Raw genomic sequence first — 132,924 nt, 5'->3', positions numbered from 1 at the left:
CACGGGGACAGGGGCCCGACGGCGGAGGCCTGGCACGGGGACAGGGGCCCGACAGCGGGGGCCGGGCACGGAGATCCTCCTCGGATGCTGCAGACGGGCAGCGCAGAACAAAGGGGGTCCCAGGGGAAAGGGATGGGAACAAGCCATCCTCCCGTGGAATACTAGGGAGCGACGACGAGCCTGGGTCCAAGGGGAACGGATGGGCACACGCCGTCCTCCCGTGGAATACTAGGGAGCGACGACGAGCCTCACCCCAGGAACGAGGATCACGAAGAGACGCCTTCCTCCCGTGGAATCGGGAGCGATGGCGAACCGGCTTGACGTCTGGAGTGGGAACACTGGAAAACCTCCCGTAGAGAATTAGAGAGCGAAGACGGTGTCCCACTCCAGGCAAACGGCGACAGGTGGTGATGGCTGGCACGTCGTCTCACGCCGGAGACGCGGCAGGTGATGGTAACGTACAGGATGGTAACGTACAGAACTCCATGAACACAGAGTGAACACAGATACAGATACAGAGCGACCCGACCAGGACTGGAAGGGAGGTCCAGGTATATAAAGCCCTCAGGGGCGCTAATCACAAACTATGACAGCTGCGTGATGGTAATTGAACAAGAAAGTCCAAGGGTGGGGGCTGGTGAAGAGTAGAGGAGAGTAAATCATCGCAAGGGTGGGGGCTGGTGAAGGGTAGGAGGCAGGGAAAAGTTCTCACAAGGGTGGGGGCTGGTGAGGTGAGGAGACAGGGAAAAAAGGTCCAGGGAACAGGCGAATCCTCACATAAAATCACAAGCTCTGCTTGTAATATCCATTTTGTCACACTAACTACTTATGTGTAATTATTACTGAATTAAGGCTATACGCTTCCCTTTTCTAGGGGTAGATGTTTGATCATTCTTTGATGAAAAAAGTAACATTTTGCATAATTTTTAACCACATCATCTTTTATTTTAAAGTTATATGATTATCAAATATAATTTTGATTCATAATAAAAAAAAAAAAAAATTAACATAGGGTTCACAAACTTTAATTTGCGACTGTATTTCTCCATTTGACCAACTAAATATTAGCAATGGCATTCAAACCGAACCCAGCACTGAGGATGTGGTAAATATAAACCCTACAACCACAGTTGAGACAACAAGCACTGAATCCAGGTAAAATCACAAGCTCTGCTTGTAATATCCATTTTGTCACACTTATTACTGTTAGGGAAATGTGTAATTAGTACTGAATCAAGGCTATACGCTTCCTTTTTCTGGAAAGGGTTACTAGATGTTTGAGATTTATTATATGGAAAAAGTTACATTTAGCAACATTTAAGTTCACAATCTTTAGTTTGACCCTCTTCCTCTCCATTTGACCAACTAAATATTATAGCAATGGCATTCCAACTGAACCCAACACTGAGGATCTGATGAATATAAACCCTACAACCCCAGCTGAGACAACAAGCATTGAATCCAGGTAAAATCACAAGCTCTCTTGCAATATCAATTTTGTCACACTAACTACTTTTAAAGAAATGTGTAATTATTACTGAATTAAGGCTATACGCTTCCTTTTTCTGGAAAGGGTTACTAGATGTTTGAGATTTATTATATGGAAAAAGTAACATTTAGCAACATTTAAGTTCACAATCTTTAGTTTGACCCTCTTCCTCTCCATTTGACCAACTAAATATTATAGCAATGGCATTCCAACTGAACCCAACACTGAGGATCTGATGAATATAAACCCTACAACCCCAGCTGAGACAACAAGCATTGAATCCAGGTAAAATCACAAGCTCTCTTGCAATATCAATTTTGTCACACTAACTACTTTTAAAGAAATGTGTAATTATTACTGAATTAAGGCTATACGCTTCCCTTCTCTAGGGGTAGATGTTTGATCATACTTTCATGAAAAAAGTTACATTTTGCATAATTTCTAACCACATCATCTTTTATTTTAAAGTTATATGATTATCAAATATAATTTTGATTCATAATAAGAATAAGAAAATAAGTTAACATAGGGTTCACAAACTTTAATTTGCGACTGTATTTCTCCATTTGACCAACTAAATATTAGCAATGGCATTCAAACCGAACCCAACACTGAGGATGTGGTAAATATAAACCCAACCAGAGCTGAGACAACAAGCACTGAATCCAGGTAAAATCACAAGCTCTGCTTGCAATATCCATTTTGTCACACTAATTACTGTAAAAGAAATGTGTAATTATTATTGAATTAAGGTTACACTTCCCTTTTCTACAGGGGTTAATAGATGTTTGATCATTATTTCATGGAAAAAGTAACATTTTGCATAATATTTTACCACATGATCTTTTATTTTCACATTATATGATTATCAAATATAAGTTTGATTCATAATAAGAAAAGAAAATAAGTTGCATAGGGTTCACAAACTAATTTGCCACTGTATTTCTCTCCATTTGACCAACTTATATATTAGCAATGGCATTCCAACCGAACCCAACACTGAGGATGTGGTAAATATAAACCCTACAACCAGAGCTGAGACAACAAGCACTGAATCCAGGTAAAATCACAAGCGCTGCTTGCAATATCCATTTTGTCACACTTATTACTGTTATGGAAATGTGTGATTATTACTGAATCAAGGCTATACGCTTCCTTTTTCTGCAAGGGTTACTAGATGTTTGAGATTTATTAGGTGGAAAAAGTAACATTTAGCAACATTTAAGTTCACAATCTTTAGTTTGACCCTCTTCCTCTCCATTTGACCAACTAAATATTAGCAATGGCATTCCAACTGAACCCAACACTGAGGATCTGATAAATATAAACCCTACAACAACAGCTGAGACAACAAGCACTGAATCCAGGTAAAATCACAAACTCTGCTTGCAATATCCATTTTGTCACACTAACTACTTTTAAAGAAATGTGTAATTATTACTGAATTAAGGCTATACGCTTCCCTTTTCTAGGGGTAGATGTTTGATCATTCTTTCATGAAAAAAGTAACATTTTGCATAATTTCTAACCACATCATCTTTTATTTTAAAGTTATATGATTATCAAATATAATTTTGATTCATAATAAGAATAAGAAAATAAGTTAACATAGGGTTCACAAACTTTTATTTGCCACTGCTTTCTCTCCATTTGACCAACTAAATATTAGCAATGGCATTCAAACCGAACCCAACACTGAGGATGTGGTAAATATAAACCCAACCAGAGCTGAGACAACAAGCACTGAATCCAGGTAAAATCACAAGCTCTGCTTGCAATATCCATTTTGTCACACTAATTACTGTTAAAGAAATGTGTAATTATTATTGAATTAAGGTTACACTTCCCTTTTCTACAGGGGTTAATAGATGTTTGATCATTATTTCATGGAAAAAGTAAAATTTTGCATAATATTTTACCACATGATCTTTTATTTTCACGTTATATGATTATCAAATATAAGTTTGATTCATAATAAGAAAAAGAAAATAAGTTGCATGGGTTCACAAACTAATTTGCCACTGTATTTCTCTCCATTTGACCAACTAAATATTAGCAATGGCATTCCAACCGAACCCAACACTGAGGATGTGGTAAATATAAACCCTACCAGAGCTGAGACAACAAGCACTGAATCCAGGTAAAATCACAAGCGCTGCTTGCAATATCCATTTTGTCACACTTATTACTGTTAAGGAAATGTGTGATTATTACTGAATCATCAAGGCTATACGCAGGCACGTGCACACATAGAGGCCAAGGGGTGCTTGAGCACCTGCCTTTTTGAGCCTCATCAAAAAAGTGCCATTTTTGAAAAATAAAAAAAGATTTAGATTTTTTTCTTTTTTTTACCGTTACGCATATAGACTGCCCTTCCAACTGAAAAATGTCAGGATAGAATTAAAATATTAGGTAAAGAGAGAGAGATGCCCCATATTCCATTGCAGTTTGCACGACCTCCTCAGCGTGCCTCTCCGCGGACCTATATATTTTATGCATAGCGTGGGTGGTGATGATGATGATGATAGAAACCGCTGTGGCGCATACTGCTGAATACTGCATAAATAATACTGCTGAATAATACTGAATGCTGGTATTACACTCATAGAGGGACACGAAGAAGTCAAGTCCGATGGGATTTGGGAATCTCAAATACAAATCGGGATTGGAATAAAAAATGCATTTATATTAAACAATACAGAATATACAGCACTTCTTGGGGTCTCTAGGGTAAGCACTTATTCCCTCCCCCCTGAACATTTATGGAGATGTATGGGCCTTTTAAGTCAGTGATAAAAGTGTATTTCAAGGCTAAGTGAGCTCCTGCACTGATTATTATAGTTCAATATTCAATATTTGATCACCAAAACCCCCCAAAAAGCAGAAAAAGGGGGCCCGCCCAAAAAGGGCCCTTAAAAATCGTGTTTGAGATTTATTAGATGGAAAAAGTAACATTTAGCAACATTTAAGTTCACAATCTTTAGTTTGACCCTCTTCCTCTCCATTTGACCAACTAAATATTATAGCAATGGCATTCCAACTGAACCAAACACTGAGGATCTGATGAATATAAAACCTACAACCACAGCTGAGACAACAAGCACTGAATCCAGGTAAAATCACAAGCTCTGCTTGCAATATCCATTTTGTCACACTAACTACTTATGTGTAATTATTACTGAATTAAGGCTATACGCTTCCCTTTTCTAGGGGTAGATGTTTGATCATTCTTTCATGAAAAAAGTTACATTTTGCATCATTTGTAACCACATCATCTTTTATTTTAAAGTTATATGATTATCAAATATAATTTTGATTCATAATAAGAAAAAGAAAATAAGTTAACATAGGGTTCACAAACTTTAATTTGCGACTGTATTTCTCCATTTGACAAACTAAATATTAGCAATGGCATTCAAACCGAACCCAACACTGAGGATGTGGTAAATATAAACCCTACAACCACAGCTGAGACAACAAGCACTGAATCCAGGTAAAATCACAAGCGCTGCTTGCAATATCCATTTTGTCACACTTATTACTGTTAAGGAAATGTGTGATTATTACTGAATCAAGGCTATACGCTTCCTTTTTCTGCAAGGGTTACTAGATGTTTGAGATTTATTAGGTGGAAAAAGTAACATTTAGCAACATTCAAGTTCACAATCTTTAGTTTGACCCTCTTCCTCTCCATTTGACCAACTAAATATTAGCAATGGCATTCCAACTGAACCCAACACTGAGGATCTGATAAATATAAACCCTACAACAACAGCTGAGACAACAAGCACTGAATCCAGGTAAAATCACAAACTCTGCTTGCAATATCCATTTTGTCACACTAACTACTTTTAAAGAAATGTGTAATTATTACTGAATTAAGGCTATACGCTTCCCTTTTCTAGGGGTAGATGTTTGATCATTCTTTCATGAAAAAAGTAACATTTTGCATAATTTCTAACCACATCATCTTTTATTTTAAAGTTATATGATTATCAAATATAATTTTGATTCATAATAAGAATAAGAAAATAAGTTAACATAGGGTTCACAAACTTTTATTTGCCACTGCTTTCTCTCCATTTGACCAACTAAATATTAGCAATGGCATTCAAACCGAACCCAACACTGAGGATGTGGTAAATATAAACCCAACCAGAGCTGAGACAACAAGCACTGAATCCAGGTAAAATCACAAGCTCTGCTTGCAATATCCATTTTGTCACACTAACTACTTATGTGTAATTATTACTGAATTAAGGCTATACGCTTCCCTTTTCTAGGGGTAGATGTTTGATCATTCTTTCATGAAAAAAGTTACATTTTGCATCATTTGTAACCACATCATCTTTTATTTTAAAGTTATATGATTATCAAATATAATTTTGATTCATAATAAGAAAAAGAAAATAAGTTAACATAGGGTTCACAAACTTTAATTTGCAACTGTATTTCTCCATTTGACCAACTAAATATTAGCAATGGCATTCAAACCGAACCCAACACTGAGGATGTGGTAAATATAAACCCTACAACCACATCTGAGACAACAAGCACTGAATCCAGGTAAAATCACAAGCGCTGCTTGCAATATCCATTTTGTCACACTTATTACTGTTAAGGAAATGTGTGATTATTACTGAATCAAGGCTATACGCTTCCTTTTTCTGCAAGGGTTACTAGATGTTTGAGATTTATTAGGTGGAAAAAGTAACATTTAGCAACATTCAAGTTCACAATCTTTAGTTTGACCCTCTTCCTCTCCATTTGACCAACTAAATATTAGCAATGGCATTCCAACTGAACCCAACACTGAGGATCTGATAAATATAAACCCTACAACAACAGCTGAGACAACAAGCACTGAATCCAGGTAAAATCACAAACTCTGCTTGCAATATCCATTTTGTCACACTAACTACTTTTAAAGAAATGTGTAATTATTACTGAATTAAGGCTATACGCTTCCCTTTTCTAGGGGTAGATGTTTGATCATTCTTTCATGAAAAAAGTAACATTTTGCATAATTTCTAACCACATCATCTTTTATTTTAAAGTTATATGATTATCAAATATAATTTTGATTCATAATAAGAATAAGAAAATAAGTTAACATAGGGTTCACAAACTTTTATTTGCCACTGCTTTCTCTCCATTTGACCAACTAAATATTAGCAATGGCATTCAAACCGAACCCAACACTGAGGATGTGGTAAATATAAACCCAACCAGAGCTGAGACAACAAGCACTGAATCCAGGTAAAATCACAAGCTCTGCTTGCAATATCCATTTTGTCACACTAATTACTGTTAAAGAAATGTGTAATTATTATTGAATTAAGGTTACACTTCCCTTTTCTACAGGGGTTAATAGATGTTTGATCATTATTTCATGGAAAAAGTAAAATGTTGCATAATATTTTACAACATGATCTTTTATTTTCACGTTATATGATTATCAAATATAAGTTTGATTCATAATAAGAAAAATAAAATAAGTTGCATGGGTTCACAAACTAATTTGCCACTGTATTTCTCTCCATTTGACCAACTAAATATTAGCAATGGCATTCCAACCAAACCCAACACTGAGGATGTGGTAAATATAAACCCTACCAGAGCTGAGACAACAAGCACTGAATCCAGGTAAAATCACAAGCTCTGCTTGCAATATCCATTTTGTCACACTTATTACTGTTAAGGAAATGTGTGATTATTACTGAATCAAGGCTATATGCTTCCTTTTTCTGCAAGGGTTACTAGATGTTTGAGATTTATTAGGTGGGAAAAGTAACATTTAGCAACATTTAAGTTCACAATCTTTAGTTTGACCCTCTTCCTCTCCATTTGACCAACTAAATATTAGCAATGGCATTCCAACTGAACCCAACACTGAGGATCTGATGAATATAAACCCTACAACCACAGCTGAGACAACAAGCACTGAATCCAGGTAAAATCACAAGCTCTGCTTGCAATATCCATTTTGTCACACTAACTACTTATGTGTAATTATTACTGAATTAAGGCTATACGCTTCCCTTTTCTAGGGGTAGATGTTTGATCATTCTTTCATGAAAAAAGTTACATTTTGCATCATTTGTAACCACATCATCTTTTATTTTAAAGTTATATGATTATCAAATATAATTTTGATTCATAATAAGAAAAAGAAAATAAGTTAACATAGGGTTCACAAACTTTAATTTGCGACTGTATTTCTCCATTTGACCAACTAAATATTAGCAATGGCATTCAAACCGAATCCAACACTGAGGATGTGGTAAATATGAACCCTACAACCACAGCTGAGACAACAAGCACTGAATCCAGGTAAAATCACAAGCGCTGCTTGCAATATCCATTTTGTCACACTTACTGTTAAGGAAATGTGTGATTATTACTGAATCAAGGCTATACGCTTCCTTTTTCTACAAGGGTTACTAGATGTTTGAGATTTATTAGGTGGAAAAGTAACATTTAGCAACATTTAAGTTCACAATCTTTAGTTTGACCCTCTTCCTCTCCATTTGACCAACTAAATATTAGCAATGGCATTCCAACTGAACCCAACACTGAGGACCTGATGAATATAAACCCTACAACCACAGCTGAGACATCAAGCACTGAATCCAGGTAAAATCACAAGCTCTGCTTGCAATAACCATTTTGTCACACTAATTACTGTTAAAGAAATGTGTAATTATTATTGAATTAAGGTTACACTTCCCTTTTCTACAGGGGTTAATAGATGTTTGATAATTATTTCATGAAAAAGTTACATTTTGCATAATTCTTTACCACATGCATCTTTATCTTAAAGTTACATGTTTAAGTTTCTTAAGTTTCTTTAATATTTGTCATACAGAAGTACAGAATACTTTTATACAAAATGCTTCTTACTGTTACGCTCCAGAGTAACATTTGATTATCAAATATAGCAAAAACTTTATTCAAAAGAAAAAGAAAAAAAAAGTAAAAGAAAACCGGTTAACAAACTTCACAAGCTCAATGCAACATCCATTTGGATACTTATTACTGTTAAGGAAATGTGTAATTATTACTGAATTAAGAGTTTGACATCTTTGACCGTTTCCCTTTATCGTCACCGTTTCTTCTCCATGCACCTGGACAAAAGCTTTTCAAATGTTAACTAATGACAAAAACCAATTCATTTCTCAAAGATGCAGCAAATCAAACATATACTGTATGTTTCTCTCTCTCAGAAAAGTTGTCGTAGAGACTGAGCATCCCTCCCTCAAAGGAAACGAGACTGTCCCACGACATACCAGGTCAGACTCTTTATTTTATTCTTATTTACAATGACGGCCTGGCGAGAGGACAAAAGGGCCTCTCAAAAGGGAACAGGGAAAGGGGACAACAAAATAAAAATTTAATAAAATAGAAAAGATACAGAAGATACATACATCACAGAGGTAAGGGAAATAATGAAAACACACATCAAACAAACAACCAGATAGAACTACAAGCAGTGTTGCATTGCTGATTTCAAAGCTGGTTGCATGGTGTTTTAATGACGCCACGTGCACGCGCGCTCCCGCGCATGTGCATAAATGTTCCCTCGCATAAGCACAGACTAAAGACCAGCCTAATTGCCTCTACGAATGGAATGTAATACATTTCAATCACAAGTTGTGTGTGAATGTATCTGAGAACGTATTTGAACACAACTGACGACCGGCGCGATTGTTATGCAAAGTAGCCAGGTGGGAGTTGGCGCATCAGTCGAGATGCAGACTTGATACACATGTTCTATTAGTCCTTCCTATAACCGATGTAAGCAGACCCCTGCAGACTTGATACACATGTTCTATTAGTCCTTCCTATAACCGATGTAAGCAGACCCCTGCAGACTTGATACACATGTTCTATTAGTCCTTCCTATAACAGATGTAAGCAGACCCCTGCAGACTTGATACACATGTTCTATTAGTCCTTCCTATAACCGATGTAAGCAAGACCTCTGCAGACTTGATACACATGTTCTATTAGTCCTTCCTATAACCGATGTAAGCAGACCCCTGCAGACTTGATACACATGTTCTATTAGTCCTTCCTATAACCGATGTAAGCAGACCCCTGCAGACTTGATTCACATGTTCTATTAGTCCTTCCTATAACTGATGTAAGCAGACCCCTGCAGACTTGATACACATGTTCTATTAGTCCTTCCTATAACCGATGTAAGCAGACCCCTGCAGACTTGATACACATGTTCTATTAGTCCTTCCTATAACCGATGTAAGCAGACCCCTGCAGACTTGATACACATGTTCTATTAGTCCTTCCTATAACTGATGTAAGCAGACCCCTGCAGACTTGATACACATGTTCTATTAGTCCTTCCTATAACCGATGTAAGCAAGACCTCTGCAGACTTGATACACATGTTCTATTAGTCCTTCCTATAACTGATGTAAGCAGACCCCTGCAGACTTGATACACATGTTCTGGTCCTGTCCGGCTCTCACCAGCTACTGGACAGACATTTGTAATAGATTTATAGAAATAAATGATAGAAACGTTGACCCGGATCCTCTTTGGGCTTCTGTCTGACATGGGAACATCCAGGGAGATGTGAACTGTAGTGGCTTCTCCTCTCTCCTCCTCTCCTCTCTCCTCCTCTCTTCTTCTCCTTTGACAGAGATGATGTCTTGTCCTACAGACATGTGATGGCACCAGGCGTGTGCTCGTACTGCTGCCAACCTGTCTGCTTTGACCCCAGGATGATCCTGGAGGAACTGCAGATCTACAGTCACACCGGTTGCTTCAAGGTGAGCCAGACTGAACCCTGTCTTCTCTGTTCGTTCTATCTAGTGCAACCTTCACATACAGCTATGGCTGCTGTGGTGGTAACGCTGGAATCTGAGTTTAAACTGCCTACATAGGAGAGAACATATAACGTATATCATGCCAGTTATGGTACAGACCCTCACCTGCACCTTGTGTATACGGTTTACTTTATTCATAGTAGGCCTATATATTCAATAAAATGTTATTGCCTATATGTATTGTAATGTACAGTATATTATAACCGATGTGGCATCTGTACCTTTGTTAACACTATTTATTTTTCTCATATTTTTTTATTCAGAATTAATTTGAGCGTTTTCAATGTTTATTTGTCTCATATTTTTATATTCAGTTAACATTTTATTGCCTATATTTATGTATTTATACTATTGCCCTACCCCATGCTGCTGTGATGCCCAAATGTCCCAAAGGGGATCAATAAAGGAATATCTTATCTACATAGGTATATCACTTTTAGGCTGTTTATTAGTAAGGAAATTAGTAGCAGTTACAGGGGGGGGGATATGTAGACCCCTGTTTGTACATTTATACTCAGACATAGGCATAGATTTGGGGGGGGGGGGGGGGTTGTAGGGGACATAATAATACAAGATAATAAATATTTGAAAGCAATATAGAATGTCTGAGAGCCTTACTGCAATATATTCCATTATATTTGTGTCAGCAGGCACCTGAATGTTGTCTTTTCCTTTAGATAAATGAAGACATTTCCGCCATAAATTGATGCAGAAAAGGCACAGATGTGATAATATACAATAGTGATAAAAGTATACCAGTTTCCTGGGGGAAGACCCCCTGACCCCCCACTTAAAGTGTCACCCTCCAGAAACCAAACCTATGCCCTTGCTCTCAGATACTGTAAGAGGAGCTGTTGACTATGTTCTTGCAATTCTTCCATGAGAGTAATTCAACACACGCATCGCCTCTTCCAGGAACCCTGTGTCAAAAAACCCATGACTTTCTCTGTTGCCAAACATTATGATACAAGTACTATTTCTGTGCCTGTCCTTTGACTGGTGTCAGTGTCAGGTCATGTTGACCACTGACCACCACCACTCTGCTATGCTAAGCATTTCTCCACATTGCAGACTTAAGACGCTGTGTAATTGCGGTTGAATTATTCTATAATACATTTATATATTTGATCGTATCTAATAATATTATTAATCACTGTATTATTGTGATTTTCCATTTTTTGTCTGCTTTTTTACTTTTAGTCTCAAATCAGACGTCTCCCCAATTTTCTTTGTTTTATTGCCTGCCACTAGTTCAAGCAGACTTTTAAACACTTGCCTTGTCTCCTCCTTGCCTCGTCTCCATTAGCCATGTTCAGCCTGGCTGGGGCTAGCCATGGTCTAGCATGGTATGGTATGGTTGGGTTTGCATCTCCATTGCGTTTCTTGTAAACTCTCCGGTTGCTAGGCAACCTTTCACGCCAACAACTGTGGTGCACAGGCTAAACCATGATGATACAACAGTCCCAGGTCTGGCCAGGTTGTGAAAGGTGTCTGTCTCAGTGAGCTGTGGTGTTCCACAAGGAAGCATACTAGGACCGCTACTGTTCCTAATTTATGCAAATGACATGTCGTCAGCTTGTGACTGCAACTTGTTCCTGTTCGCGGATGACTCAACCCTGCTGGTCTCTGACAAGAACAAGTTACAGGTTGAAAAAACCCTCAGCTCGGAACTCGGCAAAATCTGCACCTGGCTCGCCGATAACAAACTATCATTACACCTGGGTAAAACAGAGTCCATTCTCTTCGGTTCAAATAACAAACTCAGCAAGACCGACGGCTTCTCAGTTACAGTGGGTGACAATATTGTCACAAGGAAAGATGAAATTACATACCTAGGTTCCATCCTAGAGGCTAATCTTTCCTGTGACAAAATGGCATCCAATGTAATAAAAAAAAGTCAACCAACGAACTAGATTCTTGTACCGGATCTCCTCTCTGGTAAACAAGAATACCCTGAAGACTCTGGCAGGAGCACTCATTCAAGGGTACTACGACTATGCTTGCACATCATGGTACCAAAGCACCTCAAAGGCGCTAAAAACAAAATTACAAACATCACAAAACAAACTGGTCAGACTACTACTTGACCTTAGTCCTAGAACCCACCTCACCCCTGCCCACTTTGACAAACTAGGATGGCTTAGAGTAGACGACAGAGTACAGCAACTTGCAATGGGCCTGGTCTACAATATACACTACACGACTAAGGTACCAATGTACATGTCAAAATACTTCCCAAAGGTCAGTGAATACCACGATCACAACACCAGAGGGAGCTCCACAAATCATGTTAAACCCAGATCCGGCTCAAACAAGGGACTAAACACGTTTCGCAATTATGCCACATCAATGTGGAACACCCTACCCACAGCTGTAAAGGAATGTGAATCACTACCCACTTTCAAAACCACTCTCAAAGAGCACCTACGGGAGACTGCAATTCGAAACTGGCCCCTGTAAATGTCCTAACCCAACCCCCTCCAATGTACAGTAAATGTCCTAATCCAATAATACTCGAGACCCTCTTCTTGGGACCAAGTAAGGTTTCGTCGATAATCCAATGTACAGTTACACCTAACCCCCCCCCCCTCCAATGTACAGTTTGCTCCTCCCCCCCACCTACCCAACCTCCTCCAATGTACAGTTTCTTCGTCAAATGTATATACTCTCTTTTTTAGACTATTTTTTTGTATCACAAACAGTACTGTATTCGTAAATCTGGTATTTCATAAATGTATGTAGCAGTACTGTCTATCTGTATGTCATGTATGTTATGATGAATTGAAAATGGTGGACCCTGATGTAAACAAGACGAAAGTCTTTCTCTGGTCTGCATCCCCTTAACAATTGTGTGTATTGAGCTGTACTGTATTGTACCCATTCTGCAATCTGTTAATAAAATGTTCAATCAATCAATCAATCAATCAGCCAGGGTCCAGCCAGGTTCTAAAGACAATGGAGACGCTCACTGTGTGTCAGACAGACCACAGCACGGCTAAACCCTGGCTAGTGTAGACAAAGCATAAGTCCTCATCATAGCTACACAAGGCGCTGCATTGCTGGGCTTATTGCCAACTCAAAATTGAAGTTTTTCTGACATGTAGATTGAGAGAAAAACAAGCTTGTTGGAGACTTGTCCACCAATCTCAGAGTTAATGATAGGACCCTCTATAAAAGTCCCGCCCACTTAGGAGACAGGAACTGTTCCATTTGAGCAGATTTTAATGCATTATGTTGCTTTATTAGAGTATCTTTGGTTCAAGTGACCCCATCTTCATCTTCTCTTCTCCCTAATGCAACCTTCACGTCCACAATTGCCTCTTTTCCATTGCATAGTAGTACCTACTCGACTCTACCCTACTCTACTCGCTTTAGTTACGGTACTTCGTTCGTTTTCCACTGCAGGTAGTACTCAGTTTGTCTCCGTGTGGGGAGGCGGGGCCGCTGGCGTACAGCATGAGAGCTCCGTAAGCATAGCTATGTCCGTGAGGGGCTTGGAGCAAGCCAGAGTAAAACACAGTTCTCAATCAATCAATCAATCAATCAATCAATCAATCAATAACAACATTAACCAGACTCTCGTTGTGTCTATTCTGCTAACGTTAACGTTACCTCTCGTGTCTATTCTACTAGCGTTAACGTTACTTCTCGTGTCTATTCTACTAACGTTAGCATTAGGTAATAACCGGTTTAAAATGGATGATGATGATTACCTCACGTTGTGTCTATTCTACTAGCATTAACGTTACTAGTACAAACAATCAATAGCGAGTTATATTGGATCTTTGCACGCTATGTACGCTAGCCACAATGCTAACTATTATAATGGTAAAATGCAATCACATTAGCACGTGAGCTAACAAATCAGCGATATTTTTGTGAGACTAAACTCTCCGCTCTGTGGTAAATTGTGTTGATTTTGGTTTTGTTTCATCAATAAATGAGGCAGAATACACAGTGAATGTATCCTTTTTTGTTTATTGCACTTGTTCCTGCTGCAAACAAATAATGAATCCTACGCGAGGCATTAAAGATGGCGGGTTTCTGTTTTTGTGCAGACGCTCCAACGTGTGACGCTTCTCTCTTCTGACCAATCAGTGGTCTGCAGTGTTTCACGTCACTTTTTTGGTACCACTTCTACTCGCTTGGAACCTCGAGAAAGCAGGTACTAAAAAAGTACCGGGTACCAGGTACCAAACGCAAATTTCGGCAATGGAAAACCGAAAAGGCCGAGTAGAGTAGAGTCGAGGGGAGCATGTCTATGTTCCCCGGGTCCTATGTTCCCCGGGTCCTATGTTCCCCGGGTTCTATGTTCCCCGCTTTGATTGATTGATTGAAAATTTTAGACCACCAGCCCTGATTCCAAACTCTAACCTTAACCAGTTCGAAAGAGGGCCTAAGCTTAACCGTTCGAAACAAGGCGGACATTAATAATTAATAAAATAATAAAAATTAATAAAAATGTTCAATCTATTAATCAATCAAAGCGGGGAACATAGAACCCGGGGAACATAGGACCCGGGGAACATAGGGATGATCCCGAGTCGAGTAGGTACCATGCAGTGGAAAAGGGGCAAATGGTCTGGATCACAGGACTGAGACTGTGGGTATAGTCACACCATCGACTATTTCAGTCGGAATTCTCCTCCCCTTCCACTACTTTAAGGACAGCATGATTGTGAATGGTTTAAAGTGATGATGAAAATGATAATAGTGGCGCTGGCTGACATATTGTAGAGAGGTCTGGCTATGTGAGACTACATCTACGACAACCAATGCTCTCTTTCTCTATACTAGTGTGAGGTGTGTCACTGCGCCCTAGGGGACCTGGAGGTCGGACGCAGTATGTGGGTCTACAAGGAGGCTGTACACTGTGACAGCTGCTACAAGATAACTAGAGGTAAGGACTAGTAGTCAACTAGTACAACACTACTGTGTGCTACAAGAGAACTAGAGGTAAGGACTAGTAGTCTACTAGTACAACACTACTGTGTGCTACAAGAGAACTAGAGGTAAGGACTAGTAGTCTACTAGTACAACACTACTGTGTGCTACAAGAGAACTAGAGGTAAGGACTAGTAGTCTACTAGTACAACACTACTGTGTGCTACAAGATAACTAGAGGTAAGGACTAGTAGTCTACTAGTACAACACTACTGTGTGCTACAAGAGAACTAGAGGTAAGGACTAGTAGTCTACTAGTACAACACTACTGTGTGCTACAAGATAACTAGAGGTAAGGACTAGTAGTCTACTAGTACAACACTACTGTGTGCTACAAGAGAACTAGAGGTAAGGACTAGTAGTCTACTAGTACAACACTACTGTGTGCTACAAGATAACTAGAGGTAAGTGTAACGGGGAAGCCTGTGAGTATATCCACAGTCACCGAAACAGGGGTGTTGACAAGTGACTGTGGCATTACGGGCTGGTAAGTTAAACTCACTTCCTCATAACAGGGTTAATAGACGCATAGGTACGGTACATAGGAGTGGATTCACTTCTTAGTGCAGCGGCTTATGCCGTCGCCCGCGGCGCGGGAGCTCCCCTGTTCGACGCCCCCTCAGGACATAAGCATTTAACAACAACACAACGCAGACCAGTATGATCCGTCACATAAGGACTAGTAGTATACTAGTATAACACTACTGTGTGCTACAAGAGAACTAGAGGTAAGGACTAGTAGTCTACTAGTACAACACTACTGTGTGCTACAAGAGAACTAGAGGTAAGGACTAGTAGTCTACTAGTACAACACTACTGTGTGCTACAAGAGAACTAGAGGTAAGGACTAGTAGTCTACCAGTATAACACTACTGTGTTGTGGCCGTGGTGGTGGTCTGGCTGTCTTCCACCGTCTTGATCTGGAGCTGTCCCCCCTCCCTCTGCCCAACCACTCGTCATTTGAATGCCAACCCCCCTCCCCCACGACAATACTGCTCATTTACCGCCCACCCAAACCAAACTCTGCCTTTATCCCAGAAATGCAGGACATACTCACAACCCTCTGCACAACATCGGCAAATATCATTATTCTTGGAGATATAAACATCCACGTGGACACCCCCTCCTGCCATCCTGCAGCTGCCTTCTTACAACTACTAGGGGGCACACACTAGATCTGGTCATCACTGACTCTGCCCCCATCAGCAATCTCCTTGATCACAGCGTCATTGCACTGGAGCTACCATTTCCACCCCCTCACGCCAAGCGCCAAATCTCCTTCAGAAATATCAAGAATATTAACACAGACGCCATAACTCTGGACCTTCAGCACCTCTCCTCTGCAAACCTCTCATCAGCCAGTGATTCTGTGGCCTTCTACAATAACACCCTGACCAGTCTCTTGGATCTCCACTTGGATCTCCATCACAAGGTCAGTGAATACCACAACCACTACACCAGAGGAAGCTCAACAAATCATGTTAAACCCAGATTCGGCTCAAACAAGGGACTAAACACGTTTCGCAATTATGCCACAACAATGTGGAACGCCCTACCCAAAGCTGTAAAGGAATGTGAATCCCTGCCCACATTCAAAACCGCTCTTAAAGAGCACCTACGGGAGGCTGCAATTTGAAACTGGCCACCGTAAATGCCCAAAACCCCCACCACCTCCTAATAGACAGTCTCCTCCCCACCGCATGTATATATTCCCTCCCCGCCGTATGTATATTTCCCTCCCACCCACCCACCCCCTCCTAATGTACAGTCCCCTCCCCATCATATGTATATACTCTGTCAGGATCTAGGGGTAATAGTACTGTATATTTGAATACCGCTTATGTCACAAATGTATCAGTACTAAATACCTATATGTCCCTATGCCATAAATGTCATGTATGTTGTGTATGTCATAAATGTCTATATGAATTGAAAATGGGGGACCCTGATGGAAACAAGACAAACGTCTTTCTCAGGTCTGCATCCCCTTAACAATTGTATGTATTGAGCCGTACTGTATTGTACCCATTCTGCAATCTGTTAAATAAAGTTTTCATTCATTCATTCATTCACGCTCCAGTCAAAACAAAAACAGTTACCTTTTCACGCTCAGCCCCCTGGTTCACCCACAAGCTGCGAAAAATGATGAAAACTGGGCGTGTCCTTGAGCGACGCCTCAAGGCCACAGGCCTCACCATCCACAAAACTGCCTACAAAAACCACCAAAAGGCCTATTCAAAATCCCTCAGAGACGCACAGTCACAGTTCTACGCCAACATAATCAACAATAGCCCGGGCAACTCCATGCAGCTATTCTCCACCATAAACCAACTTCTCAAACCGCAAACCCTCACTCACACAGACATCATAGATGAACAGTGCAATAACTTCATTACCTTCTTCAGAACCAAAATCGACACCATCCGGTCCCTTCTCACCAGCCCCTCCACTCCACCCGCCCCCACTGCCTTCCCACAGCCAGCAATCGCCCAGCCTCTCTGCTCTTTTTCCATCATCACACAGCGAGAGGTTGAAGATACCATCAACAAGATGAAACCCTCCACCTGTGCCCTGGACCCCTTTCCCACTGCCCTGATTAAATCAAACATTTGTGCCATAAGTCCCCTGATCACCAAAATCATAAACCTTTCCCTCCAGTCTGGCCACGTTCCCTCAGCACTAAAAACGGCCATAATCACACCCCTCCTCAAAAAACCCACCTCGGACCCGGCAGTCCTTGTAAACTACAGACCCATCTCAAACCTCCCCTTCCTTTCCAAGGTCCTGGAAAAAGCAGCAGCTGCACAGCTCCATGACCATCTCCAACGCAATAATATCACAGAGAAGTTCCAGTCTGGCTTCCGCACCGCCCACAGCACTGAAACAGCACTCGTCAGGGTCACCAACGACCTGTTGATGGCGGCTGATGCTGGCTCCCCTTCACTCCTCATCCTGCTTGATCTAACCGCAGCCTTCGACACCATTGACCATCAAATCCTCCTCAACAGTCTACTCTCCATTGGACTCTCTGACTCCACCCTCAACTGGTTCCAATCCTACCTCTCCGACAGAACAGAGTACATCTCCCTGGGAGGAAAAAAATCCCGGACCCTCCCCGTCACCTGTGGTGTCCCCCAAGGTTCCGTCCTCGGCCCCGTCCTCTTTACCCTCTACCTGCTCCCCCTCGGCCGTGTCATCAGCCAGCATGGAATCTCTTTCCATTGCTACGCTGACACACAACTATACATTAAAACGGACTCTACCCCCTCTGCAGCCCTGCCATCACCACCCCCATCGTCTGCAGCCCTGCCATCATCATCCACATCATCCACCCTCACTTCCTGCCTGGAGGAGATAAAGTCGTGGATGTAATCAAACTTCCTATAGTTAAACAGCTCAAAAACAGAAGCCATCCTCATTGGTACCCCCCACCAGATCCAATCTTCCCCCATCACCAGCATCTCCTTCTCAGGCCATGACCTTCCCCTCTCATCCACCATCACCAACCTTGGTGTAAAAATGTACCCCCACCTAAATTTCGAGACCCACATCAAACACATTTGCAAAACCTCCTTTTTCCACCTCAGGAACATTTAAAAAATCCGTTCCACACTCACCCTCCCAGATGCTGAAAAACTGGTCCACGCCTTTGTCTCCTCCAGGCTGGATTACTGTAATGCACTTCTCATCGGGATTCCTAGCAAGAGTCTCCAGAGGCTCCAATACATCCAGAACAGCGCTGCTAGGATCCTGATGAGAGTGCGTAAGTACGACCACATCACACCCATCCTCCACTCACTTCACTGGCTCCCCATCACCACCCGGACTGAATACAAAATATCCCTTCTGACCCATCAATGCATCCACGGAAATGCTCCCCCCTCCACATCCACCTCAAAGATCTCCTCACCCCAGAACCCTCCACCTGTAACCTTCACTCCACCAACACAAACCGCCCCCTTCCCCCCAGGACCAAGCTCCGCACCGTGGGCGACCGGGCCTTCTGCTCGGCTGCTCCTCGTCTATGGAATGCCCTCCCTGACTACCTCAGAGCACCACAGACCACTGCTTCCTTTAAAAGAGAACTTAAAACATACCTCTTCACGAAAGCCTTCCCTTACCTTTTTATACGTGCCTGGTGTTTTATCCCTTTTTTATGCTTTATGTCTTGTTTCTTTAATTGCCTAATGTTTTTAAAGTCTGTTTTACTCTGTAGCACTATGAGACTTGGTTTCCAGATATAGAGTGCATTATAAATCGAATGTATTATTATTATTATTATTATTATTATTATTATTATTATTATTATTATTATTATTATTATTATTATTATTGTGTGTGTGCTTCCAAGAGAGCCAGGAGTAAGAAAGAACTACTGTAATACAGCCAGTGGTTCTTAACATTAGTGTCCGTTACTCAAAAGAAAATATGATGGTACTTTTTCTTCTCTTTGCAGACGACTGGCTTCTTTTTGGACGAGCTGGAATAAATTCCTCAGAGCAGAGATAAATGACAATAGCCTACAGATACGTGGATCACAGTAGACGTCTACAATGATTGAGGTTCTTCAGCTAATAAAGGAAATCTACTTCACTGTAAAATCATTATGGTGACATGGTCCGCCATACTTAAAAATCTTCTTGACAGGGAGTTGTCATTGACCAGGTCACAAGTACAACTAGAATGCTGCACTCTTGAGGTAGGAATCTTTGTGTTTACCCTGTAGGCCTACCCTCAACATTATGACAACACATTTTTCAAGGATCACATGAATATTTTTCACCTAGTGCATATGACCAGACAGAAGATTTACTTTAAATAAAGAAACTAAAATATCAAAACTTAAAGTTGCCAATAGGTTACTCATTAATATGCCCAACTGTTAGCCATTATACTGTTGTTTGATTCAAAATGGATTCACTGACCGTGTGGAGCATTGTGGGATACACTTTCTGGAAGCCTGCATTTTTTACCCAGAGTGAGTAGAAAGCTCTCCGGCTGCAAACTAGCCTAGCTTAGGTCTAGCTGATCCGTACCCGCTTCCATTAATTTGTGCTAAGCTAGACTAGCTTGCAGTACGGATAGCTTTCTACTGAACGCACAGAGAGGAAATTGGTATCCATCTTCTTCTGACTCTGGAGAAGACTGTAAGCACATATCCCATAATGTTGGTGTGTTCCTTTAAAAAGGTCCCATATTATGGAAAACTCACTTTTTCACTGCTTGTGTAGATACATTTGGGTCTTTGACAGGCCTACGAACACACAAACGGTGAAATAAGATACATTTGGGTCTTTGACGGGCCTACGAACACACAAACAGTGAAATAAGACAACATTTGGGTCTTTGACAGGCCTACGAACACAAACGGTGAAATAAGACAACATTTGGGTCTTTGATGGGCCTACGAACACAAACGGTGAAATACTGTAAGATACATTTGGGTCTTTGACGGGCCTACGAACACACAAACGGTGAAATAAGATACATTTGGGTCTTTGACGGGCCTACGAACACACAAACGGTGAAATAAGATACATTTGGGTCTTTGACGGGCCTACGAACACACAAACAGTGAAATAAGACAACATTTGGGTCTTCGACGGGCCTACGAACACAAACGGTGAAATAAGACAACATTTGGGTCTTTGACAGGCCTACGAACACAAACGGTGAAATAAGACAACATTTGGGTCTTCGACGGGCCTACGAACACAAACGGTGAAATAAGACAACGCAGTCATGTTCTGATGTGCGGCTCAGCAGAGAGGGGGGGTGTAGGAGAGGGGGACCCAGGGGTGGATCTGGGGGTGCCATCCTGAACAGACAGGAGTAAAGATCCTTTGTTGCTCCCCTACATGCCAGAAGGCATAAAGGGCAGTAAGTAAGCCTTTAACTCTTTGAGTGCCACAAGATTTCCCCATCTGCACTGGCTAGCGCCAGCTTTTCTTGACCATTTTCACGATCTTTGCGGAGCTATTGTATATTCTATATTATAGCTATGGAGACAATAGTATGGCTAATTTGACAGACACTTTTTCTAGTCCAACATGTAAAAAAGAGTTTGTTTCTACACACTGTAGTTTGTAGTTTATTACACTCTAAACGTCGGCCATTTCCAAAATAATCCAGTCTTTCCCCATAGATCGCGAGATAAGACCAAATCGTTCTGGTTGATCCCCTGAAACTCCAAATACTCCCAAATCAAAGGTATATACCATTGTGAGATAGCACTTGTTTTTCATATGTGTATATAATGTAAATATCTATAGATGACAGGAGACATCTACTCGGTACGGGTCAACACCGACAGGGCCTTTAAGTCAAGTCAATTTTATTTATATAGCACATTTCCAAGCAGCGGCAGCTGGCACAAAAGTGCTTCACAGGCAGGTTGATAAAAGACAAAATATTAGGATGCAAGATATAAAATTAAAAACACAGTAAAACAATGAAAGTAATAAAAACAGGTAGGACACAGTAAAGCAAAGAAGATAAAAAGTGGCCAGGGGTGCCCTCATCACGACGCAGCGGTCTACTACTCCTCGTCACAGAACCCATCCGGGTCCTTTCTCACCCCCAGGATTATTAACTCTCTCCACCTCTCTCATACTGCAGAGGGAATTGTTCCTCTGACACAGTGGTAACCGCGGCAACGTTTGGCCAGAACACTTTAATAGAACTATTTGGGCGCCCATCTAAATTTAATGATAGTATTTAATTAGGCATTGTGTAACGTGATAGCAATATTTGTATGTATCTTTTTTCCCCTTTTTTGCTTATATAAAGGCATTATGATTCAAACAGTTTCCTCACTCTTTCTAGTTTAGGTGACTCCATTTTAAGTTATTCACTCAGTTGTGTATTTGGTACAATTAGTTTAAGAGTTAAGGCATCCTACCACACCCCCTAAGGTGACAATTATATACAGTCCTCTAAGCTCCCGCACAATTTGGTCACTTCGAGCCGGAGTTAAACCAGATAGGATGTCACGAAAGAGCGAGGTAGGTTCCCCCACCCCCCTTCCCTGAAGGGAAGACACGTGCTCCTAGGGAGCGTAGATTACCCTCCCGACTAGATGACTGTGTCCTGGGTACACCCAGTAGCCCTAGTTCGGAGAGCAATCAGCATGTGCTAAACACATCAGCTGACCGGACAGTAGGGGACTTTACAACCCAGACTGCAGGCACACCCCAGCTAGTAGAGGGTGCTGCTGCCACACCACAGTTAGATCAGACGGCAGGCACACCCCAGCTAGTAGAGGGTGCTGCTGCCACACCGCAGTTAGATCAGACTCTGAGAACAGAGTCAGACCCGACTGACACCCCCCAGCGGCCTGAAGAGAAGAAGAGACACCAGGTGGCAGTCCCGTGTAGTAAAGACATAACTACCTTCTCGCCACTGAATACCGCCAACCAAGATGAGTATGAGCAAGATGAGCCTGAAGAAGAAGAGGAGTGTGACTCCGCTGAAAATGACTCGCAACCTGGAGAGGATATCAATCCCCCAGACAGAGTGGAGCCACGCGGCAGGCAGGACTTCAATCACTTCCAACCGGGAGAGTTCTTCCTAGACACTCGCAGAACTGGTAGGCCCCCCAGCAGAGCACAAAGCAGAGGGAGCGTTACAAGCCAAACAGAACTCATATTCCAATGCATGCAACAACAACGCGAAGATGCGCTGGCAAGAGAGGCTCAACGACGCCAAGATGCGCTCGACAGAGAGAGAAGAGCCACGGAAGCAGTGGAGCAGGAGCGCGATAGAGCGGCAGCCCAGGCCTTGGAGTACGCCCGGCTCGCTACCGCCCAACTGCAATCGGCCTCTGCCTCCAGGCAATCATCAAGAGCATCCACTAGGAATAACTCACCCCAGCGCCGCCAGCCTGAAAGGGAGGAGCACCCGGCTACGTATCCCCGACCCCGAAGAGAGGACAAGGCCGACTCCGAAGACCTGGAAAGGCGACTGGCTCGTCTGCAGGAGGAATATACGGCACCAGGAGAGGTGCCACCCACCTCTCAATGTGAGCGGCTACCCGCCACACACAGAGCAACCTCCAGATCCCATCAACATTGGCCCGCAACTACACTGGCCCCTAGGTACGACCCGCTCCCACAGCGCCCACCAGGGAGCGCCATCCCATTCTTCAAAGACAATTCTAGAAGCCAGTACCATGACATGAGGATGTGTCTGGAGTTCCTCCTGGGCGCCGCCAACCACAGCGAGCAACAGAAGTTCATCGAGCTGTCTATGCACTGTAGGCTGCCTGTGGCCAAGCTCATATGCACTGCCAACGCATACTCCCCCACCCCCTATACTTCGTCTATCCAGGCCCTGGACGAGCGCTGGGGACGCCCGTGGGACCACATAATTGGATGAGATCCACGAGCTGGGAGAAATGGCAGACATAAAGGACGACCACGCCCTGGACGCATACTCCTTGAAGGTACAGGCTCTGGTGAGCCTCCTGACGTTTCAAGGAGCCGCCGGCCGCACTGAGCTCTATGCAGGCTCCAACGTAGAATGCTTCGTCAGGAAGCTTCCAAAGGAAAGGGAAGAGAGGTTCCGACGGGAACACAAGCGTCTCCACCCCCAACAGCCACTGTCTACCCTGATGGAGCTCTCAGAGTTCCTGAAGTCGGAGATGAGGCACATCCGCCTCCCCAAGCGGGAAGAGCCGAGAGGCAATGGACGCAGTGGACGAGACAAGTCCGACCGAACGGGGCGGCCCGTTAGGGTGCTGACCACCGTACATGAAACCACATCAAAGGAGCACCAAGGGCCCCCGAAAGGCCAACGAGGCTTCTCCTCCCAGAAGAAAGGAGAGAAGAAGACTCCGCCGCCATGCCAGTGCTGCACAGAGGTCCACTGGCTAGACAACTGTCCCGTGTTCAAGGAGAAGACTACAGAGGAAAAGAAACAGTGGATAATAGAGAATAAGCGGTGCTGGAAGTGCGCCTGTGAGCACAGAGCAAAGGACTGCACCCTCAAGGGACCCTGCAGACAGAGTGGGTGCGGGAAGATCCACCTCACGGCCCTCCACGACCTCAACAATAGAGACGACAAGGCTAAGCCTTATGTGGCGGAAGTCCGTGATGAGCCCTCTAGAGAGCTACGCAACTACTACGTGGGCCCCGTGAGGGGCAGCACTCCCCGCGTGCTGTTGAAGATTGTGCCGGTGGTCCTGCGGAACCGCGACAAGACTCTGGAGACCTACACGGTTATTGACGATGGCTCGGAGCGCACGCTGCTGATGCGTGAGGCTGCCATCGCCCTTGGACTCGTGGGCGACGCAGAGGAGCTGGATCTCCTCACCATCCAACCAGGGCGCACCACTATTCAAGGAGAAAGTGTGGCCCTCACCCTCACACCGGCCGGACGGCCGAAGGAAGTCTTCAAGGTGAGCCGCGTATTCACCAAAGCTGCCGGGTTGTGCCTCTCCAGTTACGGCTACCCGATGGAGTCCCTCATGAAGAGGTACCCACATCTCCGTAATCTGGGGATCAACGCTGCAATGGAGGTGAAGCCCACCCTCCTGCTCGGCTCCGATAATGTGAACCTCACTTTACCCAAGCACATCATCCCGGGTCCACCCGGATGTCCTGTCGCCCTGGAGACTCCACTAGGCTGGACCCTGCAGGGCCCCATCAGTCTAAGAAATCTGAATGCCCGTCAGACCCACTGCCTCTTCATTGGAGAGGGGCACGAAGACGAGGCACTGCTGGAGAATGTTCAGAGGTTATGGCAGCTGGACATTGCTCCATACAAAAACGAGAAGATACACACTCGCTCCAAAGAAGATAAGGCAGCGATGGATCTTCTCCAAGCCAAGACCAATTGTGTCTGCGTGCATGGTGTCCTCAGATACGCCACACCGCTCTTGACAAGAGAGCCCATGCCGACCTTCAAGGTTCCCCCAGGAGTAGCGAAGCCGTGTCTGCTTAGCACTGAAAGAAGACTCAGCAGAGACCCCGAGACGGCTGCCGCCTACGCCACAGAAATGAGCAAGCTCATAGAGTCTGGACTCGTCAGGAGGCTGAAGCCTGAGGAGGCGGAAAGGAGTACCGAGTCATGGTACCTTCCACACCATAACGTTGAGCACAACGGAAAGAACAGAGTGGTCTTTAATTGCAGCTTTCAAGTGCGCCAGCAGAACCTCAACCGATATCTCCTGCCCGGTCCGACTCTGACCCCTCCTCTCCTCGGAGTCATGGTGCGCTTCCGACGACAGAAGACCGCCATCAGTTCTTGTGGAGAGAAAACCCAGACGACCCGGAACCGTCCATCTATCAGTGGGAGGTGCTGCCTTTCGGGACGACCTGCAGCCCGTGTTGCGCCACCTACGCCGTGCAGCTTCATGTCGACGACGGCGCCGCACCCCCCGGAGTCTCCGATGCTGTCCACCACAGTTTCTATGTGGACAACTGCTTCCACAGCGTGAAGACCGCGGAAGAGGCCTACAAGCTGGTGCATGACATACGCACCTTCCTGGCCACCGCTGGCTTTGAGGTCCGCCAGTGGGCCACCAACGACCCTGAGGTCGTCCGAGACCTCCCAGACGAAGCGAAGGCTGACAGCAGCGAGACCTGGCTCTCCCAGTCAAGTGAGGACACCCAGGAAATTACTCTGGGTCTCCTCTGGCGTTTCAAGTCTGACACCCTGTGTTACCGGCAAAAGAAAATCGAAACTCACCATTACGTAACCAGGAGGTCGATCTACAGTACTCTGGCGAGTCAATATGACCCGTTGGGTTACATCAACCCCTACACGACTCGTGCCAAGGCTCTGGTCAGCGAGCTGTGGACTGAGGCGAAGGGATGGGATGACCCGCTACCAGAGACACTCGGGGCGAAGTGGAAGAAGTGGGAAGAAGAGCTCCCCACCCTCCAACAGATCGAGTTTCCCAGGAGCTACTTTCCCTCGAGCATCAGTCTGACCGGCAGCCAGCTCTCCCTTCATGTATTCTGTGACGCGTCTGAGAAGGCATATGGTGCAGTAGCGTACCTGCGAGCGGTGGAGCCCGACGACACAGTCCACGTCTCCTTCATTCTTGCACGCTCATGAGTTGCACCCAAGAAGCAGCAATTCATTCCCCGGCTGGAGCTCTGCGCAGCTCTAAGTGAGCCCAGTTGGGAAAGATGCTGAAGGAAGAGCTGCACCTCCCCCTTCACGCGGTGTCGATGTGGTCTGACTCCACAACAGTCATCCAGTGGATCCAGTCGACTTCGTGCAGATATAAAGTATTCGTGGGAACAAGGGTGACAGAGATCCAAGAGGTTGTGGGGATCAGCTGCTGGTGATACGTTTCGACAGAGGTCAACCCGGCGGACGTGATCACCAGAGGTGCGACCCTCGAGGAATTGGCACGTCCCAACCTCTACCACCGTGGACCCGACTACCTACGCAAGCCAGAAGAAGACTGGCCTTCTCCTCCGAACTTGGAGAACGCAGAGGTGGAGGTGGAACTTAAGAAGTCCATCTTCTGCGGCCTCACCGGACTCCAAGACCCTTCAAACACCGACGGTCCCAAGGTTGAGGATTGCCAGACCCTAGAAGAGCTCCAAGTACGTACCTTCCACCACCGGAACCCCGGTCCCGGAGATCCGACCCCCCTCAGCGCCGACGACTACGCCGCAGCTGAGATCATGTTGCTGCAGAGGGTGCAGATCGAGATGGCGTGTTTGGGACGGAAGATGGAGCTACCAAAAGACAGCAAGCTGAGGCTACTGGCCCCCGAACTGGACGAGAAAGACCTCATACGTGTCGGAGGCCGCCTACGACGGGCTCAGGGCCTCACCGAGGACAGCAAACACCCCATCCTACTCCCCTCGAAGCATCCGGTGACTAACTTGGTGATTCGTCACTATGACACCAAATTGTATCACCCTGGAGCGGAGCGGCTCTTCGCGGAGCTCAGGAGAAGGTTCTGGATACTTCGCGGCCGGGAGGCTGTGCGGCGTTACCAACGGTCATGCACAGACTGCCAGAAGCTCAGAGCCCAACCCATCATGCCACGAATGGCTGACCTCCCGTCCTGCCGCCTCCGTCTCCAAGAAGCGCCCTTCCACAACACGGGCATGGACTGCTTCGGGCCCTTCACCATCAAGGCGGAGATCGGGAGAGCAACTGCTAAGAGATGGGGAATCATCTTCAAGTGCCTCACCACGAGAGCCGTCCATCTCGAGGTGCTGGCTGAAATGACAACAGACAGCTTCCTCCAGTCATTCCGTCGATTTACTGGAAGGAGAGGGCGACCCCATACCTTATGGTCTGATCACGGGACGAACTTCAAGGGAGGAGAAGCTGAACTCATCAAGAGTTACCACCAGATGAGTGAGGAGTTGAGGGACGAGCTGGCCTCCCAACAGGTCACCTTCTCCTACAACCCTCCAAATGCACCCCACTTCGGTGGAATGTGGGAGAGAGAGGTCAAGTCAGTAAAGGCTGCTCTAGCAGCCGCGCTCAGAGGACAGGTTCCGAAGGCAGAGGTCTTCAACACCGTGCTGTTGGAGATTGAAGCCATTCTGAATTCCAAGCCACTGGGGTACGTCAGTAGCGACGCGGCCGATCTCGACCCCATAACACCCAACAGCCTTTTGATGGGGCGGCGAGACGCGGCCCTTCCCTTTGCGGTCTACGCCTCCACCGAGATCATCGGCAGAAGACAATGGAGGTATAGTCAGGCTTTAGCCGACCAATTCTGGAAGAGGTTCACCACCGAATATCTCCCATCGCTGCAAGGCCGCCGCAAGTGGATCACTGAAAGAGGCAACCTAGAACCAGGAACCCCAGTCATGATCGTGGATCAGGCACTCCCCCGAGCCCGCTGGCTCACCGGAGGGGTGAAGAGTGTGGTAAAAGGGCAAGAGGGAAGAGTCCGCTCGGCTATCGTGGATGTCGGAGGAAGAACATACCACAGACCAGTGGCTCGACTGATCCGACTACCCCCGTACTCTGACTCTGACCAGCCTGAGTGATTACTAGACATTCAGCAGACCTCAGTACTGATTAGCGCCGCAAATCAGGGGGCGGCTGTGCTGAAGGGTCTGCAATTAGGTAAAATTAGACCTAAAATAATCCCCCTTTAAGTTCACCAACCTGTTTAATATGTGGGAGTTAAGTTATTTATTTACCACATAAAGTTACACTGTCTGCCTACTTATGGCATCTCAGGTTATATGACGGTGCTGCCATCTAGTGGGCCAGAGGTGGTAGTGTTCCCTCGTAAGTGCGTCACTTCCTCTAGGATACGTGTTGTTGACGTAGAACTTGACCGGACATGTTCGAGAACAGACGTGCCTCCAGCGTTGCTCTCGTTAACGTTATAGTTTGACCAAGGCAAGGATGTAAAGTTGCTTACCAAGCGGACATTATACCACCAAGAGAGAGTGAGTTTTAGTACCCAGCTAATTCGATGTTTAGTAAACGTCTGGGATTAGCACATTACAGCGGACTATAGTATTCCCCATCTATCGTTAACAGTTAGCCGAAGCTAGCTAGCTCGGCGCTAATACCTAAAGTAGCTTCGGCTCATGCTTCGATAGCTGCTCTATACTGGACATATCAGTCGATATATAACACAGACCAGAGAACATTTAGATAGGGTCTGTGTCGAAGGGACGCTGTAAAAGAACACAACTAGTCCTATGTAGTAGCCATAGCAGTAGCCTGTGGTACAGAGGGGACCAGCGTGTCTGCAGCAGCTGTCGGCGTGCGCCGTGCAGCACCACGGAGCGGAGCGAGACACTCGGATCCACCACAGCGGAGCATCTGGTCTGCAGGAGCAGACTGGTGGCGCCTATCGGACCGGGCAGCGTCTTCCCACACTCATCACCACGCAGCGGTCTACTACTCCTCGTCACAGAACCCATCCGGGTCCTTTCTCACCCCCAGGATTATTAACTCTCTCCACCTCTCTCATACTGCAGAGGGAATTGTTCCTCTGACACAGTGGTAACCGCGGCAACGTTTGGCCAGAACACTTTAATAGAACTATTTGGGCGCCCATCTAAATTTAATGATAGTATTTAATTAGGCATTGTGTAACGTGATAACAATATTTGTATGTATCTTTTTTCCCCTTTTTTGCTTATATAAAGGCATTATGATTCAAACAGTTTCCTCGCTCTTTCTAGTTTAGGTGACTCCATTTTAAGTTATTCACTCAGTTGTGTATTTGGTACAATTAGTTTAAGAGTTAAGGCATCCTACCACACCCCCTAAGGCAGGGCTATTCAACTGGCGGCCCGCGGGCCAGATCCGGCCCGCGGGATGATTCTGACCGGCCCGCCAAAGATTACATGATAATAAAAAAAAATAAAAAAAAAATATTTTTTTTTTTTACTTTTTTCTTTTCATGTCAACGTTAACACGCACAATTGAGCCAAAAGTCACTCAATTAATGACAGATTTCATTGATAAATTGAGGGAAAACTTTGCAAGTCGATTTGATGAATTTGACATGTCCAGAGAATTTATGCATTTTGTGAGCAACCCATTTGCTATTTCCACAAAAGGACAAGAGTTCCTTGTATGACTTCACATTGATGAAGGTCTCCTGCAACTTGAAATAATTGACATGCAAGCATCATCTGCTCTGAAGCAGGCACTTGAGAATGAATCCACCACAACATTTTGGATAAAGTGTATTCATGTCAAGACATTCCCCAAAATAAAAACGCTGGCAATATCTGTGCTAACAATGTTTGGCTCAACATACACCTGTGAATCCAGTTTCTCTCACATGAATGCCATTAAAACAAGCAACGTGCCTCCTTGACAAATGAGCATTTGCATCACTGTTTGCGGGTAGCCCTCACTTCCTATGAACCCTCTTTCTCTGCCATTGCCCTGCAGTCAAAGAAGTGCAATCGCTCTCATTAGATGTGTGTATGTAGGCTAGGCCTGTCTGCCCCCCACCCCCCTGATGTTTGAGAGTTAAGAGTGGACAATAAGTGCTAATAAGATGCTGTGATTTGCTGTTGTTGCACAGACATGAAACACTTTTTCATAAGCTCAGCTGCACTATAAATGTGTTTTTTTGTTCAAGTGTTGATGTTAGAATGTTCAGATGCACATCATGCACTTGTTTGTTTTTTATTTTATTTTTATATTGAAATGTTGAAGAGGAGATGTTGCAGTTGTTGCACAGTCATAAATGAAGCACTTTCTGCAGGAGATGTTGCAGATGTGGCACATAAATTAAGCACTTTTTTTGAAAAGTATACTACTTTTGCAATGTAGTTAAATAAAAGTTGTGAAAATGTGGTTGCGTGTTGTGTCAAGTGTACATATATTCATAGCACAGGGAGGCGCCGTGGCAGTCCGGCCCCTGGCCCCTTGGGTTTCTGACAATGTGGCCCCCTGAACAATTTAGTTGAATAGCCCTGCCCTAAGGTGACAATTATATACAGTCCTCTAAGCTCCCGCACACCAGGTAAGAACACTATATATAAAAGCTTGCGTTGATCTGACATGTCTTTCTACCCCGATCGAAGCTGTGTGTGTGGCTGTGTGCCATTGGGTGGGAGGAGGTGGCGGGGGAGCCCCGCGGTCCAGGGCTCTTTTCATTCTTGCATGAGGAAGGATAATAATGATGATCTAGCGTTGATTTCAGGAAGATTCGATAATCAGGCGAAAAATTACAGCGTGTTTAGTGTATTCCACTAAAGGGCTATTATCGCGTCTTCCTGGAATTACTAAGAATCACAAACTATGCTCATATTCAAAACGGTATAAAACGGAAATGTACAGATGAAAAAAACTATCCGTTTTGTACATGTTGACTGGAAGCAACTCACTGATAATCGACGGGTGTATTAGACCCATAGCTATAATTTAAGATATATTTTAAGCACTCGCAAATCTCGCAGTCCCCACATTGATTAAAGCGGTGGCGTTCTAGCGCCCTCTCGCACATTAAGCGATGGCGCAGAATGAGTTAATGCATTCGTAATCACAAGAATCGACACACTGGAAACGTGGTACCTTTCCTTGAAACGTTATGTTTATTCCATAAACATAGACTCTGTACAAAATGGAAACCGTTCTGAAAGTCTTTCAAAAGTATTGAATTCCGGGTGGTAATCTGGACGTTGTGGACAGCGACTCCTACAGGTCGGTTGGGGGACGCCTGCACAGCAGAGACAGGAAATGGCAGGGGTAGTGTGAGCCTCCCACACGTTACACCTCACCAATGAGAGTCCGCGCTGGCAGGTGAAAAGATGCGACTGGCTGCCTACACATGTATCGGAGGGGACATGCGATGGGCTTCTATCCTCCCTACAACCGGCCAGTGGGGGGCACATGCGAGCAACGTTCAAGACAGGGGAGAATTGGCACGGCTAAATTGGGATGGGAGAAAAATAGAAAAAAGGAGAAAAAAGTAGACCAGAAAAAAAAGGAGAGCAGAGCGAGCCCTCTGAACGAAGGCTGGGGGAGGGGAAAGGAAGCCACGAGCGAGAAAAGACCACGAGGGGATAGGCCGCTAGCTGGGAGCTAGCACCACCAACAGAGAGATGGAACTATAGTTTAACCTTTTAAAGACTTTCAATTTGTTTCATTCTGTACGAGATGCTATGTTTATGGAAATAAACATCCTGCTGGTATGAGATGACGATTCCAAGTATATTATTTTTCTGATGCATTAACGGGGAGAGAGACAGTGTTTTAGCCAGTCAGTGCGTGGGAGAACAGAATTCCACAGAACGAGTGCCTCAACAATACTAAATAAACATAACGCAGATACTTCATGGAAGAGCAGATGGAGGCTGATAGCAATTAACAAAAGGCTGAAAACACAATTATCTTAACAGTCTTTTCAGCAAAAGTACTGTTTTGGGGACCTTGTTGAAAAGGAGTACAATATGAGACATTTAAATTGTGAAGAATGTATAGATGACTTGAGTCACACTATAAGTTGTTAGCATACAGTTCATGTTTATTAAAATGGTACATCTTTACAGTTTGTACATTCCACCCACATTGGCATTGATTTACAAAGCAACAAACAGGTATAAATACAGTATATACATACAAGTATACACATTTATTTATAAAAAAAAAATTAGATTTTTCTAAATAATCTTTATTTCCCCCTTTTTTTAATCATAAAGTCAGGTTGGGCTGTTTATTATTCGAGGGCTCGTTCAGCAAGCAACATTAATAATGTTAAGATAGAAATGTGCTGTGCATAATAAGCTATGAATTTTGGTCAAATACCATGACAATTACTACTACCGTAACAATTTTGAGCTTCATCTTTAGAAAAAAAATGCCAAATTTGCACAGAGTTCACCATAGAAAGGATTTACAGAGTAAGGTAGAATCAACAGCACACGTACCATGGAAACTAGCAAAGCCTGCAACACACAGAAGGTGTTCTAAGTGGCATTTTCCTTTGTTAAATGAGTGTTTGGTCAGTAACATGGGCCTCCCAGTCCCTACGCTCTGTAGTAAACAGAATAAATGTTCTGGTATCCCATCCCCACTTTATCCAATCAGGAGAGAGAACCATAGATATTTGTACTCATTTCAAGAAATCTTGCCAAATAATTTTTTAGTTTTTTTTTTATATAAAACTTCTTTTAAGAACATGTTTGCTTTAAACTAGTTTTTCTTATTTTTGTCAGACCATTTGAAGTGTGGAGTTCTCTCTCCTCATTGGATAAAGTGGGAACAGAACAGAAATGTATTTTCTGTTTACTGCAGAGTGGAGGGACTGGGAGACCCATGTTACTGATCATACACTATAACAGTGATGGCTGTCAGAATGTAGAGCTATTTAACAATTATTTTACAAAAAGAAATACCACTTACAGCACCTTTAAGATGTCAAGAAAATAACTGACTAACATGGTTTTTGTATTTAAGATGAATACAGCCAACTGCTTTTCTTTATTCCCATCGCTTTTCTTTTTAGTTGCGTCGTGTCATTATTCTTCAAAATTACTATTTATTTCACAGTGCCAATTCACTCAGCTGTGAAGTGAGAGCACAAAGGAAAGGTATTCCACTGAGATATCTCAACTTTAAATACTCTGTTTGGTAGAATTGTTCCGTTTGTTTGTTTCACTCCACTCAAAATAAATGAATAATACATTTAGAAAATCCACACCGTAACAGTTTGTATCCGTCACCAACCAAGACTCTAATCTGTGGTTTCTTCTGACATTCATTATTAGTAGATCAGCCCAATTTTAGAGGAAATTACTTATGTTCATGAAGCTAAACTGAACTGCCAAAATGCGAAATTATTCAACGGGTGATTTCTTGAATCCATAACTTTTTCCCCTCTTCTCACAAGTCTCCACAGTAAACGTAGAATCCATAAAATGGTTGAAATACTTCATGAATTGAAGTTAATGGAGATTTGGTTTTAAAAAAACAACCACACTATCAAAACATCCGTTTACAAACTCTCTCACAACTTGCACAGTATAATCCAAGTCTTATTTATCCAGTCTATTATGCAGTACTTCACAAACGCATGCATTTTCACTAAAACCTTGCTAATGAAAAAGAAAATTCCGGTCAACTGCTGCCTTCAAATGGAACTTTTCGGTGTTCACGAGAAAAGTCCATATGAACGACTCACTGTTGTGGTATTCACAACGTTAGCCTCAGTAGCTTCAAGACGCATTGCCCAGTCGTCTGGCAGCGGTGTCATCGTGACTTCAACCCACTTGAAGTCGACACCACAAACTTTAGCGAAAATGCATGCGTTTGTAATGTACTGAAATAAAAGAGACTTGGACTACCCGGTATACTGCACAAGTTGTGAGTGTTTGTAAGCAGATATTTTGATATAGTTTGTGTTGTTAAACCAAATCTTCATTAACTCCAATTCATCAAGTACTTCTACCATGTTATTGATTCTATGTTCACCGTGGAGACTTGTGAGAAGAAATAAAACGTCATGAATTCAAGGCATCACCAGGTGAGTAATTAATATACCGGTACAAATTATAATTTTGGGTGAAGTGCTGCTTTAACAAAAAGTCCCTAATGGTTCTCTTCTCACACATCTTAACATGTTCAGGTTTCTGTGTTGTACAAATCACTGCAGTTTTAAAGTTTAAGATATTTGACCATTTTCTTTTCCAAACTACCTGACTGTCTTCTGACTGTGAAACAAAAAAGATCCATTAGAGTTAATGTGCTTTGATTTCTGGCACGTTGACGCGTTTCTTGGTTTCGGATTTTAGTATCTGGGAAATCCTCCGATATTCTATTTTAGCCTGGTATCGGACTGATATACAATACCAGCATCAGTGCATCCCTAATCTCAGTCCACTGATCCATGTAACAACCCATGATGACAGACTTCATTCATAACAAGGATTCCCGTAATAAAAATCTTAGAAACTGCCATCGTTGTGATGATTAGATACTTTAACATAAAATAACATGCCAAAAAAAAAGATTTCCTCCACAATGCAATTAAAACGAGTGGCGTGACAACAGAAATGGATAATTCCAGAGCTTATTGATTTCCATCTATTCAGGCAAGCTGTGATCAAATCAGATTAAACCTTTTTATCGATATGAAACTGGTTTTGATACCTTAACCATAAGAAATTAGTTGCATTATTTGCATTCACCAGACAAAAAAAAAAACCAACATGTGGATTGATGTATTTCAGTGTATGTTGATTAATAATCTATTGCATAATAGTTTAAGAAAATAATGATTTAAAATCAGGTTTCATAAAGGTTTATATGAACCTTGTAAATGTCATTAGTTAATTTCCCCCAGTGTTACCAGGAGGCACAGATTCCTAATTGAATTCATATTATCCAATCACAAGTCATCTGAAACCAAAACGAGACGTAGCCTTACTTTGTGAGACCAGTAGTAAATATACAGTAAATATGTAAATTTTACTAGTCTACCGTCACTGCCAATACCTTGCACTGAGAACGGCTTTTCTGTTTGAATGGAGATTAAGGTATAGTAAATTATTTGTTGTTACTCATGACATAATTCACAGTCTGAAATTATTTTGAGAAAGGACACTGGAATAAATAGCTTAATTCATGACACAGACACACGTTAGGGCAGCTGTTCCGTCTCTCAATGTGCTCCAGAGCCGATTCCATGTCAGGGTCATAGGTGTTCTGTGCTTAATCGCTTAATTACCGTCCTAATAATCGTCAGCCATCAACTTGACCTACTTATGTTCAGCTCCTCAAAATCAAAAAGCGACCCGGTCCTGGGGCTCGGCACAGTCTCATGTATGGTTGCTGCTATTGGTTAAGAGTCTCTTGGTGGGAGAGTGGCGGACCCTCTGGACGACACAGTGTGTGTGGACGGGCACTCCGCCTGGTAGACAGACCACGTCAGGCTCGCTGAAGGTGTTGTGGCACAGGTGGCATCCCTTCTTCTCAGACACCAGGATGGGGTCTTTCCTCTCCTTCAACTGTGCAGGAAGAAAAAAAACAAGACAGCTCTGTGTTACACAGTGACATGACACAGTACTGCCCTATATGCTACATGTTGTGATACAACAGTTCCAACAAAGTCATTAGATTAAACAAGAGGCATTCTACAAGCGCCGATATTCAGTATACGTTATGATATTTTACATTTAATTTACATTGTCATTTAGCTGACTTTTATCCAAAGCGACTTACAAGTTCTGTACGACAAGTCATCAGGAAGGGCACAACTCCATCAGCTGAGTAACAATGTTCCTCAAAGTGTTGAGTGCTACAGTGTAGGTTAGTATATTAGGACAAGTGCATGACAGTAAGGTTAGTAAGGGTTAGATTTCTTTTTTTCTTTCAGATAATGATATATAACCTACCCTCATCTGAACATTTGTTTACAATGTATATATTCATAGTTAATTATATTGCTTAGTCTATTTTTCGCACGTATTTTTATATTGAGATCTAATTGTATTGCCTATATTTATGTCTAAGGGATCAATAAAGTAATATCTTATCTTATAACAGCACTGGGACTTTTAACTATATGTATCACTCCGCCGCACAGGTGTTCTATTAATGACCGTTAATTAGGCAATGGTCCAAGTTCAGGAGTGCAGTTGAGGAATTATTTGTTGGCAAAGCTAAATAAAATAAACATACAAATCATAATCTGTTGTTGCTTATTACTGTTAAATGTGATTGTAGAACTGTTGTATAAAAAGCAGTAACACACTCAAGGTTGTGCTGTTATACTGAATATCAGCACTTAAACCCTCCGCCTGCGGCCACGTATCCATGACCGAATCACAGCCGTGCCGATATTCAGCACTCCCTCTCGTATGATATTGCTTAAATATTATTCATATTTGGACAAGACAGTGAATGGAAAAAGCACTGATTATAATACAAAAGAAAAAAATATATTAACAGACTTACGTGGTTCTTCGTCTGAGGTAATCAGTTAGCCTTGTACCATTTTATCCAACCTTTATTTAAATAAAATGGTACAATGCTAATTAAGTACTTCAGACGAAGAACCGCATAAGAACCAATCAGAGCACGGTAGAAGAAAAGGTTCGAATTAGGGACAAATTAGACAAGAAAGGTATAGACCGTTAATATAAATGAGATAATAAATAATCCACTATAATTATATTGCCTATATTTATGTCTTCTACTATTACCCTGCCCATACCTCCCCTCCCCCATGCTGCTATTAGGGTTGGGTACTGTTCACATTTGAACCGGTACCCGATAATCGATACCGGTACCTTTTTCCGGTACTTTCATTATACCAAAAAAAAAAGATCCGTTTTAAAACTAAACTACCGGTAAGTCTAAACTTCTCAATTTCAACATTGTTATTACACCACAAAAACTAAAACCCCTCGCTATCTCCCTCACCCAAACCGTTCCTACAATGATTGTTGCATGATCATTGTTGTGAAGGGCCAGATTAAACCGAATATATATATTTATTTATATATATATATTTAATTGTATTTGTATATTCTCTAATATTCCCTGATATCCCTTGTATATTCCTTGTACAATATGCATTGAATATCCATTCTAGCCTACTGAACATCCCATAATAGTCTCCATTCTACTATTGGTCGAGACCTTGGTGCCAGGCTGCCATACCCCTCAGACCCAGTTCAAACGTACCGCTCGACATGTACGAACAAGTCCTAGTTCCGCGTAGGAATTTGGCTACCGCACCACTAATGGGACTATTTGTTCATAGTGCGTATATATACTGCGCTACTAAAGTAGGACTTTCTTTTTCAGTCCAGTTTCTTACCCTCCAATAGAGTCACAGACGTAAAGCCTCCCCGCGACGCCACGTGTGGGAGTAAGGCCAAGTTCGCCTACCATCGGTATTGAGACATCGTGTATATTAATATTTGAATAGTCATATTTGGCACTATATCGTCGAGTTGGACGTAGTCTATTAAGCTAATAATAGTCTGTTAATATATAGTGCTTCGTGCGGTGAGAATACTACCGTAGTCAGTACCCCATCGTTTCGGGCAGAGAACTGGCTGCTTACCCAGGGTGGTTGACCCTATGTGAAGCTGCACCCGAGGAGCCCCAGAGCCGACGAGCGAGTGGACCTGTATACCGGATTATTCTACCGACGACAGCCCGCCTTCCCAGGCACGGATTATGCTTTGGATACTTTGATTATTCCATGGATAAAGACCCCCGACACTGCCGTGTGTTGGAACCCCCCCCCCTGGAGAGGACGCAAGGTGAGGAGACGCTCTGCAAGACGAGGTCGCTTCACGTCTCTCCCCCGTGGACCGGAGAGAGCCGGCCCACAAAGAGTCCACCTGCTTTCATCTGTGGTCCAAGGATCGCAGATCGACGGCACTACAGTGGGTTCACCTGGGATACCCTTGGCCGGACGAGGCAGCCGGATTCTACCCCCCCCCCCCTCCTACTCCTGTCGGCTTACAAGCGACCGGATTAACCCCCTCTAGTGTATCTAGTATAATCATTAAAGTATCATTGCTGTTATTCCTTAACTATTCCAGGTCGTATATTTACCACCTGCGCCTTCAGAGATTGGACATTCTCTATTGATATACCGACGAATACTCCTTGCCATAAAAGTGCATACTATTTCAATTCATAAATGTAATTAAGTGATTAAGTGCTTATTCTACACACCATCGCTGTGTAGGAATAAAGACCTGTTTCTAATTCGTACATTTGTGTTGGATCCGTTTCATCTACGTGAGAGTGTTCATGATAATATATTTATGCCGTGTACTGGGTGGCCGAATATTAAGTACAAAGGTAGTGGTAGTAAGTATCATATCTAGTAATACAGTCAGGGAATTGTACCCCTCAGTTACAATCATGTATACATTTATTATGTAATTATTATTTTTAGGGCTGTACCGAATGTCATTTTTTAACATTCAAAGCTTCTATTGAAGTATTCGAACGAAGCTTCGAATGTCTGTCGTCATATTTTACATTTAAATGGCTTTTTATAAATATCATCAAACTAAATCCTCAATTTGAATAAAGTGATTAATCTGATTAAATGAGTTTTTTTTTTTTTTTATTAAATCAACTTTCTTTAACACATTGAGTGCCACGCCCCTTCTGGGAAGTGACCCCTTCCTTGCCGTCCATTAACCCCATGTAAACATAGTTGTAGTTTGTTGAGCTAAACCTATATTTTATAGTATAGCTATGGGTCTAATAACGCCGTAGAGTCTCAGTGAGTTGCTTCTGGTCAACGTGCAAAAAACAGATTATTTTTTCATCCGTACATTTCCGTTTTATACAGTTTTGAATATGAATATAGTTTGGTTGCTTCAGAGTTATTCCAGGGAAAAGACGGGAAAACTGCATCTTTGTGTAATTCAATAAACACGTTGTCATTTTTCGCCTGATTATCGGATCTTCCTGAAATCAACGTTAGATCATAATTATTATCCTTCCTCGTGCAAGCATGCAATGTGGTTTAGACCACACACCAACGTCTTAGGTCTTTCCAAAGACCAGAGATGGGACGTGCACACACACACACACACACAAAGGGATAATGGCTTATAGCAGACTTAATGATTTTAGAATATTTCAGATAATGAAATTAAATGTTTATATCATCAACTATCCAGTTAGTATTTATAGTGTAACGTTTGGCTACCGGTACTTTAATTCAGCGAGAGAGAGAGGGAGAGAGCCCCCCCCCCCCCCCCCCCCCCCCATCGATGTATTAGGTTAGAGTTTGAGCCTCTTGGTTGCCGTAGTTGAGTGATGTCACACTAGGAAGTCAACACACAGAGTTGTAACCTGGAGGCAGATGCATGAAGCGATATATATAAATGAACAGCCAATAAATGTGAGGTTATCTTTAAACCTCGGTTGTCGAGCCTCGTCAATAGAACACCCCCCTTTCCTCACTAATGGAGCTGGTGTCGTGGAGTCACTCCGCTGTGAGAATTTCCAGGGTTAGCTAACATTAGTTAAGGTTTTACCATGATGTGGACATAGAGGAATGGCAAGGATGCCAAGCATGTTAGACACATTGGACCCGTTGCTCACGCTGGTCTGCGTCTTATGAAATGACAATTGCGCGCCATTGGAATTCTGATTATTTTCGAACTGGGCGGGTCTTACGTACCGAAATGTGGCACTGATTGATCGATACTGGGTAGTACCGACGTAATTCTGTTGGTACCCTTAAAAGTACCAAGTTCGGTACCCAACCATAGCTGCTATGATGCCTGAATTTCCCCAAGGGGATCAATAAAGGAATATCTTTTCTAAACACAAAGAAAAATGACAAAATTATCAATGAGATTAAAGCTGAAGAGAACTATTGTGATAACCAGTCTGTTTCTAGCGAGTGGTATGTTTCCCTCACCCGGTCGTGCTGCAGCTGAATGTTCTCTGAGCGGGCCAGCCCCAGAGCGATCTGGGCCGTGTGACGAGCGTGCATGCTGGCCCGGACGGCGCGGCCCAGAAAGGGCCTTAGCAGCTGCAGCGACCAGCCTTCAGGGAGCATGCCGAGAACACGGGCTGCGTCGAACGCCTCGCCGTGTCGGTTCAGCAGATCCACCGCTGCCATCTCTAGTTCCCCAACACCAGGGGTGTTTACTGAGAGGTCCCTGTCCAGATACACCCCCAGGAGCAGGTGAAACAGGTGCCGTCTGTAAGCAGAGTCCCGGGAGGAAGAGACCCATAAACAGTACGCCTCCGCGGACGGGAAATCTTTGAGCTGGTGCACAAGGATGTGCAACGCCTTGTCGTGTTCCTCCAGTTTTCCGTGTAGTGTGGCGCGCTCCAGGAGCAGCTGTTCAACGGCCTCCGTCTTACCTGCGTAGAGTGAAGGGATATGAAGCCATTAGACACATTGTTTCCTAGACTCTTTGGAACACGGTCCAATGCTTGTGAATGTGGCAACACAGGGCTTTCAAACAAGATGGTGCCGAGTCACAACTAGGGGGTCTTGTCCAGGAGGCAAACATATTTGCAAAAAGAATTGTCCAATTCTACCCTCCCCTGTCTCGAACGTTGTTAGGCCATGCCTCCCACAAGCCGGCTGCAATGTGGACGAAGCCTTGCATCACGTGTCCCCTCCGGTACACGAGGAGGCAGCCGTTGCATCTTTTCACCTGCACAGCGCGATCTCTCAGCGGCGAGGGTCTGCGTGGGAGAGACACGCCGCCCCCGTCGCTTCCTGATTCTACTGCGCAGGCGCACCAACCGACCTGTAGGAGTCGCTGTCCACAACGTCCGATCCCCACCCACCAGCTTCCCACCCCCTAATACTGCCAATTGTATAAGTATGAACGACCAGCCAAGCTGGTAGCAACGCAGAGAGCTGGGCTCGAACCCTGCGTTGGTGGCGAGCGCCTTGCCCACTGCGCCCTACTTTCATATTATGTAAAACTTAAATTAAATTGAAGATCCCCCTAAAGGGCCCAGAATCAGTGGGGGGTCACAATCACAAAATAGTTCTGACCTCAAAACATAATTTTAATAGAATAAAAAATAAATGATTTATTCAAGTACAGTGTATAAGGTATAAGCTGGCCCCAAGCTTCTACTTAAAAATAATATATATATACTGTATATAATTAATAATAATAATACATTTATAAAAAATGGCGTGTTGTCATAGTGGCGCTGCGCCCCTATACCATTGTTTAGGGGAAGCCCTGGACACAGGTGTCTCACCCAGAAGTAGTTGTACACGGTACAAACTGGACTCCCTGAGGAGAGACTGGAGCTTCTCCCTGGCTCTGGTCACCTGCTCCTCTGGTGTGGAGGACTGGGACAGCAGTGACACAACACTCTCCAGGTACAACACGGCCAGGTGGGTGTGGAACTTCTCCTTCTGCATGCAGAACATTTATGGAAAGGATGAGTAGCTTTCAATACACTTATCTATGGGAGAAATTCTTGGTTGACAGAAAGTATTTTCTTTGAAAAAGAAAAATACTTATTTGAAAAGGTAAATGAACGGGTAAATATGCTACACTGCAAATAAATAATGGTCTCTGCCATGTCAATATCATACACCAATACTAGAAAAGTATCGCGATACCCAGCTGTTAAAACTGTTCAATACTCCATTTTATTAGTATCGATACTTTTAGAACAATAGCCCGATGCCATGAGTTGAGTGGATGCATGACCAAAGATCGGGTTACAAAGAAGTCAGTCAGTCAGTATATACTTGTGCTGTATGATGACAATGTATTTTAATCCAATCTAATTTGAAGGCCGTCTATGTTGACTATACCGATGTCAGTCTCTCCAGCACCAGATGCTCCAGGTAGAGCAGCAGAGCCTGGCTGTGCTTCCCCAGGTACGCGACCACATCGTCAGGATTCAGCTGAGCCGCCTCGTCCTCACCAGCAGACCTCTTGGTGAAGATCTGGACACCTATCTGTCGGCACAGGGGGAAACAGTTACATTATATTGTTGGAGAAAAAAAGGAAGGGGTACACCAATGCTGGAGAGGTGCTAAACACCCCCAAAAAATATGTTTTTGCTTTGTATAATAAATAATGTAATGTGTAACATAACTGATGGGGCATACAGACCCTCATCTGCACCTTCGATTACACTGCCTACTTGCTCATATTCAGAGTTAATTATATTGTACACTGCTTATTTTTTACTGTACTATAATTCTATTGCCTATATTTATGTCTTCTATTACCATGCCCATACCTGTACCCCCCCCCCCCCCCCATGCTGCCTGAATTTTCCCAAGGGGATCAATAAAGGAATATTTTATCTTATATAAATTGTTTGTGCATCAAGCCTACAAGTATATGACAACCGTTTAAATTTACAAGCTTATATTGTTACCACTATAGGGATGTGTAGTGGTTACGTCATTGCCGCTTTTCGTGTTCCACCACCCTCTGTCCAACGCAATGTATTTCCCCATTGCCTATTTCTAAATCGTCTCGTTTAAAATAAATAAAGCATTAACATTTGCATGATGTATCTTTCTGTGCTTATTCCAATTTTTTTTTCAACCAAAAATGCTTAAACAATAATGTTAGTGATAGAAGGGAACTCATTTTGTGCAAAAATTGAAAGCTTGGAAAGCCATGCAGCAGAATTGTTACAATAGCGATAATCCATTTTCCCAATGATAAATCCCTATACGGGTGGAACAACCAGTGACGTCAGACTACACCTCCCTATACGCAACCCATGTGAAAGTGAGTTGTTAAACAGATTGGCGAGAAGGTTGTGTTCTAGAATGGAAAAACATATTGCTGCTTGAAGGGTTCCTTGTTGTAAATTAAGGTAGCCTCAGTGTCTCACTAGTTGAAATTAGGGGTGGGAATCAGTTTCATCACGATACGATAGATTATTTGGACAACGATACGATATTTGCCGATATCACAAAGTGCCACGATACAATTAGATTCAGGTGCGTGTGATCGATAAGAGACGATATCATATGCCCATTTAACACAATCAGTAACAGTAATCAGTTTATATCAACTCAAAAAAGGAAACATAATTTGACATAATTTTTTTTAGCTCTTCCAGACATTTAAATAAAAAACAATCTATATTTTTTAATACAGATAGACCTCCCGTTCACTGTAAAGTGCCACATTTTGATATATTGAGCTTTAAAATGTTCACATCCTATTAAAGAAACTTGAAGGAACTCGCAACCTAAACCCTCTCCCAAACAGTTCCTACAACAATTGTTTTCTGTAGCATGACCATGTATGATATATTTTCATTTATAATGCGCCCCCCAGCCAATTTTTACATCGGTCCGGGGGGCGCAGCCTGGGGGGGGGAAATAATAAGAATAAATGGACAGGAAAATGGAGACGGGGAACAAGGCAGACGGACAGAGAACATAAGAACACCTCAGACACACAACAGCAAAGTAACTCAGTGATCATCCAGAGCGAAAGGGTGGGTTTTCAGGACATCTCCCTCAACTTTGATACTTGTCATGTAACCCAGAGCTCCACCATAAAAAACCTCTGAGTAATTTTTTATTCCTCCCTCATTTAATGCACATATAAAAAATTTCACCAAAATTGCCTTCTTCCATCTTCGTAATATCGCAAAAATTCACCCCATTTTAACTCTGGCTGATGCTGAAACCCTGATTCATGCTTTTGTCTCATCACGTCTGGACTACTGTAATGCACTTTCAGGCCTACCTAATTCAAGCATCAAAACTCTTCAACTCGTGCAAAATGCGGCTGCACGGATACTAACTAGAACTAGAAAATTTGATCACATCACACCAGTTTTGTCCGCCCTACACTGGCTTCCTATTCAAGCCCGATCTGACTTTAAAGTGCTACTCCTCACCTACAAAATTTTAAATGGACTTGCACCGCTCCATCTATCCGATCTCATCTCCCGATACTCGCCCGCTCGTGCTCTGCGCTCACAAAATGCGGGGCTTCTATCGATTCCTAGGGTTAAAAAGAAATCCGCCGGCCACAGAGTCTACCGCGCTCCCTACCTGTGGAACAAATTACCTGCCGTCGTCAGGGGTGCCTGCTCTGTCGAAGCTTTTAAATCCCTGCTTAAGACCCATCTTTTCTCTCTCTCCTTCAACCTACCCTGATCTCACCTGGTCGGGGACTGACCTTTAGATTAATCTGTCTAGTTTAGTTAGGATGTCTATTTTCTCCCATCTCTGCTTTTCCGCAGCACTACAAACATGGGAACTCTCTAACCCCTGCCCCCCCCCCCCCCCCCCCCCCCCATCTCTCTGAGTGCCTGTCTCGTAGTGCTGACCAAGGTGATGGATGTCTCGGGGTCTTGGCCAAGATTGCAGAGACTGCTCTACATGCACCACCGAGGCCACGGATCAGCTCCTTACCGTCTTCTGTCCGTGGTCTGTCAACATGGTTTGTGGTCTGTCAACGTGGTTTCATTGCTGTACTTCTATTCTATTCTATTCACATAATATGCTTACTTCATATATCTACTCTATTCACATATATGCTTACCACTTGTATCTATTGCTATGTCCGCCCACTACAATCACGCGAGCTGTCTAACGCCTGTCCCGTCTCCCTGTCTCCCTGTGAGTTGCTGTCCCGGAGTGCTGACCGGAGTGTCGGACGTCCTGTGATGAAGGCCGGGAGGATGCGACCCTCTGCGTGCCCTCCTGTCTCCCTGTCTCCGGCGGTCTCGTAGTGGTGACCGGAGTGCTGGACGTCCCGCAATGATGTCGGGGAGGTTGCGACCCTCTCTGCGCCGCCCCCTATCTCCCTGTCTCCGGCTGTCTCGGAGCGATGACGGAGTGTTGAATGTCCCGTGATTAAGATGGGGAGGACGCGACCCTCTTTGCGCCGCCCCTGTGCCTCAAATAGATTCGCTATCAGCTCTATCTTTAATCTTTCAAAATGTTCAGTTGCCATCGCTATCAGCTCTATCTTTAATTTTTCAAAATGTTCAGTTGCTATTGCATGCACTCATCTGTGTTTCACTACACACATGAGTGCATGCTTACCAACTGTTAGTCTGCAACACTACTATCACCGACATCTAAGAAGGGAGATCCCCCCCTTGAATGGCCCTTCTAAGGTTTCTCTCCTCCACACTGCCTGTGGTGCATTTTCCCTATTGTTAGGTTTTAGTGAGTTTTTCCTTACCTTGGGGGTATGGGGTATGTCTGGGAGTGCTTCATTTATTTGCATTTATTTTAAATTTGTTGGACCTTATGGTGTTCTTGTTATGTTTCTTCTTGACTTGTTTAAAGAAGACGTGTCCGGCCCATGGGGACATTAACGTGTGTTGTTGGGACTTACAAATACATTTGATTTGTTTTGATTTAAGCAAGGCCTTGAACGGTGTGTTGGCAGACTTGATGTTGAGAGGGAGCTTATTCCCCAGTGTCTGCGCCATCACTGCAAAGGCCCGGAAACCCTTTGGCCCGCGGGACCCTCAGGCATAGTCAGGGCCGGATTAACGACCGGGCCGTTTGGGCCGCGGCCCGTGGGCCTGTAGTGACGAGGGGCCTCTAAAAGAAATATATATATATATATATTTTTTTTGAGGCCCCTCATCACTAGAGGCCCCAAATTATTTATAATATTTTTTTAACTTTTATTTTTTTGGAGGCCCCTCGTCACTAGAGGCCCCACATTTTTTTAATTTTTTTTTTTACTTTTATTTTTAAATTTTTTGGAGGCCCCTCGTCACTAGAGGCCCCAAATATTTGTATTTTATTTTTTTATTATTTTTTAAACAAACACATAAACAAACATGACAACACACGATAAGATATACAAGCATTAGTTGTCAGTGAACATCCAATGAAATCACATTTTAGTTAATTGTCTTATATAGGATATACCCCTAATACCTGTTATCTAAAAACCTACACACATATGCTCCAGCTCGAACCCCCCCCTCCCGGACCCCACCTTGGGTAGTACCTCCATTATCCCTCGCACCTAACCAGACACTACCATTATAAGCTAGCTTTTATTCTCTCCACCACTTCTAACCACATTGACATTTTGGATTCATTGAGACCCAGAATTCTTGCTGTAGATATTTCTTGATAAATCACATCGAGATATGTAAGAAACCAAACTTTCTGGCACATTTTTTCCGGTTGAAACCAGCATGCAATCAGCTTTTTAGCTACTGCGATACCCGATAAAACCAATCTCTTTAGCTGTGGATTTACTGCAAACTCAAAAACATCATTCAATAGTAATACCGAGGGGTGTACAGGTATATTCCAAGATACGAGTTTTGATAATTGTTGGGTCACATCTTTCCAGAATGTCTTAACTGGTGGGCAGTCCCAATACATGTGCATAAATGTCCCTTCGTCCCCATTTGTACATTGGGAGCATTTGGAGTCTTGTTTAAGACCCATTCTGCTCAGTCTTATAGGAGTCAAGTATGTCCTGTGAATATAGTTAAGATTGATTTGTTGATGGTCCGGGTTCCTTGATGTAAGTCGGACATTTGCCCAGGCTCCTTGCCAATCAAAGTCATTTTCCAGGTCTGGTATATCCCTCCTCCAGGCAGAGTCTAGTTGGAGGGTTTCATACGAGGACGTTAGTAATTGATGATAAAAATCTGAAACAAAACCTCTCGATGTCTCTTTCATAGAAGAATTTGTGGTATCTGTGGTGTTCAATTGGTATGTCTAATGGAACACCGTGAGACTTCAAACATAGCCGTAACTGTATGTAAAAAAGCCATGTGGACTTGGTGAGATTAAATTTTTTGCATATTTCTCCATAGCTACAAAAACCCTGTTTGTTAAAAACATCCCCTAATGAGTGTATGCCTTGCTCTTCCCATATAGGGAATCTTATAGGTCGTTTTTCAATTAAGAGTGCATTGTTATTGAATAAGGGAGTATGATTGTGCCATTTATGTGGGTTAGGATTTTTTTTTTGTGTTTCACGCCATATCCGGATCGCATGAGTAATTATGGGGCCAAATTTCCGTTCACAGTGCTTGATTGGTAGTTTAGTGTATGCTATGTCCTTCAGTCTATGTGGGGCTACTATGTTTTCTTCTAATTTTCTCCAGGATACTAATGCTTGGGGGTCAAACCATGTTGTCAATGGTCTTAATGTGTACGCCTTAAAATATTGGAAAAAATCTGGAAATACCATGCCACCATCTGCTTTATTTCTCTGTGCGGTGGATCTTTTTATACGTGGTGGTTTGTTATTCCAAATAAATTTGTATGTGGAGGAGTGTAATCTTTTCCAGTAACCCTCTGGAGGGGGTAACGGTAGCATTGAACTGAAGAAGTTGATTCTAGGTAGTACATCCATCTTAACTATTGATATCCGTGCTTGTACTGTGTTTTTAAGTTTTGCCCACCTATCAAGGTCGTCTTTGATTTTGTTTTGGATTTTTGTGTAATTGTGCTTCATCGTTTGTCTTATGGTGGGGAATATTTCCACTCCCAAGCATCTAAAATGTTTTACCATAGGTATCTCTCCTGGGAGGGTTATATCTTTTTTTGCAGGGGTGTTAAGTGGAAGGAAAGCCGACTTCGGCCAATTTATCTTAAATCCTGATAAATCACCAAAGTTCTCAATCAACTTGAGCAGATGAGGCAATGTGGTGTTGGGGTTTTGCATGAACAATATTACGTCGTCCGCATATAAACTAATTTTATGTTGTGTGCCCTTGATTACGATTGGTTCTATGGATTGGGATTGTCTTATATATTGTGCTAAAGGCTCTAATGATAGATCGAATAGTCCGGGACTAAGAGGGCAACCCTGTCTGGCTGAGCGTGATACCGGAAAGATTTTAGAGATGATTGTACCTGTTGTAATCATGGCCGATGGGTCTTTGTATAATACTTTAATCATATCAATGAATCCTTTTCCTAACCCCATCCTTTCTAATACTGCCCATAGATACGACCATTCCAGCCTGTCAAAGGCTTTCATAGCATCCAGGGACAGCATCGCCTTAGGTATGGTGTCATCCTTGTCGGCATCTAGTACGTGCAGTATTCGTCTTATGTTATCAGTGATCAGGCGGCCTCTTATGAAGCCAGTTTGGTCCGGGTGAACTAAAGACGTCATATGCTTTTGTAATCTGATGGCTAATACCTTAGAGTACAGTTTGATATCGGTTCCGAGGAGGCTTAAAGGTCTATAACTACTGCACTCGTTGGGGTCTTTGTCTTTTTTAAGGAGGACTGTTATGAGTGCAATAGTCATTCTTATGGAAGTTCCCCTCCTTGACTGAGTATAAGATCATATTTAGTAATAAGGGTCCAATTATGTCCCAACAAGAAAGGTACATTTCTGATGGGATACCGTCTCTTCCAGGAGCCTTACCACTTTGCATTTCGGATATGGCCTTCTTGAGTTCCTCTAGTGTGATCGGTGTTTCTAACTGTTTAGCGTCATCCTCTGAAAGTTTAGGGAGAATAATTTGATTAAGATATGTGTCCGTTTTGATCGAAGGTCGTTTCTGATTTATATAAGTCGGAGTAGGAGGCCCCAAATATTTGTTTATTTTTTTTTTTTACTTTTTTTTGGTCCCTTGTCACTAGAGGCCCCACATTTTTTTTATTTTTATTTTTTTTTTTTGAGATCGATGTCATACTGTGACACTGAAATGAAAAAATATTTCATCAACTAAAATATTTAGTCAACAAAAATATTTCATCAACTAAAATATACAGTACGTCACACCCTGCCGTTTGCAAGTGGCTAATCTTGAGTATTTTTTCTCCTCTTCATAAGAGTTTGAGGTTTTCCGTTTATATATATATATAATCAGATCCTCATCCAGCGTTTACTTTCACAGCATCTATAGTGACTACTAGTATCATCTCATCTCTTCTCTATCTATTTTTATTAAATTTTTTGTATTGCAAATACAAATATGATTGATTGTTTGATAATGAGGGGTGAGAGACGTTAAGTCTACGTGACACTGACGTCCAGGTCCAGGGGTCACTGTCAGGTCAGGTGACCACTGACCGTGAGAATTGCACTTGCAAGTTGATCAAGTAGGCTAAGACTCGAGTAGTACTGTATTATCATATGAGACTCAGAAAACATGGATAAAAAAAGTTAAACGGTGGGAAAGCGGAGCTGCTAAGTTAAAATCTAAACAGGAAAGGGACAGAAAGAGCGCGTTACTTCGGCAAAGCATACAGACTAACTTTTTTCACCCAGTCAGGTAAGGAGGAGGATAGCCCCCTGGCTAGCACTAGTAGTAGCAGCAACGTTAAAGAGGCTGAGCCAGAGGACGAGAATGCTAACGTTATTATTATTGATGCTAGCGACAGAGAAGAGGCAGCGGCAGCCTGTAGTTCAGCCGGCGCACCACCACCAGTGGCTGCCACCTGTTCGTATACGCCCGCCGCATCTTCACAGCCCAGCCCCAACACCAACACGAATGACTCTGACACTGAGGCAGACCGCGATGATGACAGCCCGCCGCCGGCGGTGCTTGAACATGAAAACCAGGAGGATTGGTTGGACAATGTTACGGATCCAGCTTCTTTTTTTTAAGTGATCTGAGGGACCTGGAGCTGACGGGTTGGACCAAGAGTTCCTCAATGTAGGTCGGAGCTAGACCATTGAGGGCTTTGTAGGTGAATAGCATGGTTTTGAAGTTGATTGTCTTCCTCACTGGGAGCCAATGGAGAGAGACGAGGACTGGGGAGATGTGGTCCCTCATTCTGGTGCCTGAGACCAGCGTGTTCAAAATGCTGCTGCCAGGCTGGTCTCAGGCACCAGAATGAGGGACCACATCTCCCCAGTACTCGTCTCTCTCCATTGGCTCCCAGTGAGGAAGACAATCAACTTCAAAACCATGCTATTCACCTACAAAGCCCTCAATGGTCTAGCACAGTGGCGTTTTTATATATCACTTAAAAAAAGAAGCTGGATCCGTAACATTGTCCAACCAATCCTCCTGGTTTTCATGTTCAAGCACCGCCGGCGGCGGCTGTCATCATCGCGGTCTGCCTCAGAGTCAGAGTAATTCGTGCTTGCCTGGTATGTGTCTTTATTTACCGCTCCTTTCTGGTCGAGTGACGACCGCTGGATCACTTCAGCATAGCCGGGTGGTGCTTACTCAGATACGCCTCTGCCGACCCCGGAGAGGTAAAAGTGCGTCTGCCCTCCGGTAGCTCCACGCTCAAGTTAGTGGGATGGAGCAGCTTGAAGGATACGTTGTTCTCGTGTAGCTTCTTCTTCAACGGCATGAAGGTTTTTCTCTTCTTGTAGAGGGCCGTGGACATATCCTTGAAGATCTTGATAGTAGAATTACCGTATGCCAGTGATTTCTTTTTCCACGCCGCGTCCAGGATTCTCGTCACATCGGTGAAACGGAGTAGCTGGATCACTATGGCTCGGGGGAGGCTGCCTTCTTCTGGACGGCGTTGGAGCGTACGGTGAGCCCGCTCTATCTCAATGGTTTGCCCGGTGTCCAGCTCCAGTATTTTGGGGAGCCATTCCTGTAGGAAATAGATAAGAGCTTTTCCCCTCCACACCTTCTGGGAATCCCACCAGTCGCAGATTCTTTCTTCTCCCTCTGTTTTCCAAGTCGTCCAGCTTTTCCCTCAGACCGCAGATCTCCTCCTCTGTGTCTTTCCTATGATCGCTGAGGTCTTGGTGTAGGTAGTCGAGGCTATCACCGAAGCTAGCTTGCACTCCCTCCATTTCCTTAACACGTTGCCCCAGTGCCTGGTTGTCATTGATAAGTCTTTCCACCGAGATGCTTAGAGAGTTCATCTTAAGTTCCATCATGGCTTGTGTAACTGAGGGGTACAATTCCCTGACTGTATTGATAAGTATGGTATCATTAAACCACTACCGCTTTATGTACTTTAATTACTGGCCATACAGTACATGATATATAAATATGATGAACACTTCCCACAATGAATCGGTTCCACACAAAGGTGTAATCAAGTATTTATTGCAGCAAAAGGTACATAATATACTTCTCTGTATTTTACTTTGGATGCGCTTATAAGGCAAAGGAATGTGCGTAGGCAAATCAATAATGAATGTCCATTCTCTGGTTACGCAGGAGGTAATTATACAACCTGAATCTTAGGGAATTATATCTATGGTACACTAGTAATATATAGCGGGAGATACTGGAAGGGTCCCCCACGGTTGTAAGCCAGCAGGGGTAGAGGATCTGTCGGTAGTAGAGAGTCTGGTCAACGATGACTAAGGAGACTCCAAGTACAGGAGACGGTGCAATAGTCTCTTGATCCACAGACGAATACAGCTGTTCTCCGTAGACTGTAGCTCCACAGTGAAGAAAGCTAGCCGGCCTCAGGCTCTCTGAGGCGCAGACTCGACTGGTCTCCTCACAGGGTAAATCCAACACGTGTAGGCGTCGGCGATTCTCCGCTCCATAAATCACAGGACCAAAACAAATATAATCCAGCCGCAAAGGGCTATGTAGTCGTCAGGTAGATTAATCCAGTGTACATGTCCACACGGTTCTCGTCTAGGTCTCCTCGGGTGAAAGCGCCATGAAAGCAGCCCAGCCTGGATAAGCACTCTAGCTGGTACGAGGAAGCGTTGGTGATGCTGGTCACTGTAGAACTTTAGCCGCACGATACACTATACACAAATAGACTATTACTGACTTAATAGAAATATGTCGCACTCGACGGTATAGCGCCAAACTCTGACAATTCAGTTATTAATTCTCACGCGGTCTCAATGCTCTATTTGGGGCCAAACAGGCCATACTTCACCGCACGTTGTATCGTGGGTGAGGCTTCAACTTATTGGGTAACTCTACTTCTGTATTCACCTGCGCCATATTTATATGCACGGCGAACAATCTAGTGCCAACCTCATTTCTGTCTCGTATCCCTGGGCAAGGCCGGGCATGTACAGACATGTCTTGACGGTGGCTTTGAACCTGACTCTGGAGGCACGGCCCCGGCGCCTGTGGACCGCTGTCCAATAGGAGAATGAAATATTATGGTCTGTAATAGGCTAAAGGGATATTCCGTGTATATGTACAAGGAATATACAAGGGATATCAAACGATATACAAATACTATGCAATATATATCAATCAATAAATATATATATTCGGTTTAATCTGATCCTTTGTAACAGCTTGAATTCTGTCAAATACTTTCTCCAGTTCCCCAGTAAACCATATCGGCGGTGTTTCATCGTTAGCTTCGACGTTAGCTGCATTAGCTTCCCCGTTAGCTCCTTGCGGTCTCACGCTAGCACTATTGCTAATGCCGGGCGATGTCACAGTCTTCCTGCTCGGTTCGGTCCTTTTGGGTGGCATTTCTTTGTTGGTTATGTGCTTAATAAGCGTGGGTTGACATAAACTTAAGTTAGGTGGAGTATGTTCGATACATCAGGTTTTTTCAGGATTTTTGTGTAGGAGCCCGTTCCACTATGTCCTTCCTCTACGCCGCCATCTTGCAATTTAGATTCTTAATTTCGATTCATAAAAAATATATATATATGTTTACTGTTAATTAATACCCTGGTTACAGTACAGCAACCAAAACAAAACAAATAACAATATCCTCAAAGAATCGGAATCGAGAATCGGAATCGTTCAAATCCAAACGATGCCCAAACCTATTCACCACGGTATAAAACGGGAATGTATGGATGAAAAAATTATTTCTTTTTCACAAATTGAACAATAGATACTCGATGTCAAACGGACAATAGAATTATATCCATAGCTATGATATATAATATAGTTTGAGCCCTGCAAACACCGCCACGTATTCGTATACTTTAAAGCGCTGGCCTTTCAACAGTAACAGTAAACAGCGCCATCTGGCTCTAAAAGTGTTAACAGGCAACCAGAAAAGTGTAAATAATTTTTACTTGAACTCGAGGACGGCATACTTTTTTTGTTAAGTGTATCTTTATACGTATAGCACATTCATGAGCCTGGTCTCTTTTGAAAGATAACATTCTGAAGTTACTAATGCAAAAAAGGAAAATCACTTGTGTACCAGTGCATGTGAGCGGATCGGAGCGTGAGCGGCGCGGGGCGCGGAGCGGCCGGTTTTGACGTGAGCGAGGAGTGGGTTTTAAAATGAGTCGGCGCGACGTCCGGAGCGAGAGTTCTCCTCCGCTCCAATCCACTCCAGGCCGCTCACAGTGGTTTAACACTGTTGATGTAATATACATGCAGTACAATGCCAAAGCAACAGATGGCGATGTACAAACATGAAGGCCATTTTCAACCAATGAGAAGGGTGAACCTGTGATATCCGGTTCAGGCTTCACTCCTCCTCCTTCACTGAGTAGGGTCGAGCTGCAGAAAAAGTATCGACGCCATTGTTGTTGTCGTTAGCTTACATGCTAACGTTAATGGCAGCGACCATAGCATTGTGGCTCGGCTAGCCTATCATCGCTTAATGGAGCTAGTGAATGGATAAACAATGTTATTTAACATTGCAGAATGGGTACAATTACAATGCGGCTCAATACAAACAATTGTTAAGGGGCCCAGGGGGTGTAGACTGTTGTAGTTTGAGCTAATTTACACCATGCTCCAAAAAAAAAAAAAAGAAAACTGCCGAGCGACCTGGCGCGGGCAGCGGGGAGCGATCGATTCAAGGTGAGCGGGGAGCGAGCGGAGAGCGACTTGGGGGCGGGGTCAACATGAGCGATTAGCGGAGCGGACCAAGCTTTAAAGAGCGAAGAGCGGATTTCTCGGCCGCGCCGATCCGCTCACGTGGCCTGTTGTGTACTCACATTTATCTGTAGTGGTTGCAATATCCCAAAATAAAATATATTAAGAAAATATGTATAAGCTGGAAAACACAGCAGATTCATAGCCTGTGGACCCGTCTTATGTAAACACAGGTCCACATATTATTAAAATGCTTTCAGAAATGGGTCTGGAGAGATCCGGGTAAACCGTGTGCCAAATTAAAAGCTCTCCAGAATTCCATTTCCTCGTCCATGGCCATTTATACTAAACGTGATTCACTTCTGGTTTTTGCTCGTCAACTTTGACCTAGATCCCGTATTCGCACCCCCCTAAGTGGGGTATCATTGGAAAGCTACACTCATTGGCTACAACACTGACCAATAATTTTCGCCATCAGTGGATGATTGGCAGTTCTGAACGTAGAGAGGGAGAGAGAGAGACTGGCTCAGCCACACCCCCTTTCCCTCACTATTGGATCTCCGCTGTTTTCTGTGCCTGTGAGCAGGGTTAGGTTAGTTAGCGCTAGCAGCTAACATTAATTTAGGTTTTTACGACAACGTAAGCATACAGAAATGGCGAGGATGCAAAGCATGTTACTCATTGGACTTGTTGCGAACAAAAAAGCAGGGATTTATTTCGCGTCACAAAATGTGACCAAATAGGCGCACTCTGGAGCCCTGCAGTAACGTCTTCACACACGGGCTTTTCACGTGCTGTTATTGCTGCCAGATGGTTTGTTTTCTCATCTCGTGATGATCCACTTGTATGGGATTTTCAAAGTATCGATATGAACCGATCTTTTTACGTGGTATCGATCCTATTGGATCATTGATAATTAGATTGATGTATTGATCTGGATCGATGTATCGTCCCACCCCTAGTTGAAATAGGTTGGAAATTAAATGAAAATATGACAACTATTTCAATTTACACTCTTATATTGTTACCACTTTACGCAACCCATGTGACTTGTAAACAGTTTGGCAAGAATGTTGTGTTCTGGAATGCAAAAACATATCGCAAGAGCAGAAAGCACTTTACATTAACCAGGGTAGTTGGTTCATAATCAAATCGGAACAATCACTATTTTTTATTTTATTTCTGTTAGCTGCTCACAGTAACCTACCGTAGGGTCCCTCCTCAGGGCCCAGTCTGCATACTTCCACATTAGGTCATAATTGGAGCAGAAACTAAGAAAGTCCACGATGTACTCGTACAAGTCAGACCTGGTGGAGTCCTGCAGATCCCCGTCTACCACCTGTACCCACAGCTAGCAGAGGACAGAGGACACAAGGTCAATAAGAGAACGCCAGTAATGTTTATCAAACTCAAATTTCTCATAATAACAGTAGATTATTTTGTACCTGTAGTGCTGCAGAGTCCTGGCCGTTATAATGGTAGAGGAGTCCAAGTGCAAAATATCTAAAATTGGAGGGAAAAATATATAAAATAAAACACACTTTCTTTCCCTCTGGCATTTTTCAATGCAAAAATGTATTGATTGAATTTAAAGAATAGACCCGCGCTGCCCAAGGAAAAGAGACCCTGACTGCAATGCTCACTTGTGGTATTTCTCCAGCCAGGGAGCACTGTCTGCAAGCAGGCAAGCATTGTCTGAAGCCAGCAGGTCCAGCAGGCTGTCATGGTCCTGCTCAGCGTACAATTTCAATAGTGCAGTGTCTATGTCCTCTTTGCAGCCGTTGGCCCCCTCTGTGCTCCGGACCTGGGAATGGAAATGGAGGAAATAATTAACCTAGCAGGTTTACACTGAAATCCTGAAAACACACCTCTACAATCAATATCTGAAAAAAGATAACTATTATGTACCTTACCACTATGTACTATGTGTTACCATCTACACTACTACCTATGACGCAAATATGTCTATACAACTATGCACTCAGACTGTAACACTCAAGCTCAACAGTATTTAATTAACCAACAATGTAAATGGTAAATGGTGCATTTATATAGCGCTTTTAACCAAAGCGCTTTACAATTGTGTTCCTCACATTCACCCATTCACTCACACCAAGCAAGGTGCCAATCCGTCAACCGGGAACCTTACGATTATCAGACTGCTCTACCTCCTGAGCCACTGTTGCCCCCGTGTTACTTACCCAGTGTTTCCCTTATATGCATTCAGCAGCGGCGCAGAAATCATGAGCGTCGCTGCTCTGAGAGGGAGAGAGATACACGCGACGCAAGTAAGCGTGCACTGCATTCCGAGATAGAAAGACTCATTACGCGCGGCGCAAGTAAGCGCACACTACGTTCTGAGAAAGAGACTTCACTACGACTCTAAAACGGAAAAGTGACCATACCTCCGTATGTTACAAGGTTTAAAGCGGAATTCCAACCCAAAGGAGATTCCACCCGAAATTGAAATTAAGATTTGTAACAATTTTGTGTTTTATGATTGTAAACAGTAGGGGTGGGAATCGCCAGAGACCTCACGATACGATACCATCACGATACTTGCGTCACGATACGATAGTATCGCGATACTAAATATATCGCGATACGCTGAAAATATTGCTCAAATTTTATTTATTACCTTTTTTCAACTGCAAAGTAAAACTTTGTCAACATGTTTTATCTAATAAAATAACGTTCAGTCTGTTCATCTCACTTCAATAATTTTTATTGCAGAACATGGTATTTTCTCAAGCAGACAGATGTAAACACTGTAATCTGTGTTGCATGTACCTGACAAACTGAACTGTTTGTATTACAGTCATATTCCGTGTGTGTGTGGACTACTGTACTATTACAGGTATTGAAATGAACAATGCAACTTCCTTATACAATTTATTTTCTTTTTTTGAATAATTAAATATCGATACTTGGCGTCCCTGTATCGATACAGTATCGCCACGCAAAGTATCGCGATACTACTACGTATCGATTTTTTCCCCCACCCCTAGTAACCAGTGTTCATCTCCATTATGTTACAAATAATCGGATGCTTATTTAGGCTTTTAACCTGTTAAGCCCTAGCCCTATTTTCTGAAAATCCGCCTAAAAATACATACCTAAGTAAATGGAAGATTGCTCCACTTCTACAAAGTCCATTTGCATGTTCTTGGTATCTAGGGACATCTATGGATCTCATGGAATGTATTCCTAGTGTCAGAAATATTGTGTCTGTTACTAGGCTTGAGTAAATTGTGTATTATTAAATCCAGTATTAGCTAACCTACACTGGCTTCCGGTAACATTTAGAATTGATTTCAAGGTCCTCCTCCTTATATACAAAGCACTAAATGGAACAGGACCAAGCTACATTGCAAATGCTCTAGTCAACTATGTGCCTCCTAGAACATTGCGATCATCTACTACTGGTCTATTGAAGGTTCCAAGCCACAGTATAAGGAAAATCGGAGATGCAGCCTTTGCAAACTATGCACCAAAGTTATGGAACACACTACCTATGGACATTAGGGAAGCTAGATCTCTCAGTAAAACTGTCGGGTATTAAACTGTGTGGGTATCAAACAAGATACTGTCAGGCTTTAAAACTGTAGGACCCAGGCCTAGAACTGCACCCTGAGAGAGGGAACTGCGCCCTGAGAGGGAGGTTTGCCCTGGGTGGGAGGTTCGTAGGGTCAAAGTGGGTATCAAACAGGAGGGAAGACTGTCAAGTTTTAAACAAGACTTTGAACTGTTGAACAGTAATCCAGACATTTTTTATTGCACTGCACTATTCCACTATTTTACTCTGTCTATTTTATCTTACTCTTTTTATTATTGTCTATTTAAAACTGAATCAAACCATAAACAATGTGGCCTGTTGGGATGTTAGATCCTAATGTGAAAAACTGATTTTATATGTCTGCACTTTATGTGCTCATTTTATGCCTGTCAAAGTGTGAAGCACTTTGAGCTGCAGTTTCTGTATGAAAGGTGGTATACAAATAAAAGTGTATTATTATATATATATATATATAATTATTACATAAATGTCCCCAGATATTGATTCAAGAGTTGTGTTTTAGTCAACGGCGGAGGATTGGGTGGGTGTGGTGGGAAGTTTGTTCCAACATTGTGGAGCGAGGACAGCCTGCTTAGCTTTGATGAGTGCCAGGAGCTCGGATAGGAGTGGGTCTGAGGTGGCCAGAAGATGCAGAGCGGCTAGATTCTTCTACTTACCTCTCCTAGATACGTGATGAGGAACTTCTTGCACCGGACCACCTTATCCTGATCGCCCTGCGCCAGATGATTGAGGTCGGCAAACTCGTGGAGCGGAGGATGACAGCGAGAGAATGAGGAGGACGAGGGCAGCAGCAGAGGGTAGAGAGAGATCAGCTCCCTCACGTCTAGCTGACCCTTCCTGGTGAGAGGTGAGACATGCAGGATTACAGACATAATTCCTTTGTACTGGATAGTCTACTACATGAACAGTAACAGTCTAATCAACAGTCAATAGTCAGACTCCATCTGTGCGCACAGCAGATGACAGAGTAGATCACTTCACGTGATGGAGACAAAGAACATTCCAGACAACACAACAGGTTACACAATGATGGCAGAGCATTTGGCAATATTTCGTATTTAAATCCAATGATAATAGGGGAACCTGCTAATGTTAATGAGGCAGGTGTGTTGGTAAATTTCCCTATCAGTGTTTCTTACCAGACTTAACTATATATAATATTTCAACAATCAAGTAGCTGTGCTTCGTGTGTGAGTGCATGTTGAGAGTTTGCGCAAACTCGTTTGAGTGCTCAGGGAAATTGTATGATATGGTCTGCGACTTTGCGGCCCAGATTTGTGCAAGCAAGCTGGGATGCTGTTGCAGCTAATTAAAACCCAGATATGAGAGATCAGACAAGCAGAGAGCAGAGCACCGGGACTAGGGAACGTTTAGAGCACAAGTAATTAAGACTTTATACAAAGATGGAGTGTTTAATCACAGAGCAGAAGAGAATAGAGGATTTGATTGTCTGTATATACCTGCATAATCCTTCTATATACCTACTTATTACATGGCGTTTTCACATTCGCCGAAATGCTTGATTGTGATTGGTCAATAGCCCCCGACAGCGGTGAATTCTTTTTCGATAACAGACCGCTGCCATGGGCAACGCGCAATAATCACCGGTGATTATTGGCAATAATGACCGGTGTGCGCAGCTGGAGCAATCAAGCCCACTGACACACACTGCATCAGTGCAATCAGTCCACACACCTGCCGGCTGCCGGCGATGATAATAATCACTTTATTTATGATTTATGACGGAGCCACAGAACAACTGCGTCTGCATTTGATCTCGTCTTGTCGATGGTGTAAAATGAATTAGGTATATTGTTAGTAAGTTAGCCATGTAATAAGCGGGATAATGTATAGCTATACTCGGTCATTGTCGCAAAATAATTGACCTTCACTGACGTTTAGAACACCTTGGCGAGGCGCCTCGGTATTCTAAACTCTGTGTCGGTCAATTATTTTGCGACAATGACCTCGTAGCTATACATTATCCCTTACTTATATACCTGCATATAATAAAGCATTAAATCACGCACAGGAGTGCGTTACTCATTAGATCACGCCTAGGGGTGGTTGTTAGCCCCGATGTGCAGCGGAGGGGCGTTAAGACCCCCCCTAGGCGTGATCTAATGAGTAAAACACACGACTTCAAGTGATTTAATGCTTTTATACAATGGCCCAATTCATCCAACCTTATTGCTATACAATAAACACACAGTTGAAGCATAATGGAGATTTATTCACAAAACCATCCACAGAGAAAGTAGATCCAATAGTAGATCCAATGGACCAAAAAATAAATTTGGCAATTTCTTTTCTTCTTTTTTTTAAGTCTGCGATTTTTCTTTAGTTTCACAATGGGTCACATGACAAACCAATTACATAATCCAACATATGTGTAACGAACTAACATATTCCAGTTGACTATCTTTTTTGGAGGATTCGTTCAAAAGATATTCATACTTCCATTTGTCCATCTATGGCGGATACATAAAAAAAGAAAGAAAAAAATATGTATTCGGTTGTGTGAGGGATCTGGGGTCACGTGGAGTGTGTTATACGTTATAACAACGTCTAACTTGACTCAGCCAATCAGAATCAAGATATTTGCATGCCATTGTATAAATGCATACACGGTAATCCTTTTTACATATCTGTAGATACTATATCTGTATTCAGGCATTCGTATATTGTACATATCCCTTACCTACTCTTTACTAGTTACACTGCTGGCCAGTATGACTTACTACCAGTGTCTTTATACCCGTTTCACTGTACATATTAATACTATAACTCTGTACATGCATCCGATTAGCACCATTACTCAGTAGTACCAATTGATATATTCTATATCCAGTTTAATCACCTGTACATTGTATATTACTATTGCACTTTACTGTTACTGTTACTCTTGTTGGATGCCAATGACAATACATTTGAATCTAATCTAATCTAAAAAGAAGAGGAGAGAAGAGAATAATCTAACAAAGGCCTCACTTTAGATGCAGTTAAACATACACCATTGCAGACCTTTACCTGAAATGTTCTTTTGCTTCTAGGAACTGAAGTTGTCCAAACTGTATGAAGCCCGCCTGCTGGAGGATCCTTTTGTGCAAAATCTGAAAGCAAGACAAACGACAAACTCACCAGATAGTCATTCTCTTTCTTATATTTCATCACAGACAATCTAATCGGGGCGGCTTTGGCTCAGGGGTAGAGCGGGTCGTCCAATGATCGAAGGGTTGGTGGTTCGAATCCCGCTCAAGCCCATGTCCATCCCATCGCCGTTGTGTCCTTGGGCAAGACACTTAACCTACTTGCCTATGAATGTGTATGCATGTGAATGAATGTTGGTGGTGGTCGGAGGGGCCGTAGGCGATGATTATTCGCCACGCTTCCGTGAGTCTGCCTCAGGGCAGCTCTGGCTGCAATTGTAGCTTACCACCACCGGTATGACTGTGTATGAACGAATAATGGACTCTGAAGCGCTCTGGGTGTCATGAAGAGCGCTATATAAATCCAAGCCATTATTATTATTAATCTCTCCAAGTCTCTCTTCAGCAAGTTAATACAGGTCTCGGAGGTCCTTTGAAGTACTTTTGCTGAAAGTACCACTCAAATTATGCATTCTAGCAACCTCTATATCCCTTTGTTTCAGTCCCGTTCTCAACAGGCTGTTTCTGTGTCTAAATGATCTAATCTGATCTTAGAAATTAAGTAGTACGGCGGCTAAGTGGCGCAGTGGGCAAGGCGCTCGCCACTAACACAGGAGACGCTGGGTTCAAGCCCAGCTCTCGGCGTTGCTTCCGGCTTGGCTGGTCGTTCATACTAATACAATTGGCAGTATTAGGGGGTGGGAAAGCTGGTGGGTGGGGATCGGACGTTGTGGACGGCGACTCCTACAGGTCGGTTGGTGCGCCTGTACAGCAGAATCAGGAAGCAACAGGGGCAGTGTGAGCCTCCCACGCGTTACTCCTCGCCGCTGAGAGATCGCACTGTTCAGGTGAAAAGATGCGACAGCTGCCTCCTCGTGTACCGGAGGGGACACGTGATGCAAGGCTTGGTCCACATTGCAGCCGACCAGTGGGAGGCATGGTCTAACAACGTTCGAGACAGGGGAGGGTAGAATTGGATAATACGAAATTGGGATGGGAGAAAAATAGAAAAATGGGGAGAAAAAGTAGATTAAAAAAAAGAAATTAAGTAGTACTGGGTGTTAAGCATAACAGTATCTAAGTTAATTTACTTCTGACCATTATAGTCAAAGTATTTTCCTATGAACTGAAACTCCCATAAGGCCAACAGCTGCAAAAATGAATGTCAATGATGTTATCAGACGTTGATATCAGGAGCTATCTGTAGCTACTGCTAGCCAGCTAGATAACGTTAGACAACGCCTCATGTATTAAACTAGTGAATAGTTTACTGGGCCATTTTGTTTAAACAGTAACGTTAGCCAACTGAATGATAGCTAGTTAGCCAACAGCTGCGAAAACGAATGGCAATGATGATATCAGACATTGATATCAGGCGCTATCAGTAGCTAGCGAGCTAGATAACGTTAGACAACGCCTCATGTATTAAACTAGTGAATAGTTTACTGGGCCATTTTGTTTAAACAGTAACGCTAGCTAGGTACATTAACATATACATTATAACATTGTTTAATGCTTCAGTTATGTTGAAAGAGGAGCTCATGCACTCGACTCTTGCTGGAGGGTTTGTTGACACGACGGGTCTGTGAGGGGGAGGGGCAAGGCGTGCACTGCAGCAGCAGCGTGTGTGTGCTTGAGAGAAGACAGCGAGCGAGAACTCCGCTGAGAATTGGATCATGTTTTTCGCGCGTGTCATCGATCGGTTTTCGCAATCGGCGAAAGCATTATCGGAATTCACCAATCTCATTTATACTGAATATCGGCCAATACCGATCACTGGCCGATCGATCGGGACATCCCTACGTCGTCATGTAAAATAGTTGGTGAATGTGAGAGGGACAGAGAGAGACCAGGACAAGGCACAAGTGTGTGTGTATGAGGTAGGAGGGAAGAGAGAGGTGTGTGTGTGTGTGTGTGTGTGTGTGTGTGTGTGTGTGTGTGTGTGTGTGTGTGTGTGTTACTGTAGGGAGACAGAGGGTGTTACATGCAGGCCCGCTTGTGTGTGTAGCCAACATATAATTCTTGATATGAGGCAATTCTAAAAAATATATAGCCTTTAACATTTATTATTTTTATGGACTCATATCTTGAGAATTTCCCACAAATAAAACAGAAAATATTGTAAATTACATAGCTGTCCGTACAAGCTAGTCAGTGGCGACAGTGGCTCAGGAGGTAGAGCAGTCGTCTGGTAATCCAGAGGTTCCCGGTTTGATTCCAACTCCTCCCAGGCAGCCTGTTGAAGTGTCCTTGAGCAAGACACTTAAGCCCTTAACCCGATGAGCAGGTTGGCACCTTGCATGGTTGCCTCCGCCATCGGTGTGTGAATGTGTGAGTGAATGGGTAAAATGTGAGGAACAAACTGTAAAGCACTTTGGATAAAAGTGCTATATAAATGCAGCCATTTACAATTTACAAGCTGACTGAGGACAACTGAAATATACTTTGTGTGTCAGCTTTCACAGACAGGAGCTTGACCCTATTGATTTTGCATTAGTTTGTGGCTAGCGCCTAACTAGCCAGAGTTAGCATGAGGAACATCGTGGGTTATACTGAAAAAAGACTAGAGCTAGGGTTCAAAAAGTCCAAACTAACAAGACTTCTCCAACACAGGCACACACACACAGACAGCCCACTTGGTTACCTGGTATTTGTCTTTGGGAATGTTTCTCTGTGCTCCCTCCGTGAGGGTGAGGGCCTCCTCCACTCTGTGACTGGCCAGCAGGTCCTGGATCTGTCTCTCCATAGGCAGGGGCACCAGTACATACACCGCCTTTGTGGAAGCCAGCACCACCTTCCCTGCAACACAGACAGACGGGACTACGTCACCTCCATGTGTCTCTACACACTGAGCCTGTTAGCCAGACAGTCCTGCACCGGGGGGGGGGCTATGATAATCTCAGATCCAGTCACCGATTCAAATTCCATTACAATATGCATTCACGGGGAGATTGTGGCGATTGTTGATAAATTGTAGCACAATCCACTTAATATCTAACTTTCACCATAGCTGGCTGCTGGGCAAACAGACTACTGATTGAAAGACTCTAAATCATCACATAAGCATACACAAACAGCACCTTGCACAACACACAAGCACACTGCTGCTACTTTAACCCTTCCCTTTTATTCCTCTACTTTAAAAGGGTTCAACTGGAGCACCAGCAGCTTGAAACATAGCCACAGAAAAGCAAAGTAAAACATATTCTTATGTGTATATTGTGAATCATGAAAATGTGATACAAGATATTGTCGTCTGACATTCTGGCCATATCTCCACCCATCCTGTACACATCAGTAGAAACCTGCATCTTTCATCTCAAATTCATTAAAGCTTTAGTGAGATAAAGGATAATATTACAACCTTTTTGACTCTTGTTTTAAAACAATCGGATGCACTTTGCATTTTATTTGTTTTAATCAATGGTATGCCTTTAGGCTAGATGCACACTTGTTTAAATAATTAGCCAGTTACCCAGGTTACCATTTGGTGTAAATCTTTGGTAATGGCCTGCACTAGTGCTGGAGAGCTATGACATAGGACGTTCAACCAGTTTTCTAAATGTGTGTGTGAGACAGCCAGATTAAGGCCTAATATGGTCAGAATCTTGTACTCTGTCTGAATGTGTCATATGTGTCATATTGTAAATAAAATACCCAACTCAAAATTACCTCAGTATAATGCAAATATTGGTTAACTTTATTGGAGAAATGGGCGGGTACGTGGCGCAGTGGGCAAGGCGCTCGCAACGAATGCTGGAGACTGGGCTCGAACAGGATGCCTCCTGTTCCGAGCCCCGCTCTCCACATTGCTTTCAGTATAGCTGGTCGTCCACAGTAATACACATTGGCCGTATTACGGGGAGGGAAACTGAAGGGTGGGGATCGGGCGTTGTGGACAGCGACTCCTACAGGTCGGTTGGTGCGCCTGCGCAGTAGAATCAAGAAGCGACGGGGGCGGGGCCCCTCCAAAGCCCAGACCCCCGACGCTGAAAGATCGAGCCGCGCAGGTGAAAAGATGCGACGGCTGTTACCTCGAGTATCGGAGGGGAAGTTTCAAGTTTCAAGTTTCTTTAATAGTTGTCATACAGAAGTACAGAATACTTTTATACAAAATGCTTCTTACTGTTGCGCTCCAGAGACTGTGCAAGACAAGATAAGTATGAAATAAAATAACATAGTATAGCATGTAAATTAGAAGTAAAAAAAAATGAGGTCACAGTGTTCAGTATAGACATATGTACAATGTTCGATGCAGAATAGACGTAACTGAGTTACCATATAATATACAATACTGTGCAGTGTACTAATATACAATACTATATAGTGCAAGGCAGAAATGGGATGAGGTGCAATTTAGGTACAATTTACAGTAGGTGTACGAGTTGTAGTGCAAATCCTTTATCAATAAATATAAAGTGTGTTTGTGTGATCTAAAGTGTGGAGTGGGTGCTGCAGTGTGTTGTTTGTTTAAGTGAGTGTGTGCGTGTGGGTGTGTGTGCTGTGTGCATTTGATGGTTGTTGCATAGTGTTTATTGTTCGTTTAGCAGCCTGATGGCCTGGGGATAGAAGCTTCTTCTGAGTCTTTCCCTGCTCGCCTTAAGACTCCGGTATCGCTTGCCTGACCGCAGCAGTTCAAAGAGGCAGTTGTTCGGGTGGCTCGAGTCCTTAATAATTCTCTTAGCCTTCCCCTTGCACCGCTTGTTGTAAATGTTCTGGAGGGTGGGAAGCCCCCCTCCAATTGTGCGTTCGGCTGAACGTGTCACTCTTTGTAGTCTGCTACGGTCTTGTGCAGTGCTATTCCCAAACCAGGAGGTGATGTTGCCAGTCAGGATGCTCTCTATTGTACATGAGTAGAAGTTCCTAAGGATCTTCTGACTGACTTGGAACTTCCTTAGGCGCCTGACTCGTGCTATGTATGACTTAGTCCACATTGCAGCCGGCTTGTGGGAGGCAAGAAACAACGTTCGAAGACAGGGGAGGGTTGAATTGGACGATATGAAAATTGGGATGGAAGAAAAATTGAAAATGGGAGAAAAAGTGGATAAAAAAAAAAAACTTTATTGGAGAAATGAATTGCAACTTTAAAACCCAGAACACATACTGGATCAGTTTAGTCTCTCTGTAGCTCTCACCTCCATAGCCATGAAGTGCTTTGAGAAGCTAGTAAAGGGCTACATCTGCTCCTCCCTCCCCATCAACCTGGACCCCCTGCAATTTGCATACCGCCCCAACAGGTCCACGGAGGACGCCATAGCCCATGTGCTGCACACAGCAGCATCACACCTGGACAAGAGGCAGGGGAACTATGTGAGAATGCTGTTCAGACTACAGCTCAGCATTCAATACCATAGTCCCCTCCAAACTCATAGCCAAGCTCAGGGACCTGGGCTTGAACTATGACCTCTGCCAGTGGGTCTTGGACTTCCTGACGGGCAGACCCCAGGTGGTGAGAGCAGGCAACTGCACCTCCTCATCCATCACTCTCAACATAGGGGCCCCCCAGGGCTGTGTTCTGAGTAGGGATGGGTACCTTTCACATTTGAACCGATACCGGTACCCAACGGTACCTTTTTTCGGTACTTTAGTCTCAAGAAATTAAATTTACCTACCTCAGTCGTAAAAAGAAAAAATCCAAACTTCAAATAACTACAATTTCGACAGTTTTCGGCTTGTCATTGCTCCGACTGCTTTGTTGTTGAATAAAGTCAAATCCTAGGTAAGCATATATTGTGTGTGTGAACGTTGACATGAAAAGAAAAAAGTTAAAAAAAAAGTTAAAAAAAAAGTTAAAAAATAAAAATATATTTTTTTTGGTTTCTCACTTGATTCGATACTCGGTAGTACCGACGTGTTTCGGTTCGGTACCCCAAAAGTACCGAATTCGGTACCCATCCCTAGTTCTGAGTCCCCTCCTCTACTCCCTGTACACACATGACTGTGTGGCACAGCGGAACAACAACACAATCATCAAATTTGCTGACGACACAGTCGTGGTGGGCCTGATCTCTGCAAACGACGAGAGGGCCTACCTGGAGGAGGTCAAGGTTCTAGCGGGATGGTGTCAAGAGAACAGCCTCTCCCTGAACGTCAGCAAAACAAAGGAGATGATTGTGGACTTTAGGAGGTCGGGGGTCAGGGACTACAGCCCCCTCAGCATCGACGGGGCACCGGTTGAGAGAGTGAACAGTTTTAAGTACCTCGGAGTCCACTAGGGGTGCACCGATGTATCGGTCGGGTATCGGTATCGGCCGATAAGTGCCTTGTTGACTGCAATCGGCCTATCGGCCGATAAGCTCGAATGTATCGATGGCAGTAGCCGATAAATATCCATCAATTTGTGTCGCGCCAAAAGGCAAAAAAAAGTTCAGTCGCGTCGCGACCTGCACAACGCCGCCCCCGGCCCACACACACACAAGCTACTGCATCAAAGTTACTACTTATGATTAACAAATGCATTAGTTTTGTGGCATTAACGTTATATAGTTAGTGTTACACGTTCAATAACATCAGCATATTATTTACCCGAACATAGCAAGCATTACTCGTTCATACTAGCTCAGTTCCTTCCGTTGCTCATAGAGCCCTGAGTTTTACCCATTCTGCAATCTGTTAATAAAGTTTTCAATCAGACACATGTATAGAAAGGCTTTGTTTTATTATAACATTCGTTGCAGTAAAATCATTATGCCTCGTTTAGTCATCCTGCGGAGCTAAAAGCTAAACGTCGGCCGCGCCGCCGCGGGGATCTAACGTTGTTGTTGTCAAAATCAATGGCGGACAAAAGCGGAAGTAAAAAATGTATACTCGCTTGCCGATTGGTGGTAACAGCAGAGGCGGGTGCAAGCGGTGTGTGACGTAATTGGCAGAATCGACTGTCAATCAATTTCATTGGTTGAGAGCTCTGATTGAGACAATAGTATCCAGCTGCAGCCCGGTAGACCATACTGGGAGAACTAGTATCTAGCTGCAGCCCGGCAGACCATACTGGGAGAGAGATAGTGCTATTTCTTGATGTTTCCTTTTTTTAAGTAAGTAAAGAGGCCGATGTTCATATCGGTGAGCACAATTTGTAACACAAATATACAGTAGTTTCATAAAAATACAAAAGAATAAAAAATTACAAAGAAATAAAAAATAAAAATAAATATAAAAAAACAAAAATGTTGCCACAAATATCGGTATCGGCCGATTGTGTTAGTTGAACAATCGGTATCTGTGGCAAATTTTCACATCGGTGCATCCCTAGAGTCCACATATCCGAGGACTTCGACATGGACCACACACATTGACAGTGTCGTGAAGAAGGCACGGCAACGCCTCTACTTCCTCAGGCACCTAAGGAAGTTCCAAGTCAGTCAGAAGATCCTTAAGAACTTCTACTCATGCACAATAGAGAGCATCCTGACTGGCAATATCACCTCCTGGTTTGGGAATAGCACCGCAGAAGACCGTAGCAGACTACAGAACGCACAATTGGAGGGGGGCTTCCCACTCTCCAGGACATGTACAACAAGCGGTGCATGGGTAAGGCTAAGAGAATTATCAAAGACTCCAGCCACCCAAAAAACGGCCTCTTTGAACTGCTGCGGTCAAGCAAGTGATACCGGAGTCTCATGGCAAGCACAGAGAGACTCAGAAGAAGCTTCTATCCCCAGGCCGTCAGGATGCTCAATGAACAATAAGGTCGCTTTCACATATAGTTTTGGTGGACTCGGTGCGGTTCTGGGGGTGAAGTTGCAACATTGTTGCATTCTTCATTTGGTTCGCCTGCGTTCACATAGAGAAATCTGTGAGGCGGACCGAGACCTTCTGAACAATGTCACGCGGTCGAAAAGGGCGCTTGTCTATTGGACAGTGGAAATGTGTGTGTGGCTGCAAGCCCGTGTGTGCGCGCGCGTGTGTGTGTGTCTGTGTGTGAACTGTCTGCGAGCCCTCCAGATCAGCGGAGCGAGTTTTGACATGGCATTGATCCATTGTTCTATTGAAGCACATTACCACCATCCTCTCGCTAAACAACTTGTAGACCAATAATAATAATATAATAATAATAATAGTATTGACGTGGCATTGATCCATTATTAATGCTGTGCGCCTCGGTAATAATAAGCCGCGTTTTTCTTCCTTCTTCCCAAGATGCACAGTTAGATATATAGATAGATAGATAGATAGATAGATAGATAGATAGATAGATAGATAGATAGATAGATAGATAGATAGATAGATAGATAGATAGATAGATAGATAGATTAGATTAGATGCAGTGTGCTTGTTTTGCAGTGAGTGCTGCAGTGGTAATAATAATCACTTCCTATATTTGGTTCGCGTTTGGTCCGCTGAAGCCGAACCGAGACCTACGTTTTCAGGCGGACTAGAGTTCGCCTGCTTGGTCCGCGGACCGAGTTCGACGCGCATTCACACAGACCCGAAAAACCGGACTATCGAATTCTGGTCCGAAAGTCCGGACCAAACAGCCCCTGTGTGAAAGCGACCTAACACTATGTAACAACTATCAAATGCACTCACAGCACACACATCCACACGCACACACTCACTTTAAACAAACAACTCACTGCAGCACCCACTTTAGAACACCTAAACACACTTTATATTTATTGGTAAAGAATTTGCACTACAACCCATACCTCATTACACCTTACTGTAAATTGTACCTAAATTGTACCTCATCCCATTTCTGCTTTGCACTGTATAGTATTGTATTGTAACTCAGTTACTTCTACTCTGCATTGTACATTGTATATATGTATATACTGAACACTTTTGTCTACGTACTTTACTTCTATTTTATACTTGCTATACTTATTTTATACTAATCTATTTTTTTCTAGCACAGTCTCTGGAGCGTAACAGAAAGAAGCATGTTGTATAAAAGTATTCTGTACTTCTGTATGACAACTAATAAAGAAACTTGAACTTGAGTTCCATGACAAGGTAGAAACAACTATAAGAAAATACATCACTGCCTACAAGATACAACCACAACCATCTAGATCAGTGTTTCTCAACTGGTGGGTCGCGACCCAAAAGTGGGTCGCGGGGCCATTTTGAGTGGGTCGCGGATGTGTGTGTAAAGAAAAAAAAAAAAAGGTAAAAAAAGATTTTTTTTTTTTTTTTTACTTTTTTTTTTTCACTACCTATCTTTGTGAAAGTGGCTTCTCAGCTCTGGTCCAGCTGAAGACAAAGCGAAGGAACAGATTGGACATTGAGCATGACCTCAGAGTTGCTTTGTCTACCATCACCCCAGACTTTGAGACTCTTGTCAGGAGCAAACATCATCCCCAGTTATCCCATTAGTTCCCTGCATGTTAAGCTAAGAATTCTGCTAAGAAGGATATATTATTTATTATTATTATTATTATTATTATTATTTTATTTCATTGTGTTTTTAGCCCTTAGTTGCACTTTTGTTGCAACCCCAGTTATCCCATTAGTTCCCCCAAACGTAGGTCTGTTATGTTAAGCTAAGAAATCTGCTAAGAAGCATATTATTTATTATTATTTTATTTCATTGGGTTTTTAGCCCTAGTTGCACTTTTATTGCAATCCCAGTTATCCCATTAGTTCCCCCAAACTTAGGTCTGTTATGTTAAGCTAAGAAGTCTGCTAAGAAGCATAATTATTTATTATTATTATTATTTAATTTCATTGGGTTTTTAGCCCTAGTTGCACTTTTGTTGCAACCCCAGTTATCCCATTAGTTCCCCCAAACTTAGGTCTGTTATGTTAAGCTAAGAAATCTGCTAAGAAGCATATTATTTATTATTATTTTATTTCATTGGGTTTTAGCCCTAGTTGCACTTTTGTTGCAAACTCAGTTATCCCATTAGTTCCCCCAAATTTAGGTCTGTTATGTTAAGCTAAGAAATCTGCTAAGAAGCATATATTATTTATTATTCTTTTATTTCATTGGGTTTTTAGCAATAGTTGCACTTTTGTTGCACTTTTTTGTGTTTATTTCATGTTTTGAAAGATTGCGTATTACTGCAAATATATTTTTTTACATAAATCATAGTGGTTCAAAATTTTGGGTCGCGACTTAATGACTAAGGAAAATGTTGGGTCCCGAGGCTAGACCAGTTGAGAACCACTGATCTAGATTACCTTGGATAGACTCTAAAATAATGCAACTACTGAAACAGAAGGCTCTCTCCCATAAAGTATACAGGTCCTCAAAAACAGAGGATAATAAAACACATTTTATAAAGATCAGAAATAAATGTGCTACCAAAATACGCAAAGCTTTGTGGCAGACACTAAAAGTCATTACAGGTGAAAATCTAAAGAACAATTATGTAACTATCAAAATGTCTTTACAAGGCACGCTCATCAGTGAACCTGAAAGGATCGCAAATGCTTTTAATGATTATTTGATTCTGTCTGTAAAGGAACTAGCATCGGATTTAGTTACTCCCACATATCTCCCCCCTGACGTCTATCTCACCAGTTCTCTTTCTCTGAGATTACACAGAGTGAGCTGTCCAATATCTTAAACTAAAAATAATTCTCAAGCCTACGATATTCATGGCTTAAATGTCTTTCTATAAGACTATTCCAGTTTTATGCCGCTCTTTCTTCACCTGACCAATCTCTGCATCAGGCTCTCTGTTTTTCCCCTCCGTTTGGAAAACTGCCCAAATCATCCCCATTCATAAATCCGACGATCCCACTCGTGTCAAACTACAGACCAATATCCATACTCCCAATCATATATTAAATACCCGTTCAACTATGTCTGCATTATTATTATTTACTGAACAAATTCGTTACCGCACTTAACAAAGATCATATCACAGGAGCCATTTTTATTGATTTCCGTAAAGCCTTTGATACAGTGAATCACCAGATTCTCTTAAATAAAATGAGGTCTTTTCAACTTTCCTCCTCTGTGTTAAAGATGATTTCCTCATACCTATCCAATGGGTCCCAAGTGGTAAAGGACCCCAGGGTAGCATGTTTGGTCCCTTACTCTTTATTTTATATAAACCAAACCCTGATGTTATAAATGCAAAACTATCTTCTGATCTTCACCTTCTCCACAACTGGCTGCAATCTAATCATCTAACTGTTAACAGTTAGATGGCCGCCACAGTCTAGGTAATTAATGGGAAACCCTGGGGGAGATAGAGTGTGCCAGCCAGTATGAGGAGTAAGGTATAAACAACACAACGCAGACTTCACAGGAACACAGACAGATTACTGGCTGATAACACAAATGATCCAACAGTAGGGGGCGGCTGATTGGCGCAGTGGGCAAGGCGCTCGCCACTAACGCAGGAGACGCTGGGTTCGAGCCCAGCTCTCAGCGTTGCTACCGGCTGGCCGGTCGTTCATACTAACACAATTGGCAAGTGTTAGAGGGTGGGAAAGCCGGTGGGTGGGGATTGGACGTTGTGGACAGCGACTCCTACAGGTCTGTTTGGTGGCGCCGGTGCGGCGGAAGCAGGAAGTAGCGGGGGCAGCGTGAGCCTCCCACGCGTTACTCCTCGCCACTGAGAGTTCGAGCTGCTGCGGTGAAAAGATGCGACAGGCTGCCTCCTCGTGTACCGGAGGGGACACGTGACGCAAGGCTTCGGTCCTCACTACAACCCACAGTGGGAGGCATAGTCTAGCAACATTCAAGACAGGGGAGGGTAGAATTGGATAATACGAAAATTGGGATGGGAGAAAAATAGAAAATGGGGAGAAAAAGTGGATAAAAAAAATAAAATGTATCCAACAGTAGGAACAACCATATAACTATATGAGAATGGTGAATAACACCATGCTAAAACACCAGACATGAAAAACTGAGCATCACGTGTACAAAAAAATCTAAGCAAATGAATAAAGGGAAGATGATTAAACAGAAGGTTTTATAGATACAATACTGAACTCTGCATTAATGGACTATAGGCAAGAAAATATATATATTTCTAATCGATCCTAACATTTTCAAATTGATGCAGTTGAATTGTCCCCTTAGGATCGATGCATTGTTACACCCCGTCTTTACTCTTGGCTACATTTGAAAAAGTATGTCATTGCGGGTCTGGTACCGGACCCATCGGGCTTAAGAGGTTAATACACTGCTCTAGAGAAACAGAATTGAGGGGCAGTGAGAATATGAAGGAAAATTAAATGGATGGATGAAAATACCTTCAAAGTCCTGTAGAATGTGACCGTCTCTGAAGGACAGAGTCTGTTTGAGCTGCTGGTCCAGCATACTGTGGATGGTGACGAAGCCCTCGTCCAGAGCCACTACGTAAGGGAAGCAGACGGCTGCACCCATCACACTCTCTGACCAGTTCACGGGGGCGCGCTGGGAAACCCCTTCCGCGTTGGCGAACATTCCTGTATGTGTGGAAGGGATCAGGGTTAGAGACAGGGACAGTGTTGAGAGTTGTGGAGGAAATGAGGAGAGGGTATATGTTACGGACCCTGTCCTTATGTATATATATTAGGGGTGCACGATATTGATTTTGACCCCGATATCGATACCGATAACTTTCTGCTCCTCAAGGTCGATACCGATACTATATATATATATTTATTGTATTATAATTTTTTTTTTTATGTATATTCCTGTAGTTTTGACCCAACCAGATTTATCATGACATGAGCGTTACTACTATGAACAAAACAAAGCCAAGAGAACAGTTTTGACTTCAAATAAAGTGACTACCGGTATATTTATTTTTCCAAATAAATATAATTTGAGTCAATCACAAAATTCACAATCCGTCAATGTCATTAACAATGTGTTTCCCTGAACAATGAGTGAACTAAAAACCAACAGGTATTGTGCTTTGTCAGCAGATAAAACATTTGACGCTATAGGACAGGAGACTGTTGTGGTCTTGGTGCATGAAACAACTATTACTTGGCATTTATAGGACAGCACGCCTCAAAAAGAATTAAATAAACCAAATAGGGCTTCTGCGGTATTGCTTTTTTCCTTACCGCACAAATTAGTGAAACCATTGAAACCGCCGCGGTAACCGCAATTATGTAATGTTAAAATAATTTTTTCCTAAATAAACTTTTCGAATGCATTTATTTCTGTGGTAGTCTATTCTTTATAGCCTCTAGTCTAACGTTAAATGTCTATCTTTATTACATGGCGTTTTCACATTCGCCGAAATGCTTGATTGTGATTAGTCAATAGCCCCTGAAAGCGGTGAATTATTTTTCGATAACTGACCGCTGCCATGGGCAACGCGCAATAATCACCGGTGATTATTGCTTTTCGCAGCTGGAGCAATCAAGCCCACTGACACACTGCATCAGTGCAATCAGACACACCTGCCGGCTGCCGGCGATAATAATAATCACTTTATTTGGGCTGACAGAGCCACAGAACAACTGCATCTGCATTTGATCTCGTCTCGTCGATGGTGTAAAATGAATTAGGTATATTGTTAGTAAGTTAGCCATGTAATAAGCGGGATAATGTATAGCTATACTCTGTCATTGTCGCAAAATAATTGACCTTCACTGACGTTTAGAACACCTCGGCGAGGCGCCTCAGTATTCTAAACTCTGTGTCGGTCAATTATTTTGCGACAATGACCTCGTAGCTATACATTATCCCTTACATAACGTCATGGAATCGTTTGTTCAACCCAGTGGCCAGCGAATTAACACCAGCTAAAGCAACTGCGCTCAACACACACACACACACACACAATATGGCATATCTACTGCTCCAGAACAGAACCAGAACTGACATGTCCTCGCTAACCGTGACCACTCCGTCTTCTTTCGGGATCAAAACGGCAGCATTTACTGCATCCGAATGCCCTTCGATTGGGTTTCGCTACAAGATCCATGTTTTTAGCAGATTCAAAGCGAAAACTTTCCGTAGCAGCAAAACAAGTTCTGGGGTTCAATCAGAATGTTAACTGCGTAACTGCGAGTGGAAACTTTCGAACACATGGCGTGAAGAAAATAGGCTATACACAACTATTATTATTATTATAAAAAATAAAATAAAAAACAGCCGGTGATGCGGTAATCAGCTTGACTCTGTGGTGGGCGTGACGTGATGGCGATAATGCGGTAACCGCGGCAGCCCTAAAACCAAACAAATCATCTCTGTCAAACGTCTTTAATTTTGCAAACGCCTCGTCAATAGGTACAAGCCGCGCCGGTTCCTTTGCAGCTGGCTTTGGATTCGCAGCAGCTTAGCGTTTAGCTGCTTGCGCGCCGTCGTAGCGGTGGTGATGTTTCAGGTGACTTATTAGGTTGGATGCGTTATAGCTTGTTGCCCCTTTCCCTCCTCGTGGAACTTCTGCATTTGTTACAAATAGCAAGCGAACTGTTTTCCTCTGAAACTTTGAAAACATCCCACACTACCGACGACGCCATGTTTGTTTACAATCTGTGCTGCTTCTGAAAGTTAGGTGGCTACGTCACAGCCAGGCATGAGAAAGGGAGCGCTGGATTTGTGAAAAACTCCCTTCCTAAACCGCACACTATTAGTCGTACCACAGTACTGGCAAAACGGGCCTATAGTCAAAACAAACGCCCTTCATCCCAATCCACCCACACCGGATTTCTTTTAACCAACATTTTTATTATCGGAGCTATCAATAATGTTATCGGGTTTATCGGGATGACGTCATAATTGCTGATCTGCAATCAACCGCGTCACCCCTTCATATGTCCCAGTCTTTGTGTCAGTTCTCTCTCTCCGTCATTTGCTATAGAGCCGTGGCTCTTTGGGGTATGTTTGGTAGAGCTGGTGAAGGCTCTGGTACTTTGTGCTGTTAGTTTGTAGGAAATATCTTTGGTGTTATTCTTTATTGAAAAGCTGTATCTTTAGTGTTGTGTGTTCTGGAGAGCTGTGGCCTTTTTGGCATTCGGTTGGTGTAGAGCTGGTGAAGGCTCTGGTTCTTTGTGCTATTGTTTAGTGAACCACATTGTATCTTTTGGTGTTCCTCGTTATTGCACATTTCTGTTTAACCCTAACCCTTTCTATATTTGTTCCCTTGTCACCGAGCCTATGGTGATTCCTTTTCTTTGTATTAATCTTTTGTTTCGTAGACAGGGACATTGAGGACAGGAAGATACCCTGGGTCTACATTTTGCATCACGTAGGTGACCTGATGTTAAAGACACCAGCTTTAGAGTGAGCACCACCACCTGTACTTTTGGGCATTCAGCGCCTGTAAGGGGGGGTGGGTTTTCATTTCCTTTTGTATTTCATTTGGTGCCACTAGGTAGTCCTCCTTGCTCTGTGTTGCTGTTTTTTTGTTGTTGTGTAAAATAAATACTATTATTTTGCAAATCATTTCATGGTTTTAGTGTCACTGCATCCTCACCTACCCTGTCTGTGGCCTTGTGTTGCGTCCCCTTACTGGGAAGAGAAGAGGTATGATGTAATCATAGCAGGCAAGTCAGGAGAACATCCACACAAAGGGCTGTACAGTGCGACGAGATGGTCGCGAATTGCCCCTTTAATTGGCCGTTGCGATTGGTAAATATTATCTGGGGGCGGGCTTGCGAGTAGTGCTTTCAAGCCTTGCATTCGCATTTCACTCCTAAATTATCCAAGGCGTGTGATGACGCCACTCACGCGAGCTGAGCAGTGAGCACTCAGCAGGTATGATCAGCGGGAACAATCGACTGAGCACTCACTCTGATAGACTGGCTGACTGTCTGATTTAGCTATGAAGAAAAGTAAAGTTAGTATTGCTTCATATTTTCGACGCGTTCGACCTCCTATAGTGAGCCGAACTGAACTGAACTCAGACACACGGAGAGAGCTGCGGCGTCTGCTCCTCCTCCCTCCCGCACCCGTGGCTGTTGTAAACACTAGTCTCTAGTGGGACACTGGGACCTCGGTGAGCCTGCCAGCCGGCTAGCTACTGATATCAACAAATCCTCCAGCAAGTATAGTAGTGCATGATAGCTCGTGTTAGCTTACTGTTCAAAACGAAACGTCCCATTAAACTAAATAGTTCAGATAGCTCCTGATATCAATGTCTTATAAGTTATAACACTGAGTCGATGCATATTCGAGCTGAGGGCACGCTGAATATAGTCAATAGGGTCCAGCTGCAGCGCCGGAGAATCCTGGCCGTAGCTGGAGGCTACAGTATAGGGTCCAGCTGCAGCTCCGGAGACTCCTGGCTGTAGCTGGAGGCTACTAGAGTACACACAGACAGTGGAGCTGGTTGCATATAGCGAGCATTTTGACTTGTTGCGTGGTGGCGATGTCTCGCAGATAATACAACTACAAGTATGATTATATAATATATATATTTTATTAAAAAAAATATAAAATATTTTTTCTTCTTTTTTAAATAAAAAACAATCGATATAAATAATGGTAAAATTGTTATTTAAAAATGTGCCCCTAAAAAATATTTTTTGCCCCTAAATTTCTCATTTAGGGGCAAGTGTGCCCCTAGTGAAAAAGCTTAGCGTACAGCCCTGATTTTAAGTGTAGGCCTACTACAAAAACAGCCTATGCGTACAACTTGCACAGCTCCATAACTCTTCAGTTAAAAGTGCTATAGATAAGAAATCTTATGTAGAGTAATATTTTTTTTATTATTATTAAATAATACATCCACAGAGATTTTAGAAAGGTGCAGAATAAAAGTATTGCTTTCTCCCCCAAAATAATATTGATTCATGAATTTATCATTGAATAGAAATGTTGGCGGGACCAAAATTAATGTTGTTTACATATTGCAGACATGCATCTCCTCCCTACTTCCCATTTCCCCCATGTGAAATGCACCCGATTAGATAAATTACATGCTGGTGCGACATCTAGTGGCTGGATGTTATCTATGGCACCTTAACACATTCTGTGCCATAAACAGCTTTTTACGTTTCTGGGCGTCGATCGTTGAGTGCCATAAACGTAAAAAGTAGTTTTTGGATCGTTTGATCTTTTTACTTTGATCCCCGCTTTACAGTTGCCTAGAGCGATCTGCATCATTTAGGCATGTCCCGACACATTGGAACTGCACTCTGATCGACCATCACCAGGTGGCAGTATCGTCCCCTGTCTGAACTGCATGGGGCTCTGGGCTGATAGTCAGCTTCACTTTCAGTTTCTCCTTGCTAGTTTCCCCTCCTTCTCCTGGGACAGAAATTCACAGTCCTCGCCTCGGGATTCCGTTGCATAAGCGTATTTGACCATCGAAATGTGTATAGACATATACACTGGTAATCGCGATGGTGATGCGATCACTTGGAATTATTCTTTTGGAATACCTTCTGGCTAAGTTAAGGTACATTCTATGTCTACTTGACCAAATCTGAAACATGTTTTTCTAACGATCACAATGTTTCAATGGACGAAAAACATGCCCCACTGGTGATCAGGGGAAGATGTGGGAGGTATGTGGGACCTATGGGGGTGCAGATGTAGGTAATCTGTAGGCCAAGTTTACCTAGGATGAGTCTACTTTTTAACTCTGTCTTCTTGCTGGAAGTGCCTTGAGCTGGGTTTAGGTTGCCCTGATAGTAGGGGTGTAAAGGTACACGTATCCGTACCGAACCGTTTCAGTGTGTACCGTACCGTAACGAACGGCTGTGTAGTGTACCGAACGAATACACCGGTAACCACTAACGACCGCCCACCGGGGGCTGTTTTTTTCACAATCTAATATAAGTCAAAAGAAAGACATTTTACAAGTCCATTATTAATTTCAATATAGAATATTTGTTGACAGCCTTACAAGTACAATTAGTTACTACACGCTACATCACCCCTGAGTGGAACATGGAAAGCCAAACTTTCCCCCACTGTACCGAAAACCCGTACCGAACCTTGACTTCAAAACCGAGGTACGTACCGTACCGTGGTTTTTGTGTACCGTTACACCCCTACCTAGGTATAGTGACTGAATTGTGGATAGGCAAATGGGCAACGTGCAGTGTTGCAGGTGAAAAAGGAAACTAGTTTGTTGATAATGGAAAATGTGGGGAATTTTCTTGCTGAATCAAGGCAGCTAACAGCGTTTCACCTGCACTACAGGGCATTTTTAATGTTAATATTAATTGGCTCTTAAAGTGCTTGGGGATGCAGATGCAGTAACCTGTGGGCCACGCTACCTAGAATGCGTCTACTTTTCTTTTGTGGTGATATACTCTGTCCTGCTGGATAGTAACATTGTTCTGTTTTTCAGGGATCAGGAGTGACGAGAAATGATCTGGGAGCCTCCGGCTTGATGCGGCTCATTTCTCGACCACTGTTTCCCTTATTTGTATTTTTATATTGCAGTAGTGTGCTGTTAGAATAATTAGGTTTTTTTTGCCAACAGTATTATTATTTTTGGGTATTATTGTTCTTTGTCTCCTTCTGTTTATGTTCATTTCCCCTTTATCGCCTTGGGGCTATGACATAAAGTCGGGTGCGGGGTGTTATGTGTTTTGTGCTCTGATCAGGCGCTCCTAATGTGATCCGTCGTGTCTAGCTGTAGTTCCCCGTCATGGTGTTGTAGTCCTTATCGTTCTCCCCTCAGCTGTACCCACTTGCAATTAACCCAGGTGTCTTGTCTCGTCATCCCCTCATGTATAAGTATTCTGTCTTCCCTTTCGTCTGGTGCTGATCCTGTCTGTGCAGTCTGTTATTTTGTTTGTCATTTCTGTATATTTCGTTACCCCAAAACCATGGTAATTATTTCATTAAATGTTATTTGTGATTACTTTGGCTGCCGTCTCCTTATTATGTTACATTGACCTGACATCGAGCCTGCTGATTGTCAATGATGACGTAATAGCAAACATAGTGCAATGACCACGGAAACTACTAGAAAGGCTGGCATTCTAAAGGTAAATTAACCAAACAGCGCGGCACTCAAAGTGTTAAGATATTTTGGGAAATACACTTATTTGCCATCTTCGCCAGGGTCAGACAAGATAATAATAACTTAATAAAGTTATTATAGACAAGATATAAATGTAATCACAGTCTGCATCCAGTACAGAGAGAGCTGTGGGGTGCATGGTAGCCTAGCTTAGCACAAGGACAGGAAGCACAAGGACAGGAAGCAGGGGGAATCATTAGCCTAGCTCTGTCAAAGGAGAAGAAATATGCCTTTCAACAACTCAAATAGTCTTTATTTTCCTGTACCTGTGCCCAGGCTGTTTGACCGGCTCCCTTCTTGCCCCGCTCAGCTTCCAAAACCAGCAGTTCCTCCTCTGTAAATTCTGTTTAAAATAGATGCTCCTGGATCTGTCTGTCCAGAAGAAATCACCCTCATCCTTTCTCTTACAACGTTGGCCATGATAAGCAGTTGTTCTTCAATATAATTCAACATTAGCAGTAGGTAGTCACCTTAGTTTTGTGACTAATGGATGAATAAGGCCATGTCCAGACGAAACCGATTTCAGTTGTATCAGTCAAAGTATTTTATCGTATGCATAGGGATGGGTATCGTTAGGATTTTATTTGATACTATTACTCTTATCGATACTGCTTAACGTTTCGGTACTTTATCGATACTCTTATCGGTTCTTTTAGCTTATTATTATTTAAAAAAATTATTTATACATTTATTATTTGAACGGCTTAAGGCTATATCTGTACTTGATGTTTGTTTGTTGTGTTGCATATTTGAAATAAACTTCAATCAAATCAAATAAACCCCCCCCTCTTAAAAACAAAAACCTGTGTTTAACCTAGCCATCTATAAAACATCATGCTAAAACTGTGAAACAAATGTCCTACTCCCCTAAAGAAAGAAATACATAGCAAACATGACTCAGTTATGCAATAGTGCTGCTGCTTTTTATTTGGTTAAAATCCTTTAGTTAAGACTAAAAGACTACAATATGACTACAACGATTTCATGATGGCCTCCTGTCCTCGCATGACGGCTCCCTGTCCATACAATGCACAGAGCATTAACGTTAAATTTTCAACAACAGATTGCTGCTAATTAAACGGAGTAACGTTAACGTTATGTCGAGTTCATACGTGTAGTGTAGTATGAACTCGACATAACGTTAACGTTACTCCGTCTCCATGAAGTGTTTAATTAAGTCCGTCGCAGATGGATGGTACACTGGTAGCTAGCCAACGTTAGCCACAGCTGCAAAAACGAATTTGTGGAAGGGGGACCCTGGTGGAAACAAGACGAAAGTCTTTCTCTGGTCTGCATCCCCTTAACAATTGTATGTATTGAGATGTACTGTACTGTACCCATTCTGCAATCTGTTAATAAACTTTTCAATCAATCAATCAATGAGCTATCAGTAGGGATGGGAATCGAAAAAAACGGTTCCCGTTGGGAGCCGGTTCCTAATTGTCCGATTCCTGGAATCGCATGCCTCCATGACAATCGATTCGTCTTATCGCTGCCAGGCGTTTCCTACAGTTGCGCATAACGTTAGCATGCAGCCATAGAGCAGACCATTTGATTCCTTAACCAGGGGTGTCAAACTCATTTTCACAGAGGGCCACATCAGCATTATGGTTGCCCTCAAAGGGCCAAATACCGTATAAATGTTAATGTAATGTAAAATAAATGTAGCTACACATTTACATATTGTTAAACATGGTGTTTCTGTATTTATTACTTATTCAAGTTATACATATTGCATATTCATTTGCATAAATGTAAAAATATATGTTAGCTTATGTTATTTTAACAAATAATTTTAGTTTATCAGAACCCCATATTACTCCACCAATCAATGATCAAACCATTCAAGTAAATAACAAAGAAGAATATCATCAAATACAAGCTATGACATTAAGTTTGTTCAAAACCTTTTTGTCACAGTCAAGAGGGGCAGAACTAACAACTGTGAGCTGCAAAGAACACGTGGGACAGATGTAGCAGATGTTACAAAAACAAATGGCTGCACACAACCTTGCAGAGGCCATACATCCAACTAATGGAAGATAGTTTAATTAACTTTAATTAACAGATTGCAGAATGGGTACAGTACACTACAGTACAGCTCAATACACACAATTGTTAAGGGGATGCAGACCAGAGAAAGACTTTCGACTTGTTTACATCAGGGTCCCCCATTTTCAATTCGTAATGAAATTGCTATTATGTGTCTGCATGAACACACAACTGTAACTGTACTCAAATAACAAAATAAGGGTTGTCTCAGTTCACAACTATATTGGTCAAGTTTTGGGTGGGACTTGTTTGCGTCCCTACAGCTTCTTATTCAATTGAGCGAGATGCTCGGTTATGTCACACAGCCAGTTTGCATCCGACAGTTCAGACAATATTTCTTCAACCCTTTGTTACCTATTCCGCCTGGATCTTTTTTGTATTTTGGGCTGTAAAATTGTCAAAGAATGTCTGAGGAGTAAGTGCTTTTGGCTTTTTTCCTTTGTTACCTCAGATGTTCAACATACATGCATGTGTAAGAATGTGTAATAACTAAGGCTGTCAAAGTTAAAGCTTTATTAACGCATTAACCCACAATTATTTTAACACTGCTATTTTTTTAACCCAATATTTTTTTTTTTTTTTTACCTGAGCTCTTGGGGGGCCACATCAAATGACGTGGCGGGCCAAATCTGCGGGCCGTGAGTTTGACACCTATGCCTTAAAGGAAAACTCCAACATTTTGGGAAATTAGCTTATTTAACATCTTCCCTGGAGTTAGACAAGAAGATACATACCTTTTTTGTCTCTGTGCGTGCATTTAGCTTAGGGAACAGTCGCTCCGTTAGCATAGCTTAGCTTCATCACTGGAAGTGAGGCGGGGCCGGAGCCTTACAGTGTATAGTTTGATTGATTGATTGAAAAGTTTATTAACAGATTGCAGAATACACTCCAAATACAACTCCAAAACGTTCATGTAAACATGTTGTGACCTGTGTATTCACCACGTGGAGAAATAAAAAAATTATTGAATTAGACAATTACGTTTTATAAGCAAATATACTGGGAACAATTTTTTTGCCCAACCACTCCTCTCTGAGCGCAGCCAGTGATTTCAACGTGTCGTCGTGATTGTTGACACTCATTCGTTCAAAGGATCCGAACCGATTTAAGTTTATGGATACCATGACTTGAAATCCTCTTACCTTGATGATTAAAAGCTTCCCCAATTTAGAAAACAGTAATCCAATGGCTGGTATTGATAATATACTACTAACGCTCGGAGCTAACCAGCAACCGGACACTCAAGCAGAGAGAGCAATGACTTCCTTTCTGGGGGGTTTCAAAATAAAAGAGCGACGTCTATAGCAGCGGAAAACGTTTATTTTGTACATTATCTAACGTTAACACGAACCTAAACTAACGTTACAACTAACCTAAAGTTAGTTTAGGTTCGTGTTAACGTTAGATAATGTACAAAATAAACGTTTTCCGCTGCTATAGACGTCGCTCTTTTATTTTGAAACCCCCCAGAAAGGAAGTCATTGCTCTCGTTATCTGCTTGAGTGTCCGGTTGCTGGTTAGCTCCGAGCGTTAGTAGTATATTATCAATACCAGCCATTGGATTACTGTTTTCTAAATTGGGGAAGCTTTTAAATCATCAAGGTAAGAGGATTTCAAGTCATGGTATCCATAAACTTCAATCGGTTCGGATCCTTTGAACGAATGAGAATGTCAACAATCACGACGACACGTTGAAATCACTGGCTGCGCTCAGAGAGGAGTGGTTGGGCAAAAAAAAATGTCCCAGTATATTTGCTTATAAAACGTAATTGTCTAATTCAATTATTTTTTATTTCTCCACGTGGTGAATACACAGGTCACAACATGTTTACATGAACGTTTTGGAGTTGTATTTGGAGTGTATTCTGCAATCTGTTAATAAACTTTTCAATCAATCAAACTATACACTGCAAGGCTCCGGCCCCGCCGCGTGTTGCTTAATGACAGCCCTACAGTGCAAGAATGTGACAATTTGACCATGTGACCGCGGCAACGCGGGAGAGCGGCAGTGCGGAAATAGGCTGTCTCTAAGACAAACTCTAACCTTAACCAGCTCCTTAACAGCGCCTAAACTTAACAGTTCTAACCTTAACCAACTCCAAAACAATGCCTAACCTTAACCTTAACCATGCCTAACCTTAACCATAGAAAGAATATTGCCATTCTCTAAGACAAACTCTAACCTTAACCAGCTCCTTAACAGCGCCTAAACTTAACCGTTCTAACCTTAACCAACTCCGAAACAATGCCTAACCTTAACCTTAACCATGCCTAACCTTAACCGGCGAAAGAATACACGTTAAAAAAAAATCACGTTAAAAAAAAAAATTTTTATGGGATTCGAACTCGTCAACAACGGACCGCAGGACCGCTGCTCTGCCAGGTGAGCTGAAGCGCCGAATGAAAATCATGGCGGATTACTAGGGCGGTTGCATAATTCCGCTCGCGCTCTGCCGCTCCGCTCGCTCTGCCGCTCCGCTCGCTCTGCCGCTCCGCTCTGCGGTTGCCGCGCCTGCCGCGGGGCATGGCGCAGCCAATCAGGGAAAACGTGGAAGCAAAAGCAGCACTGTAGGGCTGTCATTAAGCAATAGGCGGCCCCGCCTCACTTCCAGTGATGAAGCTAAGCTATGCTAACGGAGCGACTGTTCCCTAAGCTAAATGCACGCACAGAGACAAAAAAGGTATGTATCTTCTTGTCTAACTCCAGGGAAGATGTTAAATAAGCTAATTTCCCAAAATGTTGGGAGTTTTCTTTTAAGGGCTCAAAATTGCCTCCGTTTTGGTCATATGCTCCCAAAATGCTCCGGCTGTTTGACTGCTTCTATGTGCCGTGAAAACTACTCCAATGTTTTAGAACCTAGTCATTGATTTAATTCAGGGTAACCTAAGATTAGCCGCGGAGCTAATGCTAGCTAACGTTAGCTAACCAAGCTGATACAGACACACCAATCACGCAACAGAGAGAGATAACAGCTGACTGTGCTCAGGTATGGTGGGGGCGAGCGGGGACTCCGGGGAGGGAGCTGTCTGTGTGTGTGTGCGCGCGCGCGCTGGTTATTCCTGAGTCAGGAATAACGACCTGTTCAATGCAACTACAGTTCAATCAATTAAATTAGTTTAAGATATTGAACTGTAGTTGCATTCAACAGGTCGTTATTCAATAGATTAAATTAGTTTAAGAATAAAAAAAAATTCAAAAAATAAATAAATTCGTTTAAGAGAATCTCAAATACCGGTAAATATTTACGGTAAGTGTATAATTAAAAATAATTATTATTATTTACAGTTTTTGTATTTTTCTGACATGGGGGCTCAACAATAAATGACAATCAGAAATGTCAAGTTGCATTAGGGCTGCAACTAACGATTATTTTGGTAGTCAACTAATCTAACGATTATTTCTGTCACACCCTCCATCTCTGCTTCCTGTGGGCGCAGCTCATTTTCAGGGCTCCAGTGCATGTTTTACCTCACATGCTCAAGTCTGCACACCTGTGAATGTCACCCTCCCTCTGCCTTAACATGATCCCATAGCAAATTTAAATAAGGACTCATGAAACATTTGAATTTGGATCTTAATTAAGCTACTTGCTTAATCAAATGTATTTTAATAACAAATACAATAATCAATCATAATAAACAAATTAAATAATACAAATTAAAGTGCAAGTTTAAATGTAAAGATAATGTTTTAAAAGTAGCAGCCTCTGCCCCAGCACTGTGGTTCTGATGGGGCTGTTAACCTGGTCCAGGAGGGTGATGTGGATCCACTCACTAGGCTCCACCATCTCCAACAGCTGTAGGGGGAGAGGAAAGGAGGATCAGATCAGACGGACTTCTAGGTCTTTTGTTTGCTGTGTGTGAGTGAGAGGAGCTGTGTGTGTGTATGTCTTACTCTGATCTCCTGCAGAGGAACACACCATTTACAAATGACAGCGTCTGTCCATAAAGGAACCTGTGATTGCATTGCTATAGCAAACTTATAAATCATCAGATATAAGATAGCTAGCACTAAGCACTAACGTTCCCCGTCTCTGCAGTCTTAGCCCAAAAAGTTCAACTTTTTTCAACTGAGAAAAAAAAAGCAGCCTAGTCTAGACCATGGCGCTATATAGACAGTGGACGTTAGCACTAGCCATCTTGACTTACCTAATTAATACGACACTTGGTGCTAATTCACGGAGCTGTAAACACCGGTAGCCTAGCCAAGCTCTAGTAGCCTGTAAGCTTGGCACCGTTTAACGTTAGCTAACGTTACATAGTAGTTGGTGGACACGCAGCCTCAAGCAACAACATATTAACTGAAATAGCATTCGCGTAGCAAGCATTATCGTTGAGACATTCTGTTTTCCAACATGTAAGCTAAAACTTACCCATGATCCGACTAGCTGTCATCACTGTTCTTCCAGGGTGCTTGCTCGTGCATCACTGCTTTCTTCTTCTTTGTCGTTAGTACACAGAATGCGCACCAGAAAAAAAAGATTGAACTCGCACGAATGCTCCCAATTATATTTTGAGGTCGCACAGATACAATTTCTGTCGCATATGCGACCAATTCTCCCTTAACCCGCATGTGCAAACTCAGCCAACATCACAACAACAATGGCAACGTACAGAGTAGTTGCGTTCGTGTTACAGAAGCTATGAGCTTTATCGGGATTTTACAGCTAAATGTACTGCCCCTGTACTACCACCGTCGACAACAGATTGACATCTCCCTTAATCCGCATGCGCAAACCCAGCCAACAAAAAAGAAACATGATACATATATGTCTTATATGTCCAGATATGTCCTGGCTAGAAGTTTTTATTAAACACCGGGAGGATACTGTGATGAAATACACACTGCTAGAGATTAGCGTCACATAGCAGGCCTTTTTCTGAAAACCCAAATAAGACAGCCAAGTAGCCAAGCACATAGACTGTTCCATAGCAAATCCTCTCTTACCTTGACGATTAAAAAGCCTCCATAATTTAGTAAATAGTATTCCCATGGCTGGTGTTGAGATTTTTACAATGCCAGCTTGTGAGAAATCGTTGTAGCCAGCCAGCTAGCGTTGATGCTATTCAATGCTATCAACATTAGCACTAACATAACGTTAATGCCATTCAGATATTTTTTTTTTATCCACTTTTTTCTCCCATTTTCTATTTTTCTCCCATCCCAATTTCATATCGTCCAATTCAACCCTCCCCTGTCTCGAAGTGCCGTTTCATGCCTCCCACAAGCCGGCTGCAATGTGGACGAAGCCATACATAGCATGAGTCCCCTCCGATACTCGAGGTAGCAGCCGTCGCATCTTTTCACCTGCGCAGCGCGATCTTTCAGCGGCAGGGGTCTGCGCCCCCGTCGCTTCTTGATTCTACTGCGCAGGCGCACCAACCGACCTGTAGGAGTCGCTGTCCACAACGTCCGATCCCCACCCATCAGTTTCCCTCCCCCTAATACTGCCAATTGTATTAGTACGGACGACCAGCCAAACTGAAAGCAATGTGGAGCGCTGGGTTCGAACCCAGCGTCTCCAGCATTGGAGGTGAGTGCCTTTCCCACTGCACCACCTAGCCGCCCTACCAGTCAGAATTTATTAAAGGGGAACTATCTTACTGTTTCTTTCACTATTTGGATAATTTTACACAATTCCTGTGAGTCTATGGATCACATCTGTAAGGTTTTTCTCAAAGAAATTAATATTTTTTTATCCACTTTTTCTCCTCCTGTTTTTCTGTGTTTTTCCTCGTTTGTCGTTATGCCAATTCCCCCCTCCCCTTCCTGGTCGTTGCTCGCGTGTGCCCCCCACTGGTCGTCTAGGGAGCCCTGAAGTCTATCAGATGCTTCCTCCGAGACATGGGAGACAGCCAGCAGCTAAGGCTGAGCCTGAACGTTCGAACGTTCGTTCGTTACGCTGGCATTCGGATTTTAATGAATGGTTGAACGTTCGCAAAAAAAAGAAAATCCGTTTTTGGGTGAAACGTTTGGTGCACACGCAACGCGACCGGGGAGGTGGGGACACTAGAGCGGGTTACACACAACACAGCAGTACCCATTTAGACCATGCGCAAAAGATCCACCTTTTCCAGCAACCTAACTCTGAAGTACGGGCCGTGCGGGAGAAAGAAAGAAACAAAATAACTGGAGATAAAACATTCTGGAGTAAACATCGCGCAACGCCTGGGTGAAGTGGCTGGCGCGTATGGCATACCCAACAAAAAGTGAGTGCGTTATATGATATTAGCGGTATGTTTCACCTTTTCCCTTTATTTTCTTCTGAGTGCTTTGTTTACATGTTTACATGAACTGTTTACATGAACAGCCACCACTGTAAACAAATTTTTTTTCACCGATAAGACTATGCAATGCCGCCCCCCGTGAAATCTATAATAAAATGAATTAATAAAAAAAAAAAACGTTCGAACATCCGTTCGAAAAACCCTGGCAAACGTTCGAACCCTAAAAACAGGGTTCGGGGACAGCCTTACCAGCAGCATCTTTTCACCTGCCAGCGCGGACTCTCATTGGTGGTGTAACGTGTGGGAGGTCACACTACTACCCTCACCATCTCCCTCCCTCGCTGTGCAGGCGCCCTGACCGACCTGTAGGAGTCGCCGTTTACAACGACCAGAATACCACCCCACCGGCTTCCCTCCCGCTGACTCTGCCAATTGAGCTAGTATGATGGCCGGCCAAGCCGGAGGCAACGCTGACAGCCGGATTCGATACCAGTGTCTCTCGTGTTGGTGACGAGCGCTTAGTCTGCTGCGCCACCCAGCCGCCAGAAATTCATTGTTTTATTTTATTTTTTAGCGTTTATCGCTTTTTACTACTGGGCAGTCCAGCAGAGAGAGAGAGAGGAGGAACGAGAGACAGAGTAGGGGGGGAAGACATTCGGCAAACAACGACGGGTCCGGGAATCTAACCCGGGTCGGCCGTGCCGCGACTCAGCGCGTTGTGGTTCGCCACTGGGGCGCCCATTGTTTTATATTTCTAATCGAGTACTCAAAAGCAGCATTTTTCAACTTCAAGATTTCAACCTGTTTTGGCCTGGCTCCGCCCATAAGCGCTTTGAGTGACAGTCACCCACAGTCTGCGACTGGCAGACAGAGAGAGATAGAAAGATTGAGGGGGATACTAATTAATTTGGCCGTGGGGGGCATAATTCCATGGGACAATGCATTGGTAACTTGTTTCAAATGACAATATATACCCCTGTGAATATTATTGCACAGATCGGAATATGGGCGTGCGCAACGATATTTTGACAGTGATATGCGAGTGCTCCCGACTGCGGGGGAGAAGCTCCATCCCCGCACGCACACACATTTACACACAATCCTGCGCACGGTCTAGGGCTGACCTTCGAAGCTTTTTTTGGCAATCGAAGCTTCGGGGCCGAGCTTCGATTTAAATTCGAAGCTTCAAAAAAAAATATATATATAATATATATATTTACATTTTTTTTTTTTTTTTATCTTATGTTGTGGGACTTGTACAGCACTTTGGTAAACGTTGTTTTTAAATGTGCTCTATAAATAAAGTGGATTGGATTAATTAACCCATTCTTCGCCATTGACAGATTAAGCAGTCATTCCTCGCCATGCTTAATCTGCCAATGACGGATTACGCCGTCATCGAGATCAATATTTCAAATTTCTGTCATGGTATTCATATTTCACCCACGGATCCTCGACGGGTGCTGTAGGACTCCGCTCAACTCTTCAACACCGCCACCTGGTGGCCGATCGGCGAGGTGCCAAAACCGGAAGGACCGGAAGTGCTTGGTGTTTCCCCTATTCGGTCCGGCCACTCGCTATCGCTCGCCGGGACTCCATCTGGACACACTGGATAATCGATCCGTTGCCATAACTCGATAAACAACATTATTTGGACGTATAGTATTATACAAATGGTTCACCTAGATCAACATCCCATAATAGCGATCTTTTTGCTCCAGCATCATCCCCCATCGCTACGAGGAAGCTGCGGTGAGTTTCAGCGTTTTTGATTATTATTATCCATACAAACTGCTATGATCAATATATCACCCGTCCCATACTACATGAAACATTTAACGTCGGTCATTGCATTATAAACGACCCCCTCCCCCCCCCCCCCGGTCACCAGCAGATGATGAGTCATGACGTTTAGGATCATGTAAAAAAAATTTATATAACGTTGATCGGTATCAAACTGCATTTGATCATCTAATATATACATTTATGGCTATATCTCACGTTCTATGAAATACAGCAGAAAACGATAAAAACATATTTATACTCTGGATGGTATTTTAGTATGAATGAAAAAGTAAAACCTTCCTACATCCTGAACGATAGATAATTGATGTTGAATGGGCCATAGTAATTAGGGATGCCCCGATCGATCGGCCACCGATCGTTATCGGCCGATATTCAGTATAAATATGCGATCGTGATCAGTGATAATGTTTTATTTTCACCGATCGTCAAACCCGATCTCAGTCGCTGTCGCTGAGTTCTGTCTCAGACACCGGTGGTGCGGCGTCTGCTCTCGAGTCCAGCCCCTCCCGCACGCATGTAAACACGGGTCTAGTCTAGTGAGACACGGGAGGATGGCGTGACTGTCGGCGTCTCCCTGAGCTAACGTTAGCTTAGCTACCGTTACAAAATGACCCAGTCAACTATTCACTTTTAGTTTAATACATGATGAGGCATTGTCTAACCGAACAGTATCTAGCCGGCCAGCTACCGATAGCTCCTGACATAAAAAAAACACTCTAGCAAGTATAGTAGGTAGGTATGATACCTGTTAGCTGTTGGCTCACGTTAGCGCAAGTTAGTTCACTGTTAAAAACGAAATGTCCCATTTAACTAAATAATTCACTGAGGCGTTGTATTAACGTTATATATCCGGCTAGCAGTAGCTACAGATAGCTCCTGATGACCTGATATCAATGTCTTATAACACTGATTCGATGCGTATTCGAGCTGAGGGCTTGCTGAGCACAGTTAAGTAACGTTATACCAATAGGGTCCAGGTGCAGCGCCGGAGAATCCTGGCCGTAGCTCGAGGCTACTCGAGTATAGGTCCAGCTGCAGCTCCGGAGAATCCTGGCTGTAGCTGGAGGCTACTAGAGTACACACAGACAGTGGAGCTTGTTGCGTGGTGGCGATGTCTCGCAGATAATACAAGTACAAGTCTAATTATATAATATATATATTTTATAAAAAAAAATTATAAAATAAAATTTAATTTCTTTTAATCAAAAACGATCGGTATCGGATCGGTATCGGCCGATATGGCTCACGACGATCGGTGATTGGTATCGGTGGCAAAAAACTTGATCGGGGCATCCCTAATAGTAATGTCAATTTAGCAATACAATTTAAAAAGTTATAGCCCTGCAAAGTAGGTGAACATCTCCATAGACAAATAGAGCTGGCAGAGAATGGGCACAACTCAGCACGCTCTGAGCAAAGGGAGGAACTGAGATATGAATTGAGTAATGCTTGCCTTGCCTAGGATTAACGGGGCTACCGTGGACAGGGTGAGCAGCTTTAAGTACCTGGGGGTCCACATCTCAGAGGATCTGACATGGTCAACACACATAGACACAGTAAAGAAGGCAAAGCAGCGCCTCTACCACCTGAGACAGTTAAGGAAGTTCAGAGTATCGGGGAAGATACTCCAGTCCTTCTACTCAGGAGCTGTAGAGAGCATCTTGACCGGAAACATCACTGCCTGGTATGGAAACAGCACGGCACAGGACAAGAAGGCCCTACAGAGAGTGGTGCGCTCAGCCGAGCGTACCACGGGTATTGCACTACCTCCCCTGCAGGTTCTATACAACAAGAGGTGCAAATCCAGAGCCTGCAGAATAATGAAAGACCCCCACCACCCCAATAACAGCCTGTTCCAGCTGCTGAGGTCAGGCAGACGCCTGCGAACCCCAGCTACTAGGACAGAGAGGCTTAGGCTCAGCTTCTTCCCCCAGGCCATCAGAGCCTTGAACAATGAACATTGAGTGCCACAGAACACTGAACTATCCACACACAAGCACACATGAGCACACACACGACACGCACGCTGTGCACTAGCAGCCACTTTAACACTTTAACATGAGCGGGCACACACTCATGCCGCACTCACCCACACTTATTGCCAAAAGGAAAGGCCACTTTAAATTAGTATAGCAACAGTAACAGTGTATTGCACTACCAAAGCTACCTAGCATGTCCTATATGCTCTGTAAATAACTATGTACAGATACCGAGATGTCACACCATGTTACCCGTTACCCGTTATTGCACAATGTTGTTTTTATTGGATTCTATTATATGTTGTACCACTGTATTGCACATCGTTGCGGGCAAGACCACCCGCATTTCATTGTATACTTGTATGCCGTGACAAATAAAACTCTTGACTTGACTTGACTATGGTCCGGTAAATACGCTGATGTTATTGAACGTGTAACTATATAACATTAATGCCACAAAACGAATGCCTTTGTTAATCATAAGTAGTAACTTTATAATAATAAGAAGAAGAAAGGGTCGGGGGGGGTAACCGCCGGGCGCTACCACCCCTGCCCGCGACACCGAGTGAACGGCGCACGACCAGAGGGGAGACTTCGAATCAGTGTTTCACTTTCAATAACGAATGTGTGCTTGCCGAATCCCAAACAATATTCATGCTGCAAAGTCATCCTCTAAAGATAGACATTTAGACTAGAGGCAGGGCAGGCTATATGCTATAAAGAGTAGACTAATAAAAAAAATAAAAATGCATTCAAACTTTTTTTTTTTTTTGCTGTAACCGCAGCGGTAGGAAATATTTCGCACATTTGTGCGGTAAGGAAAAAATCAATACCGCGGCAGCCCTAGTTGACAGTTTTACTTTGCAGTTGAAAAAGGGTAATAAATTAAATTTGATCAAAAAAAATAAAAAAAAACATGTCCGCAATACTCAGCGTATCGCGATATATTTAGTATCGCAATACTATCGTATCGTGACGCAAGTATCGCGATTGTATCGTATCGTGAGGTCTCTGGTGATTCCCACCCCTAATCCAGAGGCAGCGGCACTGACCAGTTGAGCTAACGGTCCGACGTTAACTGTGACCGACTAATCCATGGTTTACAATTGTCAAGAGCCAATTGCGCTTGTCGTCCAATATTGGCATTAATAATCAGATGTCATGCTAATATGTCATGTTCTACAGTAGGACTTACTACTATGATACCCATTAAAACAAGTAATTCGAATAATAGAAGCCTACTTTGCTGGAACGATTAATTTCAAACATATACAGCGTGTGTGTGCGTTAGTGTTGTCAAAAATATCGAAGTATCGATACATATCGATACTGAATATTTAAAAAGGCGTCGATACTCATTTCCCGAAGTACCGATACTTTCTGCAGTATCGGTACCAGCTGGCGAGTGTTCTACCGCAAGTTGTTGACGTGCTGTTCAGAGCGCTCAGCGTGCTTGCCCCCCCGGCTCCTCCGAGTCCAGCCCTCCCCCTCACAGAGTCACAGAGAGCCGTCTTCTTCAGTTAGTAAACAAACATTTTAGCTGAAGATGGTAAATGCAGAGCCTCCGCAACTTGTGCTTGTGGATAAAGAAAGCAGCAGAAGTGCTGTTTGGAGGTACTTCGGGTTTCAAGTAAACAACGAAGGACAAGCTACAAATGCCCCAATGCTATTTGCAAGCGGTGTTATAGCAGTGCCAGCGCCGATCTCCATAAAGAAATGAAAGAGGTTCGTGACAGCTGCTCTTTCAACGTCACTGTGACTGAAGCATTAAACCATTAACTCTAGTTTAATACATGATACGTTGTCTACTGATGGCGCATAATATCAACAGCTGCTTCGTTGTAACGTTACAGCTACCAGCTAACGTTAGCTACTGCTAGCAGTTAGTCCCCTTGCTTAGCTTAGCTGGCCACCGTTATAAATACTGCATGGAAACGGAGTAACGTTAACGTGTAAACGTTATGTCGAGGTCATACAATACTACAGTCGACATAAGGTTAACGTTACCCCGTTTCCACCAAGTGTTTAAATAGCAGCAATCTTGTTGAAAATGTAACATTACTAAAATGCTCCGAGCATAGCCTCTCTCTCTCTCTCTGTCTCTCTCCATCTACCGCTACCTCTCTCTCTCTCTCTCTCTCTCTACCGCTACCTCTCTCTCTCTCTCTCTCTATCTACCGATACCTCTCTCTCTCTCTCGCTTGCTCTCGTTATCTTTAAATAAAAACTGTTACTAACTGTTCAGTTTGTGAGGTACATGCAACACAGATTACAGTGTTTACATCTGTCTGCTTGAGAAAATACCATGCTCTGCATTTGCAATAAAAATGATTGAAGTGAGATGAACAGTTATTTTTAAATGTGTGATCTAAAGATAAACAAAGGGTTTTAAAAGTGTTATATTTATCTTCTCTTATAGTACCAGACTCGAAGCTGAGGTGAATCAACCAGCAACAAAAGCTAAATTTGTTAAAAAAAAATATATATATATATTAGGGTGCATCAAAATACACATTTCCAGCGGATTGATTTGTATGGGTGCTAAAAGTGTTACCATCCATGTAAAAACAATACATGCAAAATATTTTTGCAATACGAGGTGATTTAGATGTGCAACGGTACATCAGTACATGCTGCCCTCTCCCAACATGGCCTGCTGTTAGTGTCTGTGTCTGTGTGTGTGTGTGTGTGTGTGTGTGTGTGAGTTGCAACATTGTTTCATCTCGCACCTGGTCCTGCAATTTTTGGGGGGATGGGCGGGATGGGTCTATAAATAGCTTTACCTGTGTGGCTCTGCATCACAGTTTACTCAATTCCCCCAACTCCACCATCACCCACCACATGATCCAGCTCTCCAACTATATCTCCAGCTATCCAGTTCTCACAAGATGGCGTCGCCGCCCTTAGGCTCCCGCCAGAGCAGCCGCAGCCTGGTCTTTGGTCTGGGCCCCAGCATAACCAATGCAGATGCCATCATCACTGGTGCCAAACTGCCAAGTGGTCGCCAGATCTTGCGGTGCATGCTGTACAACTGCGACACGCAACTGCATGCCAAGCGGCCAGGTTTGACCGGAGCCTTGTCACGGTTCCATGCGGCTAAGGACGTTTTGGAGCAGGTGCAGCCATTTTATGGAAAGGCCAATATTCCAATGGTGAGTGATCGTCGAGCATGCGTCAAGATAGTAGCGCTTGTCGATGCTAGCAACAAGCTGCGGCAAATTCCAAAGGCCAGGCGCTCCAGTGAGGCTACAGCTCGACTGGTGGACGCAATGGAGCACAAGCTGGATGCCACATTCCCGCTGTGGTCTCCAAATGCAGAGGAGCTGATCTGTGATCCAGAGGACATTGCTTTCCTGGCCAGCATGAAGGGCGACAGAGTGGCCACATTTGGAGCATTGGATGCCAATCTGCAATCCAAGTTGAAGCGGCGACAGGAGCGTGAAGCAGCGCAGCAGGCATGCTTTACCAAGGAGCAGCAGGAGATGACTGCGAGGTCCAGCATGGCGGTGGTGTTGGAAAGCGAAAGTGATGAAGACAGCAATGCAAATGAAACAGCTGCTCCACCGGCTGAGAACACACCCACCCGTGAGCGTAAGAAGACTGGCACCACAGCCTTCATTCCATCAGACATTCTCAGCCGGCCGAGTCTTGTGTCACTGGCTACATGGTTGAAGATCACACCAATGCAGCAGGCTGCCTTCACGCGCGGTCTGATCGAGGAATCCGGTGGCAATTCGGCAATGGTCTCCACATCCTACGCAACAGCAGACCGAGCGCGCCGCCACGTGTTGCAGGCCATCAGTGAGGACCAGCAAGAACAGTGGACACCACCTCCCATGTGCACCTTGCACTGGGACAGCAAGTTGACGCCAATGCTCAACAATGTGCGCCAGTTGGAGGAGCGTCTGACAGTGGTGATCGGAGACGCGGAGCGGCTCAAACTGCTTGGTGTGCCAGCATACATGAAGGGGACTGATGAGGCATGTGGAACGATCATTGCCCGGCTGACATGCAAGCTGCTGCAGGACTGGTGCTGCACCGATCAGGTTGTCAACATGGCATTTGACACCACCGCGTCAAACACTGGCCATCTCACGGCAGCCTGCATTGCCATCCAGCTCTCACTGGGTCGACCACTGCTCTGGTCCGGGTGCCGGCACCACATCGGCGAGGTGCTCCTCAGCCACATCTTCACTGACCTCAAGGTGGAGACGTCACGCTCGCCAGAGGTTACATTGTTTACACGTCTGCGCGACAACTGGAACCTGTTGCCACACAAGGACAGCGGCCCATTGGCCCGCTACATTCCTGGCGATGCCGAAACACCGTTCCTGGGCAAGTTGCGTGCTGAACTAATTGTGTGCGCTGCAGGAGTGCTCGACTACAAGCGAGGCGACTATCGCGAGTTCGTGCAGCTATGTCTTGTGTATCTGAGTGCAGACAGTGCAGAGCACACTCCAGTTAACTTCCAACGACCGGGAGCACTGCACAAGGCGCGGTGGATGGCTAAGCTGCTCTACACTCTCAAGCTGGCCTTGATGGAGCAGCACATTGCCTTGCTTCCTCAGGGGACCATCACTACGCAGCAGCAGGTGCTGAAGATTCGGGCGTTTGCCAACGTCATCACGCACATCTACGCAACGTGGTGGTTGACCTGCGACACGGCCGTAGATGCGGCATGGAATGACCTTACACTCTACCACAACCTGTACGCATACAAGTCTGTTGACGAGGGCATCGCAGCATCAGCGATTAAGGCGCTGAAGCGGCACCTATGGTACCTGTCAGGCGAGATGCTGCCCCTGGCACTCTTCAGCACCAAGGTGCCAGTTGGCGAGCGGCGCGCACTTGCAGATGCTATATTGGAGCACAAGCCGGCTGATATATCCATGCAAGCCCCACAGCTCCGCTTTGGCACTGGCTTCGGCAAGCCAAAGTTTCCAACCCTCTCGCCGACCACCAGCTTGGCTGACCTCGCCAACCCAGACTGCTGGTTCGGCATGCACCTGCTGCACATCGATCCCGCGTTTCTTTCACTGGATGTAGAGGATTGGGTTACCAGTACAGCATTTCAGATGGGTGCAGTGAATGCACGTGCCATCAATGTTGTGAATGACTGTGCCGAGCGTGGCGTCAAACTGACGTCAGACTTTGTGGCAGCAGCCAGGAGCGAGGAGCACCTGCAGAATGTGCTACAGGCAGTTGAGCATGACCGCTCAACACAGCCAAATCTTCGCTGCTGCAAGCGCAAGCTGGACCAGGTCTAGGACTCTAGGATGCTTGAGACATGTTTGAAAGACTATTTCAATGTTGTTATCAAACATTTTGTTCTTAAATGTTAGGGTTAATAAATGTTGTTCTCAAAAACTATTTCTTGCCGTTTTTTAAATTGCCTTGTCATGTTATCTAGTAAAACGCCCAAAAAGGCCAATTTTCATATATTTCACATGCTGTGTGGTACCTCTAAATCTCAACGAATCTTTCCCAAACTTTGCACAAATCATTTTTATGTTTGTCCGAACAGAATGCAACCCCACACAGATTGATATGTTGAGATTAAATTTTTGCATTGCAATTTGATGCACCCTAATATATATATATATATATATATATATTTTTCTTTTTTTTTTGGTATCGAAATGGTATCGAAGTATCGATACTTTTCAAGGTATCGCATCGAAGTCGAAATTCCAGTATCGTGACAACACTAGTGTGCGTGTATGCGTTTGTCTAATCTCGTTTTGAAATCAGTCGCAAATCGCTTCCTATGAATGGATCGGTTGAGTGTAGAGTTGTTCCGATACCAATACCAGTATCGGAAATGCCGCCGATACTGCCTAAAATGCTGGTATCGGTATCGGCGAGTACCCTCTAATGCTGCACTCCGATACCACGTAATTTATCAACAACACTGCGGTCTGTTGAGTGAGCATTATAAAACAAACGTGTGTTTAACCGACCGTGAATTAAAGTGTCAATGCTGTTTGTCATTTTAACAGCAGATACTTTCTTAAATGCCATCCTCCCGACAGAGCGGTGTTGACGGGGAGCTCAGATGGGTTCGCTTGGTGGTGTTATTAGCATTGAACAGCTAACCGAAAGCTAGCGTTAACTAACGTTAAAGGTTTAGCCATAACGTTACCTTGGCTAAAGTTGGGGCTATTCATAATCCAGCAATAATGGCTGCAGACCTGCAAGCAAAGTACAGCAAGTTGGCAAAGGAGTATTCCAACGTAAATCACATTTTCACCAGTAACGTTAGTCTTTCCATCTGCCGGTAGCTCATGCTAGCTAACCTAGCTCACGTTAGCGTCGTCACTGAACCACCTCGCGTACACAATTAATGACATGTTGCGGACAGCCATATCGGTGACAATGTTTAGATTTTAGTGCCAAATGATAAGAGTCTGAGGCGGAGTCTCAAAAGAGAATGTTGAATATTTATTGTGCAAAAATCACAACAGAGCCTCTACTACTAACTGAACCGGAGCCTTCTGGTAGCAAGTGCAGCAACTAATAATGTCTGTGTGGATCATTGGAGTAGGGTATATCTGCAGACTGCAGTGCTGCAGCCAGGGTTTCCGTTAGAAAAAATTGTTGCCGGTCTCCGTGACCTGCAAGATTTCAATCTACCGGACAAATGAGATTAATTCCGGTCATAGTTTATTGAGCTTTAAAACAATTGATAGGCAGGCTATATAAAGAATGTCATCCTCAAGGCATGTAGATTTATAATATTATTACTTAAAACTAGGCTACTTTTGCGTATACAGTCATTAATATATTCCAAATAAAATAAGTCCCTCGATACTCCGTGCTGCTGCTGACTTGAAATAAAATAGACCGCGTATGTGGGCAGTCGGTCCGACACTAAACAGCAGTCTGTTATAATCACATTTTTATGAGCTAACGAATTCCGTTATATTGGACATTTGTATTAATTATATCAAGCGAAGAACTGAGAAAGCAGAGAGACGGCAACATTATCGTGGTTTGCGTGACGACTCTCTCCACCTCGCAACGACTTATTTGCAAAGAGTATGGCGCTGCAGAGCAGCTGATTTAGCTGTTATTGGCTCTTTTCTGGGAACCGCACAGCAGCGCCCCCCACCCAACATTGGCTGAAAATGGCTGAATTGGAGTACTGCTGGAATACTGCATTGTGCTGCTGTTGCTGCGGCTCTGCAGCTTCACAAAAGTTTGCACACCCAGCAGTAAGCTCTCGCTGACAACGTCGTTGTCATTATTAGAAGCAACGAGGAAACAAATGTAATGATCGTTTCGTTCATCGCATAGGCTATTTAATTTTAGCCTATTTTAATACAATTCAAATAATCAAATTGTGCTTAGACTCAGGGAATTATTTTCACCGGACATTAAGACCGGAGAGATTAAATATGTCGGACTTCAACAGATTTTGCCGGTCAAATACCGGTAATTACCGGCTAACGGAAACACTGGCTGCAGCCCCACTCATTGATTAATGATACTAATACAAATCTATACAATCACCTGTTGTTGAATAAATACCATTACTTTCTAGTTATTACTAAAAAACAGTAGCTGTATATACAAAAATAAAAATAAAAAATAATAATTTATATAATTTTGTTTTAATGTATGCACTGGTATCGGATCAGTATCGGTATCCCACGCCCACTGATGATGTCACGGTTCGCGAGGAAAACCAACTATTTTCCGGTGCCAGCTGAGCACCGATTTGGCACGTTCTGAACCAATTAATCCCGGTGTGAACGCGCCGGCCGGTGCGAGATTACGTTCGGGAACCGGCTCCAGCACGGAGCCTGGCCGGTGTGAAAGGCCTACCATTGGTCGACTATTTCAGTCAGCATTCTCCCCTTCCGTTTGCTTTTATTTAAAAAAAAATTTAAAAGTCTGCTTCAGACAGCGGGAGATACTACCAAAAAACTGTTATTATGACTATCTTCTAAAACAACAAGGGACACAGCACTGAGGCACGTTGAAAAAAGATGAGAGCCTCAGCCAACGCAGGAAGCTTGGCCCCAGATAACTGTTCATTGGAAGGTCGATACATCACAACATAACAACGGAATAGTCTCATGATGGAAAACTTTTATTAACATCTCCCCTGATGCCATTTTGCAAGGTGCATTGTGGGCTTAGCAATACCGTAAGCCTAGATGAGTGTGATTGGTCTTGAGAAATACAAACACAGAATAAAAAAATGTCCCCCTGTCTGGCGATGAGAGACTAACACCAGGATGGCAAATTAAAGGTACAGTGCAGCCAGAACTTGTCTCCAACTACTGGCAGTGTGAGTAATTACACAAACACTGTCGTCGCCCTCGCCATCAATCACTTTTTTCCCCCCCTCTTCCTCTGAACGCAGTTTCTTTTTTATCTGGAGCGTCTACTCCAGAAACCTCTCTGACACTTCTTAGGTTTTTACGCCATCATTTACATTTTACGCCATGTCTCTCCATCGTTACTGTTCCCCTCTTCTCTTCCGCTCTGGGCTTCTGACAAACTAACCAATCATCGCTTGATGACATAAAACACATGACTACCGATGTGCCAGCATCAGAATGTTTACAGATACTACTCCTGTATACTGAGAAATACAGAGAAGAGTTCCCTGGCGGCGAGAGGCTTAATCAGCAATGTGTAAACTTGTTTGGCAAGAGCGCATGTACTTTACCGTTACATTTATTTTGCACTATGCCAAACTTATTTTCGTTGTAATGTATACTAAATGATAATAAATTTGAATCTAATCTAATACTAACTCACCCTTTTTTTCCCCTTTTCTTCCTGTGACCAGTGACACATGGTAAATGGACTACATTTAGGCTATATATAGTGCTTTACAATTTATGCCTCACATTCACACATTCACTCACACACCGACGGCAGAGGCAACCATGCAAGGTGCCAACCTGCTCATCAGGAGCAGTTAGGGGTTAAGTGTCTCGCTCAAGGACACTTCGACACTGCCGGGAGGAGCTGGAATCAAACCGGGAACCTTCTGATTAACAGATGATCGCTCTACCTCCTGAGCCACTGTGGCCCCTATGGTAGGTAGTTAAAAATACTTGTTCCTCTTCGAAACTGTTATTTACAAAAATGATTTAAGTGTTTGGTGAATCCAGGAAATGCCTTGCCCTCATTAGTACACTATCAAATTCCAGTCATCATCCATCCAGTCGAGTTAGGCCATGTGTGTGTGTGTGTGTGTGCGTGTGCGTGTGTGTGTGTGTGTGTACGTTAAATCCCAGCCAGAATGTTTATGTAATGACTCACCAAGACCACCAGGGGCAGCCAAGAGGAACTCCTCCCTGCCAATCCTCTTGACGATGGGCTTCCTCTCCTCGCTGTTGTATGGGAAGAGGTCCTGGGAGGCTCCTGTACTGTAGTTAAGGATCATATACTGCGTGGCAAGGGCCAGGCACAGGAAGTAACCGTCAAGACTGACGGCGCAGGGCTGCTCGGGTGTGGTCACCTCCTTGACCAGCTGCACCCTGTCCTCGTACACCATGTAGATCTGCACTGTCCGCCGCCTGGACGAGATGACACCCATCTCCACGCAGAACGGGTCCCCATTCACTGGGTTCTCGTTCATGCAGAACGCCGCCACGCCCTTGATCTTGGCTCCGCCCCCCGCCACAGAGGGCACCATCTCCAAGGTGACCATGTCAACGAGGAACACTATCCCATCGCAGAGGACAATCAGACGCTCCAGCGCCGAGGCGGCCCGCAGCTCTGTGACAGGTTTTTTGAGGCCCATGTATTTGTGCTGCAGCTTCTGGGCCGAGTATCCCAGTCTCCCCTTTGGGGAGGTGACCTCGTCGAGCAGGAAGTGGTAGATGAAGCAGTCATTTGTGGCCACATACAGGTGCTTGCCACAGCATTCAATGCACTCTATGTTGATGCGAGCTTTGTCACCCATCAGGAGCTCTCGCTCCACTGCAGGGACCAGCTCGAAGGCCTTCACACTCATCTCCTCCAAGGCATCGACACTGAAAAGAGAGTGAAACACAAGTGTCACCAAAAAATACTGCAACACATGGAGAGCTCCTCTGAAGAAGATCCAAAGTTTCTTCTCATAAACGCTGTCCCAAGTTGGGTCTATTCTTGCTTTCTCAATAGGTAGTTGAGCACGGAATGATTTGACATGACTGAATGAATGATTTGGAATGGGTAAGCCTACTGGCAGTGGCCCTGAAAGAGATCAACCCATATACCGTTTTCAAAGGCTAAGTTTGTAAAAACATGATCAATAATAGAGCAGCTATGGTTATCACAACATTGCATTATGTAGGCGTTACTGCAAGCCAGTTCAACTAGCAAAGGCTCCAGCTAAACAGCAAGCTACTTCGATAAGCCACATCCAGAAAGCAAACCACTAAGCTAACACAAGCTAGCTAGCATCTGCTAACCAGCGTTAACTAGGCTAACAATTTCTTAACAAATGCATTAACGTTAACCATTCACCTACCAGATGCGACGTTATGTCTGGCAAATTAGGAAGGAGGCAAGTTTACATTCATAATTAAGTCGATGTTAGCTCTGCTGCCTGACGTTAACTACCGCTTGCTCCAAACGAACTGACGTTAGCGAGCGAGCTAAGCGCCAGAGTCAGAGTGCCTTGCCCCTTCGTGCTGCGAATGTCAGTTAGCTAGATAGCTAATGTCGGGTCACGTTAGTTGGTTCTTGACTCTGAGTAAATACAGGGCTAATAGCTCATTTGCTAGAAGATGTCACGGTGTTATCCCGGACACGGGACATGTATGTGAAGACGACCTGCCAGTTCTCGCCACCGGCCTGCCTGCCTTCCCTATAGACCTGACGCGGGCACGTCATTTGTGACAAGCCCGGTGCATTTCTTTCTCTCGCCTATGGCAGCAACGAACGGTCTTTTCCTTCATCGTTTACCAGTATTTTTTGTATTTATACCGCTGTGGGGTTAATGGAAAAATTACGTTACACCCAAAATATGTTATGTTTTGTTAACGTTCCGATTTTTAAAAGACAAATTGCTAATCCTAAATGACCGGATGTTGCAGAAAAATGCACTGACGCCGGTGACGTGAATGAATGAATGAATGAAAACTTTATTAACAGATTGCAGAATGGGTACAGTACAGTACAGCTCAATACATACAATTGTTAAGGGGATGCAGACCAGAGAAAGACTTTCGTCTTGTTTACATCAGGGTCCCCCATTTTCAATTCATCGTAAACGTCGGATGACCTGATTGATTGATTGATTGAAAACTTTATTAACAGATTGCAGAATGGGTCCAATTATCCAATACAGTACGGCTCAATACAAACAACTGCTAAGGGGATGCAGACCAGAAATACTTTCGTCTTGTTTACATAAGGGTCCTCCATTTTCAATTCATAAAGACATTCATGACAATACAAGACATACAAATATACAGTGTTTAAGAAAAAAATATATACATCTGAAGGGGAAAACTGTACATTGGAGGGGGTTGGGTGGGTGGGTGGGTGGGTGGGTGGGGGGATTTTTAGATTTACCGGGGCCAGTTTCTATATGCAGCCACCCGTAGGTGCTCTCTGAGAGCGGTTTTGAAGGAGGGTAGGGATTCACATTATTGTGGCATAATTGCTAAACGTATTTAGTCCCTTGTTTGAGCCGAATCTGGGTTGAACATGATTTGTGGAACTCCCTCTGGTGTTGTGGTTGTGGACTTCACTGACCTTTGGGAAGTATTTCGACATGTACATGGGTATCTTAGTGGTGTAGTGTATCTTGTAGACCAGGCCCATTGCAAGTTGCTGTACTCTGTCGTCTACTCTAAGCCCTCCTAGGTTGTCAAAATGGGCAGGGGTAAGGTGGGTTTTAGGAGTGAGGCCAAGCAGTAGTCTGACCAGTTTGTTTTGTGATGTTTGTAGTAAGGCTGTCAATCTATTAAAATATTTAATCTGATTAATCGCATGATTGTCCATAGTTAATCGTGATTAATCGCATATTTTTTATCTGTTCTAAATCTACCTTAAACGGATCTTTTTCAAGTTTTAATACTCAACTTGAGTACTTAATTATCAACATGAGTCAACAAATGCTTGCTTTATGCAGCCATTTAACACAAAAGGATGACCCTCATGCATTGCAAATTTGCATCAAATTCAAAACAGAGTGATGCACAAAATAACTTAAAAACAGTGAATAAAGTGTGCATGAAATAATAGGGGAAAGAAAACGTTAGGAACTTGTTACATTCACCCACACAAGGGCTGAGGACTCACACTCCCGCCCCCCCCCCTCTCTCTCTCTCTCTCTCTCTCTCTCTCTCTCTCTCTCTCTCTCTCTCTCTCTCTCTCTCTCTCTCTCTCTCTCTCTCTCTCTCTCTCTCTCTCTCTCTCTCTCTCTCTCTCTCTCTCTCTCTCTCTCTCTCCACACACACACACACACACACACTTGAATGAGTGCTCCTGGTGTGCTATACTAAGCTTTTTCTGTTGTGTTGTATTGTCTTTTTATTTGTACATGTGTATGTTAACCGATATAATTATTTACTTTTAATTGATAGTCTATGTTCTGTATTGTACTGTTAAAATAATTGGGGGGAGCTAGCTTTGGCTTTTTTTCTTTTTTCTTGAACACTTACAATTCTAAACCCACCACCTTAATAACAGAGAGGTACATGAGAGGTACATGTATATTAGAAGAAGGCTTTGTACACAGGACCTATCTGCATGAACCACAGACGAACCAGGAGCGATCTGGTAATAGTGCAGCAAAGACTGGAGACTCTGAAGCTTCCGGAAATACGTCACCTGAAGATGCTCTGTGTGTGCACCGACTCCTTGCTGGTACTCTCCCCTCAGTCTGTTGCCAACTTGCCATCAGTGGGAATCTTTAGGCTAGGCTTTACTGCAGGCCAGAGGATCACCACGAGTAATTGTGCCCTGTGAGCTGGCCTCTTCAAAGATTAGATTAGATTCAAATGTATTGTCATTATACAGCACACGTACAGTACAAAGGAAATAACTGGCATCCAACCAGAGTGCAAATGTAACAGAAAAGTGCAATAGTAATATACAATGTACAGGTACTTCTTCTATGGTTTTCTAGATAACAGGGGTGACACTATTTGCCCCATGGGACAAATGACCCCACTCTCCCCTACCACTGCTGCTAAAAGTTTTGCACTAAGTTCTCCTCCATATTTACATTCACTCATACATTCATGTTTACATTGTATATAGTTCTGTATACTGTCCATTTTATGTTTATATTTATGTTACTTTATGTTTATATTAGATCTTGTTTTTTGCACCGTGGGAAGGGGGAAACGCAATTTCATCTCTCTGTATGTCTTGCACATTACGAGAGGTGACAATAAAGCTGACTTTGACTTGACTTTGATGAATAGAATAGAATAGAATAGAAATACTTTTATTATCCCGTGGGAAATTAGACACTGCAAATCGCTCAACATTTAAACATTTAGACAGGACAGGTCACAAATTAGAATAATAACACAAATCAAATCAAGTTGCCTAGGATAAGAGTAGAGTAAAATAAAATAGGATAAAATGAAATGAAATGATATATACAGAAATAAATACAGTAAGAATATACTGAGCATACTGAGCATGGGGTAAACAATTTGGTTATAATTATAATTTAAATCTAAAACTAACTAAATGAAATATGAAATATATATTCCAGTATTCAGTGTATAGGTGCAGTATGCTTTAGGTATAGTGTATTGACCTCCTTGGGTTCCAATCAGACTTAGATCAATGTCTGGCAGCCGTCGCTGCCCCCTGTTGTGGAGCCTGGAGGCCGCTAGTCGCGTCCTCCTGCCACTAATGAGCTGCCGCTCTGTGCTCAGTGATGCAGTGAAGCACAGTGATGCATTATATAGTCTGATGGCTGTTGGAATGAAGGACTTCCTGTGCCGTTCAGTGCTGCATTTGGGTAGTGTGAGTGTGAGCCTAGCACTGAACATGCTCCTCCTGTCAGCCAAGTCTGTGTATAGTGGAAGGGTGGGGTTTTCCCTGATGGCCTGGAGCTTGGCGAGGCTCCTCCTCTCCGCCACCCTTGCTAGAGAGTCCAGCTCAACCCCAACCACGCTGCTGGCCTTCTTGACCAGCTTATCCAGCCTGGTTGTGTCCACTGCTCTCAGTCCGCTGCCCCAGCAGGTCACAGCGTACAAGAAGGCGCCCGCCACCACCGACTCATAAAACATCCTCAACATCCTTGTACAGACATTGAAGGATCTCAGCCTTCTGAGGAAGTAGAGTCGGCTCTGGCCCTTCTTGTATAGTGCTTCTGCATGTTTTGACCCGTTCAGTTTGTTGTCGATGTGCACACCGAGGTATTTGTACACCTCAACCATGTCCACATCAACTCCCCTGATGGAAACGGGGGTCACGGGTGCACTCCTCCTCCTCCCCAGCTCCACCATCAGTTCCTTGGTCTTCGCCACATTTAGCTGCAGGTGGTTTTTGTCGCACCATGTGACAAAGTCCACTACCAGTTCCCGGTATTCTCTCTCGTCACCGTCCTTTATACATCCCACTATCGCAGAGTCATCAGAAAACTTCTGAAGGTGGCAGGACTCTGACCGATAGTGGAAGTCGTTGGTGTAGACAGTGAAGAGGAAGGGAGAGAGGACTGTCCCCTGCGGGGCCCCGGTGTTGCTGACCAGTCTGTCTGACACACAGCTCCGTAGGCGCACGTACTGTGGTCTTCCCGTCAGATAGTCCACAACCCAGGACACCAGGGGGGCCTCTACTTGCATCGCCTCCAACTTCTCACCCAGTAGCCCAGGCCTTATGGTATCGAAAGCACTGGAGAAGTCAAAGAACATGATTCTCACAGTGCTCCCCGGCTTGTCTAGGTGAGTGTAGGCTCGGAATGAATGAATGAATGAAAACTTTATTTAACAGATTGCAGAATGGGTACAATACAGTACGGCTCAATACATACAATTGTTAAGGGGATGCAGACGTGAAAAAGACGTTTGTCTTGTTTCCATCAGGGTCCCCCATTTTCAATTCATATAGACATTTATGACATACACAACATACATGACATTTATGGCATAGGGACATATAGGTATTTAGTACTGATACATTTGTGACATAAACGGTATTCAAATATACAGTACTGTTACCCCTAGATCCTGACAGAGTATATACATATGATGGGGAGGGGACTGTACACTAGGAGGGGTGGGTGGGTGGGAGAGAAATATCCATACGGAGGGGAGGGAATATGTACATGTGGTGGGGAGGAGACTGTCTATTAGGAGGTGGTGGGGGTTTTGGGCATTTACGGTGGCCAGTTTCTAATTGCAGCCTCCCGTAGGTGCTCTTTAAGAACACACATTATTATCACACTCAAACCAAATGACAGTGGGCCCACGTTACAAATAAAAGTCCTATCTATAGCCGGCTTTTCCCCAAAATAATAAATGGTCGGGGCGCCCCTAGACACTGTTATCAGCGTCAGTTCAAAGCACTGTTTTCTCTTCGCCCTTAGAGAGCCTGCGCCGCTGTGAGAGAATGTCTACCGATAAAACGTCAGCACTCGGAGCGCTTGCTGTACTTATCCAAATGGCGGGCCCGCTCCCACCACCAACCGTCCGTGTGGTGAGATGGCCGTCCAGAGGTCCCGTGATAGCAGGCAGCCGGGCTGGGTAGACGTTGGGCAGGTGACTGCTGTGGCAACGGCTCGGAGGGGCTGGAGGAGCATGCAGTGTAGTGACATCCGCTGCTGGGCTGAAGGGGTGGGGCGACACGCAGGCTAAACTGTGGTGCTAGCCTAACTGAAGCTAAGCTGTGGTTTGTGGTGAACCCCCTGTCATGACGCATATACTTCAGCTAAAACGCAATGTGGGCAATATCTACCACGCTCTTCGGCAGTCGCTCGTCTGCTGCTTCGTTCTCAATGTCTCTTCCGCATTAACTAAAAGCTAAGCTATCGCATTCTCATTACTAACCCGCTTCGTAACTGGGTCTATATCTCGCATGCTCGAGGTCCGGAGCTCCAGCTCCGTGCGTCCTCTTCCCTCTGTGGAAAACAATGAAGAGGAAGTGCCTCCGTCTGCGCCGTGCCCTGAGTCCATCCTTCTTCACCTGTATCTCCCTGCCCAACGTCGTCACCAGCTCCCCCTGGCGGCACCTGTATCCTGTCCCACTATGAAGTGTCAATGTTAGGATAGGGAGGATCAAGAGAGGTAGCAAGTTAAGTGTCAATGTTAGGATAGGGAGGATCAAGAGCGGTCAGCCGGTTACACAACTTCCCCGCGAACACAGGGAATGCAAGGAATTAGCGTTAGACACATTGAATTATTGTCAGACATATTCAGGTGTCTACACTAGCATACAGTTATGGGTTATACATGGTATAGTAGTGGTATAGAAGTGTGTAAGTACAGTATATTGCTAACGGTACATAGCTAGCTAGTAGCTACCTGAATTCGGCTAAATCATGATGATCCTGGCTGGTGTTACTTCCCTTACTTACTAGTCAGGCCAGGATCAAACGCCGCCAATTTAAAGGGGAACTATTTTACTATTTCTTTCACTATTTGGGCACTTTTACACAATTCCTGTGAGTCTATGGAACACCTCTGTAATATATATATTTTTTTTAATTCATTGTTTTGTATTTCTAATCAAGTACTCAAAAACAGCATTTTTCTACCTCAGGGCTGGGCTGCCACATTATTATGCAGCTGAGACATCTCTGACATCACAGATCAGCACATTTTCAGATGACTCAGTTCAGTGAGGGTGAATATTGTGAGAGGAGAATTGGAAGAATGCGCCAATATGAGAATTAGAGACATAGATCATATTAATATAAGTCCACATAGCTAGGAAACAATGCTAAACACTGAAAAAGGCCATTTATAAGATAGTTCCCCTTTAAACGTGAACTGAACCGCTGCCTGCAGGTGCAACATGTGGGGGGTAGGTTCAAGAGTGTCCACCAGTAGGAATAAGGAAAACTGATTTCGAAGTAGAAATCACTTAAAATCTAACTAAAACGTAAACCTTTCAATCTGAAAATGAACGTATCGTCGTTGTTTAGTAAAGACATAATACTAATGACATAATAATACAAATATATTATATTATCTCTCTAAAATAAGAGAAGCCTGCCTAGTGTAATTTATCTAACGTTTCAAAACGATGACCGTTGAACATAACTCAAACGTGATTCGCCCAAGGAAACTATAAAAGAAGGAAGGGTCTTCACGTCAGAATGTTCACAATGCGTTTACAGTATATGCTCTGCTTGGTCAAAGCTATCTGACTGAGGAAATATAAATCAACTAATGTACCAAACGTTATCTACAGTAGTTAAACAATGCAACAAAGTGCAGATGATTCTGACATCCGATGTGATAACCTGTTTAAATGACATTGGTTGATTGATTGATTGAAAATTGTATTAACAGATTGCAGAATGGGTACAATACAGTACAGCTCAATACACACAATTGTTAAGGGGATGCAGAACAGATAAATACTTTCGTCTTGTTTACATCAGGGTCCCCCATTTTCAATTCATCATAACATCTATCTATGACATACCAGATTTACAAATACAGTACTGTTTGTGATACAAAAATAGTTTAAAACAGAGTATATACATTTGACGAAGAAACTGTACATTGGATGAGGTGGGGTGGGGGTAACTGTACATTGGATTATCGACGAAACCTTACTTGGTTCCAAGAAGAGGGTCTCATGTATTATTGGGTTAGGACATTTACATTGGAGGGGGTTGAGTTAGGACATTTACAGGGGCCAGTTTCGAATTGCAGTCACCCGTAGGTGCTCCTTGAGAGTGGTTTTAAAAGTGGGTAGTGATTCACATTCCTTTACAGCTGTGGGTAGGGTGTTCCACATTGATGTGGCATAATTGCGAAACGTGTTTAGTCGCTTGTTTGAGCCGAATCTGGGTTTAACATGATTTGTGGAGCTCCCTCTGGTGTTGTGATCGTGGTATTCACTGACCTTTGGGAAGTATTTTGACATACATGGGTACCTTAGTCGTGTAGTGTATCTTGTAGACCAGGGCTATTCAACTAAATTGTTCAGGGGGCCACATTGTCAGAAACCCAAGGGGCCAGGGGCCGGACCGCCACGGCGCCTCCCCGTGCTATGAATATATGTACACTTGACACAACACGCAACCACATTTTCACAACTTTTATTTAACTACATTGCAAAAGTAGTCTTTAAAAAAAAAAAGTGCTTCATTTATGTGCCACATCTGCAACATCTCCTGCAGAAAGTGCTTCATTTATGACTGTGCAACAACTGCAACATCTCCTCTTCAACATTTTAATATAAAAATAAAATAAAAAACAAACAAGTGCATGATGTGCATCTGAACATTTTTTTTTTTTTTTTATTGGTCTTTTTCCCCCTCCATTTTCCTCCGATTTTCTCCCATCCCAATGTTAGTCGTATGCCAATTCCCAGTCCCTTCCTGGTTGCTGCGCACTTACCCCCCACAGTCAGATCATCTGGGAGAGTGGAGGCTACCACGTGCTTCCTCCGACACACGTCCAGCCAATCACCGCTTCTTTTCACCTGGCAGCGCGGATTCTCATCGAGAGGGCGTAGCGTGTGGGAGGCCACACTATCCCCCTCAAGTCCTATCCGCGCTTAGCAGGCGCCCCGACCGAACTGTAGGAGTCGCTGTTTACAACGACCCGGACCCACCCCGCCAGCTTCTCCCACCCTCTAATACAGCCAATTGTATTAGTGCAGACGGCCAGCCAAGCTGGTGACAACCCTGGAGCTGTGAGCTGGATTCGAACAGGCGAATCCAGCTCATAGCTCCGGGGTTGGTGACGAACGCAATCTCCGCTCGGCCACCTAACCGCCTGCATCTGAACATTCTAACATCAACACTTGAACAAAAAAAAACACATTTATAGTGCAGCTGAGCTTATGAAAAAGTGCTTCATGTCTGTGCAACAACAGCAAATCACAGTGTTACAAAGGGTCAGATTAAACCAAATATATGTATTTATTGATTGATATATATTGCATAATATTTGTATATCGTTTGATATCCCTTGTATATTCTTTGTACATATACACTGAATATCCCTTTAGTCTACTACAGCCCATAATAGTTCATTCTCTCATTGGACAAGAACCTGGCGCCAGCAGACAGGCCCCTTGAGTCAAGTTCAATAGTGCCGACGAACATGTCCCAACTAGCCCCGGTTCCGCGTAGGAATACGGCTACCGAAATACGAATGGTACTATTTGTTCACCGTGCATATAAATAGGGCGCAAGAAATGTAGAATTCCTCTTAGTCCCTTGTCCCGTTCAGTCTCGTTCAGTTCCAGTTATCCAAGTGACGTCTCTCCCCACTACGCAACGTGGGCAGAGTAGGGCTCGTATTGCCCCAAATAGAGTCGTGTTTACCCTATTACGTTCGTTCAACGTATCGTTCGCTCCTTACTAGTAAAGGCCTTCATTACGAGTCAAAGACCACGTGAAGTGGGTAATTGTGTGTCTACATAGAGCACTTATTGCCGCGTGCTAATAAGGATAGTAACGTCAAGTTCAACTGTGAACTACCGTGCACCACGGAGGATACCTACACCGGTGATTGCAGAGCCACCTTCCGGCAGGATTATTGCTTTTGACTGTGGCTGCTGGAGCAGAGAACCGCCTACCCCGCTGCTACTGTGGGATCTACCCATGCCCGTGAGGACATCACTCGAGCCCGTCTCTGTCGGAGCAGAGACTCCACGGCTTCATCTGGACGGCGCGCACTGGGACCAGCTGCCGTTTTCATCCGCTGCTCCAGGGAGTAAGATCGCCCCCCGAGCAGGGCTTGTATCGTCCCTGTGGAACCATTGACTTGCATAGAGCATTGCCTCCCCCTGCTGGCTTACAACCGGTAGTAACTCTCCTACCATTATTCCCTAGATAATTCCGAATATTCAGTATTGACTTGCCTATGCACATTCTATTTGCCTTATAAGCGCAATTAAAGTAATGTAATAATACCCTTTTGATGTAATAAATATTCTAAACGAGTATTTGTGTGGAAACCGTGTTATTGTGGAGAAGTTCTCATCATATACCTGTGTACGGTATTGGCCAGTAATGTACATAAGACGGTAGTAGTTTAATGATACTAATACTTGATTAATACAGTCAGGGAATTGTACCCCTCAGTTACAATTGGTCCTTCGAGCCCCGGATAATAATTAGCGTAATATTAATATAATATTAATATTGACATGGCCGATGACGAACACTCCACAAACGGTTCTCCTAAGCTAGATCGCCCGCAGCGCAGACGGCAGCCACCTCCCTATCTAGAGGCATACGCTGTCAGTCCAATACCTAGCTTTAAAGGGACATTAAATACGGATAAAATAACTAAAGCGGATAGTAAAATTATGTCCGACCCTACCAACCAGGCTACCCGGCCAACAGAGGCCCTAGTGGGTTCTAATGTAACTGACCAAGCTCACGGTGGGGACCAGGAGGGAACTGACACGACTTTATCCCCCGACAACGCCGACGAGGTAGTCCCCGGAGCGCTCCAGGATAAAGAAAGCCCGCCCGGGATGGAACCCGACCCACCACAAGAAGAGACGCGCACCCAGGAGACGGATCTCCTCGGTACGCAGCAGGAGAACGGGTCTCCAACAAGTACTGCCGGGAGCCGATCGCCCCGAACGGCGTCTTCCCCCAGCGCGGCGGACAAGATGCTGGCGCAAGCACTCATCGCCACCCTGGCAGCCTCCACCGAACGCGATCGACTTCAAGCGCAACAGACGCGCGAGCTCGAACAGTTTGCAGGCAAGCGAGAGCGCTTCCAGGCGCAACAAAGGAGTGAAGACGACCGCATAAGACTGGAGACCAGACGCCTCCAGACAGAAGAGAACATTGAGAGAAGCCACGCCGATGCACAGCACGCCGCCGCCAATGCACAGCGCGACGTCGCAAATGCACAGCTCCACGCCGCCCATGCCAGCGCCAATGCCCAGCGCGACGCCGCCAACGCACAGCGCGACGCCGCCCAGGCCAGCGCCAATGCGCAGCGCGATGCCGCCAATGCCCAGCGCGAAACAGCGCGCGACGCAGCCCATGCCCAGCGCGAGGCAGAGCGCGACCGGCTGCAGGCGGAGCTGATGGACAAACTGGTTGCCATGGCGACACCCCCTCACTCCGCACGGAGCTCTCAGAGATCGTCAAGACATGGGTCTAGGACACATTCCCCTACCCGACGAAGCGACCCGGGACTCCGCCAACAGGAGGATCCTGTCCATGCCTCCGAACCCCCTTCCCGGCCGGTCCATACGAGACCCAGCAACCGGGAAGAACCGGACCACGCCGAGAGACTGAACAGAAGACTCCAGGTCCTAGCAGAGGAAGAGGAGGAGGAAGAGGAGGAATGTCAAGCCGACCAGCAGCAACATACTCTGGCCCAGGAGGCCCAGTACAGCCCCGACCAGCAGCAACGTACTCTGGACCAGGAGGTCCAGTACAGCCCAGAAGTCAGCCCCGAGGCCCTGCGCTACAAACCCCCGACTCAACTCACGGGTGAGTTTGACGCACCGCCAGCCCCGAGGGACAGCACCTGGGTACCCGACCTTCGGTACCCACCAAGTACCAGCCCAAGACGACACGCACGGGGAGACTCGCCTAGGAGGCCTCTTCCCCAACGCTCACCGATGTGCCAGTCATCCATGACATCGTACCTTGGCGCACCGACGTTTCCAGACTTCACCCATGAGAACCGAGCACAGTACACGGAGCTACGGATGTGCTTAGAGACAATGATGGTTGATGTAGCTGATGAACGCCACAAGTATGCTACCCTATTGAAGCACCTCAAGGTGCCCCGAGCGCACAATATAGCGCTGGCCTATGCCAACTCTACTACCCCATACACAGCGGCTCTAGCAGCACTCGACCAACGGTATGGACGCGTATGGGACTACGTGATACAGGAGATAAGAGACATTGACCGTCTCCCCCCAGCCAGAGACAACAGAGCGCTAGATGACCTGTCTATCAAGGTACAGTCCCTGGTAGGGATGCTGGGGTCCCAAAAGGAAAAGGGTATCTACGAACTGTACGCTAACTCTAACGTAGAGAGGATATTAGAGAAGCTCCCTCCCGCCCGACAAGAGCGTTTCAGGCGGCAGAGAGACTACCGCGACCCCAACGGTCCAGAGGCATCCCTCCTAGACCTATCTGAGTTCCTCGCCAGGGAGGTCAGTAGCCTACGACTCGACACGTTCGTATGGAGTGGACCAAGCCCAAGACTCGGACCTCGGGGACAAACGGATAACCGCCGGTTGGTGACCGTTATGCACCAAGCCGAATCAGTACCACACAAGAACCACAACACCCCCTCGACGAAAGAGGACCAGTGGAAGATTGAGTGTCAGTACTGTGAGGGAGAACATCGGCTGTATCAGTGCGAAGATTTCAAGAAGCTGACCACGGATGATGTGAGTCAGTGGGTCAAGGACCACCGCCGCTGCTTCCGCTGCGCGCGCAGCCACCTAGCAGCTGAGTGCCGCTTGAAAAAGAAGTGCAGCAGGTGCGGTGGCACCCACTTGGAGGTCCTGCATGACATCAACAGGCGTCAGCCAGGACAACAGAGTGGGCCCGTTGCGGTAATGTACCATGCCGAGGCGGTGGCACCAGCACCAAAGTTCCACCAGACCGCTCCCTGGTGTCCCGACTGCTACGGCAGACACTGGGAGCCACGGTGCGACTCGCACCATATAGATTCTACGTCACCACCCACAGGAGTGCTCCACATTGACCAGCATAGCGGGACCCCCCGTGTGCTCCTCAAAGTGGTCAGAGTGCTCCTGAGCTACGAGGACAAGGTCCTGGACACTTACGCCGTCCTGGACGATGGGTCTGAAAAGACTCTCCTCCTCGCTTCCGCAGCAGCCCAGTTGGGCCTGCGAGGTGTCAAAGATACAATGACCATACGCACCATCAGAAGGGACCAGAAGACCATAACGGGTGAAAGGGTCTCCTTCAAGATAGCAGCGGTGGACCAGCCCGAGAAGCAGTATAGTATAACTAACGTCTTCACTAGCCACGACATAGGCCTGTCTCAGTACACCTACCCCATCCCACAGCTGATGGCTAAGTATGTGCACCTACGTCAACTACCTATACCGCTTATCGACGGCGCCACACCGACCCTGCTCATCGGCTCCGACCACACAGACCTCATTCTCCCAATTGAGGCGGCCCACGTCGGACCCAAAGGATGCCCAGTCGCGGTTCAGACCCGACTGGGATGGACGCTCCAGGGCCCCCTCTACGGACTTGACAGCCAACCCACGTCTACACGCTGCCTACACACAGAGGCGAGCGACACCGGCCTCTCCCCCGTACAGCAGAGGCTATTGACATTAAGCGAGAGGCCCGTGAGAGAACCGTGGGTACCAGAGGGAGTTCGGAACTCCACCCCCCTCAGCTGCGCTCCAGACGTAGCTGACCTCGAACCCAGCACCCCAAGCGACTCCTTGACGGGGCGGCCGGGACCGGCCCCTCCTCAGATGGGGTACAGAGCAAACAAGAGAAACAGACGGAGGAGGAGAAAGCACAGCCAAGCACAGATCAAAGCAGTCTCAGGCCCGCTCCCTCCTAAGCCCCCCTTCATCCCGTCTAGTCGTCATGACCGTAGACCAGTCACTACCCCGAGCTGCGTGGCCGGCCGGCCGCGTAAGCAAAGTGACCACTGGTGCCGACGGAAGGGTCAGAGTGGCAGAAGTGCTCGGCCAAGGGCGGACCTACAACCGACCCGTGGCGAGGCTGATAGAGTCGCCAAGGCTCCCCGACTCGCTTAATGATGACCATGACCCATGACTTTGTGAACTGACCGACCCCTCACAACGGACATTGAGTAGTGGACAGTGCGGTTAATCTGTCTCTGCTTAGCTAATTAGGTGGGACTAATTAGGGGGCGGCTGTTACAAAGGGTCAGATTAAACCGAATATATGTATTTATTGATTGATATATATTGCATAATATTTGTATATCGTTTGATATCCCTTGTATATTCTTTGTACATATACACTGAATATCCCTTTAGTCTACTACAGCCCATAATAGTTCATTCTCTCATTGGACAAGAACCTGGCGCCAGCAGACAGGCCCCTTGAGTCAAGTTCAATAGTGCCGACGAACATGTCCCAACTAGCCCCGGTTCCGCGTAGGAATACGGCTACCGAAATACGAATGGTACTATTTGTTCACCGTGCATATAAATAGGGCGCAAGAAATGTAGAATTCCTCTTAGTCCTCTGTCCCGTTCAGTCTCGTTCAGTTCCAGTTATCCAAGTGACGTCTCTCCCCACTACGCAACGTGGGCAGAGTAGGGCTCGTATTGCCCCAAATAGAGTCGTGTTTACCCTATTACGTTCGTTCAACGTATCGTTCGCTCCTTACTAGTAAAGGCCTTCATTACGAGTCAAAGACCACGTGAAGTGGGTAATTGTGTGTCTACATAGAGCACTTATTGCCGCGTGCTAATAAGGATAGTAACGTCAAGTTCAACTGTGAACTACCGTGCACCACGGAGGATACCTACACCGGTGATTGCAGAGCCACCTTCCGGCAGGATTATTGCTTTTGACTGTGGCTGCTGGAGCAGAGAACCGCCTACCCCGCTGCTACTGTGGGATCTACCCATGCCCGTGAGGACATCACTCGAGCCCGTCTCTGTCGGAGCAGAGACTCCACGGCTTCATCTGGACGGCGCGCACTGGGACCAGCTGCCGTTTTCATCCGCTGCTCCAGGGAGTAAGATCGCCCCCCGAGCAGGGCTTGTATCGTCCCTGTGGAACCATTGACTTGCATAGAGCATTGCCTCCCCCTGCTGGCTTACAACCGGTAGTAACTCTCCTACCATTATTCCCTAGATAATTCCGAATATTCAGTATTGACTTGCCTATGCACATTCTATTTGCCTTATAAGCGCAATTAAAGTAATGTAATAATACCCTTTTGATGTAATAAATATTCTAAACGAGTATTTGTGTGGAAACCGTGTTATTGTGGAGAAGTTCTCATCATATACCTGTGTACGGTATTGGCCAGTAATGTACATAAGACGGTAGTAGTTTAATGATACTAATACTTGATTAATACAGTCAGGGAATTGTACCCCTCAGTTACACACAGCATCTTATTAGCACTTATTGTCCACTCTTAACTCTCAAACATCAGGGGGGTGGGGGGCAGACAGGCCTAGCCTACATACACACATCTAATGAGAGCGATTGCACTTCTTTGACTGGGCAATGGCAGAGAAAGAGGGTTCATAGGAAGTGAGGGCTACCCGCAAACAGTGATGCAAATGCTCATTTGTCAAGGAGGCACGTTGCTTGTTTTAATGGCATTCATGTGAGAGAAACTGGATTCACAGGTGTATGTTGAGCCAAACATTGTTAGCACAGATATTGCCAGCGTTTTTATTTTGGGGAATGTCTTGACATGAAAACACTTTATCCAAAATGTTGTGGTGGATTCATTCTCAAGTGCCTGCTTCAGAGCAGATGATGCTTGCATGTCAATTATTTCAAGTTGCAGGAGACCTTCATCAATGTGAAGTGATGCAAGGAACTCTTGTCCTTTTGTGGAAATAGCAGCTACATTGGCAAATGGGTTGCTCACAAAATGCATCTGTGGTAGATTTCCGTCAGAAAGCAAACTGTGTATATGTACAACAAAGCAGAATGGCAAAAACACCAACAGGTAAAATACATTCACTATTTTCCCTTGCTCCTCTACCTCTATAAACAAAAGAAACGAGACACATCGCTGATTTGATAACGCAGCTGCTTGGCTCAAGACTTCCTAAAAGGGGTGTTGAAGCAGGCAGATGCTGATTGAGTGAGAGATAGTGTCTCGTTTGATCTTCCTGGGAAAGTCAATAAACATGGGTGATTTTACAACCCAGGGCCCTAGGCAAATGGTCCAAACAAATTGAATACAAAGAAACTGCCTTGAGAGACGCCAGATTGTCTCTGCTAAAACAAAGCAGCAGTTGATCAAAGAAAAGACCATTTGAAGCCACTCCGTGACCTAAATTAGTTCAAAACGTCACGGTAGTGAGTTAGCCAATGAGAGCTGAGAATAAGTGTTCTCCAATAGAAACGCTCGAGGCGAGTTTTGGAAACGCCCGCTTGCCGTAAAATTAGAGGCGGAGCCTAAATTGGAGATAACCAAAACTCCTCGCCAGGAGAGACACAAAAGACAACCCACAGACCCAGGAAGCAACAAACACACCCTTTTTCTCCACTAGATATTGAGGACCCTGCAGCAGAGAGACGGACGCAGCAAAAACATCTGTGAAGAACGAACAACGAGCAGCTACAAGCTTTTTAGATATTGAACGTTTAGACTGAATTCTACTGACCTTCGGCATAGCGACTGCTCCCGGTAGAATTCATTGCACCATTCTTTCAAATATTTGATTTGTAATCTGATTGAAATCCTTTTTTCATTAAAAAACGGATCCTTTTTCAAACTGCTCCGACTTCGCTTCATTTCAACGGCCGCGCCGTGTGCTCTCTCAGGGTAAGCAGAAACCAGATTAAACATTGGTTATCTGCATTTGGAAAGAGTAGTTCTTCTAAGAAGCTTTGTAAGGTTTAAATCACAATGCAGAGTAGGAGTTAAAGCTAGGAAGTTACTACATTTGGTGCCGGACTTTAGAATCAGAGCGCTCGTTTTGTCACCACAACAAAAGATTTTTTTTTTTTTTTTTTTTTTTTACGCCGGTCGACGAGGAAAACAACTGATCGATCGATCGTCTTCAAGTGACTGGAGAAGTTACTAAGAGGTGAGTGTGATGATGTATTTGGGTGCTCTATTCGAACCATGGAGGGGGTTGCTAAGAATTTAACCTCATGTAAGCATGAAGTAGAAAAGGAGGTCGACACCGCCGGACTGGTTCGCGAGATAGGTTATGGGCGTCGTATCGCGACAGGCTAAGGTTCTCCAGGCCAGGGGACCACAATAGCCCTGTGTGCGGGCGATAGGTGCGCTGCCCAAGAGATTACCGGATCCCTAGTAGGTGATGCTTGGGTTAGGGGGCGCGGTTATTAAGGAATGATTTGTATGTTCTGGCTGGTAAGCGCAGCTCTGTAAATGGGGTGCGTTGTATGTTCTAAAGTAGAATTTAAGCACGGGGAATATGGGAAGAGAAAACGGAGCGCTGTTACCATTCAGGACATACAATTTGAGCGGGTGAGTATAGTGGGACCTTCGGAACCAGGGGGTGGCGAGTCGGAGTTACAAGTCTATACGTGGCTATTTGATAAAAGCGGGGTCTGGATTCGTGCTCAGGGTTAAACCATGGTACGTGCGCGGCAGACCGAAGGGTCTAGTTTAACCTTGTGCACAGCGGGCGTGTTAATTAGACTGCGTTAGGCTGTAACAAAAAATAGTACTTAATGAGTAGTCGATTGAAAAGCTATAGGAAACGATAGGGTAAACTTAAACACTGTCTAAAGTACGGAGGGTAAAATATGCCCAGTGGTTGTTGACGGGATGTGGAGTAATACCGCGCGCGTCAGGGACCATAATGATAATGTTGCAAGCTATGGTTAAACATTTGTTGGTGTACGATGTTTGTGTATGAGTGAAAGGACTTATGGTTATGATTGAACGTTGTGTGATATATATGGATTAAATCTGTAAATTGGCACTTAAAATATGACTGAGGACGGTTTTTTAATATTAGATATGGTAAGTGGAGGTGAGCGCCTCGTCCATTGAGTCACTCAACTGCTAGTAAAAGGGAGGGGCGCGTGCATGCTCGTGCTGGACAGAGCGCGTTCTCGTCAGAACTCGTGCGTATCGTAGCGCGCGGCTACATGCTACAAGCAATAGCTCGTCGTGGCTCGCATGGGGGGTTTAATACTGTATGTTGTGAATGGGGCGATATTGCAGTGTAACTGAATGGTCGTTTATGGTGAATGAGTTGCGGTGTGGGCTAATGTTTACAATGGTATTGACTGAAAGTTTGAACGGATGCAGGGTGAGTGATGAGTGAGTAGGCCGTGTGAGAGGGGGCGCGCATGCGCACTTGTGAGAAAGTACATTGTGTGTGAGGCGTGTGAGACTGAAATTAATTATGATGTGGTTAAAAGTGCACTAGGTGGCGTCAGAGTCAACCTGGGAGACGCGGCCGTTTTAAAGTGGAGTGTACGGTGTGATGTGGTTGGTGCTGCGCTGGGTGGCGGTAGAGGCATTGGACTCCCGTCCTGAGCAGCGTGTCATGTGTGGCTGTAGTGTGGTTGGATGTGTGTAATGCCCCTCTCTCTCTCTCTCTCTCTCTCTCTCTCTCTCTCTCTCTCTCTCTCTCTTCTCTCTCTCTCTCTCTCTCTTCCTCTCTCTCTCTCACTCTCTCTCTTTCTCCCTCACGCACCATTCTCTCTCTCTCTCTCTCTCTCTCTCTCTCTTTCTCTCTCTCTCTCTCTCTTCCTCTCTCTCTCTCACTCTCTTTCTTTCTCCCTCACACACCGCTCTCTCCCCCTCTCTCTCTCCCCCTCTCTCTCTCTTTCCCCCTCTCTCTCTCCCCCTCTCCCCCTCTCTCTCTCTTTCTCTCTCACACACCATTCTCTTCCCCTACTCCTTCCCTCCTTCCATCTCTCTCCTTCTCCTCTCTCTTTCCCCACGCCCCCTAGCCTCCCTCTATCTCTGTCCCCCTCTCTCTCTCCTTCCCTCCTTCCCTCTCTCTCCCCCTCTCTTACCTGTCACTCCCTCCTTCCATCACTCCCCCTCTTTCTCTCTCTCTCTCCCCTTCTCTTTCTCTCTCTCTCTCTCTCTCTCTCTCTCTCTCTCTCTCTCTCTCTCTCTTTTTCCCCCTCTCTCTCTCTTTCTCTCTCTCTCCCCCTCTCTCTTTTTCTCCCTCTCTCTCTCTCTCTCTCCCCCTCTCTCTTTCCCTCTCTCTCCCCCCCTCTCGCTTGATTATCTCTGTCCCCTTCTCTGTCTCCTTCCCTCCTTCCCTCTCTCTCCCCCTCTCTTAATACTTGCTCCCTCCTTCCATCTCTCCCCCTCTCTATCTCTCTCCCTACACTCCCTGTACCCCGACTCCTCGCTTTCACTTCTATCTCTTCTCTAACTTTCTTTCTTTTCTCTCTCTCTCCCTCTCTCTCTCTTCCTCCTTCTCAAATAGGAGGCGTTTGGGCAGTGCAGAGTATAGCATATAGTGTGATGTGTTTTATGGGTTGGGACAGGTCTGTTCCAAAGACCCCCCCCCCCTCTCCTGATTTTCCTTTAAACCCCGCCCCCCCCCGCAAAGACCCCCCCCCCCTCTCCTGATTTTCCTTTAAACCCCCCCCCCCCCACCCCCCCCCCCCGCCCCATTCTGCATGTTTTTCTCTCTCTCTCCCTTTTTCCCCCCTCTCTCCCAGTTCCCTTCTGCCCCCATTCCATCCTTTGCCCCACTCGCTGAGCCCTTCTCTCTCTACCCCCTCTTCCTTCTGAGGACCGGCATGGGGATACATGTTTTCCCTCTGGCCTGGTCCTCTCTTGGCCGGTTGGCGATTTCGTTGCGGCCTTTATTCTTGTCCTGGTATTGTGTTTAGGTTGGGGTCCTCATGTCAGTGGACTGTGGTATGTCTGGTTATAAAGTTGTGTTGTTGTTTGTGGGGATTGCAGGACATATTAGGATACGCGCCGGTGACAGAGGGAAGAAGAAGAGGAAGGAACAGACAAACATGGTTCCTGGTTTGAGTGACAGTAGTAGGCGGGTGCTTCGGGGGTGTGCCGTGGCAATGATTTGGTTGTGTGTGTTGATCGGTACTATAATGTATGATCCATATCTGCGACCTGAACAGCCAGAGGTGGTGATAGTGGGTAGGAGGTCGCAGCCAGACCGTCGCGGTAATCTGTTTTTGGGGATGGCGAGGACTGTGGCTAAGGCAGCGAATAGGTCGGATTGTTATGTGTGTGGCTTGGCCCTGCTGGCGGCCGACGCAGGTCTTCCTTTGATTGCGCACCCCTTAACGAAGTGTCATGCCAACGTGTTGAGGGACGTGCCTCTCTCCGGCCCATGCGACGGGGTGGGTCATGATAAGATGTTGAGGTATTTGGGCCGGGGGTTGGGGTCGAATAAGGCGATAGGTTTTGGGGGTCTGAAGGACACTAGCCCCATTCCGGTGGCGTTTAGGGCGGCTGGGTTTGAGATGTGCGTGGAGGGGAAGTCTGGTGGTAAGGACGTGGGATATCTGGACGGCTGCCTGGGTGAGAGTGGAGTATGGGGTAAGGATTCGGAGGCGCCGGCCCCTAGGGGGGCGTTTTGGATTTGTGGTGAGTATGCGTACGCGGCGTTGCCTATTAAGTGGAGGGGTAGGTGTGCGTTGGGGTATTTGGTGCCAGCTATGAGGTTGTCAGATGTTTTGCCGACGATTCCCAAGTCAAGGAGGAGGAGGATGATGGATGCGGACCATTTTTTCAGGGTGGCGTTTCCCTGGTGGGGGACGTATGCGAACATGGGTGAACTGGACCATCTAGCTCGCGTGTTTGAGGATATGACGGCTACGACCGCGAGAGGTATGGCCCTGGAGGCTCAAGAGTTACGGTCCTTAAGACTGATGGAGCTGCAGTCAAGGACGGGTTTGGACTTCCTGTTGGCGAGTTCAGGAGGCACGTGTGCATTGATTGGTCAGGAATGCTGCACATTTATCCCCGAAAATGACATAGGCGGACATACAGGAGGTTATAGAGCATTTGAAGAATATTACTAGGGAGATGCGGCCCACGCGGGAGGACTCGTGGGAGGGCTGGGGTCAAAGTTGGTTGGGTTATATAGGATGGACAATTGCTAAGTATTTGCTGTGTGCTGTGGTGATGTTTGCGGTTATAGTAGTTTGTGTGAATGTTATCAGGGTGTGTGTGACGTACGTGTTCAAGACTCTCGGCGCGGCTGGTTCTGCGTCTGGGGACCCACACCGCTCGGTTGCACCTGCGTATGCGATGATGGTGATAAAGGATGGCGCGGAGGGTGGCAGGGTAGGTGTGGGCGTTCCGATAAAGCCGTGGTGCCCGGCGTCCGCGCTGGCGACTATTCTCTGATCTGGGTGGTGGACATTCAGGGTTGGGGAGTGGGAGGGCCGGGGCGTGCGTGTGGGTGTGAGGCGGGGGACGTTCCTGGGCGGCCGTGCGTTGCAGTTGACGGGATAGGGTTGTGTGTACAATTGTGTTTTTTCCCCCCCCCATAGTAGGTACGTTTGGAGTGACTGTATGATGTGGGGCGGTGTACCCGGGGTTTGGTGCTGGGTCTGGTCGGCTATGCATGGCCGTCCGGCAGGGCACTGGACTCTGGGGATACTGGCCTGAAGGACGGGAGAGGTTGCCGGGATGCTGACTGCTGTGTACCTGTGGTGAGGTGGGTTTAGACCACTGTGGAGGGGCTGTCAAGGTCTCTTCAGTAAACAGGGTTGACACCTCACGGCGTGCGTGGCGCGGCGTCTGTGGCATTCTTTAGGTTACCTCTGGGGGACACGTGTCTGGGTGACAGGTGTCCCCTGGGGGGTGTGGTACTAAATAATGGAAAAGAATGTGAAAAATGAATGTAACTATATTAATCAAGATGTTTTGGTTTTCCGAGGAGTATCAGAATTGGAGCAGGATCAAGCGGAAGTAAAGGAGAGCGGAGATTCAACAAAAAATAGGAACCCAGTGTGTTGACAGAGATCGAACGAGATAAGCTGTATCGTTATATCGTTATTTTCAAACAGATCACACTGTGTCTTGCTAAATATTTTAGTATAGTGTTGCCCGACATTTCCAATGCATAACGAATAGTGGAAATAACAGGGAAATGCCACTGTATTAAGTCTGGATGTTTTTGCTTTCTTTCTGTACAGGTGCTCGACTGGACAGGAGCTCTGAACGATTTCCATAACCATCTGGGGAAACGGCTGTAATGAGCCTTGGTATAAGTATGAATGATAAGCCAGTTATCAATCCTTGTCTGCACAGTAGAAATTTGACAGTGTGAGTGTTTTAACTCAAGTAAGTGGAAATAGTGAAAGACAGAGAAACTTGTTTTTTGAAGTGGAATGAGTGTTTGAAGTGGAATGAATGACAGTAACATAGGAAGTTCACCTTAGTGGAACATTGATAGGAACAACTGGAGCGGTAAATGCAATATTATTAACAATAGAATAACAACAACAACAATATGGAAAAGGGCCTTAGTGATCAGGCCATTGGGGGGAGAAGGCCGAGAGCCTCTGCAGACATTTCCCAGATAGACTTTACCAGTGATGATCTGATTGATTGGAATTGGAATATGGACTTCTCTCATGTGACCAGTACGACAGAAGGACTTGAAATGTTGACTTTGGTTCCAATACAGGGGAGTGAACCAGTGACAACGGTGTTACTCCAACCAGAACCGATTCAAGCTGGAGTGTCCATTGCAGGCGACTGCAGTTTAACCAAGGTACAGAAAAAGAGACTGAGGAGGGCGGCGTTGTTACAGCGGTCCCGCGAAGTCCACTCTGGCCGGATGGCTGGAACTGAGACCGACAGCAGGTATGGAATACACGAACAGCTTCTACAGCCCACCCGTTTCCCATGTCCACCCTGCCCTCAGCACCGAAGCCAAGATGAGAGGCGAGAAGAAACACATTCCATTCGGAGGACACAACGACTTTGTGGTCAAACCCAAACACATGGTGATGGAGAACCCCTCCCCCATCAGCCCGTTCCAGTACGTGTGTGCTCCAGACAGCGAGCAGACCCTCCTCGCCGCCCCGGCCCAGTTCCTGCTGGAGACCTTTCTGCAGAGCTGCTGCCACAGGCTGTTCCCCAAAGCCGTCCGGAACAGAACCAACCCTGTGCTGTCCATCGACAGCTACCTCAACATCGGCCCAGCCCAGCGATGGGAAGTCAAACCGCCAGTGCTGAGATGGGGGAAGAGGCAGCATCCTATAGACAACAGAGAGCGTTTGTGACAGCGTTCGAACAACACGAGGCAGTTCATCGAGATCTGATGAAGACACAGCTGGAGATCGGTCAAGCCGCACACGAGACTCAGAGATTGGGACGAGAACTGGCAAGAAAGGCTGCGCTACTAGAAGCGACAGCTGTTGAGATCATGCTTCGGGCGTCTGACCTAGGCCGCCGTGATCAAAGAGTGCCCTGTGCTCCGTTGCCCGGACAGGGAACTGGGCCGCGACAGGGTGAACAAAACCGCAGGAGGGGTGAGTTTCTAGGCCCCTCCCAACAAGGGAAGGGCCGAGGAGAGGCAGCAGAAAAGGACAGGTATGCCCCTCTCTCCTCCAGGCAACAGGACATGCGACCAGAGGACAGGAGAGGGGTGGACCTGGCGAGGACTGTGGGATGCCAGCCGAGAGACTGCGGGGGTCGTGGTAAACTGGGACCGCCTGGGAGGCTGGCGGCGGCTGTGTGCTGGAATTGTGGGGAGATCGGCCATCTCGCTCGGTCAGGTGACAAAGGGTGGCAACCACGACCAAAAGGTGGAGGCAGAGGCCGGAATCCGAATGGATTCCCGGTGCGGAAGGTGGTGTGTTGGACGTGTGGGGAGACTGGTCATATCTCACGGGAGTGTGGACAGGACTGTCAAGCCAGAGGGGGAGACCAGGAAAGAACTTGGCAAGACCAAGGTCAACCCCGAGTCCAAGACCAGAATGCGAACAATGGCCCGGCTAGCTCAGTCGGTAGAGAATGAGACTGATTAGAATAAGGATAGAGATGAGGATACATAGATAAGGTTTGATTAGGTGTGCGAGTTACTAAAATGGTTTGGAAGACTAACCAGGGTAAGTTGGGGCTATAGAGGGATGACGTAACTGAATATTGCATGGGCTAATCAAACTAATAAAATTAATGGTTTTAGACAGGAACAATGGAACATTTAATGTTAGACAGAGTTGGAAACAAAGGACTATTTAATTTTGTTGCGGGGGTATTTATGCCTCTAGATGATAGTTAATTCTGTTGGATGAGTGTGTAGCATTTAGGCACTCACAATTTTTTTGTTTATTTACAATTTTCTTTGTTTTTGTTTGACTATATTTTTTAGGAACTGGCTGGCTGGGAGGGATCTCTCGCCGGTCAGGGATAGCAGGTGGTGGTGACACAGCGAGACTGGTAGGAAGTCTGATATAATGAGCTGGAAACTGAGAATGGACGGGAGCTGGTTCATGGTTTGTTTTCCGCTCATTAAGAGTCCAGATGTAGAATCTGGGGGGTTGTGTCACATGTTGGGTTATGGTAAGTGTTGGGGAAACATATTTCTCTGTCTATAGAAAGCTCTGTAGGTTTTTGGTCGCAAATTGGCCAGATAGTGTTCATGTAGGGTGCAGACATGTGAATTTGATGATTGACTTATGGGAGGCTCTGCACCGGCTTGTTGAAAGCTGGCGGAGTGTGTGTGATGTGTGTTTAAAGGGACTGTGGTTTGTTGACCATGCACATAGGTTCTGTTGGTGATTGGCCTCGTCTAGAGCTGGCTGTCCGGACCGAGGAGCTGTCGGGAAACAAGGTATTGATAGTGAAATAATGAATATTCCACTTTTAAGGGTGTAGGTAGTTGTGTTGAGCTTGAGATATTTGATCTAGTAAAACAGTACAGCACAAAAAAGAAATGAGACAAAGGTGATTTGATTGAATGCTAACGTAAGAAGCTGTAAAATACATAGATAAATGATTTGGAGAAAAATGTATTGTCAAAATGCAGAACAGTAGAGAATGTATCTGCGAAAATAAATGTTTCCAATCTATTATGTGTTTTGTAAATAATAATCCAAAATGCAAAAAAGGACAGAGGGAAAATCGTTTCCTTCTGTGGAAAATCGGAGCAGTACCGAGACCTGCACACAACAAAGGAGAGGCTGTGGTTAGCACAAGGTACAACAAGAAGAAAACGGTCAAAAACGAGTTAGCAGTAAAGGCCTTAGGCATAAAACAGCGATTGGGGGCCGTTTATCATCCGCAGAGCCAGGGGATGGTGGAACGCATGAACGGGACGCTAAAAAACAAGCTGGTAAAGATCTGTCAACACACAGGACTGAATTGGTTGAACGCTCTCCCTCTAGCACTGTTTGCTTGTCGTTCGAGCGAAATTCGCGGTCTGCGTCTGACACCGCACAAAATGATGTTAGGTCGCTGCATGGTAGTACCAGGTTTGCGCGCGACAGGCAAAGGTCCGAGTTTGGACATCCTGGACAACGACATGCGTGAGTACGTAAAATACATGTCAAAGATGTTATGGTTTGTAACCGACCCCAATCGCACAACACAAGACAGGTATGATGGTTTGCCAAGAAACAGATATTTATTTAGAACAGGGAAAAAGGGCACTGTCCCTTTAAGGGAGAAAACACAAGACACTGGAATAACACAAGAGGGGAAGGTAAAGTGCCTTTAAGAGGCGGGCAGGAAAGGGAACACTATGGGAAGGTAAAGGGAACGCCTAAGGGAAGGTTAAGGGAACGCCTTGGGAAAGTAAAGGGAACGCCTAAGGGAAGGTTAAGGGAACGCCTTGGGAAAGTAAAGGGAACGCCTAAGGGAAGGTTAAGGGAACGCCTTGGGAACAGAGGACTAGGGACTAGGAGAGCTAGGGATAGAGGACTAGGGACTAGGAGAGCTAGGGATAGAGGACTAGGGACTAGGAGATCTAGGGACAGAGGGACAGGTACTGGGGAAACATAGGGAACAGGTTCTGGGGAACAGAGGGCCAGGTTCTGGTGACAGAGGGAACAGAGACCCGCGGAGGCGGGCTGGGGAACAGGGAGGAACTGGGGACTGGTGGGAAAACATCTGGGCCGCTCTGCAGAACAGAGGAGAGGGTTAATATTCAAAGGGAAAAAACAGAGCAGATGCAGAACAGTCCAAAAAACAAAGTAACAAAGTAAATACTATCTTCGTGTGAACAAACACACAGTGGGAGATGGAATGTCCAAAATAATATCCAAGTGAGAACTAAAGGAGGCAATACGCTGGGGAACAGCAGCGGGACGAGGGCAAGGGGCATTACGCTGAGTGAGTGACATCACAATCAAAACTCACCCAGGCGTATGCGTAAAGGTACAGGGACAGCAGCGGGAACGGGGGCAAGGGCACTACGCTGAGTGAGTGACATCACAATCAAAACTCACCCAGGCGTATGCGTAAAGGTACAGGGACAGCAGCGGGAACGGGGGCAAGGGCACTACGCTGAGTGAGTGACATCACAATCAAAACTCACCCAGGCGTATGCGTAAAGGTACAGGGACAGCAGCGGGAACGGGGGCAAGGGCACTACGCTGAGTGAGTGACATCACAATCAAAACTCACCCAGGCGTATGCGTAAAGGTACAGGGACAGCAACGGGGCGAGGGCATCGCCACCGGGTGGCTGGCTGTCCGAGCCGAGGGACAGAGTGCTGGAACAGTGGCGGTGGCGAGGATGTCGTCCACCGGGTAGCCGACTGTCGGAGCCGAGGAACAGAGTGCTGGAACAGTGGCGGTGACGAGGGCATCGTCCACCGGGTAGCCGCTGTCGGAGCCGAGGAACAGAGTGCGCGCCACACCTTGGTGTGCGCGTCGGAACAGGGAGCTGGAACAGTGGCGGTGGCGAGGATGTCGTCCACCGGGTAGCCACTGTCGGAGCCGAGGAACAGAGTGCGCGCCACACCTTGGTGTGCGCGTCGGAACAGGGAGCTGGAACAGTGGCGGTGGCGAGGATGTCGTCCACCGGGTAGCCACTGTCGGAGCCGAGGAACAGAGTGCGCGCCACACCTTGGTGTGCGCGTCGGAACAGGGAGCTGGAACAGTGGCGGTGGCGAGGATGTCGTCCACCGGGTAGCCGCTGTCGGAGCCGAGGAACAGAGTGGCGCGCCACACCTTGGTGTGCGCGTCGGAACAGAGAGACGCATCGGGGTGCGTCTGCGAGGAGGAGTGTGCCAAGCACGAAGGTCTGGAAGATGCGCGTCGGCGCGCTGAGGTCTGGAGAGCGTGCCAAGCTCGAAGGTCTGGAAGATGCGCGTCTGTGCGCTGGTACGGAGGAGCGTGCCAAGCTCGAAGGTCTGGAAGATGCGCGTCAGTGCGCTGGTACGGAGGAGCGTGCCAAGCTCGAAGGTCTGAAGTGGAACACTGGAATACCTCCCGTAGAGGATTAGAGAGCGCAGTACAGTGTCTCCCTCCAGGCAAACGGCGGCAGGTGGCGAAGGCTTGAGCGCATCTGGCGCGCTGGTCTGGAGTGGAACACTGGAATACCTCCCGTAGAGAATTAGAGAGCGCAGTACACTGTCTCCCTCCAGGCAAACGGCGACAGGTGGCCAAGGCCCTTGAAGATGCGCGTTGCGCGCTGGTGACTGGAGAGCGTGCCAAGCTCGAGGGTCCGGGAGATGCGCGTTGGTCTAGATGTGCGTCAGGACGAACAGCTGCGCTGGGGTCTGCAGTGGAGCGCTGGGGTGCCTCCCGTGGAAGTTACAGGGAGCGCAGAACAGTCTCCTCCACAGGCTACGGCGACAGCAGACGAAGGCTGGAGCAAACATCTCAAGGCTGGAGAGATCCATCTTACAGCATTGGTAGACCAGAGGATCTCCCGAAAAAGTCTAGATGTTAGAGAATATGACTCAGCATGAATACAACACGACCCCACGCCAAAACGAGGGGAAGCGCCCTGGTATTTAAAGCCCACAGGGGGACTAATTAGCCTGCCATCACAGGTGCGAGAGATAATAGAATATCAAACAGGTGTGGCCACTAAGGGTAAGGAACGAGAGGGTGGGGGCTAGAGAGAGTGAGTAGGGAATTCCTAACAGTAGGCTTAAAGAAGACAGAGAAAAGGTAGTGAGCAGCGGGCAAAACCTCACAGTACCCCCCCCTCAACGGGAGCCACCCGGCGACCCAAAACAAATACAGACAGAGTGGCAGGGGGCAAAACAAGAGGTACTGGCCAAGCCAGCAGGGGAAGCCACCACAAGAGTGGGGCTAGCAAAAGAAACAGGGTCGCCGAGGGGTAACTAGGGTAGCAGAGGGGCAACTGGTCTAGAGGAACTGGGTCTAGAGAACTAGTCTAGCGAACTGGGCAAGAGAACTGGTCTAGAGAACTGGTTTAGGGAACTGGTCTAGAGAACTGGTCTAGAGGAACTGGTCTAGAGGAACTGGGTCTAGAGAACTGGTCTAGAGCAACTGGTCTAGAGGAACTGAGGGGCAAGCAGGGTAGCTAAGGGGTAACCATGGAAGCACCGGGAAAGGGCTAGCAGAGGGAAGGTTAGCTGCCGGGGCACTGATAGCTACAGGGCCTATGCTAGCTGTACTGCTACATCAACATAGAGGCTGCGCAAGCTGCCGGAGCCAGGCTAGCAGAGGGAAAGGGTAGCTGCCAGGGCACTGATAGCTACAGGGCCTATGCTAGCTGTACTGCTACATCAACATAGAGGCTGCGCTAGCTGCCGGAGCTAGGCTGGCAGACAGGGCTGGACCAGCATGAGAGCACAAGCTAGCTGGAAGGACAGTCCTAGCTGTGTGAGAAAAACTGACCTTGCTAGCTGAAAGGGCAGTCCTAGCAGTGGGATAAACTACACAAAAAAAAGTGGAGGTCATGCAGAGGGACCGGGTTAGCTGCTTGGGCCTGGCTAGCTACAGGGCCTATGCCAGCTGCAAGGCTGCATTAACATAGAGGCTGTGCTAACAGCCGGGGCCAAGCTAGCAGACCGGGGCCATGCAGAGGGAAACTGGGTTAGCCGCCAGGGCATGGCTAGCTACAGGGCCTATGCCAGCAGCAAGGGCTGCATAAACATAGAGGCTGTGCTAGCAGCCGGGGCTAAGCTAGCAGACAGGGGCTCTGCTGAGGGACTGGGTTAGCTGCCAGGGCATGGCTAGCTACAGGGGGGTCAAACAGGGCAAAACGGGAAGCAAAAAGGGGAGCTAACCGGGGAGACTAACAAGCTAAACAGGGGAGTAACAGGCTAACAAGGGAGCTAAACAGGACTAACAGGGAAGCTAAACTGGGCAAACAGGGAAGCTAACAGGGCTAACAGGGGAGCTAGAGGGAAGACTAACAAGCTAACAGGGGAGCTAACAGGGCTAACAGGGGAGCTAGAGGGAACAAGAAAAAAAAAGGCAAACTCAACATACACCGTCTGTGCTGGCTGGGGTCGTCGATTTGGTGGGGTCGTACTGTTATGGTTTGTAACCGACCCCAATCGCACAACACAAGACAGGTATGATGGTTTGCCAAGAAACAGATATTTATTTAGAACAGGGAAAAAGGGCACTGTCCCTTTAAGGGAGAAAACACAAGACACTGGAATAACACAAGAGGGGAAGGTAAAGTGCCTTTAAGAGGCGGGCAGGAAAGGGAACACTATGGGAAGGTAAAGGGAACGCCTAAGGGAAGGTTAAGGGAACGCCTTGGGAAAGTAAAGGGAACGCCTAAGGGAAGGTTAAGGGAACGCCTTGGGAAAGTAAAGGGAACGCCTAAGGGAAGGTTAAGGGAACGCCTTGGGAACAGAGGACTAGGGACTAGGAGAGCTAGGGATAGAGGACTAGGGACTAGGAGAGCTAGGGATAGAGGACTAGGGACTAGGAGATCTAGGGACAGAGGGACAGGTACTGGGGAAACATAGGGAACAGGTTCTGGGGAACAGAGGGCCAGGTTCTGGTGACAGAGGGAACAGAGACCCGCGGAGGCGGGCTGGGGAACAGGGAGGAACTGGGGACTGGTGGGAAAACATCTGGGCCGCTCTGCAGAACAGAGGAGAGGGTTAATATTCAAAGGGAAAAAACTGAGCAGATGCAGAACAGTCCAAAAAACAAAGTAACAAAGTAAATACTATCTTCGTGTGAACAAACACACAGTGGGAGATGGAATGTCCAAAATAATATCCAAGTGAGAACTAAAGGAGGCAATACGCTGGGGAACAGCAGCGGGACGAGGGCAAGGGGCATTACGCTGAGTGAGTGACATCACAATCAAAACTCACCCAGGCGTATGCGTAAAGGTACAGGGACAGCAGCGGGAACGGGGGCAAGGGCACTACGCTGAGTGAGTGACATCACAATCAAAACTCACCCAGGCGTATGCGTAAAGGTACAGGGACAGCAGCGGGAACGGGGGCAAGGGCACTACGCTGAGTGAGTGACATCACAATCAAAACTCACCCAGGCGTATGCGTAAAGGTACAGGGACAGCAGCGGGAACGGGGGCAAGGGCACTACGCTGAGTGAGTGACATCACAATCAAAACTCACCCAGGCGTATGCGTAAAGGTACAGGGACAGCAACGGGGCGAGGGCATCGCCACCGGGTGGCTGGCTGTCCGAGCCGAGGGACAGAGTGCTGGAACAGTGGCGGTGGCGAGGATGTCGTCCACCGGGTAGCCGACTGTCGGAGCCGAGGAACAGAGTGCTGGAACAGTGGCGGTGACGAGGGCATCGTCCACCAGGTAGCCGCTGTCGGAGCCGAGGAACAGAGTGCGCGCCACACCTTGGTGTGCGCGTCGGAACAGGGAGCTGGAACAGTGGCGGTGGCGAGGATGTCGTCCACCGGGTAGCCACTGTCGGAGCCGAGGAACAGAGTGCGCGCCACACCTTGGTGTGCGCGTCGGAACAGGGAGCTGGAACAGTGGCGGTGGCGAGGATGTCGTCCACCGGGTAGCCACTGTCGGAGCCGAGGAACAGAGTGCGCGCCACACCTTGGTGTGCGCGTCGGAACAGGGAGCTGGAACAGTGGCGGTGGCGAGGATGTCGTCCACCGGGTAGCCGCTGTCGGAGCCGAGGAACAGAGTGGCGCGCCACACCTTGGTGTGCGCGTCGGAACAGAGAGACGCATCGGGGTGCGTCTGCGAGGAGGAGTGTGCCAAGCACGAAGGTCTGGAAGATGCGCGTCGGCGCGCTGAGGTCTGGAGAGCGTGCCAAGCTCGAAGGTCTGGAAGATGCGCGTCTGTGCGCTGGTACGGAGGAGCGTGCCAAGCTCGAAGGTCTGGAAGATGCGCGTCAGTGCGCTGGTACGGAGGAGCGTGCCAAGCTCGAAGGTCTGAAGTGGAACACTGGAATACCTCCCGTAGAGGATTAGAGAGCGCAGTACAGTGTCTCCCTCCAGGCAAACGGCGGCAGGTGGCGAAGGCTTGAGCGCATCTGGCGCGCTGGTCTAGAGTGGAACACTGGAATACCTCCCGTAGAGAATTAGAGAGCGCAGTACACTGTCTCCCTCCAGGCAAACGGCGACAGGTGGCCAAGGCCCTTGAAGATGCGCGTTGCGCGCTGGTGACTGGAGAGCGTGCCAAGCTCGAGGGTCCGGGAGATGCGCGTTGGTCTAGATGTGCGTCAGGACGAACAGCTGCGCTGGGGTCTGCAGTGGAGCGCTGGGGTGCCTCCCGTGGAAGTTACAGGGAGCGCAGAACAGTCTCCTCCACAGGCTACGGCGACAGCAGACGAAGGCTGGAGCAAACATCTCAAGGCTGGAGAGATCCATCTTACAGCATTGGTAGACCAGAGGATCTCCCGAAAAAGTC

The 132,924-nt window shown here is 45.1% G+C and overlaps 1 protein-coding gene across 2 annotated transcripts; it reads right to left on the bottom strand.

Moving 5' to 3' along the window:
• Positions 1-32,208: 32,208 nt before the first annotated feature.
• Positions 32,209-104,337, bottom strand: tgfbrap1 (transforming growth factor, beta receptor associated protein 1). Of its 2 annotated transcripts, none has more exons than XM_084309034.1 (13): positions 104,222-104,337; positions 100,715-101,430; positions 72,694-72,888; positions 63,182-63,336; positions 60,419-60,501; positions 58,045-58,225; positions 55,455-55,615; positions 55,257-55,314; positions 55,019-55,162; positions 41,990-42,136; positions 41,422-41,581; positions 40,106-40,557; positions 32,209-35,702 (listed from the first exon to the last, which is right to left on the bottom strand). In XM_084309034.1, the coding sequence occupies exons 2-13, from the start codon at positions 101,409-101,411 to the stop codon at positions 35,514-35,516; spliced, it is 2,622 nt and encodes an 873-aa protein (XP_084165160.1). In that variant the 5' UTR covers positions 101,412-101,430; positions 104,222-104,337; the 3' UTR covers positions 32,209-35,513. The 2 variants fall into 2 exon arrangements, with proteins under 2 accessions (XP_084165160.1, XP_084165159.1); XM_084309033.1 differs by lacking the exon at positions 104,222-104,337 and adding an exon at positions 101,910-102,244.
• Positions 104,338-132,924: the final 28,587 nt, after the last annotated feature.

Source organism: Notolepis coatsorum, assembly GCF_963971535.1.
Source record: "Notolepis coatsorum genome assembly, chromosome: 2".
NCBI lineage: Eukaryota > Metazoa > Chordata > Actinopteri > Aulopiformes > Paralepididae > Notolepis > Notolepis coatsorum.
This window is presented reverse-complemented; position numbering and strand designations above follow the sequence as displayed.

What these genes read in the sequence shown, in the direction of transcription:
- tgfbrap1 (XM_084309034.1), bottom strand. Translation starts at nt 101,411, where the DNA reads ATGAGTGTGAAGGCCTTCGAGCTGGTCCCTGCAGTGGAGCGAGAGCTC. An exon ending in GGCTGCCCCTGGTGGTCTTG is followed by an intron (nt 72,889 to 100,714) that starts GTGAGTCATTAC and finishes CCACACATACAG; the next exon opens with GAATGTTCGCCAACGCGGAA. An exon ending in CATTCTACAGGACTTTGAAG is followed by an intron (nt 63,337 to 72,693) that starts GTATTTTCATCC and finishes TCTGTGTTGCAG; the next exon opens with GGAAGGTGGTGCTGGCTTCC.